Raw genomic sequence first — 129854 nt, 5'->3', positions numbered from 1 at the left:
AAAGGTACTTTTCTCTTCAACATTTCTTTGTGGCAAATTCAAGGGTACTTTAAAAGGTTTGTGGAAAAATAGAATTATCTATGGTTATTAGAGGGGGAGGGGAGGGGAAAGGGAAGAGATTAGATAAGGGGCAGAAAGAATAAGTATGATTTGTAATAATGAATATGCTAATAAAAAATAAATTTTAAAAAAGAAAAACAATTAAAATACAAATCTTTCCAAAAGCCCATAGAACGGTTTGTATTATTTTTTAATTGTTTTTCCACGCGCTTTTTGAAGTACCCTAGTATAAACTCTATTACAGCATACTCCTGCAAACTAAAATACTTCGAGTAGTCCTGCAAAAGCAACCTCGAGTACCAGCAATCACTGCGCATTCTGCAGCAACCAGATATATTCAAAACGACAACAAATGCAAGTTTGAAAGAGGAGGTGAAGATGAATGCAATCCTTTCTAAACTTACCCCGCAAAGATGAACGAATGACTGAATCCGGCTGTAGAAAAACCAGGAGAGTAAGAAACTAACCACTTGAGGGCCGTACAACCACGCAGACGACCCGGGCTCGAGGAGAATCAAAGCCCCGGTGTTGGGACGCCCTGGCCTCGGGCCGGGAGTGGGGTCGCTCCAGGGGGATGCCGAGGTCGTCCCAGAGAAGGCCCTGACACGGACTCGGGATGCCAGGTCACGCTTCCCTGAGGCCGCCCCACACCACCACCGCCTGCCGCACCCCCCCCCCCCCCGGGGCCGCCCCGCGGCTTCCTCGAAGAAGCCCACCCGCGACCCCAGAAGGAAACGCTACCTGTAAAGATATAACCGGGTGCGATTACGCGCGTGCCCGGAGTCCACGGGCCTGGCTGCGGCTACCGAAGGCCGGGCGTCCCGTCGGCGCGAGAAGTGCGCGGAAACTGCGGGACGGTGCCCGCCGCCGACCGCGTCCCACTGCGCGGGTCCCACAGACCCGTCCCGCCCCGCCCCCGCCAGCCTGCGTCCGCCCCGTCGGCGGCCCCGCCCCCAGGCCGCCGCGCATGCGCCCGGCTCTCACGCGCCGCCGCGCGTCGCGATAGTGCCCCGAAACCCTCGACAGTCTGCGGGGGTCCCCGGGACACCGCTTAGGGAGCGAGTGGGAGGTTTCCTTTCTGCTGGCCTTCAGCCAAAGCACTGTGACCACCTGCCTGTAAAACAGACGGCCGTCCTCTCCAAGTAGCAGTGAACTAACAGTTCCAGTTTCTAGGACTTGCCCTCCCCAAGAAGCGCACCGCTTTGTCAGTATACAAATACTTGAAAGGAAATTTTCTAAATATCAAAAGTGGTAACAATTCAGTGTTAAACGTGTATATATTACCCTCCTGTCTTGTATTTCATCTTCAGTCCCCGGGGGTGACCACTCAGTAGTTCGTTGTGTAGACTACCAGCACATACACGAACAAGTATGTAGTGAGAAGTAAGGATTTTACTGCTTTTTCTTATTGTTTCTTTTTTAAAATTGAGATCAAACTATGCATAACATTCTGGAACTTCCCCGTTTTGTTTACATTATGGGCATAGTTCCATCTCGACCCACACAAATCCCTCTCATACTTTTTTTAACAAACAGCTTTATTGAGGTATAATTGACAAACTGCACATACTTCAAACGTATAATTTAATGTTTTGACACCCTTGAAATAATTACTGCCATCAAGATAATGAATATTTACATATCTTCCCCAACTTTCCCTATGCCCCTCTGTAATCTCTCCTTCACTTTCTTCCCGCGTTTGCTTTCTGACCCTAATCTAATCAGATTGGTTTGTATTTCCAATTACATAAATGGAATCATATAGTGTGTACTCTTTTTATGTCTGGCCTTTTGCACTAAGCATAATTGTTTTGAGATTCATCCCTGTTACTGCATGTATTAGGTTCATTTCTTTTCAGTGCTACTATTTCCATTGTACGGATATACAACAGATTGTGCATTCATCTGGTGAGGGACATTTGGGTTATTTATAATTTGGGGCTATTATAAATAAAGCTGCTATGAATATTACTATTCACATCTTTGAATGTACATATGCTTTCATTGCTCTTGGGTAAATACATAGCAGTGGAATAGCTGCATTATGTAATAGGTATCTGTTTAACTTTTTAAAAAGACTGTCAATGTGTTTCCCAAAGAGGTTTGGACTATTTTACATTTCCCCCAGCAGTGTATTAGATTTCCAGTTACTCCGCATCCTCACCCACAAATGGTCAGTCTTTTAAATCTAATAGGTGTCCAGGGGTATTGCATTGCAGTTTTGATTTGCATTTCCCTAATGAAGAGTGATGTTGAACATTTTTTTAGGTGCTTATCTACCATCTATATATCTTCTCTGCTGCCCAATTTTAATTGGGTTGTTTCCTCATTACTGCATTTATAGAATTCTTTATGTGTTCTGGATACATGTCTTCTCTCAGATAAATAATATGTAACTATTTTTTCCCCAGTCTGTGGTGTGTCTCTCATTCTCTTAACAGTGCTTTTTGAAGAGCAGAAGTTTTAATTTTGATGAAGTTATTTATCGTTTTGTTCTTTTATGGATTATCTGTCTTATGTCAAATCTAAGAAATCTTTGTCTAAGCCAAGGTCACAAAGATTTTCTCCTGTATTTTCTTCTACACAGTTTATTGATTTAGATTTTACATTTAGATAGGATCCATTTGAGTTACTTTTTGTGTATGGTGCCAGATATGAGTCAAAGTTCATTTTTTCATGTGTATGTACATCCAGTTATTCCAGCACCAGTTATTGAAAAGACTATTATTTTTCTCCACTGAATTGTCTTTGCATCTTTGTAGAAAATCAGTTGTTTGTGTATGTGTAGGTATATTTTTAGACTCTGTTGTTTCATTGATGTATTTGCCCATCTTTATGCCAATTTCACATTGTCTTGATTTCTGTAACTTTATAATATGGAAATCAGGTAGTTTTAGCCCTTCAATTTGTTCTTCTTTTTCAAAATTGCTTTGTCTATTCTAGATTCTTTACATTTCCATATGAATTTTAGAACAAGCTTGTCAGTATTTACAAAAATATTCCTGGGATTTTGCTGGTGGTTACTTTGAATCTGGAAATCAGTTTGGGGAGAATTCAAATCTTAAAAATTTTGGGTCTTCAAGTCAATGAATATGACTGATATATCTCTTTATCTATTTAAGTCTTCTTTAATTTCTCTCAGCAATGTTTATAGTTTTCAGTGTATGAGTCTTGCACACATTTTGTCAGAAATATCTCTAGGTATTTCTTTTTTTAAAAGGCTATTATATATAGTATGATTTTCTAGATTTTAATTTCTAATTCTTTGTTGCCAGCGTATAGACATACAATTGATTTTTTTGTATTGACCTTGTATCTTGCAACCTTGCTAAAATCACCTATTAGTTCTAGGAGTTTCCATTAGAATCTAGAGCATTGCCCTAGATTTTTAGTTGTATGTGAATACAGTTTTACTTCTTTTCCAGTACAAATGTCTTTATTTTTTTTTCCTTGCCTGATCACACTGTATCTCCAGTACAGTATTAAATAATTAACATTAAATAAACAGAGAGATATACCAATCATGTTCATTGGTTTGAAGACAACATTTTTAAGATGTCCGTTCTCCACAAATTGATTTTTAGTTCAAGGTGAGAGCAGCCACCTTCATCTTGATCTAAGGGAGAAAGTATTCAATGTTTAATCACTAAATATGATGTTAATATGAGATTTTTCATAGATGCTCTCCATCAGATTGAGGAAGTTCTCTTTTATTCCTACTTTGCTGAGAGATTTTTAATGAAGAATGGATGTTAGATTTTGTAAAATACTTTTTCCGTGTCCATTGAGATTATCTTATGGTTTTCTTTTTTAGTTTGTTAAAATGTTGAATTACATTGTTTGATTTTCAAATGGTAAACCAATCTTGCATTCCTAGGATAAACCTTACTTGGCCATGATGTCTTATCCTTTTTACCTATCAGTGGAGTCAATTTGCTAAAATTTTATTTAGAATTTCTGCATCTGTGTTCGTGGGGGATATTGGTTTGTACTTTTTTTCTAGTAATATCTTTGCAAGATTTTGATATCAGATAATGCTGGCCTCATATTATGAGATAAGAAGAATTTTCTCCTATTCAATATTCTAGAAGAGTTTATATGGTATTATTTATTCCTTAATTTTCATAATATTTTCTTACTACCCTTTTAATATCTGTAGTATCTGTAATGATGTCACTCTTCTTATCCCTGATATTGGTTATTTGTGTCTATACTCTTTACTTCATCAGTCTAGCTAAAGGATTATCAATTTTATTGATCTTCTCCAAGAACCAGCTTTTGATTGCATTGATTTTCTCTATTGTTTTTTCTGTTTTATATTTCATTGATTTCTGCTCTGATCTTTACTTCTTTGCTTTTAGGTTTAAATTGATATGTATTTCTAGTTCCTCAAGGTGGAAGCTGAGTTCATTGATGCGAGACCTTTTTTCTATGCTAACACAGGCATTTAGTGCTATAAATATCCTCTTAAGTACTGCTTTAGCAGCATATTTTCAGTTTCTAAACTCAGGGAGTCCACTAAACTCAGTCTGGGTTCACCCTTCCTGTGTAGTAATTGTCTAGAAATTGTCACGAAGCAGTAAAATGTGGTAATCATAGTTCTTACCTCACTTGTTTCTTGTCTCTTGGGGATCATTGTTTTTTGTTGCCTGATGTCTTGTTCTCAAAAGTCATTGTTGCATATATATTTTGTTAGTATTTGATTGTTTTTTGTTCTTTAATGCAGAGGGTAAATCCAATCCCTATTTCTCTGTCTTGGTTGGAATGAGAAATCTCCTCTTTATACTTCATAATGGCCAAATGAGAAATCTGCTTATATGTAAACATTACAATTCTTTTAACTGTTTTCCTATTGCTGGACATTTAGTTTTTACTATTGTGAGGTATGAGTATGTTGCAAAGATCATATACGTTGGTGTACTTCTGTGAATTTTACTGAAGACTGTTTCTAGTAATGGAATTGCTGGTTCAAATATTTTAGATTATGATAGAAACAGCCATATCTAAGATAATGTTAGATAATTATGATATACTTTATTTTTAACTAAGGAGTACAGAATTATGCCAGTAATGATAATTTTTTTAAAAAGAAGAACATTTATGAATAGTCTTTTTGCAAGAAGTGTTATCGTTAAGCTTTGAGCAAATAGCCATTTTGGTCATTTGAGTCAGGATACGTTAGGCTATTCTGCAATGACAAACAGCGGCAAATCACAATGATTTAATACAACAAAGGTTTACTTCTTAGTGATGCTACATTTCTTACACAGTTTAGCTAGAATATCTGGTTCCTGTTGTCTTTATTCTGGGACCAAGGATAATGGAGCAGCCACAGTCTACAAAATTGTCAGACTGTGACTGAGGGAGAGAGACATTGGGCAGTATACACTGCATCTTAAACTTCTGACTGCATGTCAATTCCACTCTCATTTCATTGGCCAAAACTAATGAAAACGGCCACACCTAACTTTTACTAGGTTAGAAAGTATAGTCCTTCTACATGCCTGGAAGGAGAAACCTGGAATGTTTGGGAACAGCTGTATTGACTCTTACACTAGTAAAGTTATGCAACCGAAATTTCACCACAAGTATTTTCAAGCATAAAAAGATGTGTCAGTTTTTTAAGGCTATAAAGTACCAGAGCGGGCTGCTCCCAAGACCACCCTCACTTCTGATAACAACTGCAGAGTTTGGGAGTCCTCAAGACTACCCTCAAATTTAATAATTCTCTAGAAGGACTCACAGAACTCACTGAAAGCTGTTATATTCATGGTGGTTGTTATTTATTACAGTGAAATGATACAGATTAAAATCAGCCAAGGTCATGAAGTAGAATCCAGAAGAGATCCATTTGCAGAGCTTCTAATTGTCCTCTTACAGTGAAATCATGGACAGCACTAAATTTCTCCAGGCAACGTTTATATGACGATACACATGGAGTATTGCCAACCAGGAAGCTCACCTGAGTTTTCTTTGGCGTTTGGTTATGTAGATGTGGTTGACTGCCTGTGTGATTGACCTTCAGTCTCCAGCCACTCCCACCTGAGGTTGAGCTGATTCTGCATGGCCAAAGCCCCCACTATTTATCACATTGTTAGACTGTCCTGTGTCCTCCTCACACAGGAGTCAAATCATACCTGATTCAACATCATTTAGAACTCTGTAATGAAACTGTTTATATATTCTACTGAAAAGAAAAATACATTTGAACTATATCAGTAATAAATACCTAACAAAGAGTCTTTATTTTTGGCAATGTGATGGGAAAAAACAGTGCCATATTTGGCTTAATATATAAACCATCCACTTCCCAGGAAATGTTCAGGTACATTTTCTACTTTTTTCCCCTTGCACATTGCCAAACACATTACCTGCATACAAGACACTCTAAGATTTTCCTTTGTTATGATTTGTCCCACTTGAACCTGCAATGAATTTAATTATCCTCTGAAAGTCTATCCTATTTTCCTTTTAAGAGTTTGGTCTTTATTACTTAAAAAGATGTGTAACCTATTTCCTAAATAGGTCAAGATTTTTTGCCTTTGCAAAAATCTCTCAAGATTTTTTGCCTTTGCAAAAATTTCTCAAGATTTTTTGCCTTTGCAAAAATCTCTCAAGATTTTTGAAATACAGCTTTCACTTCATATTCATGTAGATTAAGTTTTCCCTAAAGGAAATTAGCAAAGGAACTACTTAGCTTTACTCGAAGATGAAGGCTATTCATTTTAAACCTCACACATCCCTGCTAGTTTGTCTCTGAATGTAGAACTTGCTGTTGTTTGCACCTATACACAGAATGAAGCCCCCATAAACAGGGAATTGTGAAATAAGCATCTTTAAATGGGGTCAGGCTTAGTCATCACTGACAGCATGATTCAAGGCCATTCTCCTGTTCTGAAAAGTGAATAAAATCAAAGGCATCGTGTGGGGCTCAAGATTTCGTTCACACCTTGTTTTTCTGGTGTTGTGGTAACCTCATCTGGCACAGCCTTATGGATCTCAACTTATCACTTTTTAAAACAAGAAAAAATATGATTTTTAACCTGCTGCTTTTCACTAATGTTTTTCTAGTCAAGCTTTTACATTGCAAAGTCTTCAAAATAAAGGGTAACATTGAATCGCCTTTTCCAACTTTGTAGATTACTTGGTTTTAAAAGCTGCAACTCAAGGGAAATAATGCTGCATCTACATTTTGTTTAAAAAGGAACAAATGACTTTATTGACATGTTTAACTAAAAATTTCATTGGAACACGTCGTTAATCTAGAGAATTTTCTGCAGTCACTTTATTTATGAAAGACGAAACCCTGTCAGCACAAATCTGGGATCATTGAGAGAAACAGGGTCAGTCATTTAAAATCACTTAGTAAAAGTAGGTTGATGGGTCATGTTTTATTGCTGTCCTGGTGATAACCATTTTTAAAGGCATTTCAAGAAGTAATCATTAGCAAAAATGAAAATTTCTTAGGTTTTTGAACAGAAGAAAAATTTAAAAACTGAAATATTTCCCTTATAAAGAATAGCGAAGGCTTTCAAGGTACTAAATTTTAATTTCTTTGTTTATGGCAAGTTCTCTTATACTGATTCAATCGTTGAAAACTGACATATCTTGCGATTGAAAATTAAGTACATAGTAGTTTAATTTGATTTACTGGTTTTAGAAAATGCTCCAAAGCATTTTGTTTTGTTTTGTTTTGTGTTAAATGATTATTGTTCACTAATAGAAGGATTACACTGTTTTGCTAATCATTACATTGAAATCATAAAGTATAATTGTCAGATAAAACAGAAAAAAATACTATAATATTTAATGGAAGTAATATTTAAATTGCCACAACATAATAGTGGACTGCTGGCAAACACACCAATCAAGTACCAGAGAAATAGGGCATCAAGTTATTAAGAAGACATTTTTTAAAAAACACTCACAGGCATCAACAAGGTTACCAATCAAGGATATGTAACCAATCCAGGACAAAAAACGGTGCAGAAGAACAAACTGACCCACAGTTCATCTGTACAGCACAACTAGGTGCTCCCAACCATAACATTATTCACTACTGGTCACATTGTCTCTGAACACGCATACACCTACTGCCGAGTCTTAGATGGTGGCATTAAGTTATTACAAAAATAGATATTAAAATAGATCACAGAATGTCTGACATTTACATTTCCCTGTATGGATTCCCTGTGTTGAGTAAAATGATGATAAAGGTAAACGCTAATAGGGAGAGTTACATCTTCAAATCTTTCATATGGGATTGGCCGGTTAGCTCAGTTGGCTGGAGTACAGCCTTACAATCCCAAGGTCACGGGTTCAGATCCCTGTACTGGTCAGCTACAAAAAGAAAAAAATCTTTTATGAGTATTCTTATTTGAACCTTACAAAAATGGGGTGAGGTATGCAGAACATGTACAGATAAAAATGTAAGTGAAACCACTTCCATGACTGCATGCATGTATGGCACTTGGAGTGGTGTGGGATGTGAGGTTGGCTTTTAGTTAAAGTTCAATCTCTTGAGAATGCACAAAGCTGTGTGTTAAGGGGAAAGAATTTCCCCCACAAGGAGGAAGCAGATTTCATGTGTGAGAGTTGGGACTATTTTCTTCCTATATTGATGATTCTCAACATATATATTCAGTTTGGGTTGAACCAGAATAAAAGAGTACATTTTAGATCCCCAAATCCTTGTCAAGCATTTTTGCCCTTCTATTTAATAAAGGAAGTTTACTCTTCAGGGAAAATGTTGTTACTCATTTTGCTTTATCAACATCTACCACACAATTTTACTTTTAGGAACTTTTCAAAACTTTAAAAGGAAATCACGACACAATCCACTTTTGAATGAAGTGTGTTTCGTTAAGAGCAAATTGCAGCTGAGTCATATCCTGAAAGTGTATTGTTACTTTTAGTAGAATAATTATGCAGGAGCATCCGAAGAGAACCCAGCCAAACTCTTATTATATTGACACATTTCTGCCTCTTTTAAAGTTAAAAAATAATGGGAGGCATACCCAAATAGATTTCTGTGATTGAATGACATATTATAATCCTCTTTTGGCGTTGGTTTGTTGTTTTCTCAGGCCAAATCATGGATGTTCCTCTATAGTACAATGAATGTAAAATGATTTGCGGGGGTGCACTGTTTAGTTTTGTCCTATTCTGTGGCAAAAGACTATGAACTTAGTCACTGGCTTTTCCCTGACTGTCTGGCCAGTCTTCTCCTTGGCTGATCCCCCTCATTTCCCCAATCTCTAAATAGTGGACAGCCCTATGGCTCAGTCCCAGGAGCACTTCTCTCTACCTGCACTCATTGTCTTGGTGAGGTTATTCCTTCTCATGGCTGTGGTTCAGTCCCTATGTGATTGACTCCCACATCTGTATCTCCAGCCCTGACCTCTCTCTTGAACTGCAGACTTTGATATGCAACTTCTACTTCTCTTGGGTTTCTAATAGTCATCTCATACTTGGATCCAAAATGAATTCCAGATCTTCTCCAAAACTTGCTTCTCTTGCTGTCTTCCTATCTCAGTAATAGCAATTCCATGTTTTCAGTTGCTCGGGCCCCAAACTTTGGAATCGTCTTTGACTCCTCTATTTTCTTCACATTCTACATCCCATCTGTCAGCAAATCCTCTAAGCTTTACCTCCAGAATGTGTCACAAATCTGAACACTCTTCACCACCCTGACCACCACTGTCCTGGCCCAAGTCATCATCACCTCTTGTCTCCTAACCAGCCTCTCTGCCTCCATTCTTGCCCCTGCATTTCTTGTTAATACAATAGCTCGAGTAGTTCTGTTCAAATGTCAGCTCAGGTCACCCCTCCACTCAAAACCCTCCAACAGCTTCCTCTCAGAGTGAAAGCCAAGTCTGTACAAGGACCGACGACTTACCCTCAATCTGTCCTCCACATACCCCTGTCTTTTTTACTTTATATTCCACTGTCGTCTTCTTCCCTCCTTCACTCTGTTGCAGCCACAGGGGTCTCCTCCTCAAACCCTCCAGGCACATGCCTGCCTCGAGGCCTTCATGCTCACTCTTTCCTCTACTTAGAATGCTCTTTCTGTAGATATCTACCATCTCACTCCCTCTCCTCCTTCAGGGCTTTACTCAGATGACACTTGTATATAATATACTACATGTTTTGCTTGTCTGTCTCTTCCACTAGAGTGTAAACTCCAGGCAGGCAGGGATTTTTGTCTGTTTTGCTCAGTGCTATAGCCTCACTACGTAGAGTAGTGCCCGCACACAGTGGGAACTCAACATAACTGTAGAGGGGGTGAATAAATGAATGTTCTGTCATCTCACAAAACTGTTCCAGTAGTCAGAAGATAGATAGATAAAGCCTGTGGATAGGGTGGTATAACCTGTCACTATCACTACATCCCCCACCCTGTCTAGGAAAAGCAGCACATGTACCAATATAGAATTACAGATAGAACTTTACCGTTTTAGGCTAAAGACAGCTTATAATCTTTATACATTTTATATTTCTCAGAAATTAAGTATTAAATAATACCTTTCATTTGAACATCTTAAAATATGTTACAAAAAAAGAGTGCTGTAATTACATGTAGTTGTACATCTCTATTATACATCACGTAGCAATAGAAGTCTTAATGGATTCAGGATCTCACTGGCTTTTGACACATTGTACTAGAACAGAAAATGCGAGATAAAGCCAAGTAACAGTCTGACATTTGCAATATGTCCTTTAAGCCTTAGAAAGTCTATTGTTGCCTGGCTTATTAGCATAAGAAAAAAGTGAAATGACTAGTAGATATCAGCAGAGTTCCGTGGTGACTTTGGGCCTGGACCAGGCAGTCATTTCAGTTAACTTTGCTTGGTCTTCCTGTCTGGGTTGGCATATCATGGTTGAAAGATTACTCAGGATAGGCTCTGAGAACAAAGTGGGGCCCATTTCTGGTGGTTAACCAAAAGTGTTTTCCTGAGGTCAAAGTGTGAGTGACGTGTGCTCTGTGTTGACCACACTTAGAATGTAAAGACTTAAATAAAGACAAATGTTCTCTATGACATTGAGGCTTTCCAAAGGTTTAGAGCGTGGCTTTGGTGTCCTAATCTCCCAAAGTTGTGCTCCTTAGCTCCTTAAATTCCTTCTTCAGACACCCAGGATCATCACTCATCCTTCCTTTGAAAACTAGCACATGGGAAAGCCTCTTATCACAGTTTAAACAAGCTGCCTCTTCCAAGGTTGTTATATGTCTTCTTGAAGATATCAAAACCAGAAATAAAGCTAATGAAGTGCCCATGGTGAAATTCCAGGAATCAACAAGCTGGGTCCAACCTCTGTGTTTTGAGCAGAACTTTTTTTTTTTTTTTTTTTGATTGACAATGCCCTGGAGATAAAGTCAAGTAGACACACTCAAAAGGCCTCCACCCCAACATCGCCAGCACATAACTTCTCCATTTATTGAAATAAACTCTGCCCCATAGGTATAAAGTCTGAAAGAAATTCCAACTGGGCTTAATTATGTTCATAGACTTCTGGAGGACCTTAGAAGTCATTTAGCATAACTCTTTCATTTTACAGGTAAGGAAATTGAGGTTCCAAAAAGTTAACGGCTGATCTATGAGCTCTTCAGTACAGACCCCATGTCTTAATTTTGTGTATGCTTGGAAATGACCAGAATGCATTTCTTGCAAAAGATCCTGCAATTCAGCATGGTCATTCTGCACTTCCTCTTTGTCTGAAGCAGTAATATTTGACTGGGCTTGTTGGCCCAGATGCTCTAAAAGTACCTGTATTCTAGGAGTACAAACCATATACAATAATAAGGTTTTTAATGTGGGCCCAGGAGGAACTAACTTGTCATCTGCCTCTAAACTGGAGTAGCCCCGTGACCACAGCCACCAAAGTGGCAAATGGCCAGCAGTTTGGTCAGTATCATCTGCTTGACCAAAGAAAAAGCATGGTGGTGTGGAGAGAACCCTGGATAGGAGAAGATAAGCATGAGTCTTAGCCCAGACTTTGTTAAAATCCAGCCATTTAACTTTGGGCAAGCACTTCATCTTTTTGGGAAATAGATACTTTCCTAGTAAGTAACAAAACTTACTATCATCCCCTAGCACAAAGCTGATAGATTGGCAATACACATGAGCAATACTTTGTTTTAAAGACAAAATGCCTTTCTGGTTCTTCCTCTAATCTATCAAAGGCATGGAGAAACAGATTGTCTGGAAAGACTGAGGGCACACTCTTTCCAGTTCATTTCTGTGGCCAGAAAATGGACACCAGGTAGGAACCAAGAAGATCCCTCCCCCAATCCAATTTCAACAGTGGACATGGGATCCATACTTGCCAATGACATTAACTGTGTTAGTCCATTTCTATTGCTTATAAAAGAATAACCGAAATCAGGTAATTTATAAAGAAATGACATTTATTTCTTACAGTTTTGAAGGCGGGGAAGTCCAAGGTCCAGGTAACACATTTGGTGAGCGCCTTCTACAGCAATTCAGGGTATCACATGGCAAGAATGGGATGAGCAAGCGAGAATTAACCTCCTCACTTGCCCTCATTATAAAGCCAACAGAACCATGCCCATTACTGCATGAATGGATCAATCCATTCACCAGGACACAGTCACCAAAATCTAATCACTTCTTAAAGGTCCCACCTTCCAAATACCGTAATTGGATTTCCCACCCTCTTAGCACTGTTACAGTGGAGATCAAGTTCCAAACACATGGACTTTGGGAGGACACATTTGACTCACAGCAGTATCCCACTCTGTTATAGCAAAGATAGGTCCAGAGGATAGGCATGTAACCAAAGCAGAGCCAATCCAGATTCTTCTTTCAGATTGATATGTAGATCTTGAGAAATAGAAGGCCTTTTCTTTAGAGTTAATAAACTGAGGTGATGCAAGTTTGAAGTCACCAGTGGCTACTTCCCTTGGTCCCATAGTGGAAGCCCATATACAGGACCGGGGAAAGAGCCAACCCAGAGATAAGCAAAGCTGAGAGAAAGACAGTGTTCCAGTGATATTGTTTGAGTTCCTGGATCTGGCCATGCTTGAAGATATTTGAGCTGAAAAATTCTCTTTTTTCTCTGAACTAGTTTTAGCTGAGTTTCTGTCACTTTTGGTTAAAACAATCCTGAGTACAACATCCTCTTGTTGTTCAAAAGTGGAAAGTTAAGCTCATGTGGAGGGAATGACTGACTGAAGATTGCATGGCATGCTGCAAACAAAATCTGGCTTTGAAATCAGGTCTACTGATTCCCATTCCCATGCATTTTCTACTACACTGGCTTTATGTACCCTACCTTGTGAATTATTTCAAATTTTCTGGGTGATAGTACAAGTCTTTTCCATACCATACTGCATCATGGCAAAATCCATTCATTAAGCAAAAGACAAAGGACCACTTATTAAGAATTCTAAGATATGAGAAGAGAGCTTAAACTAGTTGATTTGTGTCTAGATAAATCCAAATAAAAGATTTAATCATATAAAGGGCTGGCAGGTTAGCTCATTTGGTTAGCATGCCATGTTGTAACACCAAAGTCAAGGGTTCAGATCCCTGTAATGGCCAGCCACTGAAAAAAAAAAAGGAAGAAGATTTAATCATGTTATCATCAAAGGCAGAAACCATGTGCTTGATTCTATTTTTTTTCCCCCAATGGAACATCTACTATGTTGTAGGCACAGCAATAGGATTTTTATAAATGTGTTTGTAAGTAGTTTCCTTACACTGGGTTTCATGCATAGCTGAAATTCCGTAGATATTTGAAGGGGTTTCATGCATAGCTGAAATTCAATAGATATTTGAAGGAAAGTAGGAAGAATAAAAGAAAGGAAAGAAAGGAGGAGGAAAGACAAAAGAAAGGAAAAAAGGTAGAGTAGGTTTCAAGAAAAAATTGTTTTTCCTACTGTTCACCAGAGCTTATATTTAATAACTCATATCTTATAGAGATCTCAAAATGTGTCTATAAACTTAGTCTATTATGCAGCTACTGCTATTCCTAAATTGAACGGAAGAAACTATGAGAAAAGAAACCTCAAGTCAGAGCCTCAGACCACAAGGCCAACTCAGTAGGGCTGAAGATTAGTAGCAAAAGAGGTAACAGAAGATGATGACACTTGATACATACACTCATTGTAGTAGTAGTTCTGTGAACTGGCTGCCACAGGGCTCGGGCATGATCAGTAACATTCATTTACAAGGGCTGTGTAGTAAATTGTGTGAAAGTGGGCAGTTCCTGGATTCAGCAGCACAATGAATAATGGGTTAGCAAACTTGAAGACTCATGATGAATAGATCTTAAGATTATCCTAACTATTGTTTAGTATGTGTTATATCATTCTTTGTGGTCAGATTTTTTAAACTACAGCAGAATGCAGACAACTGGTGATAAAAAGAGTTTCAGGGTCAAAAAAAAAAAAGATGGTCATCAATGGAATTTGTTTTGCATGGTTTTGTGAACATATTCAATCGCTTTAAAACTTGCTGTTTTCTAGTTTTAAACTCAGTAATGAAAGGCAATACACCAAATGACTCCTGAGTATCATAATCACACAACTGAAAGGCATCTTTTACCATGCTGTATTTACATAAAATTTGCACCTTGTAAAAAGAAAAGGTGGGTGTTTCACTATCACCCTCACTGAATTAACCAAATAGATTATACTATGTGAATTATGTTATTAAAGTAAGGTTTTCCTCAGGTAAGAACTCTTTAGACTAACATATGGTAATCTAGAAGATCTAGTTTCTGTTATAAGTGGGTTTTATTGATGTTTTTATCTATAGTTTTATATTCCAAGCATAGTATATTATAGCAACTATTTTTGAACTTTTGAAATATTTCGAAAACCTAAGTATGAAATTTCTTAAGATGCACTCATGGCTCCGACATCAACTTGTCATGCATTTACTGTTGAAAAATGTGTAACATGAGTGCCTGGTTCACTGTTCAGCAAATCGTTTATTAGTTTCATGTGTTTATTCTTCCATCTAGGTCCACATCACTGTCTCTGAGAAATACTAAAGACTTGGATTTGCTAGTCAGCAATTAACTGTCTTTTTATAAGATGCCTACAATAGTATCATATGCAATTTTCACCCCTGATTCTTTAATTCAAGTGGTCATTCAATAATTGTGCCCCTCACTGTCCTAGACTCTGAAAATAGATGTGGACCAGACAGAAGTAGTCCCCTGCTTTCGGAGTCTTTATTCTTCTGGTAGAGAAAGAGGAAGAAATGAGAAATAAGCAAACGAATAAATGAAAAAGTGATTTTAGAGGTTGATAAACACTATCGAGAAAACAAAACAGGTAGTATGATACAGAGTGTGGGACGAGAGTAATATAAATAAGGTCATTCAGGAAAATTCTTGCTGAGGATGTGGCATTGGAGCTTAAACCTGGATGACAAACAGGAGCCAGCCTGTGTCTTCCAGTCTGACAGAACAGCAAGAGCAAAAAGAACGGACTAGTTTTGTGTAGGAGGAGAGGAGAGCGGCCAGGAGGGAGACTGCTGAGGCTGGAGAAGGAGGCAGGGGACCCGGCATGCTGGACACCACAGGCCACGGCAGGAAGATGAAACTTGGTTCTTGAGTGTTGGGAAGACATTGAGGGTCTCCAACAGGACAGTGATATCTGATTTACGGTTTTTAAAAGATAAAAGTCTGGCCGCTGGTGGAAACTGGATGGCAGGGAGCAAGCACAGGCGTGAAGAGGGCTGCTGGGTGCAGCTCTGTGGGTTGCATCCTACACGAAGGTGTAGGGGTTTCGCCAGAGGTTGAAATCCAGCCCTTGCCCACTCGCTGAGCACTGTGTTCAGGATGGAGCTCTTCTCACCGATAGAAAGGGGTATTTTTTCCATTGCACACAAAGCATCATGTGGAAGCAGCCTGACGAGTGAGAACAGGGAAGAAGATATTGCAATAATCTTTGCAAGGGTAATAGTTGCAGCGGAGGAAGAAAGAAGTGCTAGATTTTGGATGTTTCTGGAAGGAGAGCTGGCAGGACTTACTGATGGATGAGGTGTGAAGGATGAGGAGAAAGGAGGAATCAGCAGTGACCCTTAAACTCGTGGGGGTATGGTGCTGACACAGAGATAGGGAAAATTGGGAGTGGACTGGGTTTTGGGGGGAGGAAGGCGTCAAGAATTCAGTTTGGGCTAGGTTTAGTCCAAGATACATGTTAGATGTCAACCAGATTTACAAGTTAGGGAAATTTATGACCATTAAGTATAACTCAGAAGTGCAAAAAAGTCATAGCCTCTTCTTGGATCTTCCTCATTATTCCTCACCCACTGGAGGAAGGTGCCAGTGGGGGAAGGGAACTGGAGTCAGCCTAGTCTGGAATGCTTTTTCTGAGGGAAGAGTTCGAACACGCTCAGTATCTCAGGTTCCAGCCCATCACTCTTCCCTGCTCCATGTGACCCCCAGCAGTGCCTGGGAGGAGTCTTTGTGTCCTCTGCCTCCTCTCGACCCTATAGTAATGCACCTTGTTCACATGGCCCTGGTCACCGCTCATGTGCTGGCATTCCCCACTGAAGTTGATAGGCAGTACAGCTGCGTGGAGGCTCTGGGACTCCCTGGCTGACTTAGCCCCTTGTCAGCTGGCCCTGTATACCCCTCTGGCTGTCTACGATATTCTCCCCCCAGCCATGGTCCACAGACACTTTGGCAATGTGTGGGAACTTCTGAGCTCTATCCTTATCGCGAGGAACTAAAGGTAGCTTCACAGAGCTGCAGTCCAGCCCTGTCTCTGCCTGACCGTGCTGTACCGTTGATGGTACTTGGATACATTTGTCCACTACCTCCTCCCCACTATCCAGGTTGGCCAGCTGGGTAATGATCTCCTCTCAGATCCCTCAAAGTAAATCAGACAAAGACTCTCCTCTCAGCCTTCCCCTCAGGAGCTATAACACATCTCCTCCTACCTGGGCAGAAGCTTGGAGAGAGAGATTGACACCCACACATCTCTCTCTGCCTCTTCTGCCCATCGTCTTCCCCCACGATCCCTTGGCACCAAGAGAGGTGGTTTCCAAATTTCGCTCCTCCTGGTTCGTTCCTCTCCTGACCTGGGACAGCAGTCTTCACAGCCCAGCCATCAGTCAGGAGGGTGATCTTCTCTTTATATATTGAATCCTAAATATAGGGAAGGAACTTGAAAATTCTTTTCAGTCCCACCACTACTACACCTTGATGGCCAAGGGGGTTTGGGGAAGAGCAATCTGATCATTGGTAAGGAAAAGAAAATCTGTTCATATTTAAACTATTATACGTGTAACACACATTTGTGGCTCCGGGAAGCTGTTGGTGCTAGAGGTATAATTTGAGGGTCATCAGCATGTGGATAAATAAAGCCATGGACTGAACAAGAATGTCTATCTCATGATAGAGTAGAGCGGGGAGCTCAGGACTGAGTCCTGGGATAATCCAGTACATACAGGCTGGAAAACAATGAAGGAGCCCCAAAGAAGACTGAGAGGGAGCAGTTCATGAGATAGCAAGAGAGTTAATAGCAAGTGGTGTCACTGCAACAAGAAGGTTTCCAGAGGGAAGGAATGCTTGACTGAGCCACGTGTCGCTGGGAGGTCTAGTCTGTAGAAGGTTCCAAAAAACCATACTTTGATCCTAACCCTGACCCTGACCCAGACCCTCAATTCTTCCTTAGAAGGATATAGAGGATGAATTGGAATGAAAAAAATAATAATTTATATTAGAGGACTGTTGGTGACAAAACTTCATAAAATCATTTTATCATTTTTAGTTAAGGTGATGCTCTGTTCAGCAAATACTGTGCTCTTTGAGCCAAACTGAAACCCCACAAGGATGACTGAAGTAATGAACATTTGCTACTGGAGATCCCCCGCTGTTACTGAGAACTTTTACAGGTACCCACAGGCTCCTCTAGTCTGCTTCTTATGAAGCAGCATGAGGAAAAGGGTGACTGTTTCTTTCTTTGCTTTGCTTATCTTTTTCTGGAAAACACATTCATCTTTCATTCTTTCGGGCAGAACCTGCAGCACATGGTTTTGTGGGTGAGGCCTCTGCTGGGTACTATGCTGGGTGTCCCAAGCATTCTGGAGATGGTATGAATGTAACCAGAGCTAGAGCCTCTTTTCCTACCAAAAGGAGCAGTGAAACCAACCCTTGGGGTGTACTTGATGACCATGTCCTGCTGCCTCTCCCTGCAACGTCTCTGAGTTTCTGGTAACTAAGACCCCTGCCCTGACCTTCACTCCCAGTTGAGACAGTGGCCATCACAGGCATGCTATTCTTCTCTTCCATTCCATCTTATGTATGTAATCAAATTGAGATTATCTAGACCGTGGAAAGAATAATCAGAAAATAGTATTTGAGTTCAGAGTTTGAATTATCTGTTTACTTTAATGGTCAGCCTGGGAGGCAGAATGAGATAGTACAAAGGACCTGCGCTAAATCCTGGCTCTGCCTCTCACTAGCCCAGTGAGCTTGGAGGTCTAAGTAATCCAGTGTGTTGAGGGGTGGGTAGTGAGAAACCTGCCCTCTAACTGGACTGGGCTTCCAGAACCCATTATTAGTTATGGAGGAGGAACAGGGCTTGCCATGATGGTGGGAGAAAGACTGAGTCAGGAACCAAGGGGAGAGGCACTCTGATGCATTCCATCCAAGGAAGCAGGATAGACAGGTGGAAACTGAGACAGAGGCCAGTAGCTTGCATTTGGGGCCAACCCCAGATAGACTTAGCAGATCTGAGGGGGAGCATAGGCAGTGAGTCCTGCTACTGTCCCTAACGTGCAGGTACCTACCACCTTTGGGGTGGAGATGGCAATTGAGGCACTGTGACACTCAAACATTGAGAAGTTACTTTGAGGTTTAAAATGAGATAATGCATATAAAATATCTAATTCAAGAGCTTTTTCATAGGAAAGGTTAAAAGAGTTATTATTAAACAACTAATAACATTTTCACCTGAAGCTCTTCCCATAATTTCAAACTCAGCATATTAAAAATCAACTTTGCAGTGTCAGGAATAAGATAGTGTTCTAAGCCCACTTGTTTTATATACATTCTTTCCCAATATCCTGTGAAATAGCCCAACCCATACCATATGAAAACTTATGTATCCCATCTGGAGACTGGAGTGGGGTCTTATCCTTACCCATATAGGCAGACTTCTAAGATGGCCCCGGAAGGTCCCCATCTCCTGATATTCATTTTCTTGTGTAATCCTTTCCCCTTGAGTGTGAGCTGGACATAGTGATAGCATGACATTTCTGTGACTACATTATGAAAGATTGCAACTTTTGTCTTGTTAGCAGAAGCTCTCAGCTTGCACACTTCAATCAAGCCAGTTGCCTTATTAGAGAGACCCATGTGACAAGGAGAGGAGCCAACAGCCAGAGAGGAAACAATGCCCTTGATCCAAAAACCCATGAGGAACTGAACCCTGCCAAAACCATGTGGGCTCGGAAGCAGATCCTTGCCCCAGTGGAACCGTCAGATGAGACCACACCCCCTCTGTCAACATGTTGATTGCAGCCTTGTGAGATACCTGGAAGCAGGGGACCCAGCTAAGCCATGTCCAATTCCTGACAGACAGAAACTGCGCAATAATACTTATGTGTGGTTTTCAGCTGCTAGGTTTGGGAATAATTTGTTACACAGCAGTAAATAACTAATACATCAACCTGGTCATTTTAGGAGGTTTCAGTATGGAATGGCGCAGGCAGGTAGAGTAAGGGGAAGGCTGGTCAGCCACCACACCATGAGAGGCAGGTCATCTGGGAGTAACTGAAGGGATCTCCACTGCTCCCCTCCAGGGAGCTAGAGTTAGAGCAGGTTACAAGAAGGGTGAGGAGCATTCAACTTTTTTTCTAAGTCTTCCACCTAAAACACTTAAAGCAGGTGCTGGAGACTGAGGGGAGTGGGGGTCCAGCACCTTTGTTTATAATCTGCATCCTTGAGGCTGCAGAGGGCAAGTCTTATCCTCTGGGTGGGGAAAGATTCTGTGAGGTCAGCAGTGGCTGAGATGTTACCTAGAGAGAGACTCTGTGCTGGCTGTCCTCCAGAGAAGGAGACCTTGCTCTTGAGCTGAGGTGAAATTCCACCCAACAAGCTCTCAGAACTGCTTCCAGCACCATGCCTGTCATGAACAAACTATTGGATCTCTGCGCGACTGAAGAAAAAGTATACCTCTAAATTTGTTTTCTATTTTTGTTAAAAACTGAAAGAGATAACATTGGCTTATACAGTCTTAGTTGAAGTCCATCTCAGCTACCGGTACTAGTTATCTTTCTGAACACCTATCCATATGCATCAGCAGAAGCAAAAAATTACCAGATACATAAAACTGTTCGGCAATTTGAATGGGGCACTCAGAGCAAATGACTTTGAGTGAAAAAGCACTCAAAGAGCTTTTCCCCCCACCCATTTCCTGTGTTAAATATAGTTCTTATTCCTACATTGTATCAATAAAGAGCAGATTGTTATGGAAAGGAAGCAATATCTGAACCTTTCCTGACGATAAAAAATAGGATTGCACAACTCAAAAGTCTCAGTGGGACCCCAGTAGCAATGAGCACACCTAGGGACCATCTTGGTTCCTAAGGCCATTCCCCCAAAAAAGAACCACATATCTCTGGAGAAATGGCTTCTTCTAGGACTGGGACAGGAAATAGACAAGATGAGCCTGGAGCATCTTATAGTGCCAGACAGTAATAAGTTTGCCAAAAAAGAAAACACACTGAAGGGGTCAAGAGAACACAGGAGCCAACTTGAAGGGGCTAAAGCTAGAAAAATTTGAGCCAAAGAATAAACAAAGGAGTATTGTATTATAATCTGAAATATGAAATAAATATCCATAAATCTATCCTGATATAAATAAATAGCTGAATAAATTGAGGAGATAAATATCCTGTGCAGAAGAATTCTAAATAATGTATGTAGATACTCAGCCCTCAAGGAAGTGGAGCATACCTGTCACTACTTAAGTATGGGCTTTGCATAGTACTATCTTCGCAATCTTTTGTAAATCTGAAACTATTTTAAAATAAAAGTTTGTTATAGAACAGTAAAGAAGGTGGGGAATATGCTAAGGAATGAATATGGAGAAGAACAGGCTGAAACTAGAAAACTGGTTTTAGGACCTGGCAGTGAATACTAGATTTTGTGCAAAGAGTAGTTGGATGACTGCATCCAGGGTAGAAGAACTTTAGTGGAAACTAAAATTTGAATGAAATTTTTAATTAGCTGAATTTTAGTGGGAAGTTTAAAGGCCACATTATGAGGCTTTGTCATTTATATATCATCTTTCCCATTTTTATAAAAATGATGCATATGGGCTTCATGTGTTTGTTATGTACTTTTTAAAGTACATGTTTAAATTTTAAAATATTAAAATTAAAATGTTCATTGGTTTAAAAAAAAAAAGACTCAATAGAGGCAGTTAAACAGCAGATTGGATTCTGCAGATAATTGAACTGGGAATTAAAAGCCCAATCCAGAAGTTCCTCCCAGAAATCAAAAGTAAACAAATAATGATAATAAATTTAAGAGGAAAAACCAAAGATATGAAAAATAGGTCTAGGAGATTTTGACACATGTACAATAGGAATTACAGAAGGGATAATAAAGAAGATTGGAGATCAAAGAACTAATGGGAAAAAATTTTACTGAACTTGAGATTTAAAAATTTTTAAATTTATTTTTATTTTTTATTATTTTATTGTAACATAGTTGATTGTACATTTCTGTGGAGTACAGAGTCGAATATCATTACATGTGTGCAATATGTGATGCTCAAATCAGAATAATTAGTATATTCAACCTTATACAATGTAATCTTTTGTTGTGGCCTTCCTTCACCAATTCCTCTCTTACCCTCCTCCCCTCCGCCTTTCCCACCTCTGTCACCCTCAGTTCTGTTCTCTTCTTTTGAGAGTTCAATGTATTATTGTGATTGTTATATCTTTTTTTTTTCTTTTTTTTCTTTTTGGCTCCCCTTATGAGAGAGGACATGCAGTATTTCTCTTTCTGTGCCTGGCTTATTTCACTTAACATGATTTTCTCTAAGTTCATCCATGTTACTGCAAATGGAAGTATTCTTTTTTTGTGGCAGAGTAGTATGCCATCATGTATATATACCACATTTTCTTTATCCAGTTGTCTGATGATGGACATTTAGGTTAGTTCCAACTTTGGCTATTGTAAATAGAGCTGCAATAAACATGGAAGTGTAGGTGTCCCTTTGACATGATGATTTCCATTCCTTTGGGTGTACACAAAAATGTTTCCTACAGAGAGAAAAACAATAACTTCATCAAAGAAGAATCCAAAACCGAAATTACAAACTATCAGGAAATTAATGAAAATAAGCAAACTACACACCACAATCTATGAGATGCTGTACAGGCTATGTTCAAAACATAACTCCTTATCTACTGAAAGCTGTGTGATCCTGGGCAAGTTACTCAAATTTTAAAGCTTCAATTTCTTCATCTTTAAAGAATGTTAACTACTTCCACAATGCTAAGTATGGGTCAGGCACTGTTCTAGGGGTGTTATATGTACTAATTCTTTTATCCCCTATAGTAGCCCTATGATATAGATTCTACACTTATCTCCTTTTACAGATAAGGAAGCTAAAGCACAGAGAAGTCACTTGCACAAGGTCACAGAGTTATAAGGGTTAGAGACTGCACGGTTTAGAGTCTGCATTCACAAGCATCATCCTATAAAGACTTCTTATGTGGTGTTATGGAGAGTTATGAGGATTTAGTGAGATAATGCATTTAAAATGTGTAGCACTGTGCCCGCCAGCCAGTATACCCAATAATCGCAGCCTCTGTTTGTTTAGAAAATGAAGCAAATGTGCAACTCAAGGAGCTATAAAAGTAATGATAAAATAAATCAAGAAGAAGGAAGAATTAAGAAGAAGAAGGAATTAATAAAGCATAAAATGCTAAATTAGAAAGATAAACCATACTCAAAATTAATTTTTTTTAAAAGGAAAAACTTGAATCTCTGAAAAGAGTCAAGTATACTAGTTTTATTACAAGTTTTATTAAAGAAAATAGGTGGATAAAATGCACAATATTACTACTTCGTCAGCACAACTCTGGGAAATTTTTCTAGGAAAATGCACATAAAAGAATTAAGGATTAGAAAACCTAATATAGCAATAAAAACAGAAAAAATAGAAAATGCCAAAGAATTAACCTCCAAAAGACATCACACCCATCTTTTATGGATAAGATCTGTCAGAACTTAATTTGTTCAACAAATATTCTGATTACTACCTCCTTGGCACTATTTTGTCACTGTACTTGTGGAAACAAATAAGAAAAATCCCTTGCTTTCCGCACAGGAGTGAAAGAACCCTAAAAACTCTCATACTATTTAAACTCTTCCAAAATATAGAAAAAGATGCAAAGCTTCCTAATTCACTTCATGAGGATAGCATAACCCTGGTCAAAACCTGAAAAAGAAGATACAAGGAAAGGAAAATTAAGAATGAACTCGATTATGGATATAGATGGTAAGTAAAGTTGTTAATGCAACCCTCCCCTCTTCTGAAAGTAAATTGGTCTTTTCCATTAATTTAGCTCTGTTTCCCTGTAAACCAGAGGCAGATAAAATATCAATCAGCATGCCTGGCGAAGTGCATCTTGGCTGGAAGGACTATAAATAAACTATAAATTCCTAGCGGGAACACCACAGTCTTGGGCTTCCCTGAGTGCAGGGGCCTTGGAAGCTATGCCTACGGAGGTCTCCCAAGAGATACTGTCTCCTGTGGGGCATGAGTCCTTTGAGGACATACCAATGCCCTCCCAATGGGAGTATTGCTTCTTCACACCTGAGCCATCACCTGGAGCACTAAAGAGAATAAATAGCTCCCGAATGACTGAGAGGACCTCTCCCACTTAATGCTGCCTCCTGGAAAACTATGTCCCATCCTCTACTCTTCACAGAAGATAGGTACTAAGTATAACCTATGACAGTTGACATGGGTTGAATGTTTGTCCCCTCCAAAGCTCATGTGGAAGATTGATCCCCGATGTGGCAGTGTTGAAAGGTAGGTCTTGCCCTCACAAATTGATTAATGGGTTATCATGGGTGTGGAGTTGTGGCTTTATAAGGAAAGCACATGAAAGCGCTCTTGCCATTCTCACTATGTGATACACTGTGTTGCCATGGGACTCCATAGTGTCCCCTTCAAGAATAAGGCTTTCACCAGATGTGTCCCCTAGACCTTGGACTTCCCAGTCTCCAAAACTGTAAGCAATAAATTTTATTTTGTTATAAATTACCCAGCTTCAGGTATTCTGTAATCAGCAACAGAAAATGATCTAATACAATTATCTCATAAGTCTGAGTGTTTAGTTGAGCCTATGTTTAGTTGAACGTTTAATTGAGCCTAAGAAAACCTCCTGGCGAGGGCCGGCCCTGTGGCTCACTCGGGAGGGTGTGGCACTGGTAGTGCCGACACTGCGGGTTCGGATCCTATATAGGGGTGGCCAGTGCTCTCACTGGCTGAGCGTGGTGTGGACCACACTGTGCCAAGGGTTGCGACCCCCTTACCGGTCAAAAAAAAAAAATCCAAAATAAAGGAGGAGCAAATTTAATCCAGCAGTATATTAAAATAGTAGTAGAGTATAACCAAATAGAACTTATTCTAGGAATATAAGGATGACTGAACATTTGGGAATCTATTAAAATGATTTCTCACATGAATTAATTGAAAGATAAAACTCTTGATTCTCATAGGAAATTAAAAGTAATTTGATAAAATTTAGCTGTCATTTCTTTTTCGGGGCAAGAAAATCACTTTAATTAACTCGCAAATAATAACATCACAACAGCTGTTTAAAAGAGTCCACACAAACATTTGTCAAGCCTCAAATTCTGTACCATCTCTTCCATTGCAATTCTGAAGCCAGGAAGCTATTCATGACAGAGGAGAGGTTTAACTGATGGTTTTACACTTCATAATTTCATTATCGATTCTATTTTTATGCTAAATTAACTTGGTCATGATAGTCAATTTTCCATTTCTTCAATTTGAGCTTCTTGATTACACTAATACATTTGCGAGTCTGCACTGTTTCAGCACTTAACGGAAACCCTCACAGAGCTTAATGTCACCCTGGTCTGGGCACACTCCAAAAACATTTTATCTCACAGAGCAAGGTTCAAACTGCTGCTGCTGCTGTGTGCTGGCTGGGTTCCCTGAGGCTGCTGGTCAGCGATGTCACGCCTTCAGGGCTCAGCATTAGGAAGCCCCCGTGATGGCATGGCTCAGGGTGTGCCGGACAGCAGAGCTCACAATCATGCCAGTGGCAGTGGCTGCAGTTTCGGTTTCCACACACCTTACAAGTATGCAGGCGGCTTGGCACCTACAAGTTCAGCAATCATTTCTGATAAAAACTTAGTGAACTAGAAATTCAAAACTATTCCCTAGCATAAAATCAATAGCAAACGGATATTTAAATGAAAAATACTGAAAGCATTCCCAATAAAGTGAAGAAAATTACTTTGTTATAACAATTGCATTTCTCTAGTTCTAACTATGAAATACCAAAAAAAAAAAAAAAAAGTAAATGAAACATAGTATTCTAAAGGAATTGATTAGAGAAACAAGGTTGAGCAAACTATGGCCCATGGACTGGCTGCCTGTTTTTGTAAATAAAGTTTTATTGAAACAAAATCACACCCATTAATTTATGTATTGTTTAAGGCTGCTTCTCTGCAACAACAACAGAGTTGAGAGATGCAATAGAGATCATATGGCCAAAAAAGTCTGAAATATTTACTATCTGGCCATTTAAGATAAAGTTTGCTGACCCTTTGACTAGAGAATCATTATTTACATATGAAAATATCTACTTATAGGGGGAAAATCCCCAACAGAATCAACTAAAAATTATTAGAATTAGAGGGTTCAGTAGTTAGTGGGTATAAGATAAAGATATAAACATTAATAATTTTTCTGTTGTGTTAGATTGCATCTTTTGGCCTTAATTCCTCACTCCTCCCCATATCCACATTCTTTGCCATGTAACCATTCAGTGGCCTCTCACCATGACCTGCTTTGCATGGGCAAGGTGATCAGTCACATGACTTGCTTTGGCATTGGGATGTTGGTATATGGGATGAAACAGAGGCTTGAGATGGGTCTGAGCATTGGGCTTGCTCCTCTGCTTCCTCCATCACCATGAATGTGTCTGGGGTATCTCACTGGTCTCCAGTATGTGGAAACAAAGGTGCTCCAGCCAGGCCCAAACTAGGTGAGCCAATGATGGACAAATGAGCCCGGCCAAGATCAGCAGAGCTGTACAGTCAAGCCCAGCTGAATCCCATAGATGTGTGTAAAATGAAAGAATATTGTTGCATGCCCCTAAAGTGTTGTGGTTGTTTGTTACACAGCAAAAGCTAACTGCTGTATGTATACATCAGCAATAACCAGTTAGAAAATATAACACTATACACAGTAGCTATTAAAATATGAAACACCTCACCTTTTTTGTTATTCTACACTTTAATATCCACTGCCTACTCAATATGGCCCCTGGATGCTTAATAGGTATCTTATACTAAAGATGTTCAAAATAAAATCCACCCCACCACAACTCCTCCACCCCACTACCTGCAGTCTTCCTTATCTCAGTGAATGATCACTCTGTTCTACCAACTGCCTGGGCCTGAAGCCTCTGAGTTATTGTCAATGCTTCTCTTTCTCTCACATTATTTATCCAACCCATCTGCATATCTTATTGGCTCTACCTTAAAAATATATCCAGATTCTGACTATTACCTTCTGCTTCTGTTAATACTACCTTGATCCAAGCCACCATCATCTCTTACAAAGAGTATCCCAATAGCATCTTAACTGATCTCCTAACTGCAATTGGGATTGACGCTTCCACTCTCTTGACTCTTGTCCCAGCTGTTCTCCGTGCAGCAGCCAGAGTAATCCTTCCAAAATGTAGGTTAGATCATGTCATTCCTCTGCTCAAATCCCTCCAATGGCTTCCACCTTACCTAGAGTAGAATTTTAAGTCCTCTTCACTGCCTATAAGGCTCTATATGATTTGCCAATATAAATAGCCAGCTCACTGGAACAAATAAGAGATTCCAGAAACACACCTAAGCAAAAATAAAAATTTAGTACTCAGTAAAGTGGTATTTCAAATCAGTGGGGAAAAGAGATATTTAGCCAATAATGGTATTGACCAAAAGTAGAAGAAAAATAAATTAGGTTCCTTTTATATCCTCAAATAAACTTCAAAAAGACTGAAGCTTTAATTGCTAAAAATGAAATAATTAAAAGACCATAAAAATAGAGGTAAATATATTATATATTTGACCACATGAAAACACAGTGTGAAAAAAAAATATTACAAGCAGAACAATAGAGGAAAATAAACATAATATACTGATATTTGAAAAACAAAGACATACAATAACTCCTAGAAATCAGTAAGTAAAAGATCAACACAACAACAGAAAACTAGTCACAAGCAGATAATTCACAAATGAAGAAATATAAATGAGCAATAATTTGTTAATTTATGAATTCAACAAATATGTGTTAGGATCATATACGTACCAGACACCCTGCCCAGGTTAATAAAAGATCAACATTCAGTGTTGGCAGGGATGTCAGAAGCAGACTGATGGGGTTATTTATTATAAGTTATACATTTTATTACTATGTTTTAGAGCATCTTTCTGGAGGGCAGTTCAGCAATATATATTGAAAGTGAAAACATTAAAAATTCTTGACCATCAATTCCAAATCTAGAATTTCGTTGTCATGCCTGGAGGTGAGACCTGGAACTGAGGCAGTCATCTTCAAGGTGAGGCAAAGTCAACCCACAGAGAGATAGAAGGACCTCTGAGCTGCATGTCCAGCCACCCTGGGGCCCATTCTATCACAGAGTGAGTGTTTTGCAAGATGGTCAGTTTCCTCATTGCTTCAGTCAGTGTTAACTGGTGTTTCAGTGATTTGTGTCCATAGGTCACATATCCTTGAGGATATAGATCTTGACCCCTCCCTTCAAACTTTTAGCTATTCCCAACAACCACTTGTGGTGATGGGGCTGCTTCCAACCCTGCCGACACTTTAATTTTGGACTTCTGGTCTCCAAAACTATGAGAGAATAATTTTTTTGCTTTAGATCAACCTGCTTATGGTACTTTGTTATGGCAGCCCTAGGACGCTAATACAACTGATCTCTAGAATCTTCCTCCCGCTTCCCCAAAGGCATGCTTTGATCTTCTGATTGTGTAAGTGGACTTGGAATACAGGCTATATAGTATGGGTTAACACAAATGGAGATTGATATATAGCATTGCAGACAAGAGCTCAGGCAATGAGGTCAGGTAAAGCCAGTTCAAGTCATTGGCTGTGTGACTGTGGCAACTCTCTTAGCCTCTCTGAGCTTCAATTTCCACATCTATAAAATGGGGTTTAAAGACTGTGGAGAGGGCTGATGAGAATATGTACAAAGTGCTTACTGTTGTTATCTTTAGTAGTAAGATTTAACAAATTCTAAAACCTTCAGTCTCCAGTGTAATCCAGAACGGGAGACCTCATCCTTCCTTGGTGAGATGGACACCAATGAACTGGTCACAGGAAAGGATGGGTCCCACAGTCTCTGAGAAATATAAGGGCAGGCTCCAAGTAATGATGCACTATGCCAATGGGAGGATGTGAGGATTCCACTTACAGCGACAGTCTGGATTGTTACTAACCAGGTGAGGAGTGTGAAGAGGTAAAAGGAGGGAGGAGAGGACGGGGACCTAGGTCCTGGAGCTCGGCAGAACCACATGGGGGCCAAACCGGCAGCAGTAGCCTGTGTCCATGGGACGCAAACCCAGAATTTGCTCAGGAGAGATGCAAGGGGAGAGGGCCAAGGCTGCCAGCTAGGAATCGCCCTCCTTTGGGGAGAAGCCCCTGTAGGGAGGACAGTACAAAAGTGGGCTTTACTCCATCACACTTGGTTGAGAAATACTGATCTAGAAATAACTAGTTGGTTAAGAAATTACTGCTTGAGGATTTTTGTAACTAATTATTTCTTGGCTGTTTAGAGTAAAAGACAGAATGGGTTTTACTTAGAAATTCAGTGCCTTTTTTTTTTTTTTTTTTTTTTTTTTGTCATTTTATGCTGTGGCTTCCTAGAATAAATAACCATTTTGTTTTATCCTAGAGAAGTAATCCATGACACATGAGCTTTTATCACAAAATAAAAATGTCAAATTTTATCTTTGGAACAAAATAAATGGTTGATTATTATCTTTTGTCATTCATTGTAAAATATGTTATCTGTGTTAAATCTCAGTATGCACCCCACTCTTTAATTTTTTTGATATGTAAAATAGGTGAGTAATTAATTTCTGAGCTTGGTGTATTTCCTCAGTAGGAGGCCATTTACATACTCATATTATGATACTGAAAGAAATCCTAGAAGCTAAACCTCAAAAGTTGTAGACTTTGCCCAGATAAAGATCTGCTGTTTTAGTGGTGTTCCGAGCTGCAGAGCCACCATTTAAATATTCTTTATTCTTTTCTTTTTTATAGCTGAGTGGGTGGAGAAATGGGAAACCCTTGTAAGAATCAGTCACCTAACCTCACCCTCTTCTCCTTCACCCTTTCAGAGTTGGGGTTTCCACACCACACATGCTTTCCTCACGCAGTGGCTAGGAGAATCAAAAGGGAGAAGACTGAAAAGCGCTTTAGAAATGCCCAAACCCTGCACCAGCATCAGGCACTACAGAACGAGAGGATCCGCTCCATTCATTGCTTAACCACTCTTCAAAGGGTTTCCTCGTACAGGTTCTTAAAATGTTCCATCTGCTTCTTGTTTGCAATTCATCTGCCAGCAACCACGTATCAGTCATTTCGTGAATAATATATATTTAATATATTTTTACAAAATTAAATTTATTAATCATTCATTCTTTAACTAGTCATTTCTGAGCACTTACCAGAGACCATGCCCTGGAAATACAGTGATGAACAAGACAATCGGTTATGGTATCGGCTCTCACGGAACTTACATTCTACTAGGAGACATAGACACTAAAAGAGATGCGTGCAGGTTGCAATGACCTCTGGGGTCAGGGAAAGCCTCCTGGAGGAAGTGGTGTTTGAACCGAGTCCTGAAGGATGAGAACAGGCTGTGTGAAGAAGAACATTACAGGCAGAGCTTGGCAAGGGCAAAGGTCCGGAGGCTGGAAACAGAAACCAACATGACTAGAGGGTGGTAGGTAAGGGAGAGATAGAGTGTGAGGAGTCTGGACCAGCCCAGACCAAATTCCCAAATGAGAACGCAGTTCATTCCTGAGAAAAGTATCCCAAATGGAACACTCCTCCCCTTACGAGGAAGGGCTGGGTGGCCTCCCACTTCCTTTGTCTGTGTGGGTGAGTGCTGCTGGACACTGACACTGAGCAACCTGCCCAGGGAGCACCAGTGTCCATGGTCACCTTTCCCTGCACCAGCACTTGGGGGTGGCAGGGAGGGTGGGTGACCCAAGGCCTTCTGGTCCAGCCAGGACTTTTCTCCTGACCTCACTATGTGGGGCTCTTCCTAGGAAACCAGCGCCTGCCTGAGGTTTCTTTGACTGCGGGTACCTGACTTCATCAAGAGAAGATCTTTGTCTCATGGGACCATCAAGTTTGCTCCCCAGAAAGCCCCAGGAAATGATGGGCTCACCCCACTTCAGGGGATCTGGCAGCCTATGACCCCAGGACCCTCACTCCTTCCCCTCTTCAGAGGCCTGAGCTGAATAGCCAGATGGCAGATGGGAGGAGAGATGTTAGAGCAGCCGACTCTTAGCTTTACCCTTCCCAGGACCAGGAGATAATAGATGCCATCTCCTGAAAATGAGGAGAGGGGCATGGAAACTAGAGCAGGGGTGGCCAACTTGTTCTGTAAAGGGCCAGATGGTAAATATTTTAGCCTTTATGGGCCACATACAGTCTCGGTCACACATTCTTCTTTGTTTTTATTTGCTAATTTTTTTTCTTTTACAACTCTTTAAAATGGGTAAAAACTGTACTTAGCTTGCAGACCTTACCCTGAATCTGTGAAGTGGGTTATAGCTTGTTGACTTCTAATTGAGACTGCTTTGCCCTGACAAACTGCAAACTGTGGCTACCCAAATCCAAGTCAGGCATCGAATAAACATTTCTTTTAATGCCTGCAAGAATCCTCTGGGTAGGCCTCTGATGACAAGTCCACCTCAACATCCTCACATCCTCATGCCCGTTGTAGAGTCAGGAAAGGAAGCTTGGGGAGCCCAAGCAGTCCCCCCAAGGAAGGTCTTGTGGCTAACAAGCAATAGAGGCAGGATCTGAGCCCAGGCAGCCTGATTCTGGGGTCACTGGTCTTAACCACACTACACTATCCCCCTTTAATTAATATAGGTGTGGCTTTAGACAGGACCATTTCTTTGGGGGGTACAGCCCCCATTGTATAGTAAGAAGGTCAGTGTTTTCCTCAAGGTAAGAGGAATAGCTGATGGTATGTGAGCTGATTTCATGGTTCACACACAGAGCGTTAAATAACATTGATTCATGGAACGAGAAGATGATTGCCTTTCCAAGTCTCCTTCACATCTTCCAATGATGTCAGGAAAAAAGGTTTAGTCTGATTCTGATATATCTTTAACGTCTCTCCGAAGCATGCTAATTTCTATTTTAGTTTTTTTTGTTTGTTTTTGTTTTTGTTTTTTACTAGAGTAGGCTTCATAATGTGGGGTCTTCAGTAGGCAGTGACATCCAGCTAGAATTTTACTATCTCTTGTATTCTTATTGTTACTTCTTATTGTTGCTTTCATGGTTTTATTTTTTATTGCTTTTTATGATTATTTTCTATTTATGCAAAATTGCCATTGCCATAATTCTCTTGTCTATTCCTTCATGGTTATAAGATTGCTGCTGAAGCTCCTGCCATCACATTCAAATTGGAATCATGGGAAATAAAGGGTTTTAGACACTTTTGTTTCCTATTATCAGGAAGGCAAAATAATTCTACATATGTTGCATTGATCAAAACATGTCACATGGCTACCTGTAGCAGCAAAAGAGGCTGAAAAAGTGGTCATTTGGCTGGCTACATTGCCACCCTGAACTAATCAGGGTTTTATCGGTAAGAAAAGGGCATAGGCCCTGGGCTCTGCAACGAAAGTATTTGCCATAGGCTGGGAAGTCTTTGAGCTTTCTCCTTAGTGTCTGCAAAGGGCAGGCATAGAAGTCAGAGCTGTGGGACAATTTAGAGAATTCAGCAAAAAGTCTATTTGTCTTTTCCTTGTTTGCCACTGAGATACCCCCATACTACCCCATAGTGCATCCAAACGCTGACAATCCATCATCACTCCTAAGGAACAATGTGCAATGTGAAAAACAATACTGCCACACTCTCTTAGAGTAATGGCAAGAAAATCTTATGCATTTGTCCCCATTGGCTACTATGGCTCAAAGTGCTCCACTAAAGAACCCCCCACCTTTCCAATCTACTATGTAGAAGATATATTTTCTTACCTGCACACACCTCCAAATATGTTCCCTAGAAACTAGATTCAAAAACTTATAAAATCCCAGAAATAGAAACTATTTAAAGAACTACTTTTTAAGTTAATTTTTTAATTCAACATTTATTTTAGTGAAATCCCATGGTTTCCCAGGCACCTTTAAGTGCTGAGACTATTGGAGTAAACTAGACCTACAAGGCCCCTGGAGCATACACCTGGTGGGAGGGGCAGATAAAAAACACACAGAGAAGTGGGAGAACAGGAGGGGTAAGAGCTGGGCTTGGGAGCCAGACTTCTGGGCTTACATACAGCTTCTGCGAATTCCTGGCTGTGTGGCTTTGAACAAATTGCTTCCCTCACTGTGCTTCAGTTTCCCAATTTGTAAATAATGAGGATATTTATAGTATTTATCTCATAGGTCTACAGTGAGACTGTTTTCTGGCTCATAGTGATAAACATAGCCACATTTAAAAAGGGCCAGGAAGCTAAGATGTAGACAGTGTTTTAAAAGGTAAAAAATGGGGATGGCAAATTAGTACCCACCTCATTTGGTGGTCGTGCATACACATGATTCACATGAAGTGCTGAGAATTGTGACTGGTATGTACTAAGTGCTCAATAAATGTTAGCTATTATCCTATTTCTGGTACTGAGCTTTTACTTCATGTTACACAGTGGCATATAAGGCCTGTAAAGATACTAGAGAATCCTCAGGGCCAATTTTAACAAGCACAACGGTCCTTGCATTCTTGGGCTTACGCTTGAGATTTTCTTCTTTTAGACACTTGCACAAAAGAACACTTCTCAGATGCGTTTGCATGAAATTCGGAGAATTTGGTCCTAGGCATGAAAGCCATTATTAAGATTTGGGAATAAATTATGGTAAGACTGAAGGTGCAATTACTAAAGGGAAACCCCAACAGACGGAAGGGGTGTCCTGCAATATCACTCACCCTCCTCTCCCTCTCCTGCCTCCTCCCGCCCCTCATCCCTACCTCCAATCCCCCTTCATTAGAACACCCATGATTGGCTATTATATCGGCATTTCCAATAATGAAATAGGGGAAAATACACACCTGAGCTTTCATGGAAAGTATTCTAACTCTCACAACCAGAATCCCTGCCTTAAAAAAGAAAAAAACGAAAAGAAAAAAGATGGTTTTTAGATCTATAACTTTTCCTTCAGCATTTCAGTACCCAACTTTTTGAAAAGCATCTTTTCTGAGGAATGATGTTTCCTGGCACAACATAGTCTTTGTCGAGTGACTCAGTTTGATTTTTTTTTTTTTCTTTTCAATATTGAGTGGCCCAACTTACAGAGAAAAAGTGGTCATTGGTATCAGTTTGATGTCAGGGTTTTTCCACATTTGAAAAGGAAATTTAAATACGACTGGATTTGAAGGTGTCTGCAGGCTGAGCACTAGTCCCCTGCCAAGATGCTTCTGGCTGCGGTCCTCGCCTCTGCCCTGTTCTTCTGCTCCGTGGCTGGCCAGGCGTGTTTAACCTCGGCAGGGATCATGGACATCAACTTCCTCATCAAGAAACTGCAGGTAGGCTGCAGGGGGGTGCCGGTGGGAAAGACAGCTATTGCCAATTTAAGTGAAATATACATGGTAGGATGAAAAAACGCACCACTCATCATGGGTTCCTATCTCTCTACCTACTTTAGAATGATCCACCTTCAAAATGCAGCTGCAGCGCCAATGTGAGTGCATGCTCTTTTATGAACTTTCCAAATGGATTTTAATGTTCACACTTGGAATTTTCACTCCGGAATTTCTCTTTTGCAGGTGACCAGTTGTTTGTGTCTGCCCATGCCTTCTGTAAGTGCGGTAAAAGAAAATAATCTTGATCCTGTTTTTTTGTTTGTTTTTAAATACAAATAAATTGCTTTATTTGATATTTTAAATTAGAAATTGTTACTTAATTGTAACTGTTACAGATTAGTATTCTCTTTTAAATCCAATGTCTTGCAATTCCATATCATATAAATTTCTTAGTATTTAGTTAGCTTTGTGTTCCTTGAGAAATTTGAACACTTTTCAATATTTAAAAAAGAATCTTGATATCTTTTTAGATGAGGGTCCATGTGGATAATTAGATCAAACTAGAACGAAAAATATAAATTCCATAGCTCGTGTAGGATTGCTTTCTTTTTTTTTTTTTTTTTTGTCTTTTTGTGACCGGTAAGGGGATCACAACCCTTGGCGTGGTGTCGCCCACACTGCACTCAGCCAGTGAGCGCACCAGCCATTCCTATATATATAGGATCCAAACCTGCGGCGGGAGTGCCCAAGCGCTGCACTCTCCCGAGTGCGCCACGGAGCCGGCCCTAGGATTGCTTTCTAACCTATTTGTTGATAATTCTAGGGTCATGAAACAATGTAAATAAAACAAAACTCTTTATCATTCATCTGGCATAAACTGTCTATGTGCTATACCTCCTCCTCCCCTCCCTCCCTTCCTTCCTGTGGGTCAACCCAGCTGATCTAGGGTGGCTTGTGCACGGTTTGAATGCTACTCTCTGGGCAAATAGAGGTCTGAGGATGTGGGTGGAAAAGGGCTCCAAGAAGACCACTATCCACTCTGGCAGGGAGGAAGGGTGGCAGCAATGTTCTGAGTCCTGATTCAAACTCCTGGATAGGGTGATGGGGAGGCACTTACCTAAGGCTTAGTGCTTTACTCTCTCCCAGGCACGTCCTGAGGTAAGACGTCACAACATCACGGTCTGTCCATTACATGAGAAGAGCCAGGGCACCTTCTGGGAGGACCAGCCTCTGCCTTCAGTTCATAGACCCTGACTTCAGCTGCTCTGAAACACTAGTGGTCTTCAGCTGGCACATCCCACAGCTGGTGTGAAAAGCCTTTTCCTTTCTCTGCACTTTCAAACCCACTGTTACAAAGCTTGGAGCAGGCAAGGATCTGTCAAAAAGGAGACTCAGAGCTGACTATTTTCCAGGGCCCACTGACCTCATGTTTCCCTGACAGAACATACTAGAAATCTCCTCCATGGAGTGTCACTGAAGAAAAATGTCCTCACCTTGAAGTTCTGAAGGTCATTTCCTAGACCAACAAGGGACCTATCCAAAAACAGTGCAAGTTTGGGTTACATTGATTAAATTAAAATTGTCTCTAAAATCATTCTCTTTGTGATTGCTCCTCAAAGTCATCCTTAGAGTGTTTCTTTTGATAAATCCTTATTATTTACCAGGACAACTGCACCACACCATGCTTCCAGGAGGGGCTGTCACAGATGACAAATACCACGGTGCAAAGAAGATTCCCAGCGAGTTTCATCCGGGTGAAGAGAACGGTTGAAGTCCTGAAGAACAGCAAGTGTCCGGTGAGCTTGGTTTTAATGCGCTGTGGCCAAGTTCGTGACTTTATGTGAATGTTAGTGCCAGCCCTGTTTAAATGAGATAGGACGATAAAGTTGGAACTGGTACTTCAAGGTTGATAAGGGATGTCTAAGAAATTTAATCAGAAACAGTAGAATTAAAGTGAGATCTGCACCAGATGGTCCATTGTTCTTGCTGGTTTTAAAAAACACTCACACCAGTAGGGCCATGTACTTCTCTCCACTCATTGAATAATGAAAGAATCCATCCTGATGGCAGTTAGAAGCTACAATCTAGAGAATCAGGGCCACAGCCTACACAATACTAAATTATCCTAGAGATTCAATTTGCTAACTGAGTGGATGTTGTGGTCTGTGAGTTAAAGGAGATTTTTTTTTTAGTTGACTAAGGATGTGTTTAAAGGGAGATCCATCCAGATCAAGGTGGAAGCTTGCCACTTGCCCTAAATGCTCATCAACACATTCTCTTCTTCAGCACATACCCTATTCCCTGGTGGGAAGGGGGTGGAATGGGAAGGGGGTGGAGGCTAGTGGTGGTAGGAGGAATGACCTATGAGAGATCACAGAAGGCAGAAGCCCAGTACTCAGCTATTCAGCTGCCTGTGTTTCTACCATCAATAGCATCTAGTTCTTAGTGCTTGATATATACTGTTTCATTGAACACTTCCCTCAGGGACAGTTATTAGATTTACCACTCTCACTTTATAGAGCAGGAACCAAAGCTCAGTGAGATTAATTCATTAGCTTTAGGTTAAGTATTTAATAACTGGAAGAGTTGAGATTTGAACTCAGATCTAGGTGAACCCAAAGCCCCACTTGTAGCCATTGTGTTATAAAATGATCTTGAAAGGACAACCTAAAATGATAATGATGCAATTTTAACCCTCAAAAAGTTCCAAGAAAAGGTTTCCTTTAATGGTGGGGAAATTTAGAGCTGCTTGATAGCTGCCTACATGTGTGTGGACAGACTGCTGACATCTTACCATGAAGTCAAACTCCTACACTGCCTATACAAAGTGCTAGCTAGCCTGGACCTCCTCACCTGTTTGCTCTAGGTCTCAAGCCCCCTCCCCAACCCCCACTCCCCTCTTACCCCCAGGGCTGGGGCAGGGTAGCATCTGGGGCTGCTTGGTTCCACACTGTTTCAGTCACTCCGTTCTTGTTCACTTTTATCCCTGCAGTTTTTTTCCTGTGAACAGCCGTGCAACCAAACCACAACAGGCAACACACTGACATTTCTGAAGAGTCTCCTGGAAGTTTTCCAGCAAGAAAAGATGAGAGGGATGAGAGGCAGAGTGTGAAGATGAAATATTATTTATTCTATTTATTGAATTTAAAAAGGCTTCTCTTTAAGTTGTTGCAATTAAAACATCGAGTAAGCTACTCTAAATTAAAATCAGTTGTAATCAATTTGTTTAAAATTGTATGTCTTTATTTTGGAATAAATATATATGAAGGGGGAAAAGAACACAAGCTAGTGTCTAGGTGCTTATTTATTCCTTGCTGCTCAGAACCAAAAAGCTACAAACTGTCAAGGGACAGAATGGATCAAACACTCCTGAAATAGGACTCATGATCCTGAGTAGACTGGCAGGCTTGCCAGCCTGTGGCAGGGCTGGGGACGCAGCTACGAAGGTGTAGGAGGGGCAGTCTGAGGGTGGCCACGAGGGAGGCACGGGGCACTGCCTAGGGGTTCAGGGTCCTGGGAAACCAACCATGCACCTGAAGTGGGAGAAGGCAGCAGTTTGGTAAGCCCCAGAGGTCGGACACCACTCAAGAATGGGGGCATATTCATGTGCAAGAGAGCAAAGTGCTTGAAGCCGAGCATGCAGCAGGCGCTTTCAGTCAGAGCATGATGCAGAGAAACCCTGGGATCGATGCTATCTATTCACCCTTCAGCGAGCACCCACTGCATCCTAGGCGTAGTGCCTGGCTGGGGTACAGAGTCTAACGGGACACCCCCAAGGGACCCTTGAACTATGTTGTCTGGCTGGCAAAGTGTGGCTGTAGCTATCCATCTCACTTCAATATCCAACCTGCCCCCCACCCCAGTCCCCCAACGCTGGTCTCTGTTCCACAACACTTACCACCTGCTAAGATGCTCCCTCATGTATAAATCATCATGTTTATCGTTCACTGTCCATCTCACGTGCCAGCTTCCTGAAGGCAGAGAACTTTGTTTTGTGCACTGTTGTATCCGAAGTGCCTGTACTGAGCTGGCATGGAGCTGGCGCTCTATAAATATGGCCTGAATGAATGAAAGGCCTTTGAGATGCAAGAGCAAAGTAGGAGCTGGAGTCTAGATCAAGAACTGCATCCCTGGAGAAGAGAAAGGACCCGGAACATGTTACAGGTGGTCAGAAAGGCAACATCCTTTCAATCACCTCCAGGCAGGCCCCAGGCCACTTGGGAGGGGCAGACTGCCAGCAGCTGTCCTCTTTGGCCTCTCTGGCCCTGTGTGATGGGCAGGCAGAGGCAGGGTTAAGGTTAGGGTCAGAGTGGTCTGGTAATCAAAATGGCTCTCTCTCCCACTACCTGAAGACTTGGAAGCTTGGGAATTGCTTAGAGGCTTTTAAAGGATAAAGTCAACTGTGCAGGAATCTACTGTGGAGGAGAATGTTGTAGGTACTGCCAGTATTGGAATTGTTTCCTCTCCCTGGTGGGCTAACCCATACATGCACACTTTTCATCTCAGTAATATAGAAAGTACAGAGCAGCAAGAGGCAGGGTCCCTCAAACGGCTTTGCTTAGCTTTTATTCTCTATCAGTTATAATGTCAAGCGATGTCCAGATGTGAGCTGCGTGGCCAACAGCCCTGGCCAAAGGTGAGATTTTCTGATCATCTGAGCACTGCAGTCCAATCCCTGGAGTTGTGTGGCTCCCTCAGCAATGGGTGGGCACAAGTTTTGCCCTCTGCCTACAGCCAAGCCCCTCCAGCACAGGGGTGATGGAGAATGAGTTTCAGCAAAGGAGACCCAGGTCAGGGGAATGTGTTATTATCTTCCTGGGGGCAGAAATTATGGGTCCATGGTGACATCCAATCAGAATTTTTTTAAGCCTGAGTTGAGATGGAAAAAGATAAGTTTCTCCATTATTTATTTCTACAGACACATATAACAAAGAGCAGTAAGCTGGAGTTCTAAATCAAGAGGCTTCCAGAAGATCATTGGTGTTAACCTCCGTCCTCCCTGAGTGCTAAGGTCATCAAGCATTGGACAGTGGTCTCAGCCTGTTGACACACCTGCCTCCCAAGAGGAGTGGAAAAATTCTGTGGCAGTGGTGGGTGGGCATAGGTTCTGTCAAGGTGGTTTTCTCAGGGTCTCCCGCAGCACTGGGTATGAGAATTCATGTCCAGCTATTATTCCTAGGGTATCCCAGCATCTTCTGTATTATTTCTTCCTGGAGACTTAAAGTTGTGACCTGTCAGTGTCCTCGGTGCCCTCCCTCCTCTGCAAGGGGCTCCCAGCGCTAGAGTCCTGCCTCTGCACAGTGCACTGAACACCGTGTCCATGTGTGGCTGTCTCGCCTGGCTCCCCACTGGTCTGTAGATCCCCACGGAAAAGGTGCCTTTCCTCTCCGGAACCTGCCACTCTATGTGTGACACACAGCAGGTGCTGAGAAAAAGGCCTATCAAGTAATACATTTATTGTATATTAAGATTAAGCACTTAGTATTTAAGCACTTACTCTCTATGTACTAGGCACGCAATATGTTATTCAATCCCCTAATAATGGCAGGAAGTAGATATGATTATTATTTCTGTTTTATAGATACAGAAACCAATGCTTAGAAAGGTTAGATGACGTTTCGGAGAGCCCGCAGCTGGTGAGACTGAGACCAGGGATTCACGCCCAGCTCTCCTGTTCCAAACGCTCTGCTCTACATCCTGCTCGTCTCTTGTTCTGTTTACATCAAGTGTATTTTGTTGTGTTTCCTTTCACCGAAGCCTGAGGGTAAATAGGTTCACCAGAATACCAGTCCACAATCTCTTATCCAGAAATCTGAGGGTCAGGTAGATTTCAGAATTCAGACTTTTTAGTCTTTTAGAAAGTTAATGCACAATTCATGCACCCCATATAATATAACACCCACAGCAGGGACTGGGGAAAGATTCTGTAATTAAACACATCAATATTCTGCAGCAAACACAGGAGCATTCATACTACATGGTCAAGCTTTGTAGCCAAACAAATCTTGGGTTTTCAGAGCTGTTTGGATTTCAGGATGGTGGTAAGGGGTCGGCCAACTGCATTAACAAAACAGCTTTTCTGTGGCTCAGGCCCCACGTACAGAAGGGACAGTAGGGGGTGCTCTGTGCCAGCCTTAATGTTGGCCTATCTATCCATCCATCCCCCTCGCCATCTCTGCATCTGTCCATCCATTTTAAAGCAGGAAGATATTGTAAAGTCTGAACACCACAATTCCTTTCCTTACCTTGTCACATGTCACCACCCTGCTCCCCTCGTTAACCCCAGACCAAGCCCCCTGCCTCTGCAAGGGGGGCCTCAGCAGAAACACAAAGAGGATCCAAAGGGGTTCATTCTTTACTTTTTATTACTCAATAGTTGTATTGAGATATGACTCATATACTGTATACCATACAATTCACCCATTTAAAGTGTACAATTCAATGATTTTTAGTGTATTTGCAGGGTTGTGCAACCATCACCACAATCTAATTTCAGAACATTTTTATCACCTTAAAAGAAACTCCAAACACATTAGCAGTCATTTCCTATTCTCCTTCCCCCTCACCTTAATCAATAAATAATCTACTTTTCTGTCTTGTAAATTTACCTCTTTTGGATATTTCATGTAAATGGAATCATACAATATATGTTCCTTTGTGGCTGGCTTCTTTTACTTAGCATAATGCTTTCAAGGTTCGTACATGTAATAGCATGTATCAGTACTTCATTTCTTTTAATAGCCAAATAATATTTTCTTATACGGATAAACTGCATTTTATTTATCCATTCATCAGTTGATGGGCTTTTGGGTTGAATCTGCTGTTTGGCTATGTGAATAATGGTGTTATGAACATTTGTGTAAAGGCTTTTGTGAGGATATATGTTTTCATCTCTCTTGGGTATGTATACCCAGGAGTAGAATTGCTGGGTCATATAGTAATCCTAAATTTAGGTTTTTAAGAAACTGCCAGACTGCTTTCCCAAGGGGCGGCCAGTTTTATACTCTCATCAACGACGTGTGAGAGTTCCAATTTCGCCACATCCTCCCAGCACTAGGGATTGTATGTCTTTTTGATTATAGCCATCTTAGAGGCGTGAGGTGGTGTCTCACCTGTGGCTTTGATTTGCATTTCCCCACTAACTAATGATGCATCTTTTCATGTGCTTGTTGCCCACTTGGGTATCTTCTTTGGAGAAATGTCTATTCAAATCCTTTGCTCATTTTTAAATTGGGTTATCTGTCTTTTTCTCATTGAGTTGCAAGAGTTTTTTTTATGTGTTCTGAATATAAGTCCTTTATCTGATATAGGCTCTGCAAATATTTTCTCTTATTCTATGGGTTGGCTTTTCATTTTCTCGATGGTATCATTTGTAGATCAAAGTTTTTAATTGTAGTCCAATCTGTCTATTTTTTATTTTGCCACTTGTCCTTTCGATATTCTAAGAAACCTTTGCCCAAGCCAAGGTTACAAAGATTTATTGCTATGTTTTCTTCTGTGAATTTTGGAGTTTATCTCTTACACTTAGACCTATGATCCATCTTGAGATAATTTTTGTGTATGGTGTGCAGTGAGGTTCCAACTTCATTCTGTTGCATGTGGATATACAGTTGTTCCGGCACCATTTGTTGGAAAGACTTTTCTTTCTCCATTGAACTGTCCTGACACTTTCCTCAAAAATCAATTGACCATAAATGTAAGGGTTTATTTCTGAACTCTCAGTTCTTTCTCATTGATCTATATGTCTATGACTATGTATCTTGATTACTGTGGTTTTGCAGTAATTTTGAAATAGGGGAGGTGTGAGTTCTCCAACTTTGCTCTTCTTTTTCAAGGTTGTTTTGGGTATTCTGGGTCCTTTGCATTTTCATATGAATTTTAGGGTTAGCTTGTCAATTTCTGCTAAAAAAAAAAAAAAAAAAAAAGAAGGCTGCTGGCATTTTGATAGAGATTGCATTGAATGTGTAGATCAATTTGGGGAGAATTGCTATCTTAATAATAGTTAATTTTCTGAATGATGGCATAGGATGTATTTCCATTTATCCAGATCTTTTAAAATTTCTTTCAACAAGGTTTTGTAGTTTTCAGTATATAAGTCTTATTATACTTCTTTTGTTAAATCTTGCCTAAATATTTCATTTCAAAAAATGTTGTTGTACATTTATTATTTTCTTAATTTTATTTTTGGTATGTCCATTGATAGGGTATAGAAATATAATTGATTTTTGTATGTTGATATTGTACCTTGAAAACTTGCTGAACTTGTTTATTGGTTCTAGTTTTTAAATGAATTCCTTGAGATTTTCTATATATAAGATCATATCATCTGCAGATAGTGGTAATTTATTTCTCCTTTTCCAATTTGGATGCCTTTTATTTCATTTTCTCTCTTAATCGCCCTGGCTAGAACCTCCAGTACAATGTTGAATAGAAGTGGTGAGAGTGGACATCCTTGTTTTGTTTCTGATCTTAGTGGGAAAGCATCTAGTCTTTCACCAACAAGTTTGATGTTGGCTATGGACTGACTTCTCATAAACCTTTGTCAGGTTGAGGAAGTTCCCTTTTATATTTTCAGTCTGTTGAGTGTTTTTATCATGAATGAGTATTGTATTTTGTCAAATGCTTTTTCTGCATCTATCAAGATGATGGTCCTTTACTCATTAACGTAGAGGTTAATGCTTGGCTTTCAAATTTCCAAAGGTGAAGCTCCCAGGTCTAGGGATAGGACATAACAACCGTTTGGACTGTGGAAGAGGAGCTGGAGAGGAAGAGATGGAAGTAGACATGGTGAGTGCCCTGGAGAAGGCTGTCTGCCTGGCTCCCAGCAGAGCCTCAGTGGAGGTGGCAGAACTCCTGGGGAGGGTTGAGGAACTGAGACTGAAGGGCACCTGAGTGACGTGTCCTGAATGCCCCAGGAGATGAGAATCTGAAAAGAGAATGCCTCCTGCTGCCCAGCACAGGAGTAGAATAGGGAGGACCACCCATAGCCCCCAGGAAGGTGGGCTTGATGCAGCCCCCTGAATAGTTCCAGTGGAGAAGCCAAAGTTTTTCCCACAGGGCAGAAAGGGGCATCAATGTGTCTGGGAGGACAGCAAGGCCGGAGAGGCCTTGGAATCAGATAGGCAGATATGGTATGCCTGGACCACGTGGTCAGGGACTAGACAGAAACAAAGATGCTTCTGCAGAAGCCACCATGGAGGGAAAGCCCTGCTCCAGGACTAGCCAGGAAGAACTCCAGAGTAGAATGGGGCATCTCCCTATATCACAAACACTCAGAATCTAAAGTCACCTCCAAGGCAAAGTAGAAAAGGAGAAAATTTTGAACTGAGCATTTAACTTGGGATTTCTAAGTTTTACCCTGAAATGGCAAAATTACTTTTTCTGCCATCAGGTAGAATGAAGGCTTGAAAAAAAAAAAAACCCTAATTTTTGTTAAAGAAAAATTTAAGTCTTCAATTATTTTCTGCATACCTGAGGATGTTGTTCAATCACTCAACAAACACTCAAAGCACACAGTGAGTGCCAAGTGCTGGGCTTGGCACACGGTGAGTGAGATGCTGCTGCTGTCCTCAGAATCCACAGGTGCGGGAGGGACAGAGACCCAGCTGGTGAGAGAGCAGGCAGGATGTACAGGGGGTGGAAACTGTGATTGTCTTACTGAGCCCAGAGACCAGGCAGAGGAGGGAGGCAGCATTTCTCTAGATGGTTTTCTGCCTCCTGGTGCTCACGGTCTGGACCCCTCTGCTGGACCAAATATTTCATGGAAATGTCTTGATGCCGGTCTGGCAGAGCAGGTGTTGGGGGTGAGAACCCTGAACCTATCGGGCACCCCCATCATCAGAAGGCCACGTCAGTGTCCGCTTCCACCCTGCCCCAAGTGCTCTTACTGAACGTCCACTTGGAAGTCCCAAGGCTGAGAAGTCATCTGTACATCTGTGGCTCTCAGGGCTTCCCATGCAGAGAGAGGGCCCAGGGAACACCACTGCTGCCACTGTGTGCCCACCTTCTGGAAAAAGGCAAACCACCCAGACTCACAGAGAAGAAGGCAAGCAGAGAGCAAAAACCATAAAAATCACACCGTGTTCCCCCCGACCCCTGCCTTCCTCCAACCCCATTTTGCACTTTACAGTTTATAAAACAACTTTTGCATTTGATTCTTACTGAAACCATGGAAGGTAGGCCAGGGGAGTCAGTGTGGCCATTTTACAGATGAGGAAACTGAGGCCCAGAAGGGGCAAAAGCTTACAAAATCATGCATATGCTCTCATCACCCAAGCCAAGGTCGGGAACTATCAGATGTATGTGGGCGTTTAGGGATGGTGGGGGGAGACTGAAAGAGAGAGAGAGAGAGAGAGAGAGAGAGAGAGAGAGAGAGAGAGACACCTGCAGAGGGTTTAGCTGACCTTTGCTGCCACCAAGTGGCAATTTCACGATATATCAGCCAAGGGAGTCTTTCTCAGCCTTTGGGTGAGAATTTTTTTTTTTTTTTTTGGCAGGGCCACAGTTCCTAAAGGGGGCCATGAGGTCAAAACTATGTTCATGTAACACTAAAACGTTATCTGCTTTTTTCACTCTTATTTTCTCACAAGTGTACAATGGAGTTTTCCAAAGGCTACATGGCAGGTGATGTCATATAGATTGAAAGCAGAAGCAAATAGGGGAGTCAACTAAAACTTAAACTCTATTTAAGTCAGACATTATTAAGGGTAGCAAAAATGGAAAACAATACAACTCTTCTCGTTAATTATGTTTGGGAAGAATAGTTAATTTCTATAAAAATATGTTATTTATGTTTACATGTGGTGGGTTTATTATTATACTTTCAATGAATACATATTTTTAAAATTCTGTTTTAATTTCTGGTAAATGTTGATAGATAACTAAAAGTTCTTTAGGGCACTCAGTAATTTTTAAGAGTGAAAGGGACCACTTTTGTAATTTTTTTTTCATTATTTCCATTAAGACAAACTGATCAAATCTGAAGCCCTCCAACTCCAGGACACAGACACCAAAACTGGTGCTTGGCTTGGAATTCTATTCTGTTTTCAGCCTCTCTTTAAAAATGAGTTCTATTTGTTCAAAGATATTCCTGATGATGACACAGACATCAATGCCTGATACTAAGCTTCCCAAGGGTCATTGTCACCCTGGCACCGATGAGAGAAAGGCTATGATGTGTTGATTTAAGAAAACCCCCAAACTATTGGCCCCAATTATTTCACAAGATTTCTCAGGATATCTAAGAGGAATCAGGGCCATTGTTAGCTGACCCCTCCCAGTCACTGGCTACCACATGATATTTGTCTGGGTTTAGGCCAAGTTTCTTCATTTAAGTTGAGCTTCATTCATTTCCAGCCACGTGCTCTTGGGGGTGGGGGGGAAGGTCTAGAAGCATGTTGGAGGTAGTGCCTAACCAGCCTGGGGGTGGGCAGGGCAGGGCAGGGTGGGGACAGATGAAAGTTTGTTACTAGATCTTTGCTGAGTGAGGGTGGGCAGCACCACAGAGCCAGCCTGGGGCCTAGAGAGCAAGTACCCAGCATGGACCCCTCGCTCTGCAAAAAGATGTGCTTTTATTTTTAAAAATTATAAAAGCAATTTATGCTCACTGTAAAAACTGAAACGCTATAGTATGCACGAAGAAATCATCATCATTACAGTAGAAACTGAAACTCTTCTCCCAATCCCACATCCCAGAAATAGCCACTATTAAGTTTGGTGTGTATCCTTCCAGACTTTTTTCAATGCCCATACAATTATGCATATATAATATATATTTCTAAAAGAAAATGAGTAACTTTATTCTGCCACTTCATTTTGCACTAATTATGTTGCTGACGTAATACTTCCATGACAATATATGTCAGATCTAGCTCATTCTTTTTAGTGGCTATGTGATAATATTCTAGAGTATGAATGCACCTCAATTCATTTAACCCCTCTTCTGTTGGTGGGCATTTAGAAAGTTTCTAAATTTTCATTATTACAAACAATTCTCAATATTGTGATGCTTTCATTTTTGCCATAAATTATGCTTTCCTTTATTCCAAACACTGTCCATAATTGCTGCTGCAGAGTCTGAAGATGGGGAAGACTCAGCCCTGGCTCTCAAGGTGGGGACAGGCAGGTGAGAAAGAGGAAGCGCACAGACAGGACTGTAGCACAAGGTGGACACAGTGCCATCAGGGTTGTGTGAGTGGAAGTTGCTGGGGGAGAGGGAGAACACAGAAGCCCTAGGTTGCAGCATCTGAGCTGGACCTTGGAGAATGGGGAACAGTTTTGTTCCTGGAGATGATGGGTTACATAAGAGTGTACAGGCTAAAGAAAGCACAGAGGTGGGGGAGCCTAGAGAGTGGTGGGCAGACAGCAGCTAATCCAATTGGTTTGTTGGATCACTCAGTCATGCCTTCAACAAACATTTGAATGGCAATCGTGTGCCTGGCACCAGAGGGCATGGGAAATGGCTGGAGCACAGGGAACCTGGAACAGACTGATGGGAGGTGAGTCTGGAAGGGCAGCTCTGATGCAATTTACACGTCCCAACAACTCCCTCTTTTTTACATCATGAATGGTCATCACCATTGCAGCTAGTGATGTTCCCTGGGCTGGACAGCAGGGGCAGTGCAGCCTCAGGAAGGCGAGCAAATGGGATTGGCAGTCCCAGTCCTCAGCAGGGCCTCAGGTACATCAGAGCCACAGTGTCTTCATCAGTCAGCAGTGCTTCTCTCTGCTTACCTCCTCCTGTTATCAAGAGGTACCAACATGATCAAGAGAACTTGAGAAGGGCTCAGACACCTGAATGAGGTGGTGGTTGTACTCAGCCTCATCAGGAGCACCCAGTAGAAGACCTCAACTGGCTTTGTGAACACAACACCACCTCCAAAGTGGGAATCAGGATCAGCACTAAGAAATGGTGTAGTTGAGGCAGACGCAAGAAACACGTTCTGGGATGTTGTATTAGTGCATTTTTGTGTTGTTATAACAGAATACCTAAGACTGGGTAATTTATAAAGAAAAGTTTATTTGGCTTATGATTCTGGGACAGCTGCATCCAGCACAGGCCTCAGGCTGCTTCTACTCATGGCGGAAAACAGCAGGGCAGCCAGCAGGTGCAAGGAGATCACATGGCGAGAGGAAGCAAGAGAGAGAGAAGAGATTCTGGGCTCCTTTTAACAACCAGCTTTTGAGGGAACTAACAGAGCAAGAACTGACTCACTACCTGTCCCCCAGAGGGGCCGTTAATCTATTCATGAGGGATCTTCCCCCATGTCCCAAGCACTTCCCAACATTGCCACATTGGGGATCAGATTTCAACATGAGATTTGGGGGGGCAAACATATCCAAACTCTATCAGACGTGCTACAGCAGACTTCAGGTCCACCCAGGGATGAACCAGAAGCATCTTTCCACCAGTATCCACAGTGCCTGCCCAGGCCCAGTGATGCTGGGGTGGACAGGCAAACCCTGCCCGTAGACCCTCTCCAGTACACTGGAACGGAAGTACCACTGGAGCTTTTCTGGCTATCCCTAACACCTGGGACCACACCTGCTCAACAAATGTGTGATGACTGAACAAAGGAATGAATGAATATCCCACTGATGGAGGGTTGGAGAGTTTGGACTGCAGCCTGCAGGGATGCCCAGGGGACCCTACAGTACCAGGAGCTGTGAGGAGAAAGACTGAGGAGGACATACTGAGGGTTTTATTTTAAGGAGGGAACCCTCTATTACAGTAACAGGATTTAAACTGAAGAGATTAAACACTTTCAACTTTGTGTCTGTTAGGGCAGGGGATTTTCAGGGACACAATTCAAATCTCTCAAAGGCAGGGTGGTAGTGGAGTCGGGGAGGGTGATGAAGAAACCAAGGAAGATCCTTTCAAGGGAGAAAGAAAGAATTTTAGGACATTTCCTCACTGGGATGTAAGCCAGAGATGACAAATAGACCCATCTTGTATGCCAGTTCTGACTGGCTAGTGGAGGCTGCCTGGGGTGCTATGCTGAGGATTCCGAAGCTACATTCAGCTCATCAAGAAAGGGCTCTATGATTGAGTAGGGATGCCTGCTGCAGGCACAGAGCTGGGAGTGACACCGTGGACACATGCCACATATCAGCAAACTAGCAATGGCCTTCCCACATGGTTCTAGTAGGAAATAAAATGTAGAACAATGAAACTGGGCTGTGGACAGCATATTTTGCGTTGTCTTGTTTTGTTCTCCATGTGAAAGTAAGACCCAGAGAATACCCACTCCACGCAAGCTCAGGGCCACCACCTCTCAAGTACGTCATCATGCATACATGTCACTGCTCAGGGTGAGGAGGTTCCTGCAAAGCTTTCCCTCCCTCCACTGCCCTTTTCAACCACACGTGCTCCCCTGCCCACCCTAAGCCTCTGGGGAAAAAGGAGTGAGACTGTCACCCCCAGTTCCTCTCCCCACCTGCATGAAGCGGGTTTCTCTCTGAGCAAGGGACGCCTGCAGGTGCCTGACCTGCGATAGGAATGATGGTGGCCAGGTGCCTCTTGGAAGCCAGGTAGAGGCATCTGATACATAAACACCCTGAAGAGGTTTTCAATGCTTTTATTTGGAAACTTAGAGCCAACTCAAGCTCCTCCAGGAATTCCCAGTGAGTTTACAAGGATCATGAGAGCAAGGTCCAATTTACCCCATTTTTGCCAGGAGCTAGGCCAGTGCGGAAATAAATGGCGATCAGTGGACTGATGGTCCCTTTCTTGCTTCCACGGCAGCAGCACAGCAGCCCCAGCAAGGAGAGTGCTTTCTTTGTGAAAGAAGGGATTCCCAGGTCAGGGCGGTTGGCGCTGAGCCCGGGTGGCAAGTTTCCTTCCTTCTTTTCAGTAAATTCAGCACCGTGAGTTCCAGAGATGCCATCAGCATCAACCTCTAGTGGAATGAGGCTCTGGTCAGGTGACACTGGCCCTGGGAAAAAGGAGGAAAGATAAGAACTTAATCTAAGCAGAGTTGTAGTCAGCAAGTTCCAGAGTCATACAACCCATTTGGAGACCATTTTTTGAAGCACCAATGGGCAAAGTGTTGCCATGAGCACAGATAGATGAAGGGCATGAGGATTGTTTGCAGTTGTTTGTAAATGTTCAAAGCAGATATCATAGGAAGAATGAACCTCCTTTCCTTGAAAATGAGTTTTCCTGAATTTGAAAGTAGGCCAATGAGGTTTGAGCATGCATGTCAGGGCAGAGGGCAGACCAGCATTTTTCTAGGAAGATTCTGGGGGCAGGGTCCTGGCAGGCAGGTTGGGACCCCTCTTCCACCACCAAAGGTCGCCTTGAACTGTCTGATTCTGGTTTCTTCACATGGACAGATAAAATTAACCAAATCACAAAACAACTACCTTATGCCGTGTTTACTGGTCTTCCAATTGTCTTTGGGTCACTACTACATGTAGTAGTGACTACGTGTAGCCTGGGAAAGTAATAACTTAGCGGATGAATGAAAAGAAGTGATCTTCCTGCATGGGACTTTGGGGATATGGGGGAGAGCTCTGTTTGTGGTGTTGGAAGGAATGCAAATGCTGCTTGGAGCTGGGTCCTCTATTCCCTGCAGGCACATGGAAACAATTCTCATGTTGTTCCTGCCACCTGTGCCCAGGGACTCTGGAACTAGTTGCCATCTGCCACTTCTTAGGAACTGTAGGGCCCCCTAGTTCTCTACTAGACATCGTCACTCTGCCCTTGGTCTAGATGATAAGGGAGGCATCAGTTTCCGCCTCTTCAAAGAGTGATGACCTGGAGTGTGACCTGTCCCAAATCTCAGAGCTACTTGGTAAATTAAAATCCAGGACTTGTTAAAAGGCCTTGGTGTTCTTGGGTAGATCAGGAAGTTGAGCTCATTGGCTAAGGCTTGTTCAAGACAAGGCTTTAGACTAGTCACTGGGAATCCCACTCTCCCACCTAAAAGGCACCAGCCTCCCCCCACCTAGCAGTCCCCTTTCCTAAGGGAGACAGATGTCCAAGTCCCTTGCAAGAGAGAGTGCTTTCAGAAAGAAAAGCTTCCAATTGGGTTTGTCACTTCTTTGAAAGGCCAAATCCAGGACAATCATGATGTGGCCTGCTAGAAACTTCCTCCTGAAGTAGCCAGTCAACAGGGGGTTACAAGTGGCAGCATATGACGGGCTGGGCAAGCGTCTAGCCACTCTGGGACCTGTGGGGTTTTGGCATTAAAACCATCCTGTAGTTGAAGATTGAGTGACATGGAAAAACAATACTGAACTATTAAATAGGAAAAGAAGGTTATAAGACATTGTATAAAGTAGGATCCCAATTCTGGGATACATGTAAAAACACTTGGAAAAATAATAACGAGGTCTTGTGATTACAGGTATTTTTATCTCGTTCTTTCTGTGTATTTGTATTTTCTATGTTATCTACAATAAAAGTGCATTGATTTAATTATAGGATTTTTTTTTAAAGTTACTTTTATCTGCTGAAAGGGCTGCTATCTGAACACAGCTTAAGAACAAGACAACTTCTCTCCCCTGCTGTGGACATCACCCAAATGTGGTAACTCTTTACCCGAGATGTTTGACTATACAAAATGTGTTGCTACCCTTTTCCTTTTAGAAAAAAAAAAGGGGGCAAAAAACCAGGAAAGCTGTGCATGTCGGTGCTTTAGTAACAAGCTAAAAGTACTGCATGTAAAGCCAGCTTGTAGGGCTAGCTCTAGTCAGCCTGGCTGATTGTGCCCTCTCCCGTCATCCAGGATCTGGCACTGCCCATGCTTCCCAGCAGGACTTTGCTGTCCCAAAACACCCCTGCCAGTCCACAGAGGAGGCAACAGGGAGGTTTTCTAGACCTTCCTGATGAAGACCATGTTTCTTGGAAGAAACTGTAGTAACCAAGATTGAAATAAAATGATTTCTTGGTGGACTAGAAAGTTCAGCGACTCACCCCACTGTGTCTTCTGAACTTTGCAGGTAAGCATTTTGGAGCCAGAGAAGGAGAAACCAGGGAGGAAAAGCAAGAGGAGGAAGCGGAGGCCCTGAGAGGATATTGCAGGTCGATCATCCACCCCTCCGATAATGTGGCTGAGTGGCCACTTGTGCACCAGGCTGTGTGCGGGGCACCAGAGGGAGGCATCAGGCAGTTCATGATGCAGTGGGCTGTGTGAGGCACACTCATCCCGGTGAGAAATCAAGCAGGCATCCTGGAGGAGACTTCTACACCAACTGGACAACAGAGTTAGTGAAGCCAAGGACAAGGGGGGAGGAGCAAGAGAAGGGTGTCAGGCCGAGAGAACAGCATGAGCCAAGGCTCAGGGTGGAGGCTGGAGAAGGAGGCAGGGTTAAGGACAGGCTTTATCTAGAGGGCAATGGGGAGCCACTGAGGGCATTTGAGCCATGGAGTCACTTGCTCAGATTTCTGCAATGATCTTTCTACAGTGAGAAAGGAAAAAGAGGGGGTGTGGGAGGCAAGGAATGGTGGCAAAGACCTGTCCTCTGGGCTTTAGGAGCCCATTGGTGGCTCTCAGACTCAGGCTCTGAAGTCTGGGCCCACTATGGGCTGGGGGTGGGCACCCTGGTTCGAGTCCTCACTTCTGGTCCTAGGTACACGGAAGCTAAAAGCACTTCTCTCCAAGGGCTGTTGAAGCACTGATTGGGAAAACGGATAGGTGAGCTGGCTATACGCAGGCAAATCCTGTGCCAACTCAGGTGCTGAGGCCGGGGCACACCAGCAGTCACCGGTGGGCATTCCAGAACTGCTATCTGATGGTGAGAAGGTGGAAACTCTAGTCGCAGAGCTCCCACAGTCGAGATATGAAGCAAATGACAGAGGGGCATTTCAGAAGGCCACAATGTTCTCATAGCAAAGAAGAGTTCCAAGTTCCGGGAGGCGGTCTGGCCAGGCAGGAGGCACACTGACCTGCACTCATGAGCTCGGCACCGCCTGGTCCCCACGGAAGGCCTGCAGCGAAAGCTCGTACCCAAGGAACATGGCAGCGCTCATGGGGAAGCCCCGCACAGCATTCACCGTGATGCCTCTGAAAAACACCTTCCCGCACGAGTCCCCGTTATTGCAGGGGACTCACCCACCCTCTGTGGGGCCACCGCCCAGGGGCAGAGAAACGGCTTATGGTGCTGCCCATCCAGGCCCCCATCCCCAGCCAGAGCCCAAAGGACCTGTGCGGGCAGAGACCACACGGGATGCCCCAGTCATGCTCCTGCCCTGCCCCATGTCACATCTAATGTCGCTTTTCCTCTCAGACTCTGATACACATACACTGAATACTATAGGCGAGCTGTTGAGATCCTCAAACACTTACAGACACTTGCTTAATGATTCCGTCTCCCTCACATGTACACACACACATGCAAGCCTCAGGAATCTGGAAGTCCTAAGCGGACAGAGCACCCAGTCATCACCGAATGGGGAGCAGGACTCAATCCTGATCATGACTGACTGCTCAGGAGGAATGGCCCATATCAACGAGCTGCTAAACTCTGCCTTGACTACAACATGACACCTGTATTTGTCTTCCACAGCTAGGGAATATGATAAGATGCTTCCCAAACACTTTCCGTGATCTACCTCTCCTCCCTGAATCTTCCTGCTGGTGCTCGGTGGACACTGATGAAAGTGATGAGGTTCCAACCCATGGGCAGTTTATAACCTATTGGGGGACATAAGCCCCCTTCAGGAACAATTACAATATAACCCAGAAAGTGATGAGAACAGACAAGGGCTTTGGTGAAGGGTGCAGTGGGGAGGAGCTGTTCTTAATTTCTCTGAGAAGAAACAACAATCTAAAAGTAAATGCCCACCCAAGCATAAATGACCTGAGAACTGCCAGGCATAAGATATAAACCTGACCTCTCTCTCTGTATCATTTACTAAGTTTAAAAAACAGAACTGTTCATTTTAAGAAACTGGAAACCAGCTTTTCATGTTTCCCCAGTTTCCTCCATGTCTGGGCACTGCGGTGTCAGAGTCCGCATGAGCTGCTGTCACTGGCCAGGATGTCAGGTGACCTTCTGTCAGGGGAGGTGCCTATACCTCAGGACACCGTGGCAACCCCAGGGATGCAGCTTGGCCAAGGAAGGGAGCTGATGGGTCAGGAGGCCCGGAGGTGAGCGAGTGCTCAGCCAAACCCTGGAGCCATCCATGCATGGAGCAAGTCGGATCCTGGTAACATTAGCACTTCTCTCTAAGGTCTAACCTTTCCGGAATTCCACAGGCTCACCAAGAGTGACTGAATAACAGTGAGGAACTGGGTCAGGCTCCGAGAGGAAAATTCCATGCTGGTGCCCACAGAAACTCCCTGTGGGCCAGGGCTTGGCTCTGCTCTGTGAGGCCAAGCCAGGCACGACTCAGCTTGGAGTGTGAGCCTCCTGTCCATAGTGCTGGGCTCTGGAGGAGCCATGGGCCACTTCAGACAGACAGACAGACCACCCTCCAGCAGCTGTGACCTGCCTTGCCGCCAGGCCCACAGAAAGCAAAGCACAGACCTGCCGGCTTTTACTCTGAGTTTTCAGAACACACAGCCTCCAGGCCAAGTCCCTCCCCATGAAGCTACAATGGCTCCCACTGCCCAGAGTCAAGTCCACACTCTTCCCTGGCCTTCAAGGACCCACACACTCTGGCCCAGCACTTTCTCTGGGCTGCTTCTCACATCCGACACTCTGGGCAGGCTAACAGCCTGCCATTCCCCTGAGGGGCCAACTTTCTTCCACCACTGGCCCTCTTCTGGTCCTCTCTGCCTACATGCTCCCCAGACCTGGCTTGCAGCCTCTGGCAGTCCTCCCACAGCCACCCCAAGGTGGATTACGGCCCATCACCTTCTGTGCAGTCGGTATCTCCCCCATCACAGCCCTTCTCACACTGTTCTCCAATCACCCGTGATTGTCTGTCCCCCCATTAATAATCCCAGGCAGGGCAGCGAGTGCAGGGCTGTGTGTGTGGTTTACCTCTGAGTCCCCAGCACCTGCAAGTGCTTGGCCCAGAGCAGACTTTCCATAAATGCTTATTAAATGAATCAATGGATGACTGACTGAATGAATGAATAAATCAATAGTCTCTGAGCTGAAAGAGTCCTGGTAGTGGTGGCCTGGGGAATTCCTGGACTGGGGGGAGTGCTCTGAGCCCTGAGGGGCAGAAGCACAGGGCAACTGACCCTGGTGCCGTGGGGAGCTTGTCTACCTACAAATGCTCCTCTCCATCTATCCTGGAGTCATCCAACCTCACTGCACTGTCACAAACCCCTTCACACAGCCACCTCTGTGTGGAGCAAAGGACATCCAGGTGCTCCTCCAGGCTCCTTATTTCAGATGACAACTCTCCAAGAAGGAGCCATGCCCATGTGGCATTAATAGAGGAACAGTGGGCAGAGTGAGGGAGGGGAAGCCTCTGCCCTGGTCAGATCACAGCGGGAATGCTGCACCCACCTCTGGTCACCACCCATTAAGCAGGACACTGCTGGTGCCCCTGGCATGAAGACCAGGAGTTGGACATCATAGCCCATGAAGAAAGGCTGGTCACTGAGACTCTATTTAGTGTAAAAAGATGTCACATAGAGAGAACTTCATTTCTGTCCTTATGTTTTAAGGATGGATAAACTTAGAACTCTTCTGTCCTCATTATTTTACAGTCCTTCTTTTTTTTTTAAACAGGAGCTGCTCTCCCAAAAGGGTGAAGCCCAAATGCAGCCTCAATCGTCTTTTGCATTTTTTTTAGCAGAAACAGTTCGGAATTCAACCAACAAGTACAGAGGGACAAAAGAGAGACTCAAATAGGATGCTGTTTTTATTTGAGATGTATTTGTCTGTCTCCCCAAAATATTAATGTGTCATTATTCTAAAAAGTCTATAGAGGCAAAAATATTGCTGATATTATTCCTTCAAAAATTACCACGCTCCATAAAAAATGAAGAGCTAGAAGCCAGCTGAGGCCAAATGATTGATTTCTTAATCTCAATGGTATTTGGTCCATAGTATTTATCCAAAGACAGGTTTTATATAGAGATAGCAATACTCAGTTTGATTAACCACCTCATTGACCAGATGTCACAAGATTAATTTTAAAAACTTTTTATTAATTGGTTAAAAAATACATGCTATATGAACATAGGAAGATTCCAAAGGTATACGACTCTATCAATGACCTTCCTGTGGTCCCTTGTCCTCTCTCAAAGGAATTTACTGTTATGAGTTTCTTGTCATATATCACAAAAGTAGTCACAGCATGTACAAGCATATATATGTGCATATGAATATTTATGTATGTGGTACATGCGGATTTTTTCATATAAGCATAAATAGTAGCATGAAAAACAACCCACACAGTGTTGGAAAATGAGGTTATCTCAAAAGCCGATTTCTAGCAGCAGCATCAGGAGGAGGCAGAGTGGCTTTTCCCAGAGCCTGAGGGACAGCTCCAGTTCCCAGCTGGCTTGGGCTCTGGCTCAATGGAGTGCCCCTTCTCAAACATTTTCTACTGTGGCTCACTGAGGCAGGGCCCAAAGCCCTAAGCCCATCTTCATTACCACTTGTTCTCACTTTCCTGTGGATGAAGAACTCAATGATTATAAGAAATTAGAAGGGAGGTAAAATAATGACAATGGTGTCCCATTTGTGCAGTGCTTTGTAACCCACTTAAGGATTACCAGTAGAGCAGCCTTTGTGACAGGACAAATCAAAAGCCCATGGACTTGTGGGGCATCCCCGAGTAAAGACAGAAGAAAGGCCTGGTGGTTTGGGACCCACTCTCTGCCCACTGTGAGGACCATCTGGGGCCATGTGGGCATGGCTCCTTCTTGGAGAGTTGTCATCTGAAATAAGGAGCCTGGAGGAGCGCCTGGATGTCCTTTGCTCCACACAGAGGTGGCTGTGTGAAGGGGTTTGTGACAGTGCAGTGAGGTTGGATGACTCCAGGATAGATGGAGAGGAGCATTTGTAGGTAGACAAGCTCCCCAAGGCACCAGGGTCAGTTGCCCTGTGGTTCTGCCCCTCAGGGCTCAGAGCACTCCCCCCAGTCCAGGAATTCCCCAGGTCACCACTACCAGGACTCTTTCAGCTCAGAGACTGTTGATTTATTCACTCATTCAGTCATTCATCCATTGATTCATTTAATAAGCATTTATGGAAGGTCTGCTCTGGGCCAAACACTTGCAGGTGCTGGGGACTCAGAGGTAAACCACACACACAGCCCTGCACTCGCTGCCCTGCCTGGGATTATTAATGGGGGGACAGACAATCACGGGTGATTGGAGAACAGTGTGAGAAGGGCTGTGATGGGGGAGATACCGACTGCACAGAAGGTGATGGGCCGTAATCCACCTTGGGGTGGCTGTGGGAGGACTGCCAGAGGCTGCAAGCCAGGTCTGGGGAGCATGTAGGCAGAGAGGACCAGAAGAGGGCCAGTGGTGGAAGAAAGTTGGCCCCTCAGGGGAATGGCAGGCTGTTAGCCTGCCCAGAGTGTCGGATGTGAGAAGCAGCCCAGAGAAAGTGCTGGGCCAGAGTGTGTGGGTCCTTGAAGGCCAGGGAAGAGTGTGGACTTGACTCTGGGCAGTGGGAGCCATTGTAGCTTCATGGGGAGGGACTTGGCCTGGAGGCTGTGTGTTCTGAAAACTCAGAGTAAAAGCCGACAGGTCTGTGCTTTGCTTTCTGTGGGCCTGGCGGCAGGGCAGGCCACAGCTGCTGGAGGGTGGTCTGTCTGTCTGTCTGAAGTGGCCCACGGCTCCTCCAGAGCCCAGCACTATGGACAGGAGGCTCACACTCCAAGCTGAGTCGTGCCTGGCTTGGCCTCACAGAGCAGAGCCAAGCCCTGGCCCACAGGGAGTTTCTGTGGGCACCAGCATGGAATTTTCCTCTCGGAGCCTGACCCAGTTCCTCACTGTTATTCAGTCACTCTTGGTGAGCCTGTGGAATTCCGGAAAGGTTAGACCTTAGAGAGAAGTGCTAATGTTACCAGGATCCGACTTGCTCCATGCATGGATGGCTCCAGGGTTTGGCTGAGCACTCGCTCACCTCCAGGCCTCCTGACCCATCAGCTCCCTTCCTAGGCCAGCTGCATCCCAAAGCCCTGCCAGATGAATTCGACCCCTCCTTCCAGGCCACACCACCATGGATGACAGCTATTTCCATACCTACCTCTTCTCTTCTTACAGCAAGTTCCTTGAGGTCCTGTTTTACTCCCCCGCCCCCAACTTGGGGGAAGATCCAGAGTTTTGGATAACCCAGTGTTAAGGAGGATAGCTAACATGCTGTGTGAAAGGGACAGTATCCAATGACCCCAAAAGCTAGATCAAAGGGACAAATCTAAAGGATGGAACTGCAGAAGTCAATGTAAAGTCCTGCCTTTAATCTTAAAGAATTAACCAGTTCTGCAGAAGAGGGGCAATCTGATTTGACAAAGGCTTCTGGGAGGAAATGTCTGAGGGCTTTAGTTTTCACAAGCTTAGTATTAATGCAGCCTTGAGACCCAGTCCCTCTGATGGCTCACAGGAACATTAGCTTCATGAGAGCATGGGCTTTGCCTCTTTTGTTTATGCTCTGTGCCCAGCTCCCAGAACTGTGCCTGGCACATACCTCTAACTTGAACCTCAGTCAGGTGGGTTGCATGCCAACCTCTGCCACCTGCCTGATGTCCCAAGTGAAGCGCTTGGTGCAGTCCCCACTGTGGCACTTGGTAAGTGGTAACCATCAGCACCCCAGCCTCTTGATTCCCTTCTCTATAGTGTCACACACCCCAAATATCTACCACCTTCCAGGGATGGACACTGACCCTGCAGGACAGCTGTGGGGCTTACTTTAAAACCTTCCTTCTGGTAACTCTGGGAGATACAGTCCAGGACACCTTTGTATTTGTTTAAATAAACACCATCAGCTTGCAGTCGACTTTTCACCACATCCATGGGAGTAGCTGTCCCCCAAGAAATTGCTCCTGCAAAGAGAGAGAAATGACACGTATCAGAGACTGTCTGGTGGGGGTCTGAAGGGGCCTGGACCCCTGCAGATTTCTGCCATTCAGAAACTTAATAAGGGGCAAGGGGAAGCAGAAGTAGCTCACTGTCGGGATCTGCAACATCTGTTTCTGATCCTCCCTCGCCACTCGCTGTGGAAATAGGCTGAAGTCTCCTACCCACTCCCAGGCTTGGGCCCCTCATCTGTAAAATGCGGCAGCAGTGCCTGTCTTCACGGAGCAGCTGGGAGGACTGCATGAGGCACTGAGCACAGTGCCAGTCCACAGCCACTGCTCAATGTGAGGCAGCCTTTATAGACAGGTTTTATTGGAGAAACAGGAGCAGGCTCCACAAGTCCTTTGCAGCACCTTCCCAGGGCACCAGGAGAGAGAGCCCAGGGGGGAGGCATGAGGCTGCAGGCTTGCAGCTCCCTGGAGGCAGGATTTACTGTGAACACAGAGAAGCTGAACAAACATGTCAGGTAGGTTGCTCACCAGGGAAGGCTAGCCTAGAGATTACAAAAAAGGGGGCAGGGACAGGTTTTATTAAAACCTCTTTCCTCTCCAAATATGTGAAATGGAAGCCCTGAGACCACACACCGCTGCATCATTGTCACTGGGTAAGCTCAGATACCCTGGTTTGAGCACTTTTGTGACTTTAAAGCATTCTAGTAAAACAATGCCAGGTTACTGTGCAAACACAGAATTTGGCACGTTCTGGTATGGGGAGAGAAAAGCAAACTGATGACAAAGTCCAGGATAGCTGGTTTGCAAGGTTTGTAATTGCTGCCCAGCAGCTCCCAAAAGAGACCTTAGCCCACCCTGGGCCCTCTGCCCATCTTGCCTCCAGCCCCTGGGCCTCCTGCCCATGGCCCTCTGGGAGCCTCTTTGGGCCTCAACTCAACTCCCTCCTGCCTTCTGCCAGGATAATGGGGCCACGTCCCCAGGTGCTGCCATGTTATACTCCCTTGTCCCTCAGCCCACGGGCGAGGTCATCACACAAGGAGATCTGCCTGCCAGGCCACTACACCTGCTCTCACCAGAAAGGAGCACAGATGGGGCCTTGTGTCCTCGCAGCCAGCCAGCCAGTCCTGACAGCTCTTGCTAGGAGCTGGGCATCGAATGGGCCTCAGACACATGGGGGCAGAGGGAGAACACTGTTGTTTGGTGGCTAAGACATGGGCTTTGTTATGTGTTTGCTATGAGCATAAAGCATAGCTAGTGATGATGATGATGATAAGGAAGAGGAGGAAAAGCAAGAGGAATGATTTTCTTCTCTCTGTTGGATCTTTCCCATTAGCATCAGAAATGCCATAGTATCAGCTTCCTTAAAAAGCAGTGCTCTCTTGGCTTCCATATGACCCTCTGGTGATAGCCCCCTTTCTCTGTTCCTCACTACAGCCCAGCAAAATCCCTCAGAAGTGTTGTGCATATTTGGGCTCTCCAATTTCTTTTGCCCCATTCTCTCCTGATCCCACTTCAATCAGGTTTTTACACCCTTCTCTCCACCAAAATGGCTCTTGTCAAAGTCCCCAGTGGCCTCCCCACTATTAAATCCAAGCAGTGTGAACAGCAAGTACAAAGACCCTGCAGTGAGGAGAAAGCTGGGCATGGTCTAGTTGCAGCAAAGAGACCAACGTGTCTGAGCTGGGGACAGGAGTGGAAAATGAGGTCAAGAGAGTAACAGGGAGCCACAGGAGGTCTGGAGAACCATTGCAAGGACATTGACTTTGACCCTCAGTGAAATGGGGATGTGGTGCAGGGTTCTGCACAGGGAGGCTAAGGTACAAGTCCATACTCAGAAAATGTGTAAGTGTGAATTTGAACTTGTATTATTCTGACGGCAGAGTCCCTGCTATCCTGTCTGCACCAGCTTATGATCTTGGGTGGGCTACTTAATACCTCTGAACCTGAGAATTCTCATCTGTAAAGATGGAGATATCAATTCCCACCTTATAGAACTAATGAAATCCTCACATTAGAAAGTTTGCAGTATGCTGACATTCAGTACAGGTGAACCATGATAACAGGTTTCCTTTCCAAAGTCCAGTAATGCCTGGCACACAGTAAGTGCTCAGAATATCTCTGTTGCCTGAAAGTTGAATGAGCCCAAATAGGGTCTGCCACTCCCACAGCTCCAGAGGCAAAGGGATGAAAGAACATGGTGGGGGGGGGACCCCACTCCTAGCCCTTCTCCTGCCTTGTTGGGCCTGGCACAGAGTTAGTACTTAACAAAGTGCTGGATGAGTGGCTGGATGAGTCCTGCCCTCCCCCAGGGCTGAGAAGATTACAGCAGGTTCCCCTGCTGTCCCAGAGCAGTGTTGGCCAGCCCAGCCGCCTTTACCTGCCATGCCGCCCGCCAGCCACACAGTGCAGGGGCTGGGGCCTGCGCAGGCCTCAGGTGTGATCCACTCACTCAGGAACACGTAGGGGATGAAGTAGAGGCAGTAGCCCGGGACGTCCCTCAGCAGCATGGCACTGGCCCCCCGGTACAGCCCGGCCAGGCCCTCATTCCTCACAATGGTTGCAATGCAGTGCACTGGCCCCTGGTACATTGGCTGCTCCCCAAGAGCCACCGCCCTGGACTTCAAACTGAGATTGGCTGCAAAGATGGAAGAAGAAGACGGCAAATGACCTGGGGGTAGGAGACTGGCCATTCCCTGGCACTGGAGCCAGCCCAGCCCATTAACAGTTCCCACTCACACTGCTCATCACTTCTGACCGAACCTTCTGTCCTTCTTGGCAGCCCAAACCAAGATTGTGAAGCTCCCCAACAGAGACAATCCCAGCCAAGTGATAAGGCATCATTTGCCTAAAGATTCCCAGGCTTTCTGGTCACCATCACTACATCTTTCTAAGTAGATGTGACTGCAGAATGCCTAAGATCATTATGACAAGCCACACCATGCTCTTTTTTGAAGGAGAGGCTGGAAAATCCAACATGTTCTCTCTCTCTCTGTGTGTGTGTGTGTGTGTGTGTGTGTGTGTAGCTGCGTACAGTGTGGCAAAAGAGCACATGAAATTTGAAGCCAGACTGTCCTGGCTGCCAATCCTCACTCCACCAACCACTTACACTCTTTTCGACCTTGGCAGGTCAGCATTTTCAGCCTCTGTTTCCTCACCTTTAAAAGAGGGCAGGCTGTCATGAGAATAAATAAGGTAACACATGGAAAGTGTTCAATGCGGTGATTGAACATTGTAGAGGCTCAATAAGGTATCACCAGATTATGATTACTGAGACTGCGATGCCTGGCATGAATGGGATGCAGGACCCACTGGCTGGAGGGCTGGGCACGTTCTCACTGACTCACTCCAGCTCTGGCCAGGCTATGCTCTAAAACAGCTGTAAGGCAGCACTGGTGCCCTTGGCCCTCAATGTCCAGGGGCACAGGGCTGCTGTCTCCTTGTCAGACCTTGGGGGTCAGTGCTGGAAGATCATGGGTCATTTATCTCTGTAGCTTCTTCTAGAGGTGCAGGTAGCGAGCAGAGACCATCTCTCTCCCAGTTCATCCTCCCACTTACTGCCCTATTTCTCCCCCAATACCCATTTTCTCCTCTGCTATGACCCTTGAGCACAGCTTTTACTTGTGGCCAGAGAGAACATCTAATCCCAATGCAAATAAAGTGGACTCCTGTTCACAACTCTCCCTTCTCAAGGGACAAATGTGATATGACCAGAAAAGAAATAGAATGAAGTTTGCGACCGCAAGCCTATTTTGACACCTGGGTTTAATTCCCTGTATGCCGTGTCCCAATTTGGTTTCACATACACTGGCAAACAGGCAGATCACTTTCATTATATGGTTGAACTTCCAAGTCCCCCAAACAGTCCCATCTGTATCAGATGAAAGGTTAGGATCAAACATTCAGCTTCATGACTCCATGGTCCAAAGTGGAGATTTGGGAGTATAGTGCAAGCTATGCTTTAACTCATTCCAGAAGCGGGTGAGGTTGAGGGGGAGGTTTCTGTCTGGCTGCGAAGTGTGCTTGAATGAACTCATCCCGTATTTTACATCTGTTAGCCCAGCCACAGTGTGGGCAGAGGCTGGGTCCCGCTCACCCTTTCCACAGTGGATCCCATAGGAGACGAGCAGGGATGGTGGCCACTTTTGGGAGCACAAGGCCCCACTGAGCAAGATCAGACAGTGTGGCCTTTGCGAGCCCGCTGAGAGGTTACTAGACACTCTTCCTCTCCCAAACCCGCCATGATACTGCCGGGGTCATCCTGGGGAGTGTTGCTCATAGACAGAATAGAAGTCGTTGTCCCAATATGTACACTTTGCCTGGGCCATCTTTATCTCCAGGTAACACTGACCTGACCAAGGACTCAAGGCTTTCATGAATCAACCATGGGTAGAATGCGGCTCTCAGGAGTTACTGACTAAAGGACAGTGTATTGATAACAATCTGCTTGTTTGGAGGTGCAGATGTTGGGAAAACACTTGCCAAACCTCCAACTGGCCTTGTCAACAAAAAACCTGAACTTTTTTCCTTTTCTCTAGGGTAAGCAATAAGGAAATTCTCTCACGTTCTCCCATAGAAGTAACATAAGCACTCTAGATTTTATTGCCTGAGAATTACCCATTTATGACTATTCAAGCAATATAATTGCCATGGTGACTACCATCACTGGGATACTGACTCAGCTCTGAACAGACAAGTTTATACCATGAAGCCTTTGGAACCCCTTGCAGTGCCCTCATCCTCAATTTTTTTTAAAAAAAACTTTTTATTTGGAAATAATTCAAAATTTGCAAAAAAGTTCAAAAAAGCAAAATAATACAAAGAACGTCCATATATATGCCCTTTACCCAGATTCACCTGTTGCTAACATTTTACCTCACTGGCTTATTGTTGGTGGGTTTTGTCTCCCTCCCTCCCTCCCTCCCCTCCCTTCTCACTCAATTATGTGGCTGTGATTCAGTTAAATGGATGTCATTGCCCCAATGTCTAAACTTTGCCTGGGCCTCATTCATCTTCAGGTAACAGTGACCTGACCAGGACTGAAGGTTTTCATGAATCAGCTATAGGTACAATGTGGCTTTCAGTAGTTATGACTGAAAGACAATGTCCTGACAAAATCCTCCCCATGTGGAGGTGCAGATGTTGGAAAAACACCCGTCAAACCTTGAACTAGCCTTGTCAACAAGACCCAAGCAGATACAAACCTGTTTTTTTTTTCCTTTTCTTTCCAAGGTAAGCAGTAAGGAAATTCTTTTGCATACACATACATAATTTTTCACACATACATACATAATTTAATTTTCTAAACTATTTAGAAGCTCTTTACCCCTAATTACTTCAGACCGTATTTCCTAAGAACAGGGATACTGTCTTACATAACCATAGTACAGTTATCAGTTTCATAATCTACCTTGGCAATACTTTTATCTAATCTATCACCTACAATCAAATTGTCATGTGATCTCACGATGTCCTTTATTGCATTCCTCCCTCTCCAGTATCGGATCCAGTCCTTTAATCTGTAACACTTTCACAGCCTTTCTTTGTTTTTTATGACACTGGCTTTTTTTTTTATCATTATACATTGTAATTGATTTTCGTGGCCCTTTACTAATTCCTCCCTTTCCTCTTTCCCAACCTCCATTAACCTCAGTTCTGTTCACTTCTCTTAAGAGGTTCAAAGAATTATTGTGATTGTTGTGTTTTTTTCTTTTTCTGTTTATTTATTTATTTATTTTTATTAGTTCCCACATGTATAAGAACATGCAGTATTTCTCTTTCTGTTCCTGGCATATTTCACTTAACATAATTTTTTCTAAGTTCATCCATGTGGCTGCAAATGGCAATATTTCATTCTTTTTTATAGCAGAGTAGTATTCCATTGTGTAAATATACCACATTTTCCTTATCCACTTGTCTAATGATGAGTATTTAGGCAGAAAAACAAGTAACCCAATTAAAAAATAGGCAAAGGAGCTGAATGGGCATTTCTCAAAGGAAGATACAAGGATGGCCAACGGACACATGAAAAAATGCTCAACATCACTCAGCATCCATGAAATGCAAATCAAAACCACACTGAGATACCATCTCATTCCAGTTAGGCTGGCTTATATCAAAAAGACTGAGAATAACAAATGCTGGTGAGGATGCAGAGAAAGGGGACCCCCTCCTACACTGTTGGTGGGGCTGTAAAATGGTGCAGCCATTGTGGAAAATGGTATGGAGGTTACTCAAACACTTACAGATAGAACTGCCATATGACCCAGCAATCCCAGTGCTGGGTATATACCCGAAGGAATGGAAAGCATCATTTCATAGGGATACCTGTACGCCCCATGTTTATCACAGCTCTATTTACAATAACCAAGAATTGGAACCAGCCTAAATATTCCATGTGAATGTTAGGATAGTTTTTCCCATTTCTGTGAAGAATGTCATTGGTATTTTGATGGGGATTGCATTGAATCTGTAGATCACTTTGGGTAGTATGGACATTTTCACTTCGTTAATTATTCCAATCCAAAAGCATGGAATAACTTTCCGTTTTCTCGTGTCCTCTTTAATTTCTTGTAGTTCTCATTGTAGAGATCTTTCATATTGTTTGTTAACTTTATTTCTAGGTATTTTATTTTACTTTGTTTTATTTTATTTTACTTTACTTTATTTTTGGTGACTGTTGTAAATGGGCTAGCTTTCTTACTTTCTTTTTCTGCTAGTTCATTGTTGGAGTATAAAAATGCTCCTGATTTTTGCATGTTGATTTTGTATCCTGCAACTTTGCTGAAATCATTTATCAATTCTAAGAGATTTTTGGTAGAGTCTTTAGGCTGTTCTACACATGGGATTAGTTCATCTGCAAATAGGGACAATTTGACCTCATCTTTTCCAATCTGGATGCCCTTTATTTCTTCCTCTTCTCTGATTGCTCTGGCTAGTACTTCCAATACTATGTTGAGTAGGAGTGGTGAGAGTGGGCATCCTTATCTTGTTCTTGTTCTTAAGGGAAGAGCTTTTAACTTATCCCCATTCAGGATGATAATAGCAGTGGTTTTGTCATACATAGCTTTTATTGCTTTGAGATACTTTCCTTCTATACCTAATTTGTTGAGAGTCTTTATCATGAAGGGATATTGAATTTTGTCAAATGCTTTTTCAGCATCTACTAAGATAATCACATGTTTTTTGTCCTTAATTTTGTTGATGTGGTGTATCACATTTATTTACTTAAGTGTGCTGAACCATCCTTGTATCCCTGGGATGACTCTCACTTTAGTGTGGTGTATAATTTTATGGATGTATTGCTGTATTATATTTGCTAATATTTTATTGAGGATCTTTGCATCTATATTCATCAAACATACTGGCCTATAGTTTTCTTTTTTTGTCATATATTTGTCTTGTTTTGGTATCACGGTGATGTTTGCTTCATAGAATGAGTTTGGGAGAATGGCCTCTGTTTCAATTTTTTGAAATAGATTGTAAGGAATTGGTATTAATTCTTCTTGAAAGGTCTGGTGGAATTTGGCAGTGAAGCTATTCAGTCCTGGGCTTTCCTTTGTTGGGAGACTGCTGATTACAGCTTCAATCTCTTTGATTGTTATTGATCAGTTCAGGTTTTCTTTGTCTTTGTGGTTCAGTCTTGGTCATTTGAGTGTGTCCATAAATTTGATCATTTCCTCCAGGTTTTCAAATTTGCTGGTGTATAGTTGTTTATAAGTCTTCAAGGATTTTTTGTACTTCCCATGGTATTGGTTGTAATGCCTCTTTTTTCATTTCTAATTTTTGTTATTCATGTCTTCTCTCTTCTTTTTTTAGTTAGCCTACCTAACGGCTTGCCTATTTCTCTATCTTCTTGAAAAATCAAGTTTTTGTTTTATTGATCTTTTGTATTGCATTTTTGGTTTCTACTTCATTTAGTTTTGCTCTGATCTTTATTTCTTTCCATCTACTAACTTTGGAGTTGGATTGTTCTTGTTTTTCCAGTTATTTGAGGTGAAGTGTTAGGTTGTTTATTTGCCACCTTTCCATTCTTCTGGAGTAAGCACTTATTGTAATAAGCTTCCCCCTTAGTACTGTTTTTGCAGTATCCCACAGGTTGTGGTATGATGTGTCATTATTTTCATTAGTTTCAGTAAATGCTTTGATTTCCTGTTTAATTTATTGTTGGATCCATGTGTCATTCAGTAGAATGTTGCTTAATTTCCACATATTTGTATAGTTTCCAGAGTTTCATTTGTTATTGATTTCTAGTTTTAATCCATTCTGGTTTGGGAAAATACATGAAATAATTTCAGTTTTTTAAAATTTGTTGAGACTTGATTTGTGACCGAACATGTGGCTTATCCTGGAGAACGTTCCATGTGCTAATGAGAGGAATGTATATTCTGTGGTTGTTGAATGTAATGTTCTGTAGATGTCTGCTAACTCCAATTGGTCTAAAGTTTTGTTTAGATCCCGTGTTTCTCTACTGATTTTTTGCCTGGATGATCTGTCCAATGCTGAGAGTGAGTGTTCAGGTCCTTTCCTATTATGGTATTTGGGTCTATCTCTTTCTTTAAGTCTAATAGTGTTTGCTTTATATATCTGGCTGCTCTGATGTTGGGTGCATATATATTTGTGATTGTTATGTCTTCTTGTTGGATAGATTCCTTTATCATTATATAGTGGTCTTCTTTATCTCTTTTTATGGTGTTTGGTTTAAAGTCTATTTTATCTGATATAAGAATAGCTACTCCAGCTTGTTTTTGGTTTCTATTTGCATAGTATGTTTTTTCCCACCCTTTCACTCCTAGTCTGTGTGTTTCTTTACAAGTGAGGTAAGTTTCTTGAAGACAGAATATTGTTGGGTCAATCTGTTTAATCCAATCAGTCATTCTGTGTCTTCTGAGTGGGGAATTTAATCCTTTTACATTAAGAGTTATTGTTGAAAGGAGTTGCTTTACTCCTGGCATTTTATTGATTTTTGTTTGGATGTAAGTATTTTTTGTTTCTTTCTTTCCATTTTATTGTTCATCTTTTGTGTTTGTTAGTTTCTTGAGGTGGTAGATGAAATTCTTTTCTCTTTATTGTTTGCATTTTTGTTTTACTGCTTGGTTTTGTTCTTTCTTGAGTATTCATGGTAGTGATGGTTGTTTTTGAGGTACCAGGCACAGTATTCCCTTGAGAATTTCTTGTAGGGCTGGTTGTGTGGTGGCGACTTCCCACAGTTTCTGTTTTTCTGAGAATATACTGTTTGTTCTTCATTTTAGAAGGATAGCCTTGCTGGGTATAGTATTCTTGGCTGGAAATTTTTGTCTTTTAGTATTTTGAATGTATCATCCCATTCTCTTCTGGATTTTAGGGTTTCCAATGAAAAGTCTGATAACATCAGAGTTAATAGGAGTTCCTTATAGGTGACTTGACACTTTTCTCTTGCAGCTTTTAAGATTCTCTCTGTCTTTGAGCTTTGCTAATTTGACTATAATGTGTCTTGGAGAGGACATTTTTAGGCTGAATTTGTTTGGGGATCTTTAAGCCTCCTGGATCTGAAGATCTGTATCTTTCCCTATACCTTGGAAGTTTTCCACTACTATTTCATTGAATATGTTTTTAATACCTTTTCCCATGATTCAGGCATTTGAACACTTAAGATTGTTGGTTATCTCTCTTAGACTTTCCCCTTTTTTAAAAAAATTCTTTTTTCTTTTATTTGCCCACCTGGGTTATTTCAAAAAGGCTGTCTTCAGGATCAGACAGTCTCTCTTCTGCTGTTGAACACTTCTGGTAGTGGCAACAGTGACCCCTCACATTGCAAGATGGTGGAAGCAGAGAGAGTGAGAGAGAGAGACTGACATTTTTAAAGAGTAGACTGCCCCACTTTGTAGAGCTGCCCTCCTTAAGGGTTTGTCTGATGTTTCCTTGCTATTACACTGAGGTTATGCATTCTTGGCTATACTTCCTCCCTCCTGGAGCTCATTCTAGTCTGCTGTTTAAGATCTCTGTTGAGTTTTTTACTTCGTTAAAAGAATCCTTCAGTTCCACAAGCTCTGCTACATTCTTTTATAGAGCATTAATTTCTTTGTACATTTCCTCCTTCAGGTCCTGAATACTTTTTCTCATTTAGTTGCATTGTCTGAGTTTTCCTGTATTTCATTGAGTTTTCTTAGAATTGTTGCTGAAAATTCCTTTTTAGTCATTTAAAGGACTTCTTGTTCTATAGAATCTGGTGTTCAAGAATTATATATTCCTTTGGTGTTGTCATATTTTCCTGTTTTTTCATATTTCTAGTATCTCTACATTTGTGTTTAGTCACTGTATTAGTCCGTTTGTGTTGCTTATATCAGAATATATTGAACCAGGTGATTTATAAAGAAAATGCAATTTATTGCTTACAGTTTCTGAGGCTGAGAAGCCCAAAGTCCATCTGGTGGTAGTGACAGTGACCCAGGGGTCTCCCATTGCAAGATGGTGGAAGCAGAGAGAGCAGAGAGCAAGCAAGACAGACTCTCCTCTTCTTTTAAAGCCCTCAGAACCATGCCCCTGACCACCAGTTTTAATCCATTCATTAGGGCACAGTCCTACAATCCAATCACCTCTTCAAGATTCCAACTTTCAATTACCATAATAGGATTTCCCACCCTCTTAACAGTCACAGTGGGGCTAAGTTTCTAATACATAAAACTTGTGGGACATAACTCAAGCTTCAGGGAATTTGGGGGGGCATAATTCAATCCACTACAGTTATCTAATAGAAAAGTTGAAAGTTGATTTTTCTCATATTCTGGAGTGGGGTTTGCAGAGAGAGAGTTCCTCTTGTGGATGTGTTTTATAGCGATGGTTGAATGGGGCATTTTAGTATTGGTTCCAGGTAGATGCAGTTATGTTTTCTCATAGGTACTTTGGCCAAATTTGATGTTGGAGTTGTGTAAGAGTGCCTCTGTGACCTAGTCCCTGTGACACTTAGTATTTCCTTGCTGAGGTTCGTGACACTATGCTGGTTCATCAGGACATGGGCAACCTCTCAAATTTTGAGGGGTAGTGCCTTGGAATCTTGTCAGTCTTAGGTTATGATGAATGTTTGGGGGCAGGACTGTTGGCACCCTGGCTAGATCACCCTGACACTGATGGCTGCACTGGGGTGTACTAGTGCTCCTCAGTTTGAATGGGTGACTCTGGGTGGGTTTTCTCTTTTTTCTTTCCTCTTTCCCTAGGCTCTGCTGATGACTCTCCTTTTGTCTATACTGATGAGTGGTCACCAGGGAACCTATGAGGTAGCAGTGGCTGCTGCTTTGGCAAAGAGCCATCCTTGTGGCAGCAGTTGCTGTGGCAGTGGCTGTCACTGCCCACTCGCTCTGTACTCTGGTGTCTGTAGCAGTGGCAGGGAGTTTTGCTGAAAGCACAACTCTGGCGGGGACTTGGCAGTGGCTGTGTGGGTCTCTCAGGGCAGGGCTCACTTGCCTGGGTCCCACACAACTGCCTGTCACTCCGGCAGGGCCTCAGCGGTGGCTGGGTGGATCAACAGATTTCTAAACTGAAACCTTGCAGGCCAGGAGAAAACTGGATGATACATTCAAAGTGAGTTTCTGAGGTTGAGAAGTCCAAAGTCCAAGGAACACTTCTGGTAGCGGCAACAGTGACCCCTCACATTGCAAGATGGTGGAAGCAGAAAGAGTGAGAGAGAGAGACTGACATTTTTAAAGAGTAGACTGCCCCACTTCGTGTTAATAGAGCTGCCCTCCTTTAGGGTTTGTCTGATGTTTCCTTGCTATTATGCTGAGGTTATGCATTCTTGGCTATACTTCCTCCCTCCTGGAGCTCATTCTTAAATCTCACCTTGTTTTCCATGAAAACCAATTACTCTCAAGAGTCCCTGGTCTTCTCTTCTTGTCTCCTATCTGGCCTTGTTTTCATTAGTTTATTTTTTAATTGAGGTGCAATTTACATTGAATAAAAGGTACAGTTCTTAAGTGCATAGTTGACAAGGTTTGATAATTGCATGCACCTATGTAACCACACCCAACCGAGGAAATAACATACTTTAAACAAACTGTTTCATCACAACCCACTTAGATAGAACAAAGATTCTATAGTCTACCTACCCTCTTCTGAATTTCAAGGTAAAAGAACTCTGTAACATCAGTGAGTTGTCATTCATTGAGAAATGATCTTTCTCTGAGGTTGTTATGGGCCCATCTGCATTAGCAATATGGGTGATTCATATTGGGACCACAAAGCAGAGTATTATCAAGTGTAGTCATTATAATTCTAGTCCCAAATATACCTGAGATAAAAATGTATCACAACAATGTCATTGGTTAGGCCCAAAGTCACAAAAACCTAAAATGATAATGATGAATTTATGCTGATACTTAACAGAAACCATGACCAGCTCAAGATACCACTGCTGATTAATGAACAATAGAGCTTTCCTCCAGAAAACAGCAGAATTCCCACCAGTTATCCATGTGGTGTCCAGTGCTCTACAGCTTGGCCCTAGTCTACAGCCATACCACCCTGAATGCACCCAGTCTTGTCTATGGCATGGCCTAGGAAGGCCTGGCCTGGAAGGCATGGCAGCTAGCTTCAGGAAAGCACTGAACCAGAGGTCTTGATAACTGTACCAGTGGACCAATTTTAGTCTGTGAAAACCAAATTTTGATGACTCTTAAAAGCTGATTTGGGAAGTTACTGGAAAGGAATTTTTGGAAATATGCACAACTGAAATCTGTGGACTTGCATGTCTCTTATCCAGGGAGCTGAGGAAGAATGCACAGGGCTGGATCAGTACTCAGCTCACATTGAACCACTGACTCCAACCTACTGTTCTTGAACTTTCAGGATGCCTTTTTTCCCCCAAATTCAATCAGGGCCAACTCAAGCCCCCTACACCAAGACTGGCAAGATGTTCACAGTCAATGAAATTGGCCCCCACCCTGCTCCTAACCTTCACCTAGGAGTGTAGGATGGCCTACACAGTTCTGAAAAGAACTGTGGTCCTCCAGGGTCCCACCTTGTCTAGCTCAGTCCCCGCTGTCTCTCCTCAGCCCATATGCTGTGGCTGTCTGGATGTCCTGCTCTCCATGAAATGCCAGTGCCTTGCTTGCTGGCCTCCTGCCTGGGCCAGGAGGTCTCTTTGAAGGCTTGTGCCTCTGCAGGGAAGTTCCTTCATTTGTTTGTTTGTGGGGGAGGGGCGGCAGGCAAGTCCGGCCAATTCTAACAGGTACCCATGCAGCAACTTCTTAGGGGACCTCCCACCTCAGAAGGGCTGAGCCAGCCCAGACACAGGCTGGGGTCCCCACACATCTGCCACTATTGCCCCACTTCTCAGAGCCCAGGCACCTAGCCACAGAAAGTCGCTGCACCTTCCTCAAACACAAATGGAAAAACAGTTTCACTTCTCTCCCTATTTCAGTCAGCGCTGTTCAATTTCCTCAATGAGTCATGACCTTGGAAACAGGAAAACCAGCTGAAACACAATGGCTGGTCACCGATGTGCTTAGAGCTGGGCCCTCAGGAGCACAAAGGCCCGGCCACTCTCTGGAAGGGAAAGTGTCACCAGGCTCCTCTGTGCGTGGGTGTGGAGGGTGGGGTGGGGAACACAGTATCTTTTCTCAAGAGTCACTTTCTACAGAAAATCCTCAACAAATCAGATATCTACAAATGAGGCCCTGCTGGTATCCAGTCAGGTTTAACAAGTGTTCTGTGTCAAACATGCGTAGGCCTGTCTGCTCTCAAAGGGACACTGGGAGCATGGGGTTATGTCAAGGGACCCAGGTAGCCATAAGCAGGATAGGTTGACAGAATTCCTAAAATATCTTGCACATCACATACATGCCATTTTTCTCATATACATAGGTGCTATGGTGGGTAACGAAACACAATTTTACTTAAATATGTTAGTAATCCAAGTAGCTTCTTGCCATATCTATGTTCTTAATCCATGGACACTTCAAACACAGCTGCTGTTCTATGGATTGGGCCACATTTTATGGATTAAAAGGTACTCTTAGAAAAAGTTAGAAGCCCTCAGCCTGCCCCAGAGACTGCACCCCTTATTATACCCGCCTTTGTTGCTGCTGTTTTCTAAGCTTGCTGCTTTGCCCTTACCAAAGCAGTGAGTTTCCTGATGATGGGAATCACACATGGTGGCTGTCCCTGACCACCAGGACCTGGTGCCTAAGCCCCACATGTGCCTCAGCATCCACTCCACAAACACTTGAGCATCTGATCGGGGCAGAACCAAGGCTTCCAAGGTTCATACACTCTGCCTTCATCCAAGGCTGGCCCTATCTGATCTTTGGGCAGAGGCTTTAGATAATAAAAACTCTAAAATCACAGTCCCACCTACAGCACTGGTCTAAGATGCTATAAAAGTATACAGTAACGTGATATACATCTTTCAGTGAACAAGCTGGGCATAACCTCTTGATTTGGGTTTGGGCTTGAGCAGGCTGGTGGACCCCTTACATCACTTCCCCAGGATATTACCAACTGGAAAGCTCTTACCTAATTCCTGTTTCTGAAGAGTCCAGCAGTTTACCTGTGACCTGAAGGGTCCAAGATCAGCAGATGCTTTAATAGAAAGAATCTTGGATTAGAAGTGAGCCCAGGATTTGCATTCCCGTTCAGTTGCTTTTTACTGTAAAACCCTGTGCAAGGGACTCAGCCTCAGTAGGCCTCAGTTTCCTCATCATCTATGAAAGGGGGAGGAAAAATCTGTCCACCTCATTTGGCTTTTGTGAACATTAAAAGAGAATGCTAGCAAATGTACTTTACTAAAATGCGTGTTTTTCAAATACACTTTACTCAAGGCAAGTAGTTACCATTCCTGTTTTTATTACCCTGTCCTGGTATGATTCCAGATTCTGGAAGCGCTGGACCTGCCGACCTCAGGCAGCTGTGGTCTGCAGCCAAGCCTACTGGGGGAGATCACTGATGCCCACACAGGGCCAAGAACTATCAATACTCTGTTGAGTCCAGAAATCAGGACTTGTCAATACCCATTCTTGTCAATAGATTTAAAAAACTAATGATGTGTCACCAATGCATTTAACTTATACAACGGGGTATTATATTACCTGAATCTTCATTAATCTCTGGTATCTCTGTGGAACCACAGTTTGGATATACCTGGCCTCTCCACAAACCTCTTCCCTCCTCTCCTGGGCTGCCATTGCCATTGCTTCCTTCCTCTTGGCAGTCCACAGCCTACTTGAGGAGAAAGCCCAGGCTGTACGGTCCTGGGTGGTCTCCAGGTCTTTGTGCTCCCTGTCACACTCCAAGAGTTCCTGCCTTTCCACATAGGCTTCCTTCTTTAGGAGTTGAAAGGAGCAATGTGTGTCCCTTCAGGGATCTTACTATCAATAATTCCTACCCTGTAGTGGAAAAGTCTTAGAAAACCTGCCGCTTCTCCCCAAAGCCATCCAGGCTGGAGAAGAGTGTTTTTCTCGGCAGCCACCCATCTTCACAGTAGCAATAAAACTATGCTGTCAAAAAGACTAATAAATGCACTCAGGGCCTTGAAGGCACAGCTGGTGACCTCCCAGCCAGGTATCTCTGAGGATTCAAGGGAACTGGAGATATGGTTCTGCTCCATTTTGTCACCTTACACATTCTTGGCCTCAAATGGCTTTGTGTTCTGGAACGCATTTGATGATCTCACCTGCTGAGATCCACCCCTCGGCTGGCCCTCTCTGCTACTCACTATCCAGACAGTTGTCTCCTCTTGGCCTGTCCAGAAATTAGGATCTTCTTCTCCTCCAATCCTGGCTACACTCAGTTCCCTTTATTCTATCCACAGTATCTTCAATATGGCAGAACCAAGCCTGTGACATTAACTCCTTCAACTTTCTTCCTCTTGCCCTCAAAAGCCTCTCTGCATTTTCTTTCCTTCTTTTCTCCCAATCTGGAAAAGATAGCTTTTTCCTTCTCCACCCCTTTGTCTCTGTCCCCGTTGTCACCCCAGCTTCAGCAATTCCCCCCTCTATACTCTCCTTCACCCTACTTCAGTGACACTGTTTTCTCAGAACTCTGTTTCTAGGGGCCATGGAGTTGCCCGGTCTGGGGTAATTCTCTGCCTCACCATATAACAGCTGTGTGCCATAGACAAGTTACATAACCCAGCCTCAGTTTCCCTGCCTGTAAAATAAAGATCATAATCGTGCTTATTTCCTGGAGTTGCTGCGATGATTTAACAATGGAATGTGCATTAGCACAGTGCACATGGCATGGGCACAATCGTTACCTACAGCTGTCAGTATCATTGTAACTCTCTGCTCCTTCCCACATTCCTCTACCAAGTCTTCTCATTGATGTCCACCCTCTTCTTCTCTGCAGCTCGCTTGGCATTTGCATCTACTGTCATGACTTCAATGGTCATTTCTCTGCCTGTCACACCTGTATCTGCACCTTTAGTCCTGACACTTCTGGCTGCGAACCAAACTCATCATGTGCTCACCCAAGCCCGGCCCTCCAGCCAGCTTCCAAGATGGCAGCAGTGACAACAAGCATTCACTTACCACCTACTCCACACCATGCAGCATCTTACACACTGCATTTGCCACTTCAGTTTCTGGGTGGGAGATTCCAGCCTCCTCATCATCATACAACTCTGAAAACCTGGGCCAGTTTTGATACTCTCTCCCGCTAGCTCCTGCTGCTTGGCCCATTGCTTCTACCTCCTCGGAGCCTCTTGATCTGCCACTCTGCTCTATCTCCACAACCATAGCCCTGGGTCTGTGAAAGCAGCCTCCAAACCAACCTGCCCACTTCCACTGTCCCCACCATTCTTCCACCCCTTCCCAAGGCCAGATCCATCTCCCTACAGCACAGCTCTGGCTGGGTCATTCTGGTGCCCAAGTTGCCTCACTGTCTGCTGACCAGAACCTAAGCCTTTCCTCAGCTAAGAGATACAAGCACTTCTCAGCTCACTCCGCATCTTCCAGACCCCCCACCTTTCCTGCACTGTACATCTGCACTAAACAAACGGCTCCCTTGTCCTGCCATAGGTTTGCATTTTCCTGCCCCTGAATCTTCCCCGACATTATTCCCTCTGATGAAACACCTGTCCACCCCATCTCTAAATCCTACCCAGCACTCAAAGACCCAATCGACAGCCACTTCCCCTCTGGAGGCTTTCTGATCATCAGAGCCAGAGTCAGGGGTTCCAGAGCCTTCCATGAGGCCCTTCTCATCCCAGTACATGTCTGACTTCTCACCAGACAATGGGATCCCCGAAGACACCTCTTTGTTACCCACTCTGCCTGGCTCAGAGCAGGAGCTCAGGAAGTGCATGTGAATGAATGACACAAGGGTGAATTTGAGCAGGCATAACACCCAGCCCCTTCCCTCCAGCTGGGTATATTAGTCCATTTCTGTTGCTTATAACAAAATACTTGAAACCGGGTGATTAATAAAGAAAGCAAAATTTATTGCTTACAGTTTCTGAGGATGGGAAGTCCAAAATTCATCTGGTGGTGGCGACAGTAACCCAGTGGTCTCACATTGCAAGATGGTGGAAGCAGAGAGAGCAAGAGAGAGACACTTCTCTTCTTTTAAAGCCCTTAGAACCACACCCCTGACCACCATTTTTAATCCATTCAGTACTGCACAGTCCTACAATCCAATCACCTCTTCAAGGCTCCATCTTTCAATTACCATAACAGGATTTCCCACCCTCTTAACAGTCACAGTGGGGGCTAAGTTTCTAATACATAAAATGTGGGGGACACAATTCAAGCTTCAATGAGTTTTGGGGGGACAATTCAATCCACTACACTGGGCCTGGAGAAATGAATGGTCACCACAGAGTTAATGCTGTGTCCTCTGATCCCCAAACTCAGTCCTTCTGTTATGTTGAGGTCTGTGTGATCTGCACATTAACTAGGCTTCTAATGGAATCACAGACCTGAAAGTTCCCAGATGGGGGAGGAGTGAGTATTGTTGGCCAGCAGCCTCTAGAATGTGACTTAGCCCAGGCAGCAGAGGGACAGCTGGCCTCCAGGACCACCGCCCCACTTCCAGTTCAGGCCCAGTAGGACATGAAGTTAGACTCATGTGCATGCAAAGGGTAATAATAATTTTTAAAGGGAGGGCTTCTTCACGGATGCCTTACTGAAAAGGGCACATCGGACTGAACCCAGGCCAGCTCCTTCTTCTTCCCAAAGGTCAGAATCCCCAGGAATATAACTCTGTTGAGTTGGAAGGGTTTACATGAGCGATAACTACATTGTGTGCAATGTAGAAAGTGCCAAATGGAAATTCCCTTTAAATTTCAGCAACTGCTGATGTAATGTGGTAAAGTCCTGCAGGATAACAATTTCACAATATGTGCCAAAAATCTTTAAAATTGCCACACCCTTTGACCCACTCATGGATTAAGTAGCCCACACATTTAGGGAAATAACCCCAAATGAAGGCGACTATGGGCAAATTTGCTGATCATTATTTTAAAACAGAAAAACTGCACACAACTTACGTGTTCACCAGTAGGGAGATTGTTAAATAATATATTTACTAATAGTATAGCTAACATCTATTTTATGTCTTCAATTTGCCATTGTGCTAAGATCTTCACGTATAATATATCAGCCCATTCTGTTCCAGCTAAGAAGTTCCTATTGTCACTACGTCTGTTTCACAGATGAGTAAACTGAGGCTTGGCAACATTGGGTGCATTGTCCAAAGTTTCTCAGCTTTGGTGGAGGTGGGATTAGAAGCAGGTAGTCCAACTTCAGACACTGCATTTTTACCATACTATATTGACCCTCTCAATGTGTGTGTGTGTGTTTAATGGAATATTGCACATCCATTTTAAATATTATCCATCTATTTTAAACAGTTTTGTATGCTAGTTCAGTAATGTGTAAAGCATTACAATGTTAAGTTAGAAAGAGATATGAAATTATCTATATAGCATGAGTACAACCTCTTACAATCTTTAAATACGTATATAGAATAGGAAAAGGAAACATTGACGTGTTAACAGTGGTTGTATTTGGGTGGATGGCATTTTCTCTCTCTCCTTTCAATGCTCTGTAGATTGTAAATTTTCAACCACAGGTTACTACTATTAGACAATCAGGAGGAACTCACTGGCTCTATATTTGCCAGTTTCCCAACCAGAAGAGCTGGGCTCTAGCCTCAACATGGCATCCAGCCCATCTGTCATATGTCCCAAAGCAGAGAAGCAAGAGGTTTCTGGCACCTGGCTTCAGTATGTTGGCACTGTGCCTCACATCACATGGTCATTACCCTGGAAGGGAACTGGCAATTCTGGAGTAAAACCACAAGGCACAAACAATCCTCCAAGCCCTGCCCAAGGCTGCTAGAAGTGCCTAGGTCAGCCCAGTCACCACACAGGTTGGGCCTGACCCAGATCAGAGACAAATGCTTGCAGCCAGCCCCAGCCCCATTCCGTCCAGTCCACACAGCTTTGGGCTGCATAGTGTTCTGTTTGTGTATATTTTTGGTTTTTAATTGAATTGCCACACCATTTCCAACTGAAGTATCTCACAGAAAAATCTAGCTTTCTGCCTTCTCTTAAAAATCAGAGGATCCAAGCACCTCTGGCCACATGAAAACAGTCAGCTGCAGCAGGGTTGGGGCCACCCCCTTGGACAGGATATGGGCCCTGCTTGCCACAGTCCCCACCATTCCCAACTGCCTCCCAGAGCCCGAAGCTTTTCCAATGGCAGAGTGATGCAGATGGTGAAATAGGGTCCATATCCATGTTTCAGTCAAAAGAGGAATATGAAACATTGGTTATGAGGGCTGTGGTCTCAAGAAAAATGGGAGAGGTTTCATTTCCTAGGCACTTCTGCTCACTCACATTACTTCCCTGTCCCGTGAATCTCTCAGCATTCTACCTCTGGCCTGGAGAGTTCCTGAGGAACAAGTGAAAGACAACCACATTCCCTCTGATTTTCTGGAGAGATTCCCGGCAGAAAATACTGCCTGGAGACCCTTTGTCTGCCTCCGCACCTCTTCGCCAGTAGTTGGTCCTGCCCAGCACCTGTAGTCACCAAAGGCCTCCCCCCAAGCAGCTGGGATGGGAGGGAAGGAAGAGTAGACCATGCAGAGAGGGGCAGCCCAAACCCACATAATTCAGACCCATCGCTTGGAGCCCACGAGCCGCACCCTTTACTTGAACAGCATCATTTTAGAGACATGCTTCCACCCCACTTCCCCCTACAGTTTGAAGCTGTTTTCATGCATGATGATTTTGTGCAAAGGCCTTGGTGGCCCAGTGCTACCAAAATTGCTGTAGCCTCACCTTCTACAAAATTCTGGAGCAGAAGTAGAAACTGCATCAGTGAGCTCTAAGTCAGACCCCCTAGATCCACACCTGCACTCCACCTCCCACTAGAGGAGTGACCTCAGGTTACGGAACCTCTCTGAGCCCCAGGCTCCCCATTGTAAATGCCCAGGAATTGGGGTGTTGTGAAGACTAAACGCACAGCCAAGCTCCTAGCACAGTGTCTGGCATATAATCAGTAATCAATCAGTAATCACCGGCTACTCATGCCCCACTGCTACGACCGTTCTGACTCCACCCAGATCACAGAGCCCTGTGGGGCATGGCTGAGGTGGTCCTCCAATACTGGTTTCTACCTTCCTTCCACTCACTCGGATGAATTATCTTTGTCTCTGTGCTGCCAGCTAAGCCCCGGGCCCAGGCACTAATTTCTCAGAGCTCTGCAGGGCTGAGAAACACTTGTCTGCAGGAGTCTCCCATGGCCTCTTACTAAGAGCCTTCTCTGTGCTCCTGGAAGGCCAGTCTCCTGGCATACTGGGAGGACAGAACATGTGTTTATTTTCTGTTGCTGCCTCAAGGGATTTATTTAAGAGAACAGATTTCCTCCGGCACCACAGCTGAACTGACGACCTATGGGCTGGTTCCCACACAGGAGTTGGGTCAGGGAATCCCAGCCCTCCTGAGGGGCTGTCAGTGTCTCCCAAGGAGGGGTGGGGAGGGGGAGGCACAGGGCCCCTGTGTTTTCACTGCTCAGAGGGCTTACCCAGGACACAGGACCCCAAGAGACAGGGCCCTAAAAGAGTCTGGTTTCCCAGATAGGCAGGCCTGAAGGGCCCATTCCAGGTGGGCCATGCACCAGGTTCCCATGCCCCAGGTGAGGCAGACCTGGGTGACCCTTGGTGCTACCCTGATCAGCTGCATGGCCCTGACCTTCAGGCCCTCCTCCCACCCTGCTCTGAAGACTTTCCTAACCATAGCCTGCCTGAGAGCCTGTTCCACTCCTCCCACCAAATTCCTATCTGCCTCTTTGCCAGATGTAGCACTAGAAGTGGGACAGGATGGAGTCTCTGAGTTCCACTGTATCACTAGCAACTAGCCCTGTACCTGGCACACAGTGGGTGCATAACTATTGTTTGCTGGATAAATGAACAGAAATAACAACCATACCTACTTCACACTCTCATGGTGGATGTTAAATAAGACGATGTATGTGCAGCACGTAACACAGTGTCTGGTGCACAGTGACTGCTTAATGACATCAGCAGCTGCTAACATAGCTGCTCAGCTCCCTAAAATTGGCCAGGAGCCACGCACCCTGCTTTGGGGCACTTCCTGGGTCTAGCTTCTCCCCAGCTGCCTCCCACCCATCTTCCAGTCTCCAGAGGCTTCTGGCCTGGCCTCAGCACCCCCTCAGACCCTGGCCAGCCAGCATTCCAGCATTTTCTACAGGCAAGGTGGGGTGGAGGAGGGTAGGACAGAGGAGGAGCCAAACACTGTCAGGAAAGCTCACCCAGTCATTCGCCTCCAGTGTCCCGGGCCTTCAACAGGGCATTTCTTGAGAAACACCTGCCTTGGTGTCCCGGCTGGCATATACACACACACCCACCCCTGTCTCCTCCCCTTCCAGGGACACAGTGCCCGGTGGTGAAGGAGCAAGGCTGCCCCCAGGAGCCCAGCAGACTCCTCACCGAGCCTCCTCCAACATCTGAACTCCAAAGAGTTTTAAAACTTCTGGCAAGGTTTCCTCTGCACCTGAGACTAAGAAAAGTTTTCCTGGCATAGACAAGACAGAGCAAATAGCCAGTACGTGGCCAGGATGCCTGGCTTCCAAGCCCGATCACGACACCCTCATGCCTTTGCACCTCTGCATGTGCCTCTGGGACAGAACCGAACATTTTTCAGAGGTGCAACCCCTTGATCAAACTAAATCGTACCAAGACAGAACTCAGTATGTCAGGTGGATGAAGATGGGGATCCCTGCCCTGTGTCTCCCTGGTGTTCTCGCTTGTCATCCTGTGCTTACCCACATGCTGATAATGACCATGGGCCTTGGGGCATAAGACACACGTCCTCAGGCAGCAGGGTCCCAGGCCCTCTGTCCGCACAGGTGGGAAGCACCAGCATCACGCTCAGAGGGTGTGCAGGCCTGTCCTGTACACTGCCTGGCTGGGGGTTGGGGTGCTGGGCCAGGATGCTCTTGAGTAAGCTTTTGGGGTTCTGGCTGTGAGGCACAGCTGAACCCCAGCCTCTATGGGCAGAGGTGTCACATGGAAGACACTCAGGAGGCTACCAGGGAGAGGGGACTTATCCATGTGGTGACAGAAGGGACCATGGATCTAGCCCTTCCGTTTTACAGTAAAGGAGACCGAGGCCCAGGAAGGGGCACTATCTTGCCTGAGGAGACTGTGAAATTAGTGGTAGTGCCAAGAGCCAAACCCCGAGGTACTAAAATATGTCTTCTACGACGTCCCATTTGTCCTTCCCTGAGAGCTGTCCCTCTCTACTCTGCACAGCTAATGCCTTTCCATTCTTTCCATCCTCCTTTATCAAAGCCATTCCCAGGGAAAGACACAGAAAAGTCTTTCCCAGAGAGGAGGAAATGAGAGATGCAGCATGTGGTGTAGGAGTAGCTGCACAGCACATCAAGAAATGAAGCTCCAACAGGAAGGTCAAGGGCAGAGGAGCAGGCGAGGGTGAGGAGAGCAGCGGCAGGTGCACAGCCGCGCCTGCCACACTTCCTGGCGTGTGGGCCAGGTGAGGCTAGGACTGTAGGTGTTGGAATAAGACCGATGTGGGTGTCAGTCCCAACTCTGCCCAGGGCCAGCTTCATGGGGATGAGACCTGTGCAGTCACACCATGCTTGGTTAAGGCTCTGCTGTTGCCATTGTGAAATTCTTAATCATTTTTGAATGAGGGGCCCCCACATTTGCATTTTGCATTGGGGGTTGCAAATTATGCAGCTGGTCCTCCCTTGCCAATCACTATTTGTGTGTTCTTGACCTATGGAGCTTCAGTTTTCTCATCTGTAAAATGGACATAATAACAGCACCTGCCTCATAAAATTGTATGAAGATGAATTAAGAGAAACTGCTCTTAGCAGGTTAACAATACTTAACTGGTGATAGTTACTACTACAGATAAAATGTTAATAATGACAGACTATTATGTGACAACACAGATGCCTTGCTCAATAACAAGAATGTTAATGACCACATCCCAGATCCACAAACTGGGAAAGATTCAAAGGTCCCCAGACACCAGGCTCCCCTCCCCTGGCCTTTTACCTTCCAGAGACGGCTGTGTTTGCATCTGCAGCCGGATCTTGATGAGGTCCACAGGTCCACCAAGCCCAACAGAGACCACGCCAGCCACCATGCTGGCCAGGAGCAGGTCAGACAGGGTGCGGGGAGGGCTGGCCTCGGGCTCCCCACCACGGTGCAGGCTGAGGAACTTCTGCGTGTTACTGAAGACCCCAAACACCACTGAGTTGTAGACGGCGATGCTGGCGAGGGGGAAGGACATGCCCTTGAAGAAGCCGAACACCTGTGGTCAAACCCAGGGGAAGAGATGTGAAGCTGCAGGCTGGTGGGAGACACCAGAGGATAAATAAGCCAATATGTCAGTGAAGTGCCCTAGGGGCAGTGGGCTTGCCAAGCACTGCACACGCCTCCTCATTTGCCACCAAACAAAAGCATTCTCCAGATACCTGCCATGTGACTGCCCTGGGGGGCAACAGTAAGAAAAATAGTCTCCACCCTTACAGAGCTCACAGTCTAGGGGCAGGGCAGGGGGTGGGGAGACCAATGAACTGACAGGTGATGACAATGTGATCTGCCAAGCCTTGATGAGCATGGGTGCCTCCTGACAGAAGTGGCTGGAAGGTAGTCCCCAAAGGACACTGGAAGGAACTTATGCACACACAGGATGCAGGAGGCTAAGGAGAGGTTGCTGCAGACTGGCCTCAAGGTCCTCTACTGCATTCGCAATGAACACCAGAGATGCTCCAAGGAAAACTGCAAAATTCCGCAGGCCCTTGGAGGAGTCAGGGCAGCATACACGTGCAAAAGATGGAAAAGTGCCAGGAAGCCATTGCACAGACTCCACGCTGTGCAAAAACCTGCTGATCCTAACCATGTGCGTTGCACCCTGATTGCTGGAGACGCGACACGTCATGTGAGGTGCACATATACACAACATGCACACACTCTGCTTCAGGTCCCTCCTCCATAACAAGGTCCTCCAGATAACTTGGGACACTGCTCATCATGAGCTGCTGTGTTTCAGAGAAATCGCCTGCAGTCCCCACCAAACCCCAGAGCTGGGACGTGAGCTGGCAGACGCTGCAAGGAACAAGTGCCAAAAAGGAGACTCAGTGGCCACCTTTCAGGGAACTGAAGAATTGCACATTACTCCAGAACACCAAGTACTGGGTTTGCAATGCTGGCTGTGATTTTACAGCAGCCAATCAAGAGAGTTAAAATAACACCCAATGCAAGACGCACTTCATCTCTGGAAAACTCAAGGTGCTGCAGAGGGTTCCCAGCCCCAGGGCACTTGACATGTGGAGCTGGTGGAGACCACAATCTCAATGGGGCCACATTTCCAGTGATTCAAGGGAAACCACAGGGCCACCACCTGACGAATTCTTTAAATTCCATCCTAAATTTTAAAATTTGTTTTAAATTCCCCAGTGGGGCCTTAGAAAGTCTTCCCAAAGCACATGCTAATTCTCAAGAATTAGCCTGATGCATCTTCTACAAATATTATTCAATTTTCCCCTTTGAAATGAAACACCTCATGTCGCATCGTCTCAGGCAACCTGTGGGGCAGGTGGGCTGTGGCACCTGGATGCAGAAGCTGCTGGCTCCCACCACACCTGCAGATAGGGAGCTTGCTGGCATGGGGTTTTCCGCCACTCGTTTCATTCTGAAAAACTGACATGTCACCTTGTTTTTGCAGGAATTTTCCACACTGTGGTTCTAAATTCCTCAGGATTTCTCCAGAGAGGTTACACAAAACCAGGCTTTTTCCCCAGTAGTGTTGCACCAGGTGGCAGGGGTAAGTTGAGGTAACACATAACGTTTGAGGTATGATGTGAGATGAGCGTGGAAAATCAAGCTGAAGGGGATGAGTGGGAACGAGCAGCCCACCTCCACCCCCACATGCTGGTGTGAGGCAGTGGCCACCGTCCCCAGGCCACCGAGAGCCCAGTTGGCCACCATCCCCCCACCCACACACACCAGGGCACTTACGCTCTCCGTCCTGTACATGGTGCGGATGCAGCTGAGGGTGCTCCCATAGCCGACGCCGGCCTGCAGGCGCGTCTGTGGAGAGAGCTGAAGGTGTAGGGGCCCGCTCAGAGACCCTTCCCAACCCCACTGCCCCAAAAGACGCTGAGAGTGGAAGGCCCCGCCCAAAGTGAGCCAGCCGGTGAGAAGGCCAGGCTGGTGGTCTGCGCTTTGCATGCACCCTCTAATAGCCCATCAGACCTGCTCAGCACACAGAAGCCGCCTGCCTGAGAAGAACAAAGGCCAGTTGGTTGTGCAACAGTGATGATTGCTGGGGGTGCATGATCTCTGCCTCTTGAGTGCAGAAAGCTAAGCTGCGGCTCTCTCCTCTCTGCTGTCCATCACTCGCTCTCCTAAACGTCCCTGGGAGAGGCCGACTCTTCTTGCCTCCAGAACCACCATCCTCTCCCCTTCATCTCTCACCCAGACAGTGGCCTGGCCTCCCACTGGCCTCCTGCTGCCCCTCACTTGCTCTGTCTCTCTTTGCATGACAGTCAGACTGATCTCTCTCAAATGTCAATGAGAGTGTGTCACTTCTGTTTAAAGCTCTCCTGTGGCCTTCCATCAAACTTAGAACATTCTAACTCCACACAGTTTGCCTATACTTGGGAAGCCCTGGGGGGCACCTAAGCTTGCTATCACTTTGCACACCACCTCCCCCCCACCCCACCCCTGCTAATGGCCCATTCATGCCCTCTAGAGTGCATTCCCAACCCCTGGGGCATCAATTCTCTCCCTCCTCCAGACTGTGCCCTTGCAGTGCCCACCTTCTGGAAGGTTCTTCCTCCAGCACCTGCTCACCTGCTGGGTCTGAGCTTAAATGTTGCAATGGTGTCATCTGCTTGTTTACATAGGGGTTGTGTGGGGTTACCCCACTAGGGCAGTGCTGTCTGTCATACTTCTCTCTCATCCCAGAGCTGAGCACAGCCCCCTGGCACAGTGGCCCTGGCACTGGCTGAATGAGGGGCTGGATGGCAAGGTATGGTGTCCTCTAACAGAGGCTGGCTTTGGTGACAGAGGGCAGCAGTTGACAGACACAGAGTGTCTAGTAAGCCCACAAAAGTGCCCAGAGCATCCCTACCCCGCTCTCAGAGAGCTCCACCCCTAAAATGTGCAGCCTATAATTCTCCATCAAAATGTGTTCTCGGCACTTGGCATGCCATGCCTGTGTCGGAAGGAGCCATGAGAGCCACAGGGTAGGAGACTCTTGCTCTGTCTCCACAGAACCCATGGCTCAAGGAGCTAAGGCCCAGGGAAGCAGGCCAGCTCTTCACACACATGCCTGAACGGAGCTCTGCAGCAAGTGGAGAAGACCCCAGAAGAATACACACCATCAACATGGTGGTCCTGAGGGGAAATCACAGGGGAGGTTTTCTGCATTTTCCAACTTTCCTACAATAAGCTGGGGTTACTTTCATCATCTTTACCTTATATAGGTGAAAGTAATTTTAAGTACACAATTAATATGGGAATATATTCTCTTAATAAAAAAAGTCAACGTCACATATAAGGCTAAAACCTCTTTTGACCCCACCTGCAACCCTGCCCCTCCCCTGAGCTAATAACTATGACTAACAGCATGGCCAAGAGTTTGACAAGCATCTGTCTAAATACCTTTATGAACATATGTAGCCATAGAAAATATATAGGAAACGGTGTCACACTGTTCATAAGTATTACTTTCATAACCAGAGAAATGTATTTACTGACTCGTTCAACCCATATTTGTTTAGTGCCTATTTTAAAGGAGTCACTGTTCCAATCCCAGGGAATTCAGCAATAAAGAAAACAAAGTCTCTGCCTCCAAGGAACTTACACAACCTAATGGAATCGGAAAAGGCAGTCAATAAAAAATAATTCCCAAGTAAATATATATGTTAGGTGATGACAAGTGCTCTGGAAGAAAATAAACCAAGGATAAGGTCTGGGTGGCGGGAAGGAAAAAACAAGTTTTAATTGGGTGCTGGGAAGACCCCCAGAAGATGCAGCGAGGTGAGAACTGGGCCTGCATGGTCTTCTTGTCAAGCAGAGCCACACAGGGTCTACCTTGGGTAGACCAGGACAATAATGCAAGCCTGTCTCTCTGTCCTACTTAAGGCTGTCATGGGGCCAAATGCTGTCCCCCACTGGCCCCAGCTCTACCAGGGCTGTCCCTGACAGAGGATCCCCAGAATGACTGACCCCCCCAGAGAGATCAAGTTTCTGTTAAGAAGGCTGAGTAGTCACGTTACTCAAGCAAACCATGCATGAGGAACTCAACCCAAAAGCAAAGCCCAGATCAGGCAACAATGTCGAAGCCATGGAGCAAAGGTCCACCAGCCCTGTTGATCACTCAGGGAGGCCAGCACTGAGGCTAGCAGCAAAGCCAAAGTCTCTAGGGCCTCCCATTACAGCAGGAGCTGGCACTTAGTGTGCACCAATTGCATACTGAGCGTTTTACAGAACTTATGATACTGAATCCCATAAATGCTTTGAGGCACAGATACTGACCCCATTTTACAGATGAAGAAAGCTGACATCATGTATTAGTTTCCTGTTGCTGCTGTAACAAATTACCACAAACTTAGTGGCTTTTAACAACACAAATTTATTCTCTTACAGCTCTAGAGGCCAGAAATCTGAAACGGGTTTCAGCAGGCCGAAACTGAGGTGCCAGCCAGGCCACGCTCCCTCCAGAAGATCTAGAGCAGAATTCCTGCTTCTCCAGCTTCTGGAGCAGCCATCTTTCCTGTGTCATGGCCCCATGTGACATCGCCTTCTCTCTTCCTGCTTCCATTGCTACATTACCTTCTTCCTCTCCTGTGGGACGAAATCCAAATCTCCTTCTACCTTCCTCTTGTAAGGACACCTGTGGTTACATTTAGGACCTTCCCTGATAATCCATATCATTTCCCCATCTCAAAATCCTTAACTTAATCACACCTATGGCACTGAGGCTTCAGCCACCTCACCCCCAGCCACGGAGCACACATCCCCCTCTCTCGGGGTTTTCTTCTCTGAAGTCCTGAGAGCTTCAAACGGGAGGGAAAGCTAGAAACTGGAAGAGCATGAACTCATAGCACTGCTGATGTGGAGACCATAGTATTGTGTCAGATGTTCCATGCATGGCCAAGGTCTTCAAGATGCACCTTCAAAGGGAAAGAGCCTCCACCTGGGTCAGCAGCCGGGTCCCTGTAGCTGGGCTCTTCCACCTCGGACAAGCCACGAGTCTGCCTCCTGCATCCCAGAGCATCTGGGCACCAAGGTGGGATCATCTTGCTCCTTTCTCTATGCTCTGCACCTCCATGAAAAATCTACACACCAGCCCCACCAGGGAGGTGCTACTTGCCCATTTTACAGACAAGGAAACCAAGGCTCAGGGAGGTTAAAGCCTTGGGTCACAGTAGAGTAGGTGGTGAGGCTGGGACAGGACTTCAAGTCATTTGGACTTGCCTAGGCCACAAAAGCCGCATGGCCTGGCTAGCATCTCAGCAGGAGGTTCTCAGGTGGAACAGCAACTGAATCTCAAGTCTTAGGAAGGTTCCCTCCAGAGGTTCAGGGGGCAGAGTGGAGAGAAGGAGGGGAGGCCCTGCTTTCTCAGGCCACATGTGGCCAGGCTTGCCTGTGCAGAGAGGGAGAGGGCTCTGCTCCCCTAAATTGCCCTAAAGCCAATGACTGGTGTCCTTTGAAAGGATAGGGAGATCTGACACACAGAAATAGAAAGGGAAGGCCATGGAAAGACAGGGGCAGCTCTACCACCAGTCAACTGAAGAAGCCACTTGGGAGAGTCACTGCCCGTCTTTTGAGGTGTCCACAGAGTCCCCCAACAGAGAAATTTACATATACCATTTAAGTAAGAGAATTGTAAACACATTCTCCAAATTTGGTTAAAATCCAGCTAGACATTTTTACATGATGAAGTAGCTGAGAAAAACTTAATTTATATGGGATGATGTTGATAAAAATATCAGCTACCAACTTTGAATGTCTACTGGGTGTCAGGAACAACACTCTAATCTCATATTTACCCTGTAAGGCAGAGATTAGTGCCTATTTAGTGCACAGAAGGCTATGCAAGCAGGAAATGGCAAACACAGGATTCAGACCCAGAGCCCGTGTGGTTCCAAAGCCCATGTTTTCTGGTTTGGCTGACTCCCAATTGATCACATTTTTGGGGACTGCTTTGTCAAACGAGCCCTGGATGGAGCAGACCAGCAGTGTTAGATGGATTTGAGAGGGTGGGGACGGCCAGGAACAACCTGCGCTCTCATGAGACATCAAGGACTGCATGTGAGTCTTCTGGTTCTCCCCAAGGCCCAGTCGTATATAGCAGGCACCCCGTATTGAGCCAAGGTCCACTCATCCAGCAGGCACTTATCTAGAAGAGCTGTACCCAGCTCTGTGCTAGGCTGTGTTCTGAATGGCGGAGAGGCAGAGACTCAGAGGCCACTGGGTGGGGAAGCCCAGTGGGGCAGGCTAACTGGCCAGCCCTTGTGGGGAGTAGGGAGAGCTCAGTGGGCATCTGCAGCTACTGCAGAGGTGGGGAAGGCTCCCGAGGGCCTGGCTTGGCTCTGCAGAGCCCTGTGGAGTGCCTGGCATGGGCTTTACCTCCGGGTAAGATGTTCAGTCCACTTTGGACATGAACTTGCACAGAGCCCTCTTTATTAGGTGTGCAGGGATGGCAAGAGGCAGGCAGTGAGGCCTCCAGGCTACCCGGCCATCCCATTGTCCCTGGGCTTCTCCCAGCACCCACACCATGCCCCTGCTCCCCTTGCCTTCTTTGTTTTCCTTGAGGCTTGCCCTCACCCTCAGGCCTCTGCACTGGCCCTGCCCTCTGCCATGAGCACTCTGACCCCAGTTCTGTATGACCAGCTCTTTGCATCAGTTGGGTCTCAATTTTAGCTGCATCCCTACAGAGAAGTCGTCCCTGATCCTCCGACAGAGAAGCCCTGGTCACTGCCTCTGTCATCCTCTTTTGTTATTGTCTCCTGAGCATCTACCACTGCATACAAAGGCCTTGTGCATTTTCTGTGTTCCCTGATTACTGTCTATCACCCTCCTAAAAACATGTGTCCCCTTTCCTGCCTCCCTCACTGCTGGGTCCTCAGAGACTAGGTCAACTTCTGGCACCTTGCAGACAGGTACTGGATGGGTGGGTGAATGCCTGACCTGCCTCCCCCAGAGCCTCCCTTCTCTCAGGCTCTCAAACAGGTGCTTGGCATTGTGGCACTTCCCAACAAACCAGACTCTGTATCCTCAATCCTCTTGGACCCAAGAGGCTCCGGGTTCACCTCCTCATGAGGACAGGCAGCAAAGATCTGGACCCTCCTTGGAGCAAACATACTCTCCTGGGGGCTAGGACTGGTTGCTGCCTCTGCTAGGCTGGTAGGCCCAAGGCCCTGCCTCCTGTCCAAGCAATAAATGTGGGGTTAGACCAGTCCTGTGGCCGTTGGAAGCCTGCCACAGAATCCCTTGATGAGCTGAGCATGTTTTTCATGAATTCCCAGCCCTACCGCAGGCTTCTCTGACCAGAGTCTCTGGGGAAGGTGAGACCTGGCACTCCCCAGGTGAATCTGATACCCACTGAAGTCTAAGGACCACCAACCATCAGGACCACCAACTGTCAGGACCACCTCTGACATGAGATGAACTGGCCCTGTGCTGTGCACATAGTAGGTGCCCAGTAAGTGACAAGCTCCTGCATGCCTGATGACAATGACTGTGGGAGTTCAGCCTTTGCAAACCCAAGGCCCCAGGCCGCTACCTTGCAAATGCTGTACCTGTTTTCTAGAGTCCCCACATCTTGTGAAAATGTCCACAGAGCACTCACCTGGTGAGGGCCTCAGAGCCCCTCTTTCTCTGCAAGTGCCCCCTGAGAGCTGGACCCCAGCCCCCCAGCTTTCGCCAGCTATTGTGCCCAGGAAAGGGACCAGGGAGGCTGGGAAGGCAGAGCTCGCCAGGATGGCCCCAGCCTTGACATCTGCAGGCACCCACAGCCTTCCCCACAGGCTAGGCCCCCTGTGTCCCAACCCCGTGTTCCTCCAGTTTCCTCTGTCCTGAACTCCCAAGCAGCCCAAGGAGAACACACAGTCCTTGGCGGCTTCAGCTCCAACAGCAGAGGATCTCAGCTGGCCAAGGGCAAGGCGTGGCCTAGAGAATGATTTCCGCCAGATGAGGCCACTCCAGAGCCCAGGGCCACCCACTATGGCTGCAAGTATTGCAGAGGCTGTTCCCTAGGGGGCCAGGCCAGCAGCACTGTCATGCCAATTTTCTCTGAGAAAGTGGCTCTGGGACCACTTTCCTTCACTCAGGAAACATCTATTGGGCTCCAGTCTCTTCCAGGGGTTCCAAATGTCGAGAAGGCACTACTAGTGAGGCAGGTCGGCCCAGGAGCCAAGTTCACCCTGGGCCTGTGAGCTCCAACACTACCATACATACCCCAGCTCTGACATCTGGGGCAGGTTCCTGAACTCTGCACCTCACTCTCCTTCCATATAAAATGGGAAGATTATGCTATCCTCAGGAGGGGAGGACTACCCTGCTTCACTCACCACCTTGTGTGCCCAGCTCCCCACTGGGCCTGCCTGCTGCTGCTGCCTTGGATTGAGACCTCCCATGGGGACTACCTAAAGGGTTTCTTCAAATATTTCAGAAAAGTAGGCTCAACCCTCATCAAGAAGAGAGGACTGTGGCCTGTTGGGGGAGTGGCACTATCACTCAGGGAAGAAGGTGGGGAGAAAAGAAACTGCAGCAGGATCTGAGAAGGGCCTGAGAGGCTCCTCTTTGTACACAATCCAAGGAGAGCTTTGACAACGGGTCTGGAAGTTGGAGCTGGGGAGGCACTATTTATGACTACCATTTATGGTTCCCAGGGTGTGGCCCTGAGTCCTGCTCACAACCGGGACAGGTGGCAGGGGTGGGGTTGTATAAAAGAAAGTTGCTTTGCAGTATTTCACACCTCAGTTTTTAACTGGTTGTGTGACCTGAGACAAGTCCCTTCCCCTTTCTGGGGAACATCCCCAGGACAAGGGGGTTGGATGATCCCCGTGCCAGGATGGCCCCACCAGCTCTATTCCTCACACCCCATGTGCTACATCAAGTTATACTGGGTTCCTGTTTCTAACCTAGGTCCATAGTCCAACTGACTGTCCTCTGAGGACTGAGTGCTGACATACCTTTTCTGGATTCTGATCCACAGCTGCTATCAGAAACCTGAAGTATCAGCAAAATTGGTATCCTGGCCTTTTCCAAGCATGGGACCCACCCCATGTCCACACCTCAGTGCCTTTGCCCATGCCGTTCCCTGTGCCTAATATACATTTTCTAATCACCTGAAACCCAACCTTAAATGGTGGGCTCAGATACCACCTCACACTTGAAGTCTTTCCTGATTCCTCAGCTTCATAAGGACTAGGAGGACACTCGCCAGTGCCCTGACCCCCTCCCCATCAACTCATGAGAACCTGCAGACAGGGATAGGACATTCATAAAAACAAAATCATTGCCAAGTAATGAGGGTAGAGCCATTCCAAACCAGGCCTCTGGCACCCCACCCCCTGGGATGATGGCAGAGAGCCTGTCCTGGGCTGGAGACTCTGTGGGATCAGAAACAGCAGGCACACCCCCAGAGGCAGACCTACTCCAGGCCTTTTTCCAAGAGGTAATGGGAAACATGGCTACTGTACCTTGACTGTGTCCAAAGGGTAGCCAACAATGACACCAGCTGCACCTGTGGATCAAAGAAAAACACCTGGTCACTCAGCCCCTGAACTCTTGGTTTGTACCATCTGGCTCCTGGGACAAGATAGAGGGCTCAGGTACATGTATTCACTTACTCAGTCAATGGTCAGTTGCTGGAAGGGGCCTCCAATGTGCTAGGCACTGGCCCAGGCACCAAGGAAAGCAGAGAAAATGAAGTAAAAGCAGGGTCCTGCCTCAAGAAGCAAGCACCCTAAACAAGGGAGGTGAAGCTTCTGGGACAACTGGATATCCACATGCAAAAGAATGGAGTTAGACCCCTACCTCACACCATATACAAAAATTAACTCAAAATAGATCATGGACCTAAATGGAAGAGATAAAACTATAAAACTCTTAGACTAAAACATAGGGGTAAATCTTCATGATCTGGGATTTGCATGAAAACTTAGATATAACACTAAAAGCATAAGCAACAAAAAAGAACATAGATAAATTGGACTTATAAAAATTAAAGACTTTTGTGCATCAATGGACACTATCAAGAAAGTGAAGACAACCCACAGAATGGGAAAAAATATTTGCAAATTAGATATTTGGTAAGGATTTAGTGTGCAGAATAAAGAACTCTTTCAATGCAAACAAAATTTAAACATGAGCAAGTATCGAATAGACATTTCTCCAGAGAAGATATGCAAATGTCCAATAAGCACATGAACGATGGTCAACATCATTAGTCTTAGGGAAATGCACACAAAAATCACAATGAGATTCCCCTTCACACCCACTAGGATGCCTACAGTTTAAAAAATGGAAAATAACAAGTGTTGACAAGGATGTAGAGAAATCTGAACTCTTGCACATTGCTGGTGGGAATGTATAATGGTGCAGCCACTGTGGAAAACAGTTTGGTGTTTCCTCAAAAACTTAAACATAGAATTACTACATGACCTGGCAATTCTACTCCTAGGTATAAATGCAAGAATTGGAAACAGGTACTCGAGTATATGTATACACATGTTCGTGGCAGCATTACTCACAAGTCAAAAGGTGGAAACAACCCAAATGTTCATCAACTGATGTATGGATAAGTAAAATGTGGCATACACATACAATGAACTATTATTTAGCTATAAAAAGGAATGAAGTACCAGTACATGCTATAATATAGATGAAACTCAAAAACATTATGCTAAATGAAAGAGGCCAGACACAAAAGGCAACATATTGTATAATTCCACTTATACGAATAACCCAGAAGAGGTAAACCCATCAAGACAGAAAGCAGATTAGTGGTTACCAGGTCCAAGAGGAGGAAGAAATGAGAGTGACTATTTAAAGAGTACAGGATCATCTTTGATCACAAGGAAAATGTTTTGGAATGAGATGGAGGTGATGGTCGCACAGCATTATGAATGTAATAAATGCCACTGAATTGTTCACTTTAAAATGATTAATTTTATACTATGTGAATTTTGACTCAAAAAGTGGAGGGGGACGTGAAGAGAAAACCCAGAAACATTTCAGTTGCCTGCAGGTTACTTCTCTATGCCTTGCTGTTAGCATGTGTAGGGTGGGAATAATAATATCACCTACCTTGTGGTTCCATTGTGAGAATGAAATGAAATCATGGATGTAAAGCACTAGCAGAAAGCCTGACACTTACAGGATGCTCAAAAATGGACGCCATCACTACTGAATTTTTTTTTTTAAAGAATATCCCTTTGGAAAGGTGATGAATATGCTGGATCTTTCCACAGAAAAATGCCTATCTACACACAAACTCACAGGGCCTGGAGGGAAGCAAGGCTGCCCTTGTTATAGATGCCAGTGACTGAGATTGAACCAGGAGCTCTTCCTCAAAGACAAATTCCCCAGCATGTGGATGGAGAAGGAAATGTCTCCCCTAGCAGGGGTGATTTACCTAGGTAAGGTAGGTAAGGGGTCCTAGAATATTAGATATTTAAAGGGACAGAAAAACCAGCTAATCCCCAACAACTGTTCTCCTGGTCCAGAACCTCATGTCTCCTCTCACCGTCTCCTTCCCGTTGAAATGGGCAGAGGCAGAGAGGTGATGGGCAGCAGAAGCTGGAGCATTCTGCAGGCCAAAGCCCCACTCTATGGGAGCCCTTCCCAGCAGGGGAGGAAGGAGCTCTGGTCCTCGGGCTCCACTGCTTCCCCAGCAGTGAGTGCAAGCAGCCCCCAGCCCAGAGCAGCAGCCTCAGATCCAGCCATGGGCCAGCATCTCCCTTCTCACTCATGAGCCCTTCCATAAATGGGATTATCAGGTCAGTGGTTTCCAGAACTTGGGACCTCACAGATCGGTGGAATTCCAAACAAAATGTGGAGAATGTAATGGTGAAATTTTGTCTTGCAAGGTTATTAAGAAAGAAAACAGCTATAGACAAGTATGGAGTTTAAGAGGCAGACTCTGGTGTCAGATTGCCTGGGTTGGGATCCCAGTGCCCATGCTAGATGCATGACCTTAGGTAAGTCACTGACTTTCTCTATACCTCGATTTCCTCATCTGTGAAATGGGGGTGTAACAGTACCTACCTCATTGGGGTTGTCGTTATAACTAAAGAAATATACATAAACAGACACAAGAGACCACATATTGCAAGATTCAATTGATACAAAATATCCAGGAAAGGCAGATTTATAGAAAATAAATAGATTAGTGGTTGTCTTGGGGGAGGGGAGAGAACAGAATTTAACTAAATGGGCATGAGGAATCTTACTCAGGATGAAAATATTCTAAAACTAATTTATGGCGATGGTTTCAACACTTGGTAAATTTACTAAAAATTACTGAGCTGTACACTTGAAATAGGTCAATTTTACGATATGCAAAATAAACCTCAACAAACTTGTTTAAAAAATACACATAAAGCCATTGAACAGCACGGGGCACCTTGTAAGTATTCACTGCTCCTACGTTCATCATCATTTCACGGAAGCAAAAAATGAAAAGAAAAGAAAGGCATGTTCACATCGACAAAGCAAGGACAAAGGACCATCTCAGAATAAATAATAATCCTCTACTTACTGTTTGAGGTGGGGAGGGTCCATGAGCTATCACGCTGGGAAGTCTCTGTCTAATCCGAGGTGGAGAACTACTCTCTCAGCCTTACTCTCCAGGGCATTTCTCACACCCAGTCACTTGCAGCCCTACTGAAGTTGGTCTGGTTACTAAAGGGGCAGCAGAGAGAAGGGTCTCTCCTCTCAACGGTTGAAGGATTGTCCAGTCAAAGAGGGCCTGGATATTCTTAGTGGGTCTCAGGCTGCAGCCACCACCTGACTGGTAAAGTCAGGAGAGGCAGGTCTCATCCCAACCCAAGGGCACCTGTGCCAACAGTACTGCCCACTGTGAGAGGAGCCACCTCTGTTCAGGAAGGTGTGAAGTAGGGGCCCTGCAGCCACCTGCGGGGGGCAGGAGGAGAGGCAGACTCCTGCTAGGTGGGAGGGGAGAACCTGGGATCCTGCCCGGTTTGTTGATCTTTTTATCTTATTTTATTTTTTTCTTTGGGGAGGGGCGACACTTGCCAACATCCCTTTCAAGATAATCCTCTTAGATCGGTCAAAAGAAAGATGATTTTTTACAATAAGCGAAGTCTCTCAAACTCCATCCACCCACCCACCACCAATAGCTGAGAAAGGAGGGATAAACCTATTGGAAAGAAGAATAGAGAAGCAAGGACAAGGATGGAACTCCGCCCGAGCAACGCGTCCCAGGCACCGCAAAGAGAAGCTACGCGGGTAGCAGCAAAGGGACCAGTGGGCCCACTGGTGCTAGGAGGAGGGGCCTTGGAGAAAGGCGATGGCTGACAGCAGCCGAAGACCTAAAAGGGTTCCTCACAGCTGGCAATCGGCACCTGCAGCAGCGTTCCTCTCCGCCCAGTAGGGACGACCCCAGGGCCGGCCTGATCACGAAGCCGAGCGGCCCAGTACCCCGCGGCCAGAGTGCCACCGCACACACAAGTTCTTGCGAGCCACGTTCCCAAATGCAGGTGCGCACCCGGTCACTGGAGGGTGTGTGCGCCCCAGAACGGCTCCATTGGCTGTCGACTTTGATGGGCCGTTTAATCATTACCGGACCAAGTTCCACGGGTTCTAACTTTAAGGCAAATCGGAAGCTCGGGGTGAATCGCCGTGAAGCTCGAGGAGTTTAGCTCCGGTAGGCGAGGAATTGCAAGACCACCGGAGAGGACTCGGGGCTGGGGACACTCCACGCAGCGGGCGGCGCGCACGCCAGCGCGAGTGATGGAAGCTCGCAGGGCGCGAAGCTCCCTAAGCCGGAGCTGGGCGTGCAAACACTCTCTCTGGTCTGGGGTCCCCATAAACTCACTCACCTCCGATCCACCCGGCCGCAAAGTCTTCCAGCTGGAAGCTGCCCATGGCCGGGGTCGCGCGGCGCCTCGCTCTCCTGGAGCCGGGGCAGTGCCCACTCAGTGTGTGCGGGGCATGGCCCGCGGGCCGAGCGCGCGCCGGAGGGCGAAAGTCGGAGCGTGGAGCACACCGCAGGTCCTACTCCAAACCAGTCCCCGAGTCACCCGCTGCGCGCGCTGGCGCTCACCTCTCCAAGTGCCCGCCGCCGGCCGCTGACATCACGCCCCCAGTGGACCTTAAAGGCGCAGCACTCAGGCAGGACGAGGGTGCGCCCCAAGCGGCACCTCCCGGGCCCAAAGACGCACTCCTTTAGCCCTCCCTTCTCCCTGCCATCCTCTCCCTTGCCAACTGCAGCACCCCCGCGCTTTTGAGGTGAAAGTGCCAGCTCCTGCCTGTAATTGTTCACATTGTGCCCAACACTAGAAATGACTTCAGGGACATTTTTGCAAAGTTTATGACATGAGGTAGGGAGTGAGGCTTTATCCAAAGTTAGGAAATACATGATTACAAACACCAAAGTCTTTCTGAGATCATTCTAGCTAAATATACAACCATAAACCAGAAGTTCTTAATTCTTTGAGGAGCTAGTTGAAAATCATGGTCAGTTTCACTATACAATACACAGGACACAATTTTCCATTCCAGTTTTAGAAATTACTAGGACCCCCTCCCCGCATGGCCCTCGGGTTGAGGACTCTACCTATTAATGAATAATTGAAATAATGTGTTAAAAGCACCTAGCCCAGAAGTCAGCTTCCACTCAGCTCTAAATAAATATTAGCTATTAATAATGTCCAACATTTTCTGAGCACTTCAGTCATGCCCCACTCCCTGCACCTGGGCCTACTCCCTGCAGCAACTCTGAGGTGGGTACTATTGAGCCCCATGTCATAGATGAAGAAAATGATTATATGTTTAAAGTACATAATGTTGTGTGTGTGTATGTCTCACACACAGATTTTAATCTTTTAGAAAACTGGCCCAAATTAGGAGATGAAAGTTGTCACATCTGAGTTACAGGCTTAGCTGTCTGAGGACAGATTTGAGCTTACTCCCATATACCTGGCTCTCACAGTGAAGGGCCCAAGGGAGACCCCACCCAGAATTGAAGCTCCCGCAGTTAAAAAAATCTCAGGCCAGGTGGGAATTTCCAGAGCCCTGAAAACTCGCAGCTTGCCCCTGGCCAGCCTTTCAGGAGGAGAGAAGCTAGGCTGGAAATTTCCTCTAAGAGCTGCCTGGGTGTGAGGTCCAGGGGTGGCTCTGGAAGTCTCATCTTGTCTTGCAGCTGCCAGAAAGCACTCACACCCCCACCAACACCCCCACCAGGACTCTCTGCGGCAGACTGCCCTGTTCTGCGGAGAAACAGACCCCAAACTCTGCTCTCTCAGCTTGGCAAAAATGAGCACCCCTCTTCCCTTGTACTCGGGTGCTCCCGACAAGAAAATGGATACCAGAGTTGCCTTACCCTGGGAACGTCTACAAGCCAGAGTCTGTGCTGAGGGCTTTTCTAATTTTCAGCTACAGCTCTTCAGGGGCCCAGATCCTTGCCAGGCCCTTGCTTAGCCTACGCTGTCCACCCTGGGCCAGCCAGAAGGCAGACAGGAGGTCTTCTCTCCCTCAAACTTCTTCTCTGCAGGCAGATCCTGTGCCCAGCCAGGCCCCCAGCTGGAGGTCCATGCTCACTGGGGGCCTGGCCTGGCTGTGTGGATATGCTTTTGGTCCAATGACAGCTTCTTGCCCCCTCATCCCCCAAGGAAGATGACTCAATGTCCTCTAGACCCTGCTAGTCTCTAGCAGGTACTCAACCATGGGTACCAGCCAGGGCACCCCAGGGTTGACACAAATGGTAAGGGATATGGTCTGGAGAAAGGGGCCTCTGCTGGCCTGTTCTTGTCCCACTGGTGCATCCATGCCCTGTCATTCAGGTTAACAAGCAGCAGTAGCCAGCCAGGACTCCTTCTTCCAAGGCAAGACAGAGGCTGACCACTGCAGCTTGATCCTAAAGGGTCCACTGAGGAGTGGGGCTTGGAGATGGGAGGGGCCCTCCTATAGACCCCCCCTTGCCCCACCCCCACCCCCCAGCACACAGAGAGTGGACCTGTGTCTGGATGTGAGAGCCAGAGCCAGCGCTCTGAGGGAAGAGCCTGGGGTGGAGCCACAGGCCTGGCTTGAGGAGAATGCTACAAAGCCCCATGGAGGGGTGGAAACATCGCACCCACCCCTGAGCCTCAGCTTCCTGCTGCGCATGGTGACCCACTTGATCTTGACCCCCGAGCTGTGCCTGCCATGCTCTGGATATGAGCCGGGGACAGTTATAAGAAATGAAAAGTCTCTGAAGAGTAGCCCTTTAATGAGTTCACCATTGGAGTGAATGTACAAGTGGAAAGCCTGCCAATTCCCGAGGCCCACTCTTCTGGAGGACCACCTAAGGAGTGCCAGGCTGATTGTCATCCCCTCAGTCTGTGTCAGCACCAATTAGGGACGGCCTAAGTTGGCGGGCAGTGTCCTTGGCAGTCCTGGGATGGCCTCCCGAGCCCAGCACGCCACTGCTTGGACTGCTAATGAGCAGGAGCAGAGCGGAGGGAGTGCACTCTTTTCCAGAGTGAACCACTGTGTCCCATTCCTGAATGTGTGCAGTGGATCTGCTATGAGGCACATCAACCAAGGGAGGCAGGGGGAGGACCCCAGGTTTAGCGGCAGCTACAGGGCAGGCTTGGAGAGTCCCAGATCCTCAGGCTGTGGACCCAGCAGAAGGCTGGATCCAGGAAAGGCATCTGGGCTGCCACTTGTTCCTGCTTCCCCACTCCGGAGCAACAACCGCAGCGCTGCCATTCTCATGTGTATTCCACCCTCAGGGGAGAGCAGGGCCGCTGCCAGCGAGGTAAGGAAACTGCACAGAGGGTTGACGCCCTCAGTTATTAGGACCAGAATCAAACCCCACGTCCTTCCTCCCTCAGTTCCTTATCTAATGGCAACCTCTCGGAGCACATTCCACCACAGCAGGGCATGCAGATGAGACAGGCTGACAACATCTGACAACTAGTGTCCCACCGCCCATTCTTGTTTGCCTTTTCAGACAACAGAGGTTTCCTGAGCACCAGGTATGTGCCAGTCCCTGCTTTTGTTTAAGATTCTGCATGGAGGAGTCTAGGAGAGCACTGAAGAGAGAGTCCATTGTGCTCCAGGAAGCAGTCAGGGAAGGCTCCCCAGACCTGCAGTCTCCTGGCTGCACCCTGAGTCTCTCCACCCCATGGCTCCCACCTCCCCAACCACTCTCTCAGCCAAGCCCAAAGTCCCTTTCCTGTCCCCTCCCCAGGCCTACCTGCTATACCCAAGCAGCCCATCCCTGGGCCGGCTGCTCATGTTCAGCCTGGGGGGATGAGACCCCACCCTACCTCCTGCCCCTTCTTTAATCTGGGCACCTGCTCTCGCCTGGCTTCCCCCCCCCTTCTCTAGCTGCTCTCCTCATCCCATTCCTGGTGCCTCCTCTCCCGCACATCCTTGGATGCGGGACTCCTCAGGGCCATCATTTCAACCCTCACCCACCCATGCCACCAGCTCTCAGCTTACAACCCCCACACCTTGCCTTCAACCCAGACCTGACTTCCGAGCCCAGAACATTTTCTCCACCCAACCCCTCCACCTGGATGGCCCCCCGTGCCATCTCTAACTCACCACACCCCTTGATGAACTCTAACTACCCAGAGTGTTCCTCCTTCAGTGTCCCCTCAACTTAGAGAAATGTGCCCCCACCCTGCAGCCACCCAAACCAGAACCCTGGAGGTCATACTTGAGTCCTCTCTCTCCCAAGCCCTCCTCCCATCCACCATGAGGTCCTGGGGTCCCATATCTTCTGTGACCCTAGAATCCAGCCCTGTCTGTCTCCTGACATGGCTCAACCCAAGCCTGTGCCATTGCCTGCTTGGATTATGGTGGATCAAGGCGCTGGGGTTCCTCTGCCCGAGTCCTGTGTTTACTGTCCAGCTGCTGCCACAGCAAGCTTCTGAAACCTTGAATCTGCTCTGTGTGTTGACCTGCAGTGACTCCCATGGCCTTGAGCATAAATTTCAATTCTCTAGTTTGGTGTGTGAAGGCCTGGCTGTGGGACAGGGTCTGTCCACCCATCCACTTCCCACCTCCCACCCCCACCCCTAGCCCCCCGTTGTGGGGAACGCTTCTCCTCCCTTCTGCCCTGGCTAACCCCTGCACCCTACACCTTTGAGACTCTGCTCAGCTGTCACCTTCTCCTGACAGGCCTTCTTTGAAGCATTCACCACCCTACTCCACACTGGATCCACTAGCCTTCAACTGTGTTTCCAGAATAATCTGAGCATATCCATATCACTGCTCCTCACTCTACAGCTTATACTCACAGTTTATCCCCAGCCAGGCTGTGAGCCCACTGAGAATAGGGCACTGCCTTATTCTCCTCTGGACCTGCAGAGCCTGGCACAGGCCTGGGGCACAGTCAGCATTCGGTCAGCTGGGCCTTAAATGGGGAGCCATGGGCAAAGTCTGAAGGGCCTGCCAATGGCTGGCAGCCAGAGAGAGTCCAGACACAAAGCAGAGCTGGAGTCGTCCACATCACCCCTGGGAGCAGGGCTTCTCCCTCTGCATTTCCTGTAGCATCATGGAAGCCTGGCTTCTCTTAGGCCCTCAGATGTGCCAGCCACTTTTCCACCTCAGGGCCTTTGCACTGATCCCTCCCTCTGCTTGCAGCTCCTCTCTCTGCCATTCTCAAGGCCGGCTTTTTCTTCCTCCAGGTCTATGCTGAAGCATCCTCTGCAGACCCCTCAGTGGAAGTCGAGATCTCGTTGCCTTCTCTTGAGACTCCCCTGCTTCTCCTTGCAGCCCTCGCCTTGTTGGTCAGTCTTCGTGCAATGCCCGGTTGCTCCAGGAGGGTAGGACCCGCCTGACCTGTCTCCCACCACCACATTCTTGGGCTCTGCCACAGAGCAGATGGACGGTAATTAGTGACCAGTGAGTGAAATCACGAATGAATGAAACAGGACCACGTGAGGTGCTGTCTTTCTGCTTTGGGCATTTGTTCCTGCAGCATCATTCCTGCAATGGCCTCACACCGCGGGAGCTTGGAGGCCCTTCTCTGACTGATGGGAAGGAAAAGCAGCACAGGTGATTTCTGAGGTGCTGTGAGAGCACCTCATGGGGAGCACGATTCCTTCCTTTGCTGACAGCTCCTTGAGAAGGCAGGTTCAGACCGTATTTGGCCATCAGCATCTGTTCAGTTTGACGCTTGAGGTCAAGAAGCAGGACAGGCGAGTGCTGAGAAGTGAGGGGTGAAGCAGTGGCAGGGAGGCTGGGCTGCGGGGCTCTGGTTCTCATGCCGCTGCTGATTCACTGGGCACCTTGGGAGAGTCCAGGACTCGATTTCCCCCGTCTTTTGGAAGGTAGGCATGGCCCCTCTTAGCAGGTGTCCAAAGAAGTCTGAAATTCCGAGCCATGGAGACACCAGCTGCGGGTGTCTTGTCAAGATGTGCCAGGAGAGGGCGCTGCTGCACAGCACTTGGGGCTCAGGAGGAAAGAGGTGCAGGCTACCCGCTTGCTGGGGACAGTTTCCTGGCCCATTTTCTGGGGTACTGGCTGGCAGAGAGCACTTGGGCAATGGAAGAGATGCTGACCCAGGAGGCTGAAGGTGCCAGAGTGAACCTCGGAGAAGTTTGATGAGGACCCATCTGAGGCTTCTCAGGAGCTGTGTACTTGGAGGGGAGAACACCCCGGTAAAGAGAGGTAACACCACAATCTTTCCACCTGCCTTGATTTATCAAGACCTCAAATGCACCAGGCCTGTTTCCACCTCAGGGCTCCAAGCTGGCGTTTCTATATGCTCTGTTCACACCATCTCATTGAATTCCGTGAGGCAATTCCCCCCTCCACAGGTGGGGACAATGCGGCTCAGGGAGGTTAGGCAATTTCTCTATAGCCGCACAACTGGTGAGTGAAGGATGACAGATTCACACCATCTGTTTGACTCTGGGGCCCATGCCCTTAGCCAAGTGCTACCTCCTGGACCAGGAAGTAGAAGTGACTATCCCAAAGGCCCTTGCCCCAACCCCCACCTCTCGGCATACATATCTCAGTTTCTCCACCATCAATGAGTAGAAGGACTGCCAGGCTCTCCTCAGCTTTTTAGTGTCAGCTGATGGACACAAGTGGGCTGGTGCTGAGGACAAGTGGAAGTCAGACAGGCTAGGGGACCAAGTAACCTGGGCTGGGGAGATCTGAAATTGAGGGTTTCTGTGAGAGAAGAGAATGCAGGAGGGAGGAAGGAGCCATTGCTGCTGTTGAGGTCAGCTTAGAAGCCCTGCTGAGCACCTGCTACGTGCTAAACTGTAACAGAAGCTAGAAGGTACCGTAGAGGGAAAGTCTTGAGGAAAGACTCAGAAGCTTGGGGAGGAGGTGGCATTTGAGTGAATACCGGAAAGACCAGCTGGATGCTAACCAGTAGAGGTGTGGAAGGGCACAGCAGGCAGAGGAAGCCGCCTGAGCCAGGCCAGGTGGAGAAAAACAGGGGAGGTGTGAAGAGTCCCGCTACCCAGAGCCCCTGTCACTGCAAGAGGGGTGGGTGTGAGGCTTTTGGTCTGATTCCCAAAGACTTTGAATGGCAGGCAAGAGGCTAGGGGGTGATTCTGTTGGCAGTGGCACCTGCAGGTTAGTGGCAGTCCTCAGTCCTGCTGCTGTTCTCTGTGAGTGGGTGAAGGACCATCTTGGGGACCAGCTGCATCTCACCTGGGCTAACCTCCATGCATACCAACATTTGTTCTCTGCAGGACCCGGTGGGCTCGAAGGGGGAAGTTGAAGCCTTTGCCTGTCCAACACCCTCCTGAGAACAGTCAGTCCGCCCTTGCCCCAACATAAGCACACTCTGGTTTCCAAACGCCCTTTGGGTGAGGGTGGAGGCCAAGTCTGGGGACATGAGGATGAGGGCATGGTGGTGCTCAGGAACTAAATTCATTGGTACATTTTGTTCCTGGAGAAAGCTCAGTCTTCCCACCTGCTGTGAGTCTTTGGATTCACCCCTGTTCCTTCTGTGCCTTGGTTTACCCATTTTTTAAAGGAAGGCCAGACTTAAGACCCCACACCTCAAAGAAAGAGACAGGGAGTGGCACAGCCCTGAGCTCTGAGCCCCGAGCCCTACTACTCTGTGCTCCAGGGTCAGTGTGAACATGGCAAAGAACAAACTTCCTGTGTTTAAGAGAGGAAAGGTTTTAAAGGATTCCATAATGATCTTATTTTCGATGCAAGTACAAAGAAAAAAAATTAAAGAATAAAATCCTAAAACCAAGTGGAGTAAATTTTCTCCAAAAGATGCAGGGGTTTCCTAAGTGACAAAAGCTGTGTCCAGCGAGAATCCTAGGAGAACCAGCCTTACATGACAGACAAGTCCACCTGAGGGGTCTGCACCCTTGCAGGGGCAGCAGGTAACTCACCCACTGCCTCAAGCCTGGCACGGGTCTGTTGCAATCTGGGATCCTGGCTCTGCTCCTGCCTGCCTCTGTTACCAACCACCCCCCACCATCGGGCATGTGGCCCCTGCCCGACCTCAGCATCCAGGGAGCAGCAGTCAGCATCACAGCAGTCTGTGAATCTCCCACCAAGCAGTTGTGTCAGAACAAGTCATGTCCTCGTGGAGAGGACACCTTTCAGATTCGCACATGGTGTCAGGGGAGAGGGATGCTCACAAGGGTTCCTTGATTTGAGCCCAAACCTGTCTCACCTCAGCATCCCCCACTGAGCACTTTCCTTCTAAATGCCTTACACACGTAGGCAGGGCCGCGGGGCTGCAGAGAGACAGTGACCTGTGAAAACCCTCCATCTGAGGACAAAGGCTGCTGGGCCTCCCTGAACAGCCAATCTCAGGAAACCTGCAAATACCAGGAGGTTTAGACTTTGGCCTTTGTCAGGAACAAGTGGAAAACACTGAGGTGGCACCTAATCCTCCCCTCAGCCATGACTGGAAAATGCTCAGGTTGTTTCAGTGGCTCCCCAGCGCCGATGGCACAACATTTCATTCTTCTGCCTGGTGTTCAAGGCTCTCCATGTCTGGCCTCATCTGTCCTTCCATCCTCCTTCCTCCACTCCTCCCCTGGCTTCAGCCTCCATGTAACCAGAATGTGCACCTTTTTCTGCCTTCTTCAATGCCTCATCCATCCATCCAACAATTAATGCTTGAGTACCTACAATGGTACTCAAGCATAGTACATACCGCTAGGTGTTGGGGAAATGATGCTTTTCTCCTGAGCACATGTTTCCAAGTACAGTGCTCATGCTACCTCCCCCTGATGTCCCCACCCCTGAGCTGCAGGGCCGGGCTCCGTGAGTGAGCACTCTCCCCATGAATCACCAGAACTTGGTGCTGTGTCTTATGTTAGGGCCATTATGATAGCCAGTCTCCAAATGGCCCCCAATGATTCTCACTATTCATGCTTTGTGAGGTCTTTCCACATTGAATTATACCTAATTCATGTGACCAACAGAATGTGGCAGAGGTAACAATATGTGACTTCTTGAATCACTTGCTCTGGGGGAAGCCAGCCACCATGTTGTAAGGATGCTCAACAGCCTGGTGGAGATGCCCACATGGTGAGGAACCAAGTCCTCCTACCAGCAGCCAGCACCTATTTGCCTGCCACATGAATAAGGCAGCAGATCCTCCAGCCCCAGCCAAGCCTTCAGATGACGGCAGCCCCGGCCAACATCTTGACTGCAGTCTCATGTCAGCCCCAAGCCAGAACCACCCAACTAAGCTGCTCCGATTCCTGACCCTTGAAACTTTGTGAGAAAATATGTTTATTGTTGTTTTAAGCCACTTGGTTTTTGGATAATTATACAGAAATAGATATTTGATGTAAGCATACTAGTTAAGAACATGGGATCTAGAGCCAGGTAGTGTTCAAATCCTGGCTCTACTGCTTTCCAGCTCTGTATTTTTGGGTCAACCACTTCATTAGCCCGTGCCTAACATCAGCATCTATACAACAGGGGTGATCATTGCACCTTGCTTCAGTTACGCTTAGCTCAAAAACAATGAGCTAATGCATGTCAAGTGCTCAGCACTGTGGCCAGCACAAGGTAAAGCACTCAATAAGTTAGCCCTCCCCACTGTGATGGCCCAAGTGCCCTGAAGTATGTTCATGACTGTGTCAGCACATGCACAGCTCCCAGCAACACCAGGAGATGAACCAGAAGCTGACTGCTCTTCCAACTAAATCCAAACCCTCACTAGCATCTCCCTTGCTCCAGATCCTCCCTGCAAGCTGCTCCCCAATGAGAGCTCCGTAGCCGTAGCCGTGAAAACTCCTGAGGATCTCTTCAGCCCTACGAGCAAGTGAGATTCCTCGGCTCCTTCAGGAGCTGCCAGCAGGTGGCTGCAGGACTCCCTGCCCTGCTCTTGCTCCAGATGCCACACACACAGGAATAGAGGGACGTACCTTGGACCCAGCTTGGGTTCCATGAGGAGAGAGTAACCCCTTTCTAACATGTACATGGATACCTCCTAGCCCCAGTCCGTTCCTTTGAGGGCAGTGAAGGCCTAAAGTCGCCAGCTCCTATTATGAGGTCTAGACCCACCCCTGTGGGAAATGAAAGGGAACAGGCCAATCTGCCCACAGTAAGAACAAAGCCAGGGAGTTTTCCTGGCAAAGGTACCTTTATTTCTTCCATCATACTTCTAACCCCAAATCCCCCAACCCAAAGGGAAGTCATAGGAGTGCTCTGGAAGTATTAAAATGTGAACTTTAAAAAAAAAAGTTCTTGCATGTAACTCAAGTGTGACCAATTGATTTCTCTCCCCTCCTCCTCCTGAACTTCCCCATCTGCTGGAAGAATGGCGAGCAGGTGAGGGAGTCCCCTGGGTGAAGGAGCAGGAATCCACCAATCAGAGGTGTGCATGAGTGTCAGGAGAAGCAGAGAGCCCACACCCAGGGAGGGGACATGAAACCAGCACCACAGGACAGAGTGGCTGTGAACACAGGACACGAGTGTAACTGGGTGCTAAAGAAGTTTCAAACAGGAACCAACATTCACATGCCTGGTCCTGGGAGTGGGCAGCGTGAGCACATATGCTCATCAAACCACATGCTTCAGCCTCAGGGCCTGCACCAGGTGTCAGGCTGGGGCACCAGAAAACAGGTCCACAGAGACTAAGACGGTAGGGCCGCGGCAGACATGTGCTGAGTCCCTGTGCCCACCTGCTGCACCGGAGGGCAGAGGCAGGGGAAGGAAAGACTCAGAGACAATGAGGAAAAGGAGGAGGAGAGATGGGTCCATGGAGGCCTGGCAGGCAGCATCTAGCTCTTTTTTTGCCAAGGAGGATTTAATGAGGAGGTGCTTAAGTACTCAGGCTCCCAGGCTAGACAGAGCTGGTGTGAATCTCAGCTCTACTGTTTGCTGTGCAAGCTCAGGAACACTACTTAACCTCTCTGAGCCTGTTTCTTCATCTGTGGAATGGAGATGACATCAAGGTCTACTAAAGATTATGGAAGTGATCTCTATAAGGTGCCTAGCACATAGTAAATAATAAATGGAAGCTGCAAATATTAACTCTAAAGCATCAAATTAGTGCACCAGCTCCAACACTTGTAGTGAAATGATTTATTTACAAAACCAGCCTCCCGGCATCTGCACCCCTCAGCTTTTCAGGCGGCCCCTGCGCCCTCTGTTTGAGCTTGGGACAGGCTGCAGAGGGAATGCGGTCCGAGCCTAGCGCTGGACAAGACAGACATTCCGCTGTGGAGCTACTTTTGGTGCAGCTGTTTGCTTCTCATCCAGCAGTTTTTCCATCTAGGAGAACAAAGTGGAGGCAGCCTGGGGTGGGAGGGGTCACTTCCTGGGGGTGGGGTGTGGTGAGGTGTCTGAATGTGGGGCACAGGCTGAGCTCTTCCCTCCACTCCTCGAGAAGAAAGGCAAACCCCAGGCCTGTTCAGCCAGATACCCAGGGTGCAGCCTCACGCTAGCAAGGTGCAGCTTGGTGGACTGAGAGAGGCTGGAAGAGCCTGCCAAGGGGTGGGTGCTTCCTGCCGGCTCTGCTGGGCAGAGGGTGGGATGCTCTTTATTGGTGGCTGCAGGCACTGAGGCAGGATGTATAAAAGCCTGAGGGTTGGGGTCCCAGGGGCAAACTGACTGATCTCTGGGAAACTCACCTCCAGTTGCCTTCACCCCTAGCTGGTCAGTGGGTGCTGGGGGCCTGTTCTGCTGCAGCCAGCTCCTACTCCCTCGCAGCGTGGCTGCACCAGGCCGGGGCAACCACGCTGAAGGCCCCTGGCTCCCACACAGAGAGGCAGGAGGGCCAGGGCTAGTGCGTAGCCCCTCCTCAGGGGTTCTGTAGTAAGGCACAAATTCTGAGGCACAAAAGGGGAGAGGGTCTTCCAGGCAGCTGTCCTGGGAGCACCCCGCTGATACCTGTAGTATGGCACAGCTGCCCGGTGAGTGTGAAGACCCAGAGGGGAGGTCTGGGCCAGCCAAGGCAGCCTGGATCAGAAGGAAACAAGAAAGTAAGCCAGATGCAAGCCCAGCTTCCAAGTTCAGGCCCAGATGCCCAGGACTGGCCTGTGTCTGCCGCACCGCAGTGGCGGTCAGGAAGAAGCAGGCCCATGCCCGTTCTACAGAGGGAAAGCCCTCGGCAACGTCACTAACCCATGCGTGGGCACACTGCCGGGAGGGTGTGTCTGGGATCAGAACCCACCCATTTTGCCTCCTCCATTTTGCAGTCACAGGACACAGTGCCCAGCTGCCTGGTGCTGGTGGTGGCTAATAGTAATGTTATAGGGTATGGGTTTGGGGTCAAATCCCAGGTTTGCTGCTTGATAGCTATGTGTTCTTACCCAAGTCATTTAATTTCTCTGACACTTGTTCTGCTCATCCACAAAATGGGAATAATAATAAGACCTATCTCAGGATTAGTGTCAGGATTAAATGAGATGATGCATGTGAAGCATTTGTCTGGGTGCTTAGTTAGTCAGAAGGACTAAATAAATGTTTCTATGAGCTCAACATCAGGCCAAGGCCTACTGGCACATTGTTGTCTGTGATTCTGACAATGGCTCTAAGAGTAGCTACAATCGTTCTCTCTCTTTTGTAGGGAAACGGAGGCTGAAACATTCCCCAAGACAGTCTATTAGCAAGTGGCCAAGCTGGGGTTGAGTAGGGCCATCTGCTTCCAGTCTCTGAGCTCTTAGCTAGTGGTGCACTGCTTTAGGAGCCCCAGCAGCCCTTGGGGGCCTGGACAGGGGACCAGCCAGGGGCCCACTGGGGTATGGCCCTGAGACAGAGGTCGGAAGGATGCCAGGGGCCTGGTGCTCAGGCCCCACCCTTCTGCAGCCTCCTCAACTCACACAGTATTTGTCCCTGGCTGTCATCCTGCAGAAGCAGCCAGCTTGTGCCTCCCTCCTGGTGGGTGGGTCTTGGGAACCCCTGCATGACCTGCTGGGAAGGGCCAGGCTGGGAAAAATCTCCTCCTCGGAGCGGTAGTAAGGGAAGAATCCATTGGCCAGGGCTGAGTCCTCCAGGAATGGCACATCTCTGATACTCCAGCTTCCTTCCTGGTCTCTGCAAACTTCAGGCTGTGGGGCCAATTCCTCCTCAGCCAGGAGCTGCCCATAGGTGTGGAAGAAAGGCAGATACTCCCAGGCCCCCAGAGCCCCATGGGAGAGGTTGAGGGAGCTGAGAGGCTCCTTGCCACTTGAACTGGTGACCTGTGACTGCTGGGGCGAAGGCCCTAGGTCCTCCTCCTCCAGGAGGCTGGGAAAGCACGAGGCTCTGGGCTCAGACTCGCAGCTCTTCTGGGACACCTGGGAAGAGAAAGGTGTGCCTTCTGTCACTGTACCCAACTTCCCCAGCCACTCTAGGTCCCTCCCCAATCCCTGCCTGCACTGGAGGCCAGGGGGTCTTAAAAATCCCAAGCCTGACTGTGGCTCTCCTCTGCAGAAGTCTGGCAATGCCTCCCACCAGGAGTGCCTGTGTTTATTGTCTGTGATTCTGACAATGGTTCTAACAGCAGCTATAATTGTTCTCTCTCTTTTATGGGGAAACTGAGGCTGAAACATTCCCCAAGCTACTCTATTAGCAAGTGGCCAAGCTGGGGTTGAGTGGGGCCGTCTGCCTCCAGTCTCTGAGCTCTTAGCTAGTGGTGCGCTGCTCCAGGAGCCCCAGCAGCCCTCGAGGGCCTGGACAGGGGCCCAGCCAGGGGCCCATTGGGGTCTGGCCCTGGGACAGAGGTGCCCTGGCCTGCCAGCATCTGCAACCCCATTTTGTATGCCTTCCACCCTGCTAGCTTCCCGCACACCAGCCTTCTTGTCATTGCTTAGTCAAGCCTAGTTTGGTCCTGACTGGTGCACAGATCTGCTCCTCAACTCAGCTCAGGAGTCTTCCCAGACCTCAGCCTTCCCTCAGGGTGACTCCAGATTACTTCTTCCTTGCTTGAAATGTTCTTGGTCTGTGGTCTGCCTGTTCTATGTGTGCCCTCGTCTTGTTTATCTGGTGCTCCTGGGTCATATAGATGCTTAATTAATACTTTTTCCAAAAAGTTTGAAAAAAAATTTTGCAACAAATTGTTACTTTTTCAACTAATCTGCTGACTCTCCATTCATGTCATATTATCTTCCCTCTGTCCAGCCATGAGGGCCTTCTCTTGGTCCCTCTCATTCACCAACCATCTTCTTGCCACAGGGCCTTAGCACATGCCAATGCTCCTGCCTGCAATCTCTTTCCTCTCCTTTTTCCTGATGCTTGGCTCAAGGTCACTTCCCCTACTTCCCTGGCTAATAGTGTCACTTATTGACTCCCGCCACCCCAACACTTCTCAGTCAGAGCACCCTCCCTCTGCTGTGGACCATTCGTCTGTACGGGCACTTGATCAATGTCTCTCACCCCACCAGCTATAAATTCTACCACGGCAGGGCCCATCTGTCTAGTTCACCTCCTTATCCCCTGGGCCTAGAAAAGGCCTGGTATGGTACACCAAACATTGGAAGGGAAGACGTGTGGGAGGGAGGGAAGGAGGAAGAAAGAGAACATCAAATTGGGCTTGGCCAAGAATTAAGTCCTTGCGAGACCCGATGTTGACAGGAAGGAGAAGCTGGGGGAGAGGGTGGGAGGGGAATGAGGAATCATGTCCCAGGCTCAGAGGGGACTTGGGGGTCTGAGGACCTGGCAGTGAAAAACCAGCCTATTCTTCACATTGCCTGTCAGTGTGGTGGGACCCTTTGACCCTGAGAGAGCCCTTGGGCTGTCCCACTTGTGGTCTCTGGGCCCTGGAAAGCCTTATTGTGGTCTGGCCCCCCGCCTTTCTGACTCTCACTGGGCCCTCCGGTCCTTGGGTCCCCTTCCCCTGCCACAAGCTCTTGTGAGCCTCGGGTAACCCAGTGTTAGCATCTCATGTATTAACATGGGTATAGTGGAGTTGAAGTAGTACTTCTTGAATTATTTAAAAATATTTAATATCTACTTAGTGGCCAGCTGCCAAAGTAAATCCAATAATAATAATAGAAAAGTAATAAAAGAACTCATACTTTTGTGCTTACAATGTGCTAGGAATTGTTCTAAGTGCTTTATACACACTCTCATTTAATCATCAAAGCATAAATTTGATGCTATTAAGTCATAGAGGTTAAATGACTTGTACAAGGTCCACACAGCTAGTAAGCAGAGGTGCTATACTTTGAACCCAGCCTGGCTCCAGAATTGGAGCCCTTACCTACCATGCAAGAGCCCTTTCCTGCTAGACCACCATTCGTCTAGTTGAGAGGAACAGTGTGTTAGATTGCCAATACCATAAATTATAATTGATTTCCCTCACCCAAATATTTTATTATGAAAATTTTCATACACATAGAGAAACTGAAAGAATTGTACAATGAATACCCACATATATACCCACTTTCTATATTCTATTATTAATATTTTGTCATATGAGTGTACTTCAATAAGTTCATGGAAAGATTTGTATTATCTTTTAATTTATTTTCCGCAGACTTTTTGAAGTACACTCCTATTTGCTTATCACATATTTATTGATCCCTGTGCCCACCTGATTGTTGTGATGCATTTCAAAGTTGCAGACACTTGTATACTCACCTGTAAACACGGCAGTATATGTGTCATTAACTAGAGTTCAATTTTTTAAAGGCAAATTTTACACAATATGGAAGATACAAACCTTAAGAGTGCTATTTGATGAATTCTCCTGCCATATGCCCTTGTGGCCCATGCTCACTCCTAACTCCCTGCATGTAGCCTCACACTAAGGTCCCCTTCATAAGTCCTAATCTTTGGTAGGTGCCTGCTGGCCCACGGGCTGCAAGCTACAGGAGAGCAGGGCCAGGCCCCTCCTGAGCCCCGGGATCCCAGCTCGGGCCACTTTTGTTGAGTTTCTGCCACCCCAGACACTCGGTACTGTGCTGTCCTTTCTCTCTCAGGTAGCCCTTGCGAGGCCTGCCAGGACAAGCCTGCCTGTCCTACTCTGCTGTGCTGAGGGGATGAGGTGGGCTAAGTGGCAGCAGCAGTGTTTTTGCTGAAGTCTGCCCCACTCCAAAGCCTGTGTTCTCTTCATTGTGACTTATATGTTGTGTGTTTCTCATGCACATGTGGAAGGCCTAATCCCTGGGATGTGAATGTGGCCTTATTTGGAAACAGGGTTTTGGCAGATGTAATCAAGTTAAGGTGAGGTCACACTGGGTTAGTGTGGGCCCTAAATCCGATGACTGGTGTCCTTATGAGATGAGGGAAACTTAGACACAGACACACAGGGAGAATGTCATGTGACTGTGAAGGTAGAGATTGGAGTGATGCTTCCCCAAGCCAAGGAATGCCAAAGACTGCCAACATCACCAGAAACCGGGAGGGGGACATGGAACAGATTCTCCTTCTGAGCCCCCAAGAAGAAACCTGCCCTGCTGACACCTTGATTTTGGACTCCTGGCCTCCAGAACTGTGAAAGAATAAATTTATGTTAAGCCACCAGATTTGCAGTAATTTGTTACAGCAGCCCCAGGACACTGACACATGTGGGTGGGTGGGATGGCTGGTTGTGTGGAGGAAGGGCTTTGGCACAAGGCTTGCAGGGTTCTCCCAGTACCAGCTCATGAGCATCTTGTGGGGAGAGGCCATTGCCGTGACCGTGGCCCCTTCTGTGGGCTGGCTCATCTAAGGCTTACCCTTCCTGCCATCTGGTGGGTGCTGGCCAGGGCCGACTCTCCCTGTGGGCAGCCGATGGTTCTCCCACACCTCAGTCTTCCCTCCTGGGCCCTGGCTCCACTTCCCAGTGAGTGCAAGGCTGAAGGAGGCCAGGTGTGCCTCCACCACCCCCCGAGGGGCCTTCACAAAGTGGCACGTGCACGATGCCGCTCACATTCTCCAGTGAACACCGCCCCGGTGTCCCGCTTTGGAGTCAGCAGTAGCCCCGAGTCATGAGTAAGCCTCATCTTCAAACTCTGGCTGAAAAGACAAAGCCTCTCTCGGCAGATCTCCTCCTCTTGGCCCTGGCAAATCCCCCTCTACCTGTTGAGAGAAGATTCCACCATGAAGTCATAAGGCCTGGTGCCAGGCAAGAAAGGCAGATGGCTCGTTACCATGGAGATTCCTGCCCAAACACCCAACACCAGTGATCATCACCTACCTCTTGATGCAGCTTGATCTAGATCTTCCCAAGAGACTCAGGGAAACAAAGAGAGTGCAGACATCTTCTGGAATCAGATCAGATCTGCAGCACTGGGGCCAGTGAGCTCACCCAGAGACTCTTAGGGTGACCCAGCGCCCCCATGGGAGGTGAGGAGGGGTACTAAGGATCTCTTTCACTAAGTCCAGGAAACTAGAGCAAATTGCCCAGGACCTGGGTGCCCCAGCCTCCCAGTCCCTTCAGAGCTGTGGCTGAGATATGGGTCTCAGCTCTTGTCACTTATTTCAGCTGCCTCCTCTCCTATGTGGTTCTTCTCCCCGTCACTCGTGAGCACCAGCAAGACCATCGAGATGGCTGTGGAGGAACTGGCTGTGCGGGATGCCTGCTCTCTCCTGCAGAGCCACCGCCCAGCTCCTCTCCCAGGCTGGGTGCTCCTGCTCAGAGCAGAGGGACCAGCATTGTTAACACCTCCTAGTGTCAGCCACCACTAGGGGCAATTTCCATGCGGTATGTCATGAGGTCCTCATTACAAACCTTCCAGTTGGGAAGTGCTCCACTGTTATGCCATTTAACAAACTGGAGAGTTGAGCCTCGGTGCAGGGCCAGGAAAGTAAACAGACAGCTGTAGACGAGGGTTTCAAAGCTGGTCTCCAACCTTGGGGCTTAAGGCGGCAGAGCCGCACCTGGCACACCACCACGTGTCCCGAGGTCTGGGCCTCTCCAGGGCTTTGGGCTTCCCTGGAGCTGGATTCCAAGCAAACTGTGACCCAGCCAGCCTTCTCCAAACCAGGCAGGCTCTCGCTGTCACTCCACCCTGAGCTCACAGTCCCTAGAGCCTATTACTGCTGGGCTATTAAGCTTACTTTTCTTTTTTATAGATCTGACTCTTCAATCCATGTGGAATTTATTTTTTGTCAGTGGTAATAAATAAGCCTCTAATTTTATTTTATATTTTGAATGGTTAGACAGTTGACTCAACATCATTTATGAATAATGTATTTCTCCCTCAACCTGATTTGAAATACCAAAATAGCCACATTCTAAATTCTTAACTATTGCAAACTCAAGTCAGTTTCTAGGATTTGTTTTTCTAGCCATCTCTTTGTCTCTCTTAGTGTCAATACCATATTGTTTTGATCTCTTTAGTTGTATATAATTTTATTTCATATTATGTAGTCACTTTTTATTTTATTTTATTGGGGGAGGGGGCAGGGATCTATTTTATTTTATTGGGGGAGGGGGCAGGGATCTGAACCCTTGACCTTGGTGTTATCAGCACCATGCTCTACCAAGTGAGCCACGGGCCAGCCCTGTAGTCACCTTTTAAAAGATCAACTTTATTGAGGTCTGCTTTACATACACCATAAAGTATACTGTTCACAAATCTATATGCCCATGTAACAACCCCAAAATTAATATATAGAAATGCCTCTTTTCCTCACTGCTTCCCAACCCCAAGCAACCATTCATTGCTTTTTGATACTATAGATTCATTTTGCCCATTCTAGAATAAATGGAATATCACAGTACGTACAAAATCTCTTTTGTGCGTAGCTAGCTTCTTATATTCAGCACTGTGTTTTTAAGAGTCATCCTTGTGGTGGCATTCTGTCTGCTCCTTTTTATTGATGAGTAGCATACCATTCTATGGCATAACATGGTTTTGTTTACCCATCATCTGTGTATAGACATTTCAGTTGTTTCCCCTGTGGATAATGCTGCTATGAATAGTTATGTACACGACTTTGTGTAAGTATGGCTTTCATTTCTTGTACATAAATAGCTAGGATTTGAATAGCTTGATCACATGGTGAGTGGTAAATTAGAAACTGCCAACCTGTTTCCAAAGTGGATGCATCATGTCCAGCAGGAAGGTATGAAAGTTCTAGTTTCTTCACATTCTCACAATCAACTTTTAATTTGTGCCATTAGAGTGGGGGTGTAGTGGTATAGCACTGTGGTTTTAATTTGCATTTTCCTGATGATGTTGAACAACTAATGACGTTGAGCATCTTTTCATGTGCATATTATCAATGTGTGTATTTTAAGTGCCCAAGTCTTTTCCCATTTTAATAACTTTATCATTAGAATTAAAGTACAATGAACCGCATATATTCAAAGTGTACGATTTGACCAGTTTTCACATCTGTACATACCTGAGAAACCATCACCACAATAAGAATTTCTATCAGTGCCAAAAATTTCGCCATGCACTTTTGTAATCCATCATCCCTGCCTTCCCATCCCCAGGCAACTACTCATCTGCTCTCCATCATGTAGATTATTTACATCTTCTAGAATTTTATATAAATGGAATCAAACGTGTATATTTGTGTCCTGGTTCCTTTGACCAAAAAGGGGGAGTTCTCCTGCTGCCACCACTGCCTCGCTGTTGTGTAGTTGCAGCCTGCCCTGTGGGCACAGCTGAGAGAGAAACAGAAAGAGGGAGGAAGGGAGGGAAAGAGAGAGAGAGCGAACTTGGGAAATCTCCCCTGCATGGATCACTTGTCCATGTCCAAGTTTGGACTCTCCTCCATGATCTGTTTTTGTTTACTTTTTAGAGTCCTCAGGTAGCTAGTTCTTGTATTTCCTGCAGTTTTTAGTTATATAAATGGGAAGAATGGGCTATAGGGAACTTATACTATCACGCTATCATCCTTGTTTTGCCCGTTTCTTATAAGGTTGTTTGTCTTATCGTTGTGTTGTAAGAGCTCTTTGCATGTGCTAGATACAAGTCCTTTGTCAGAAATATGTGTGTGAATATTTTCTCCCAGGTGTGCCTTGACCTTTCGTTTTATTAACAAAGTCTTTCTAGGAAACAGAAGTTTTCAATTTTGATGAAATCCAATTTTTCATTGTTTTTCATTTGTGCTTTTCATATCTTATCTAAGAAATCTTTGCCTACTCCAAGACTGAACATTTCTTCTTACTTTGTTCTATAAGTTCTATAGCTTTAGCTTTTATATTTTGGCCTATGGTTCCTTTCCAGTTCATTGGTAGGATTTGAGTTGGAGACCAAGATTTGTTTTTTTCATTTGGATAGCCACTGTGCATGATTGATTTGAAAGACTTTTCTTTCCCACACTGAAATACCTAATACCTTGAAATCAATATCTGGACTCTGTTCTGTTCCATTGATCTATACTCGCTGCCTTGACTACTATAGATCAGAGACTGTCAACCTTGGCACTACACTATAGATATTTTGGGCCAGATAATTCTTTGTTGTGGGGGATTGTCCTGTGCATTATATGATATTTAGCAGCATCCCTGGCCTGTACTTACTACATGCCAGTATAATACCATGACCACCCCTCCACAGTTGTGACAATCAAAAATGTCTCCCAACATTGCCAAATATTCCCTGGAGGAAAAATTGCCCTAGCTGAGAACCACTGCTGCAAATGTACCAAATTTAATGTAAATGCCTTGACAGCTAGGGTAGTCTGCCAGCTTCATTCTTTTTGAAACGTATTTTAATATTTTAAAAATATAAATGTAAATATGAATTCTAGGCTCTTTGCATTTTCATATAAATTTATGTTAAATTTATCTCTAAATGCTTCAGGATTTTGGCAAAGAAATAGAGAAAGTAATCCCATTCACAATAGCTACCAAAAAAAGAAAGAAATACCTAGGAGCAAATTTAATGAAGGAGGTGGAAGACCTACAATGAAAACTTGAAAACATTGGTGAAAAAAATTGTAGAGAACACAAATAAATGGAAATGTACATGGATCAGAAGAATGTACATCAAAATGTCCACATTACCCAAAGCAATATATGCATTCAATGCAATCCCTATCAAAATACCAATGACATCTTCACAGAAATAGAAAAAATAATCAAAATGTGTATGGAACCACAAAAGTCCCCATGTTATGAAAGCAACCTTGAACAAAAAGAATAAAGTTGGAAGCATCACACTCTCTGACTTCAAAATATACTATAAAGCAATAGTAACCAAAACAGCATGGTACCAACATAAAAACAGACAAATTGACCAATGGAATAGAATAGAGAGCCCCAAAATAAACCCATGCACTTACAGCCAACTGATTTTTGACAAAAGTGCCAGAAATACACAAGAGGGAAAGGACAGTCTCTTCAACAAATGGCGCTGACAAGACTGGATAGCCACTTGTAGAAAATTGAAACTAGACCCCTATCTCTCACCATCCACAAGAATCAACTCAAAATAGATCAAAGACCTAAATTTAATACCTGAAACTATCAAACTACTAGAAGAGATCATACGGGAAATGCTACACCAAATGGGAGCCAGCAGCACTTTTTTGGGAGAGACTACAAAGTCACAGGCAACTAAAGCAAAAATATACAAATGGGACTACATCAAACTGAAAAGCTTCTGCACAGCAAGGGACACTGTCAACAAAGTGAAGAAACAACCTAGAGAATGGGAGAAGACCCACACCAGACAAGAGGCTAATATCTAAAAGATAGAAGGAACTTGAATGACTCAACAGCAGAAAAACAAAAACCCCAACCAAAAAATGGGCAAAGAACCTCAATAGACTTTTCTCAAAAGAAGACGTACAAATGGCTAACAGGCATATGAAAAAAAAGTGTTCAACATTTCTAATCATCAGGGATATGCAAATTGAATCCACAATGAGATGTCATCTCACTCCAGCTAGAATGTCTATTACCAAAAAGATGAAAAATAACAAATGCTGGAGAGGATGTGGAGAAAAAGGAGGTCTCCTACGTTGCTGGTAGAAGCAGAAATCGGTACATCCACTGTGGAAAACAGTTTGGAGGTTCCTCGGAGAACTAAAAATAGATCTACCCTATGACCCAGCTATCCCACTACTGGGTATATACCCAAAGGAATTGAAATTAATATATCAAAGAGACACCTGCACTCCCATGTTCGTTACAGCACTATTCACAACAGCCAAGAGATGAAATCAACCAAATGTTCATCAATGGATGAGTGGACAAAAAAAAACTGTTGTATATATGCACAACTACTTAGCTATTTAAAAAATGATATCCTGTTATTTGCAGCAACATGGATAGAACTGGAAACCATCATGTTAAGTGAAATAAGTCAAGCATAAAAAGACAAATACAGCATGATATCACTCATGTGGAATCTAAAAAAAAAGAAGTGGTTCTCATAGAAGTAGAGGGTAGAGTAATGTTTACCAGTGGTGGGCAGGGAGGAGGAGAAGTGGTGGACTAATGGGTTCAAAACCATGCTATCTACCTAAGTGAATCACTGTGCAGTATATGCATGTATTGAAACAACACACTGTACCCCACAAATACATACAAGTAAATGTTAAAATATTTTGAATAAAATAAAAAAAATAGTTCAGGTTTTTATATGCCTTTCATTTTAGTTAGTTTTATTGAGATATAATTATATATAGCAGAATTCATACGTTTGAGTGTGCAGATCTATGAGTTTTGACAAATGCGCCATGGCAGTGTCTTCAGATAGAACGCTGGGGTGATTTTAACAAATGAGGGCTCACCTCATTTGTTCTTTCTCCCCTAAATCATTGTCCTGCATTTTCTGTTTCACAGGGTCTTAAAAGAGTGTTTCCTATTTTAGCCACTTTTCTAGTTGCTAACACTGGGAGGGCAAATCTAGTACCAGTTACTTCACTGTGATGAAGCCCCAGTCCCTGTAGCCAATCATTAAGTCACATTTATATGACTGGTCACATTTATATGAGTGGTTACTCTATGGCAGGAACCGTGCCAATCATGTTTCATCGATTGTTTTATTTCTTCTTACTCTTAACAGTGGGTGCCATTTTTACCGCTATGTGAAGATAAAGAAAAGAAGCTTAAAGAGGTGATGAATTTATTGAGCAATGAATTCCCAGTAGTGAATAGCAGGGCTGGAGTTCAAGTTTCAGCAGTCACACTCTGAAGCTGAAGTATTTATTTCTTTTTCCAGTTGTTCAAAAGCAATGTATGAAAAAAATTCAGGTGACACACAGGTGAACAGTTTTTATTTTAATAGCAAAATATACTTATTTTAATGTATATTTTAAAATATAATGATCACATCAAAATCATGATTTCACAGATATATTTTGCTTGGGACAAAGCAGGTTTTTTTGTAGTGAAAAGGTGAGTCTATTTAAATATCTGCATTGTGGGTTGTAATCGGATGTGGCAAGAACACACAGGTGATGGAGAATATCTACAACCTGGTCACGTGCACTAACCACGCTTCATCCCTCCTGGCTTGCTGAGTGTGCTTCCAGGCTGGCCCACGTGTGTCTGCAGACACAGATGTACAGAAGTGACTTTAATAAAGGGATCGTGCATCGCAACTTGCCTTCCTCTTTCCACTACACATACTAGGCCTGGCCCTCCCCATAAATATAGCAAATTTAAAGACAACCCCACAGGCCTTCTGTGGGGTCGATGCCCTTCTCTGCCTGCAAGCAGTTTGGGGTGTCCTTTAGAGCGTCTCCTCCTCATGGTTGCTGTGGAAGTCAGGGTTCTGGAGGTTCTATAGCAAGCCCCCAGGCCTCCCAGCCAGCACAGAGCCCTGAAGAAAGTGCACCAAATTCACCGTGTAAGCTGGAACTTTCTCAGACTGGGAACAAAAGGCCTGTAGCTCCAGCCTTTGGTCCAGCAGAAGCCCCACCACCGTAGGCCCAACACCAGGAGGTCCCTGCCAGCTCACCAGGCATTGGCCTTCTATGGCCTCACTGGATCTTCACTGGACCCTCACACCCAGGGACCAGCCAGGTATAATCTCACCCAGAGTTGGGGAATGACTTGTCCGGGGCTGCAGAATGGTGGAGTCAGGCCTTGGCAACAGGCTGTGTGCCAAGGAAGCACTTTAAATGTGTCCTCACAAGTAACCCTCAAAATCCCAGGGCCGGAGATTTGGATTCCTGTTCTGGAGATGCAGTACTTGGGGTCAGTGTGGCTAAGTGCCTTGTCCCAGGTCCCTCTGACTCCAGAGCCTGTGCTGTTAGCCCCTCTCTGCAGAAGCATGTGCTTTCTGCCAGGACAGATGGCACAGTCTAGATGGGGAGTGACACTAGCTCATACTCATATCTATACTCATACCTCATCTGTGTAACAAGGACCATCTGACCCATCCTGGCAGGAGCAGGTGAGGACAGCGCAGGCAGGATGTTTGAAGTTCCTACTGTCCTGGAGCTCCAGGAACACATGGTCCCCACACAGCTGAGTGCAGTTGGAGTTCTGAGAAAGCAGGGATTAGCAAAGGCTGGAGTGATCAGGGAAGGCTGTCTGTAGTGAGGCTGGGCTGCAGCCAAACTTTACACCTCCAGGTAACGGATCTGAGGGGCAAATGCCCAAGCAAAGTCAGCCAAGGGAACGGAGATGGAAAAGGCTCAGGGTGCAGAAGCCCATGCAGGGACATCCACCACGGTGGTGCTCCTGGGCATGAACCCCTAGCTCAGTGAGGAGCCGGACTCAGTGCTATGGCTCATCTGCAGCGCAGACTCTGTTTCAACTGCAACTTAGTTTTCTATGCTGGGGGGAAAGCTAAAACCCACCACACTGTGCCTCTGGTGATCAAATTGTCTTCCTTCCTCTACCTGGAGTGACACCATTATCACCCAGAAGCTCATGGGCTTTGTTGCGGTTGGTCTGTTGGGCAGACTCGGGTGCCTTTGGTCACGAGTCCCTCACTTGGTCATCAGAGGAAGAACCTTCCTCTGACTGTCTGGGGAAGTTTCCACTCTCCCCCATGCTTCTGGCACCTTCCCTTCCTCCCAGAATTTTTTCATTTTCTATTGTTTTCCAGGGAACATCTCTATGAAGTTCCTATTCTAAATCATCCCAGAGCAGGACCATGCTAAGGTTTCCACAGCTTTTTAAGGATGTAAAAATCACCCAGTAACTTTTATGACCTTCATCACTTCCTGAAAGGAGTGGCGACATATTTAATTTTCCCTTTCTGCCAGACTACCGGATGAGCTCCTCTCCAGCCCTCTATTCTAATTCACTAACAAGTATGTAGTGTCAGGAGGACAAACTTCACTTTAAAAGTAATATCTGCTTTCCAACACTGGCAAATCAAAGACGTGGTTGCCAGTCACAGTAACAATTCCAATGCCACCTGAGTGTTTGACAGCTCCTCCTAGAGGCCCTGCTCTCTGCAGCTCTGGTCTCAACACCCCTTGCCTACCAGACAGTGCATCTGGGTCCCTCGTGCACAGCCTCGGTGTCACCTAAGCACTCGTCTTTCCTCGGGGGATCCACTTCTCACCCTGACCCTAACTCTGGTCCTGGACAACTCTCTCGGCTGGTCCCAACCTTCAAAAACATTGCCCCAACCCACTCTGCTGCTGACTTCTCTTTCTAAAATACTGGTTTTGCTGCATCACTTTCTTGCTCAAAATCTTGGTGGTTCCCTCTTGCTTAGGAAGCCAAATCCAAACTCTTTGGCCTGGCCTTCCTGGCATTCCTGGCATTCTGGCTGCCTCTTCATTATTGACAGCAAGCTCCCCACCCCTAAAATCTGACATTTCCCCATTCTGTGCCTTCTTACGTGGTGGCCCACTCCCACCCCAGGTGAGCCAGTAGCAAACAGCCTCCAGGAAACCTCCCAGATGACCAAAGGTGCCATCTTTGTTTGCTTGTGCAGCCATGACAAAGTACCACAGACTGGGTGGCTTAAACAGAAATTCTACTTTCTCATAGTTCTGGAGGCCAGAAGTCGGAGATCAGGGTGTGGGCAAGCAGGGTTGGTTTCTCCCAAGGCCTCTCTTCTTGACTTGCAGATGGCTATCTTCTCCCCATGTCTTCACATGGTCGGTCTCTGTGTGTGTCTGTGTCCAAATTTCATCTTCTTATAAGGACACCAGTTACATTGGATTAGAGCCTACCCTAATAACCACATTTTAACTTAATTAACTCTTTAAAGACTATGTCCAAATATAGTCACATTCGGGGATCCTAGGGGTTAGGACTTCAACATATGTATTTGGGGGAAACTAATTAACTCTTAACACATGCTCCGACCACTTCAGCCCCCCTTTCTCAGACTTTGTTACAGAGAGAATGGCCATGACCTCTCAGGGACAAGAAGCAGGCCTCCTGCCTTGCCCGAGAGCCCAGAGCCTCTCGGAGCTTTCCCCGTGCCCCTCACAGGGAGTCTGCCTCTAGCCCTCTGGGTGCATTGAGACATAGGGCTTTGGGGTCAGGCAGGCCTTCCTTTACATCCCAGCTCTGCCACTGACCAGCTGTGTGACTTTGAGCAAGGAGCAAGGTAATCAGCCCCTCTGAGTCTCAATTTTCTCAGCTGTAAAATGGGAATAATAACAGCATTAGTCTGTTATGGGAATTAAAAATAGTCAAATTGAATAAGACTCACTCCTGGACTGTAGTAACCTCCCCCAAAATGATGTGACTATTATTGTTACCTCTCCTGTGAGTCCAGAAGCTCCTTGCCCACCACCTCCTTATACATCCTGAAACTTTCAGTTTACCAGATCTAGACAGGGACATGGAGAATGACTTACCATTGCTCTGGGCATGTGGGACAGAAAATGCTAAATTGTGTGTATATAATATATGCATGTATATATATGCATATATGTAAAATATATATAACATCACTTCTTTTACTTATATTTATAAAATACCAAAAGTAAAGCCAATTAGCTGTTACAAAGATATGTCTAGTTAACACAAATTGTGTCCAAAATATATTTCCTATTACTTTTAAATGAGAAGGAAAAAACCATATATCCTACCATTTCCTCAGCACTCTTACATGTAACTTACAGTGGGGAAAATAAGGTACTTTCCTAGTTATCCACAAGGGGGAAGACCGATTCCATTTCTTCTGGAATGTACCCATTGGGTCATCACTAATGATCATTTAAAACTGATATTTCTCATTTTATGTGACTATTTCCTTTAAAGAAATGCAATTTCCCTATGCAAGGAAGATGCCATTTTTTTTAAGTTGACAACTTACAGATGGCCATTAGCTTGAAAACGTATTTCAAAATCATTTACACACATTCTCCCTGCAGTCAATCATTGAAGATCCTAACGAATGCCACATTCAGAACGTAAGAATGCTGTGGTGTTTCCACTAGAAAGTCAAGCAAATTATTTAAATTCACAGGAAAGGAAAAAACAATCACCCTTTCTCAACATCAAACAGAAGACATTCTCTCTTTGAAAATGTAAATCCCTTAAACTTATTCAAGAATTTTAACAAGCATCCCAGAAAACTATCCTATTTCTCTTTGAAGCCCTTAAAGAATTTTCTTAAAATGGTCACAGGCTACTCGGAGTGGGGGAGAGGGCCTTTTAAGTGACAATGGCGGTGGAAATTCTGTATCGGGCCCCATGAGTCCCCATGTACCATCTTCCAGAAAGGAAGAGCAGCCCCCAGAGAAGCACTAGGCAAATGTAGCGGGTGTGGGGAAAATCTAAAAAGTAAGGCGTGGGATCCATTTCCCATCTGTTTTGCATGTGGGGTTAGAAATAGGACGCAGAGCTCTGAACTACAGGGACAGCCTCAGAGAAGATGTTAAGAACAGAGAGTTGTAGCGAACATGGATCTCTCATCGGCCGAACTCTTCTATCCAAGCCTTGGGGGAACAGAGGGGTGAAAGTGGGGGGATCGAAAGAGGATGAAACCAAAGCAACAGGCAAGTCAGAGGCAGAGAGTGGTTTAAGCTGATAACCAAACATTAGTTTCAATTTAAGGAACTGGATCTCCATCTGAGGTCAGAGAAACAGAAGAATCAGGAAGATACCAGCAATGTCACTCAAAGAAGTTTTTCCTAAGGAAATAATTGAATATATTGTCAGAGATATGGCCTTAAGATATTCATCACAGTTTTGCTTATAACAGGAAAAAGTAAATAAACAAAAAATACGTTTAAAAAAGGAAACCTCTTAAGTATCCAACAATAGGAGATTGGTCGGATACATAATGCTGCATCCCCACAAGAAAACATTACAAAACAATTTAAAATTACAAAAGAGGAATGTGTTTATTGCCATGGAAAAGAGTCATAATATTTCACTTACACTGCTAAGTAAAAGCTGGTTATGAAACAGTCTATACAAATATATATATTGTGGTAGACTTGCAGATGTTTTTTTGTTTTTGTTAATTTTTATTTTCAGCCTATTAAAAATAACACATAAAATGCATGCTAGCTATAGAAAGTTATGTTTTTTAAAAAAAAGGACACAAAATTTCTATCAAGTACCCAGCAAATTGTTTTATAGATATAGGCAAGATCAATTTAAAATTAATATGGAAAGACAAAGGAACTACAATTTCTAAAACAATTTTTGAAAAATAAATAAAATAGGAAGAATCACTCTCCCTGATTTCAAGACTTACTATGTAGCTATAACAATGAAAACTGTGTGGTACTGGCAGAGAGAAACATAGGTCAATGAAACAGAAGAGAGAAGCCAGAAATAGACTCACACAAATGTGTCCAACTGATTTCTGACGAAAGTGTACATGCAAATCAATCGAGGTAAGGCCATCTTTTCAACAAATGATGCTGGAGTAATTAGACAACTGTGAACAAAGAAAATTAACCTCAACCTGAGTCTCACATGTTATATGAAAATTAACTCCAAATGGATCATAAACTTAAATGTGAAATGTAACACTATAAAACATTTAGAAGAAAACATAGGAGAAAATCTTCAGGAACTAGGGCTAGGCAAAGAGTTTTTTGACTTGACATCAAAAGCACATCCATAAAAGGAAAAATTGATAAATTAGACTACATCAAAATTAAAAACTTTTGTTCTGAAAAAGACCCTGCTAAGAGGACGAAAATACAAGCTACGGAGCAGGGGAATGTGTTTGCAAACCACGTATCTGACAGAGGACTAGTATCTAGACCATATAAATAAATTGCAAAACTGTACAGTAAAAACCCTCAACAGTCCAATTAGAAAATGGACAAAAGTCAAGAAGACACATTTCACCAAACAGGATACACAGATGACCGATAAGCACATGAGAAGATGTTCAACACTGTATTAGTCCATTTCTGCTGCTTTTAATAGAATACCTGAAACTAGGTAGCTTGTAAAGAAACAATATTTATTGCTTACAGTTTCGGAGGCTGGGAAGTCCAAAGTCCAGGGGGCACATCTGGTGAAAGCTTTGTTCTTGAAGGGGACACTATGAAGTCCCATGGCAACACAGTGTATCACATGGTGAGAATGGCAAGAGCATTTTCATGTGCTTTCCTGGTGAGGGCCATGGTGGTGATGAGTCTACACAGCAACACAGGGTATCACCTGGTAGATGGTTTGAGCAAGAAAGAGCTAACTCCTTACTTGCTCTGCTGTTAAAGCCATTATAACCACGCCCATGACCTCCATCAAACCATCAATGGGTTAATCCATTCACTAGGGCACGGTCCTCACAATTTGATCACCTCTTCAAGGTCCCAACTTTCAATTACCATAATAGGATTTCCCACCCTCTTAACACTGTCACAGTGGGGATTAAATTTCTAATACATGGAACTTTGGGGGACACATCAAATCCATATCAAACGTCATTAGCCATTAGGGCAATGCAAATTAAAACCATAATGAGCTATCACTACCCGCCTATCAGAATGTGAAATAAAAAAGTGAGAATACCAAATCCTCACCAAATTGTGAGGATCTACAGAAACTGAATCATACATTGTTCATGAGAACATAAAATAGGACAGCCACTCTGGAAAACAGTTTCTCAAAAAACAAAATATGTAACTACCATAGAACCCAGCAATTGCACTCCTGGGCATCTATACTAGAGAAATGAAGTATGTTCACATCAAAATCTGTACACAAAAGTTTATAGCAACTTTATTCACAGTAGCCAAAAACTGGAAATAACCCAGATGTGCTTCGATGGATGAAAGGTTAAACAGACTGGTGCATCCATGCCATGGAATACTACTTGGCAAAGAAAAAGAATGAACTATTGATACATGCAAAAACCTGGATTGATCTCCAGAGCATTATGCTAAGTGAAGAAAGACGGTCCAAAATGTTACCTATTAAATGGTTCCATTTATATAATGTTCTTGAAATGACAAGGTTATAAAAATGGAGACCAGTTTAGTGGCTGCAAGTGGTTAAGCAGGATGGAGGCAAGAGGGAGGTGGTGTGGCTATAAAAGGGCAACATGTGGATCCTTATGATGATGGACATGTTTCTGTTTTGACTGTATTAAGATCAGTATCTTGGTTGTACTATAGTTCTGAAAGATATTACCACCAAAAGAAACTGGGTAAAGCATACATGGACTTTCTCTGCTGTATTATTTCTTAACAACTGCATGTGAATCTACAATGATCTCAAAATTAAAAGTTTAATTAAAATAAAAAGGACAAAGCATGAGACTGCCTCCAGAAAACTGGCAGACATGGACCTGTGTACTGTGCTGCTGGGACTTCATCAGGGGCCTCACATTCCACAGGGGACCCAAATTGGGTGAGGCATGTAATCAGGCATAGTGTGCCTTCCAGGTGACAGATGGGTGGCAAGAGTCAGGGCCACGGAAGCGGGGGGTAGGAGGAAATCTCCAAATGGCTTGCCAGTCCCCTCTGAGCCCCTGAGGGCACTCCCTCCTCTGCCCTGTCACAGCCTTCAGAGGAGGGGAGCATGGATCACAGCGGCCCTCCTCCCGTCAGCCCCAGCCATGGGGAGGAGTGCGGTCACGCACTGCCAGCCTGGCAATCAGACTCCAGCAGCCGAGTCTTCAGGGCAGTGCACACCTGGATCAACCGTGCCCACAGGCACTGCCTCTTCACAGGTCTGGGAGTCAGTTAATGTTCATCAGCAGCCAGCAAATGAGCAGGCGCAGCTTGATTAGGGCTGTCTCCCAGAGCTGGTGGTGCGTTTAGTTAAGAGTCCTTAGTGAGAGCAGTTTTCTCCAATGAAATAACCACAGGCAGGTTTTTCACAAACCCTAGCTCTCCGTCTAGTAACCAAAAGGTAAACAAAACAGGATCTATCACTTTGCAGGGTCCAAGAAATGCTATTTTGATCTGTTAACTGCCTCTAATGAGTACACAGCTGTCAGAGATGTAAACAAGCCGTCAGGTTGAGGAAACTGAAAGTTTGGAGGAAGCGTGACATTTAAAAGAGCTACTGCTTGCACAGAGCATTAGCTACACACTGCCCCCTGTCACTTGCAACACAGGCACTTATGAGGGGAAATAGTAATGATTGTGAAGACAGAAAAGAGATACAGTCCATATAGACGACTTGAGGAAGGACAGGCAGGCTGTTTGGAGAGATGCGGACCAGGAATCCCAGGGAGCTCTCTCCTTACTCCAACTAAATTAAAATCCATCCCATCGGCCTTCTTTCTGTTCCTGCAGCTCACCGAGCTGTTTCCCACCTCATGGCCTTTGCACTTGCTGTTTCCCTTGCCTGAGTGCTCTGCCCCAAATCTGCACCTGGCTAATTCCTAGGTCCCTGCCTCTTCACTGACCACTCCCCAAAAGTGGTTTCCAACCCCTCCTCCACTCACAGTCCCTACCACAGCTCCCCAGTTGTCTCCTTCACAGCATGTATCTTCAGGAAGTATCTTTGTTCCCTGCCCAAGTGGACGTTCCATAAGTATAGGAAGCTTGTCTGTCTTATTCTCCCAGTTATCCCTATATCTGACACAGAATGTTTTAATAAAGTCCTGTTGAAAGAATCTTTAATAGAGCTGTCTATTCCCGTAGGAGCTTTGATTCTGCCCAGGAAAAGTTGTGTGGTCATAATAAAGGTCTCTTTCAGGAGTTTTCTGCCTGTGGAAGACTTGAAAGGACAAAAAGCCTTCATATCTTTGGAAATCCCTTTGGTAGGAGCTTTGGTGACAGGTCTGACCAGGCAAGTCAGCAGGCTGAGGCTGGGCTGGGGTGCAGGGGTGTGTTCCTCACCCTTGTGGGTCTGTGCCACTTGCCCCATCTCTATCCGCCAAGCTGGGGCTCCAGTCACTCACTTTCTTTCCAGTTCCCATGCTGAGCTGTCTGATTAGGTGATGGCACCGACCTTTTCTAAGGACAGAGTAGTTGGCCAACTCTAGAGCCTCCCCTTCAATTTCTGATGCTGTCAAGATCACTTCCTGGAGAGGAGGACAGAGCCCTGGTCATAAGTCAGGAGACCCAGAATCTAAGCCTGGTTGGGCCGATGACTCACCCTGCGATCTTAGGCAAGTCCCTTCCTGTCTCTGGGCCCCAATTTCTGCCAGACATGTGGTCTCTCAGTTCCCACCTCAGCCAGGCATGTCCTGTCCTCTCCAGGGTTCCTGTGGGGTGGGTGAAATCAAGCTTTCCCCCTAAAGAGAGATCCACCATGGATAAGGCACCTTGGGCCCAGCAGTCCACCTCAGGAGCTTTAGACCTAGAGAAAGACCCTCACAGGGGGAGCTGGATGATGCAAGGCTCCCTTATTCCTGAGGGCTGGCTCTGAGGAGCTTGGGACTGAGCAGGGCAGGCAGCCTCCGATACTTGAGAGCTATTGGATTTTGGACAAGCCACTTCAGCATCCTGAGCCTCAGTTTCCTCATCTGTAACTGAGGATAACAGTGGCAACTAATAGAATTAAACAAAATAGGGATGCAAAAATATTTAGAGTGCCTGGCACAGGGAAAATGCTCCATAAATGGCAGCTTTTAGAAAGACGATGATGGAGCAGAAGTTGAAGAAAAATAATTCCCATTGAAAAAAGCCATTGAAAGGAATGAACTCCAGTTGTGCTGTTGATAAGACAAAATGAAGTGTGCAAGGAGGCTGGGCTTGAGCTTCCTTATAAAACAAAGGCATTTATTTAAATGAGTAGAGAAGAGCTCCAGTCTTAGAACAGTAATTTATCCCGAGGAAGCATGTTAATGGCAGATATTTCTAGAGTTCAATAACATTGACAAATTATAGAAATCACCTAGATCTTTGTTTTCCAGGTAATTTTGGCTCTTCCAAATAATGCTGTGATGGCCCTTTAGGGGATGGTAAGTAAATTCCAGAAACCCCACTTGATGAAATTGCGTGAGCCATTAAAAATGATATCTATGAAGACTGTATAGCAATGTGGGGCAAGGGTTAAGAAATAAGGGGAAAACAGAATGCAAAATTGTGTTATGACTGTAGCTGCTTAGAAAAATGTCTGCTTACAGGCAGGCTTGGAAGGGAAAATTAAAAACAGTTGATTTGCTTGAGCGATGGGATTAGGGGTGATTAAAGTAACATTTCTGCTTTGCTTGTTACAGTGTGGTTTGTGCCATATTTTTAGTAAAAAGGAGAGAGGATTGTAGTTGTCACGCTGTGGTTCATGCCATTTTTTTAGGTTAAAAAAAGAGAGAGAGAGAGAGGATTATAGGGGAGTGTATGTCCCTAGGGGTCCCTGGAGCTGCCTCCCTCCCCATTGTGTGTGTGTGTGTGTGTGTGTGTGTGTGTGTGTGTGTGTGTGTGTGTGTGTCTGTGTATGTGTGTGTGTGTCTATGTGTGTGTGTGTCTGTGTGTGTGTGTGTGTGTGTGTGTGTGAGAGAGAGAGAGAGTCAGTCTCTCCCACTTGCTACCATTCAAAATGACTTCAGCTCCAAGAGGACCCATTGAAGAGGGATTTTTGCGAATTTATAGTACCTGAAAGAATAGTGAACTGATTAGCCAATTAAAAGTCATTGTTGGGCTATGTCATCAAGGTTATTAGCACAATGGGGAATTAAAAAGACATAAGGGCAAATACAGAGTTTGAAGGAACCAGACCATGAAAACACATGCCTGCAAGGAGCCTCGGGAATCAGGAAACCTTTGGGTAGAGGCTCCTAGGGGCTGGCTTCTTCTGTAGCCAGAAGACACCCAGCCATTGAGGCCTCTTGGCAAAAGAGCAGGTGTTATGCAGTAAGCAAAGCAGTCACTTGGGGACATCATGTCCATGTGATCTGGCCCTATCTGTGAGTGACCCCCTTGTGGGCAGCCAGGATTGAGAGCTGTGTTGCCTCTGGATGGTTTATGGACTCTGCCTGGGAGAGGCCAAAGGAGGTGTACAGTCTGAACCCCATCACAGCTGAGCTGAGGCCAGCCTGGCTGGATACCAGGGACAGGGAGGACAAGGCTGGAATTCCACAGCACCCTCTGAGATCCCCTGACTGTCCGGACAGTGATGGGTTCATTACTGCTGTTTCAAGCATGAGTCCCTACTGCAGGCCCTGCACTGTTCTAAAAGCTTTATTTGCATTACTCTATTCGGTCCTCCTAACACTACGAAGAAAGCACTATTATTAATCCCACTTCACAGGTGAGGAAATAGAATCTCTAAAGAAACAAGTAACATGCCTGAGGTCCAAGCCCATGCATCCTTGTAAATTAAAAGACTGGGGTTCAAACCCACACCATTTCCTGCCTGTTCCCCACAGTGGAAAATGTGGAGGCACAGCCAAGTGTCCGGAAACAAGAAGAAATAAAAATTGCAGGCAAATGCCCTTTGCTGCACACGTACACTTCCACGGGTCCCTCGACAGCTGGTTTACATGGTCGAACTGCCCGGATGGTGCCGCTGCTGCTAATAGAATGAGAAGCTTGGGGCAGGTAGCATGGAACTTCAGATGGATGGACTGACAGACAGACGGACAGACTCAGAGAACCTGACAAAGTGCTGTCTCCAAGTAGAGCAGGCACAA

At 45.4% G+C, this 129854-nt stretch overlaps 2 protein-coding genes across 2 annotated transcripts; one reads left to right on the top strand and one right to left on the bottom strand.

Annotated features, from left to right (window-relative positions):
- The first annotated feature begins 33998 nt into the window (after nucleotides 1–33998).
- On the top strand, nucleotides 33999–37221 carry IL9 (interleukin 9). The gene is made up of 5 exons (XM_063083009.1): nucleotides 33999–34112; nucleotides 34232–34267; nucleotides 34353–34385; nucleotides 35774–35905; nucleotides 37102–37221. The coding sequence occupies exons 1-5, from the start codon at nucleotides 33999–34001 to the stop codon at nucleotides 37219–37221; spliced, it is 435 nt and encodes a 144-aa protein (XP_062939079.1).
- Nucleotides 37222–52005: 14784 nt separating this feature from the next.
- On the bottom strand, nucleotides 52006–95287 carry SLC25A48 (solute carrier family 25 member 48). Its single transcript, XM_063087635.1, has 8 exons — nucleotides 95057–95287; nucleotides 94566–94620; nucleotides 91185–91228; nucleotides 83485–83556; nucleotides 81517–81775; nucleotides 60377–60634; nucleotides 57881–58014; nucleotides 52006–52128 (listed from the first exon to the last, which is right to left on the bottom strand). The coding sequence occupies exons 1-8, from the start codon at nucleotides 95285–95287 to the stop codon at nucleotides 52006–52008; spliced, it is 1176 nt and encodes a 391-aa protein (XP_062943705.1).
- Nucleotides 95288–129854: the final 34567 nt, after the last annotated feature.

Source organism: Cynocephalus volans, chromosome 2, assembly GCF_027409185.1.
Source record: "Cynocephalus volans isolate mCynVol1 chromosome 2, mCynVol1.pri, whole genome shotgun sequence".
Classification (NCBI taxonomy): Eukaryota; Metazoa; Chordata; class Mammalia; order Dermoptera; family Cynocephalidae; genus Cynocephalus; species Cynocephalus volans.
This window is presented reverse-complemented; position numbering and strand designations above follow the sequence as displayed.

What these genes read in the sequence shown, in the direction of transcription:
- IL9 (XM_063083009.1), top strand. Translation starts at nt 33,999, where the DNA reads ATGCTTCTGGCTGCGGTCCTCGCCTCTGCCCTGTTCTTCTGCTCCGTG. An exon ending in TCCTCATCAAGAAACTGCAG is followed by an intron (nt 34,113 to 34,231) that starts GTAGGCTGCAGG and finishes TACCTACTTTAG; the next exon opens with AATGATCCACCTTCAAAATG. An exon ending in TGTGTCTGCCCATGCCTTCT is followed by an intron (nt 34,386 to 35,773) that starts GTAAGTGCGGTA and finishes ATTATTTACCAG; the next exon opens with GACAACTGCACCACACCATG.
- SLC25A48 (XM_063087635.1), bottom strand. Translation starts at nt 95,287, where the DNA reads ATGATTAAACGGCCCATCAAAGTCGACAGCCAATGGAGCCGTTCTGGG. An exon ending in GCAGGTGCCGATTGCCAGCT is followed by an intron (nt 94,621 to 95,056) that starts GTGAGGAACCCT and finishes TGCCCCCCGCAG; the next exon opens with GTGGCTGCAGGGCCCCTACT. An exon ending in CAGAGGTGGCTCCTCTCACA is followed by an intron (nt 91,229 to 94,565) that starts GTGGGCAGTACT and finishes TTTGATCCACAG; the next exon opens with GTGCAGCTGGTGTCATTGTT.